We start from the raw sequence: 144,179 nt of genomic DNA, 5'->3' as shown, positions 1-144,179 counted from the left end.
AAAATGTTAATACTTATGAATTGCAAAAACATTCTCCATTGTTTTGTTGGTTGTTTTTTTTATTTACTTCTTGTGTTTTGTTATAATGTATTCTTTCTTGTTTGGTGTTCATTTTCTACGCTGTTTTGTAAAAAGGGATTTCTTTTAGAAATCCTCTATGATATAGGACGTGAAATGCAGTCAATATTTGACGCATACTAAGATTTAAGTTGTTTCCACCCTAAGATATAAGTTAGCTCTGAAATCTAATGGTAGAAAAACAACTTGAAGAAATTTAAAAAATGAATCATACATTGCTAATGGTGAAGTTGAACAACTTTTTTGTAGATCTAATTTAGTTCCTAAAATTGTTTCAGCATTAAACATATTGTGAACCATATTTCTTTTTCCTAAGAACTTCCCTTTCAGTAAGATATCTTAACCATTTCTGTACTATAAAAAACATTTTGTTGACTTGAATTTGAAAGGACACCTTCATATGAACTGAAGATAAATGCTCCACTTTCAAATTCAAGTTAGCAAATTGGAATTTGAAGAACAAAAATACTTCGAAATCTAAGGAAAAGAAAATGCAAAGGAAATAAAAAAAAAATGAATGCTAATATGTTCAATAGTGAAAAAAGATGCAAGGGGTTACGTGAAATGTAAGTTACATTTATAGATGAATATGTGACGTTGTATTGGCTAAGACATCGACGTGTAATAACATTACATCATGAATGAGGAGTACATCGTGTAATTATGCTTAATAACTGCCACTTTCCAAAATCTAGTATAAACGTTGAAGCCCAGCCGCATTCGACGTTCAAACATCGTTCTGTCAAAAATTAATATATCTCTTAGGAATCTAATATGAACATGTTGACGTCAAAGCCTTATAGAGATTGACGTGAAAAACGTCGTTGGTAACAACACACAATTAATGCACCCAACCACTCCAATGCCCATCACGTCAAAGCCCCACAGAGTTTCGACGTTCTTTTGATGGTTTAAAAGAAAAAAGAAAAAATAATAAAAAAGTTAGCAACCTTTGGCTTTTGGATGAAGAAGAACACGTCGAAGCCCCAAGGAATCGATGTAAAAAACTTCGCTGGTAACAACACACAATTAATGCACCCAACAACTCAATGCCTTCCACATCGAAGCCCCATAGAGCTTCAACGTTCTATTGATGGTTTAAAAGAAAAAAAGAAAAAATAATAAAAAAGTGAGCAACCTTTGGTTTCTGGACGAAGAAGAAAACATCAAAGCCCCACGGAGTTTGACGTTTATTTTTTGATTAAAAGAAAAAAGAATTAAAAAGGGAGTAACTCTTTGGCTTCTGGCTGATGAATAATATGTCAAAGCCCCAGAGAGTTCGACGTTCTATTGATGGTTCAAAAGAAAAAAGAAAAAAGAATTAAAAAGGGAGTAACTCTTTGACTTCTGGCTAATGAATAATACGTCGAAGCCCCATAGAGTTTGATGTTCTGTTGATGGTTTAAAAGAAAAAAGACTAAAGAATTAAAAAAGGGAATAACTCTTTGGCTTTTGACTGATGAATAACACGTCGAATGCCCATGAAATTCGACGTATTATTGTTGGTTTAAAAGAAAAAAAGAATAAAAGAATGGCACGTATTAAGATATTGGCAAGTGTACCGAATCGTATCAATTAATAAACATGGTAGGACCAAATATCGTTTCCCTACAAACTCACGACCTAAACAATTATGTGATTTCTTGATTAAATAAGACTTGAAAACAAAATCTTTTGATTTAAAATGCAAATACAGAAAAGTAAATATGCATGCAACTTGATCAATTGGACAAAAGTGCAGAGATCAATGGATGAATTTGATATTATGACACGAATATGTTGTTGGAGGTTAGATTTCACCTAGTTTGCTCTCATGTATATACGAATTCTACTTCTTCATTAATGTCAATGTTACTATCTAAAGTACTTAAAACTCAATTCCTCGAAGAAGAAAGCCTATCCTTAATTATAGATCATAATGTTTTTCATCATCCCTAATAATTAATTCTTACGAACAGAAGCTTAAGACAACCAGAACTCATATCCCCATTCCTAAGCAATACTACTTTTGGGAATAATTCTCCAGAACCTGAGTTGTAAGATACCTTCCAGTACTCATGCAAATCATACATCATGCTAATGAATGAGTTAAACAAAGTAAGCATTGAGCGAAGAAGAATTACCCTAACAATTAATGAAAGAAGCATATATAATTAAGAATTAATTCAATACATGAGAGTTTACAAAGGTTTACGTCATTCCCAACAACAAATAGAATACAGTTCACCATTAGCATGGTGAAACTAGATGAATAATGGAAAAGAATGAAAGATAAAACCCTAGAAGTTGAATATAAGAGCTTCCGCATTCAAATCTGCCTCTGAGGGGTCAAAGGGTGTGTTTCTGTGCCTCTTTTGTCAAAAGATATATTCCCTCAAGCGTCGAAGTCCTTAAATAGAACAGAAAATAGGTCCAAGCCCACGAAACTCGTGCTCAGCGCCCCAATTGGGGCGCCCAGGTGGCGTGTCGAATCATATGATGCTCAAGGTCAGCTCAGAAGGCAAGCAAGCATGGAGCGACTCGAGGAAATGGCGCTCAACGCCCCAAAAAGGGCGCCCAAGCGTGAGCCAGGGACTTCCTGCACTGAGGGCTTTAGAAAAAGGGCAGCCAAGCATGAGACAGTGCACTCCAACACTGAGGGCCCCTAAAATGGCGCTCAGTATTGCTGCGATCCTCCTTGTTGATGCTTTTCCAGCTCTTCCTGAGTTCCAACTCCTTACTACTTCAACTCTTCTTCCAAATAATCTCAGTTCCTGTTGAAAACAAGGAAGTCTAGCATAAAATCAATAAATTCACCTTCAACTCTCTTATTCACACAAAACTATGATTTCAAGCTAGTTTCTAAGTCAAAAAGGGTGTTTTTAGTATCAAAATTAAGTATCAAATAACGGTAAATTCAATCGTTATCAGCGTGCTGGTTTAAATATTTACCACCATAGAACGTTGAATTATATGGGGGCTTCGACGTGTTATTTAAATAGAACGTCGAGTATACCTTGGGTTCGACGTGGACTCTATTTTAAATGTAAAAAACATAACACAGTCTCACTGTTTCTTCGCGCTTTCATTTTTGCTTGAACTTTCTTCTTCGAGGACGAGTGCGAACAACAAAGAAGGTTATTTTTTAGTCGTTTATGTCTTGTAAATGTCATTTGATACTCATTTACTTTGTTTTTCACTTGGTATGACCGATTGATTTTCGTTTATCTTAGGCTTTTTGCGTACTTGGTCAGTGAACTTCATCTTCTTCTCAAGCGACACAGTTTCGAGGTTGGTGTTTTTCCTTCAATGTATTACGTATGATATATGCGTTTGTGGATTCTAGACCATTTCTATGTTAATTTTTTTCTTCTTCAATATATTACAATAGATATTTGTGTTCGTGTACGTATGACAGTTTTTCTTTCGTTCAACATATAATATGTATTGTTTGTTGGTTCTAGACGTAAGTTAACGTTATTTTTTGACGTGGATTATTTGCTTTTGTTGTTTTAAAATTACTTAGAGTAGTATGGATCGAACTTGGATTCATCAGCGTCGTATTAGTGAAGAGTATGAGCAAGTTTTTGAGTTCATAGAATATGTTAAAGAACACGCAAAACCAGTGAATGGGGCATACTTTTTCCCTTGTGTTCGTTGTCTCAATCAAGCATTTAAAGACTTGGACAACATCTGTGATCATTTGTTCATCTCTGGAATAATGAGAAGTTATACATTATGAACTTGGCATGGGGAAGTATTATATAAGCCAACAACGTTAAGAGGTTCGGATTATGTCGACGAATGGATGAGTGATCATTTAGACGAAATGGTACATGACTTTGGCGAAGAAAATTTTGGAAGAGCTCATTTATACAAAAGTCTTAAGAACAATTCAGAGCAAGAGTTGTATCCAAGATGCATCAATTTTACACGGTTGTCGGCAAATTTGAAATTGTTTTGTTTGAAAGCAAGAAACATATGGATTGATAAAAGTTTCACGGAATTGTTGGAGTTGCTTAAGGAGATGCTTCTAGAAAATAACACTTTATCTATCCGTAATTACGACGCAAAGAAAATTCTATGTCCAATGGGTTTGGAATACCAAAAGATACATGCATGTCCCAATGATTGTGTATTGTATAGAGATCAATATGCTTCAATGAAGGTGTGTCCGACGTGTGGTTCGTCATGATTTAAGAAGAAACTTGATGGAAATAATGATGAAGACAATGATGGTCCACCGGCTAAGATCATGTGGTAGTTACCTATAGTACCTAAATTGAAACGATTGTTTTCTGTTAAAGAAGATGGGAAGAATCTTATGTGGCACGTTGATGGAAGAAAATGTGATAATGTTTTTCGACACCCAGCTGATTCCCCACAATGGAAGAAGATTGATGAAACATTTTCCGAATTTAGTGTAGAGTCAAGAAACTTCAGACTTGCACTTGCTATCGATGGTATGAATCGTTATGGCAACTTAAGTAGCAAACATAGTTCATGTCCAGTTCTGTTGATGATTTACAACTTAAGTAGCAAACATAGTGCAGAGCTAAGAAGCTTAAGACTTACACTTGTCAGTATGAGTTTTTGGTTGATGAGGATTCTCCGCACGTAGTGACTGTGGGATGACAAATTGCAGACCCTTCGTGGTGCTCCTTTATTGCCCACTTACGCGCGGGTCACGATTGATGAAGTTAGAGACCCCCAGGCTCGAGTGCCAGTGCCTACAACTGAAATCCAATTTGTGGGGGAGGCCTTCAGCACATTTATAGCTTAGCCTAAGGCTATGATCATGCCATATTTTGGCCCACCAGTGGTATTATATTCTTATTTTTATTATTTAAATCTTCAAGTTATAATTAAATGATTCATAACTTTTGTAAATGTGACTTGCAGTTCTACCGTCCTGAGAACCAACCAATGGCTCAACCTATGAATGAGGCTCATGAGGAAGTAGAAGATGATGATCATCCCCTATCCATATTCATGAAGAGATTATATGAGTTGAATAAAGGACCGGTAGAGCTGGAGTGGGAGTTAAGAACATTTGGCGTCTAGTGCCATATTCCATGGTGTATTGCTTTAAATGATGCACTAGAGATCATTGCTGGAGAAAAAATGTTGAACATTTCATGCATACATTTAAATTTTTAACAATTTGTATATTAGTATTATTACTTTTTAATAAATATATTTAACTTTATTGTTATAGGTACATGGATACCATCGTAGTGGATCAAGGTCGGGCAACAATGTATGACTTTCTTGAACCTCAGACCTTTCAACCATCTGGAAACACAATAGATTCGAGACAATCATATATGCAAACATGGATGACTAAGTCTAAAAGAGAGTTGTATATCGCGCCATACTGATGAGTGCATATTTATGCCCACATTTATGTTTGAAAATTCAAATTTTTGATGAGATTTTTGTGCTTAAATGATTGATTTAAAATAAGATTTGTGATGCTTGACTTTATCGGGTTTGGGAAATTAAGCCTTAAAATTTGATTTTAGTTGCATAAATTATTTTGGATAGTCTAAAGTTTGTTGATGCAGCTGGAATTAAAGTTTGAATTACAATTCTCAAAAGAAATAAAAGGCTAAAGTGCAATTACAAGAAATTTCTGGACTTCTGTGCAATTTTGAATAAAATAAAAAAGGGTTGAAATGTAATTTTGGGCAAGTTTATTTTAAAAGATAATTTGGAGAAAATATATCTTAAGATATTTTATTTGATATTGTTAAATAATTACCTTATTTAACTATATCAATAAAAATCAAAAGATAATATTTGCCAAATCTTTTTGTATCTAGAAAAGATATTATCAACTATTATTCTCAAAACCCGATTAAATCTATTGAATATTTGGAAGATATTAGATATGAGATAAAAGATCTCATCAACAGAAGATTCAGAGTCCAAGCCCAATCAAGCCTATATAAAGAGACCTAGGGGAGGCAGAAATCATAACTCATTCATTCTCAAACTCCTCCACTTGAAAGCATTCATCCACCACTCCTCTCACTTTTATTTTTCCATGTATTCTACTCCATACATGGAGGGCTAAGCTTCTAGGGCTATTCTACTGTAATTTCATTGTGGATTCTGAGGTTAAGTTGAATTAATGCAAAAGTCTCTCTTATCTCTTATTTGAAATCTTTCTCTAAAGCAAGAACAAAAAGAAAAAGAGAAATCAAGAACAGAGAAACAACTTCAAGAAGACTGCATAGTGCATGTCTAGACCTAATCCGGAGTAAAAAGGAATTTGCGTTAGTTGCGGAGAAGTTTGAAATTTTGGTGTTCTAATGAGGGAACACTTCCTACATTTGAATTCATACCACCTTCATTTTCTCCAATCACAAATATACCATTTAATCCTTTACCTGATCCTAACCCAAACAAAATGGCATAAAGAACTATCAGACAGCTAGCCACCTCCCACAATACAGTTATCCGAAGTAACATTGAATACCCTAATGAGGAGTGGGAGTTGAGACCTGACCTGTTAAATGCCTTACCAAAGTTCAATGGGTTATCAAGGGAGAATCCACACAAGCACTTGAGACAATTCCACATGTTGTGTTAAAACTTTAGATCTCCCAGGATCACAATAGAGAGCCTTAAAATGATAGCTTTTCCTCTTACCCTTCAAGGAGCAGCTCAAGATTGATGGTATTATCTCTCTGCAAGGCTTAAGTTCAATTGATAGGTCATGGGTAGATTCTGCAAGCGGAGGATCTTTCTTAGACAGGTCACTAGAAGATGGTATAAATCTAATAGAACGGAAGGCAGTAGACAGTCAATAGTATGGAACAAGAGAAAATTCAGTGACTTTGCTGAAAGGAGTACATAAAAAGGAAAATGGTGCAGTTGAAGGAAAGAGGATAGATGAAAGATTAAATAAGCTGGAGAGAAAACTCGATGAGATTGCAAGCTTTTTTAAAACTTCAACTCAACAAATTTCCAAGAAATGTGGAATTTGCATTTCAACTGATCACTACACTGATGAATGTCCTAGCTTGGTGGAAACTATTGTGGAAAACTCATCTCAAGCTTTTGCTGCAAACATGTTTGGAGGAAATGCATCATACCATAATTATCATAATTCATCCTCCAAGAAGTATCAATAGAACATGCAACCTTATGATCCACCTCAACAAAGGCAGCAACTTCAACCTGAAATGTCACTGCAAGATTTCATTAAGACAATACTTGAGCAAAATTCAGAAATCAAGAAATCAATTGTAGAGTTGATCAAATAAATTGCCTGCACAAACAGTGATGAACCCACGAAATGTAAGTGCTATTACTTTAAGAACGGGTAAGCAAGTACAAGGCTCTAAGGAAGCCTAAGAAGATAAAGATAAGGAGAAAGAAGACACACATATTGATGACAATGGTGGACCAAGTGAACCATCACATGAGACTACCACTAATGAATCTAGGTTAGTATCCTCTAACTTTTCTTCTAAAAATTCCTCTTCATCTTATTCTCCACCTCCTCCATATCCAAATCGGTTGAAGCCGAGAAACAAAAAAATGGAGGAATTAGACTAAGAGATCTTAAATACTTTCAAAAAAGTGGAGATCAACATTCCCTTGCTAGATGCTATTAAGAAAATCTCTAAATACGCCAAGTTTTTGAAAGAAATTTGCACAAAAAGAAGGCATTTTAGGGATAATGAGGTTGTGAATTTAGGAAGAAATGTGTGAAGCTTGATTAAAAAGCATATTGAAATACTACGAAAATGCAAGGATCCAGGTATGTTTTATGTTCCTTGTGTTATTGGAAATTCAAAGTTTGACAATGCCATGCTAGATTTAGGGGCTTTCATAAATGTAATGCCTTTATCAGTGTTTACTTCTCTATCTTTGGGACCTCTTAAGACTACTGGTATGGTCATTCAACTAGTCAACCGTAGCACAATTAACCTAGTAGGTTTGCTTGAGGACGTGCGTGTCCGAATAGACAAGTTAATTTTTCCTGCAGATATCTATATTTTGGATATGAATGATGATGAAGGAATCAGTCCAAAAACTATTATCTTGGGAAAACCTTTCATGATGACAGCACGAACCAAGATAGATGTGCATGTAGGGACACTGACCATGGAGATAGGAGACGAGAAGGTGCATTTTAACGTATTGGAAGCCATGAAGCACCCAATTGAAGAACATTCTCTATTTTGTATTGATTTATTAAGTGATGTTGTAAACAATTTTTCTTTTAGTTTCTTAGACGTTCTTTCAACTTTTTCTCCATCTTTGGACTTTTCTTTTTCAAATATGTCGTGCCTAACTTTGGACGACAAAGAAATATGTAAAGCATGTGATATTGAGGACGTGATGTCAATATATGATACCTCTGAGGTATCCAAGTGTGATGTTGAGGTGGCAGAGATTACCATAGGCAGTAAAATGTTGTCATCTATGGTACAACCACCCATTTTGGAGTTGAAACCCTTACCATCTCATTTGAAATATGCTTATCTTGAGAAGGATGGGAAAGTCCCTGTTATTATATCTGCATTGCTTACTGATGAGCAGGGAAAACAACTATTACAGGTTATCAGAGATCACAAGAAAGCAATATGCTGGACTTTAGGACATATTCCTGGTATTAGCCCTTCTTTTTGCATGCATAGAATACTTTTGGAGGAGGATGCTAAACTAGTGAGACAACTTCAAAGAAGACTGAGTGCTCAACTGATGGAGGTTGTAATGAAAGAGGACACCAAGTTGCTACAAACAGGTATTATATACCACAATTCTGACAGCAATTAGGTGAGCCTTATACATGTGGTTGCCAAGAAATATGGAATCACAATGGTCAAGAACGAGAAGGACAAGTTGACTCCTATTCAGAACGAAAGTGGGACACATAATTTAGTAGTTGACCATCTTAGTAGGATTGAAAAGGGAAAAGATAACATTCCAATGCAGGATGACTTTTCCGATGAAGTCCTACTAGCATTTCTTCCACCATGAAGGAGGTAAGTACCCTCATACTTTTTCTTTGCATTCTATATATAAGGCATACATTGAGGACAATGCATAGTTTAATTGTGGGGGTGTGGGGAAACAATTAACTTTGTTCCCTATTTTGTTTGTTTTTTTTAAATATTTGCAATGGATTTGAGAGTTTGAATCAGTAACTGGGATGATCATGAATTCAAGAGAAAAACATGAGTCATGTTGATAAGAGTGGATTGCTTTTATGATTTGTTGATTGAGTTGACTTGAGAATTTCCTGATTAAATCTTTTGTTTGAACCATATGAGTTTTGGGCCTAATGATAATGATGGACCATCATGTTCCATACCTATTTTTCTTGAGTGATTTGTCCATGTTTTGTTGGTACTCTAATATTTAACTTGATTTACCCATGTGATTGAGGAAATTCTTGTTTTAGCTACTTGGCCAAAATAAACTTGCCTAACATTAATCCATTGGAAAACCCTTTGAGCCTTAAGATTATTTTCCTTGTTTTCAGTCATTATCAAATGAGAAAAGAAAATCATATGTTCCTTACCTTGGGAAAGAAGAAAGAGTAATGGATTGTGTTAGAAGTAAAGGGGGAATAACTGTGTGGGTGAGTACCTCACCCACAAAATAAAATGATTGGCAAAAAGAAAGATGAAAAGTCATATTTTTGAAAAAAAAGGAAAAAAAAAAGAAAAATCCTCCTTAAAAGAGCAACAAATAATAAAGTTGTTTTTGAAATCAAGTGTCATTACTCTTTCTATATCAATTTCAAAAACTCAGAAATTCTAAAAAAATCCCTACCTTTATATAACCTTTAAAAAGCCCTAAGGATCAATAATTGCATGTTTTCTGAAGTATGTGAATGTTAGAGTCTTGCTAAATATCAAGGGTGTCTACTTACACGGATATTTTGAGCGTAAACACAAGCCAAAGACACTTGAGAGTGTTGGAGAGAAATAGATACATTTTGACTTGAGTGTTATCTTTCATATTTGATTTTCTTGGGAACTCAAAAAGGTCAACTCATGTGTGAAGAATAGAGTGATTTCATTTGCATGTCCATGACAAAGTGATCTCTAGATGATTGATCTATGTACGGTGTTGTTCATTCTTTTGATCCAAATGCAAATATGGAATAAAAAGACCCAGAATAAAATCTTGAAATTAGTCTATTTTGCCCAAGAGTGCAAAATGATAAGTGTGAGGGTGTGATGAGTGCTATTTATGCCCACGTTTATGTTTTAAAATTCAATTTTTTGATGAGATTCTTGTGCTTAAATGATTGATTTAAAATAAGATTTCTGATGATTGGCTTTATCAGGTTTGGGAAATTAAAGAGGCTTAAAATGTTATTTTAGTTGCATAAATTATTTTGGATAGTCTAATGTTTGTTGATGCATCTGGAATTAAGGTTTGAATTGCAAATCTGAAAAGAAAGAAAAGGCTAAAGTGCAATTAGAGGAAATTTTTGGACTTTTGTGCAATTTTGAATAAAATAAAAATGGTTGAAATGTAATTTTGGGTAACTTTATTTTAAAAGATAATTTGGAGAAAATATATCTTAAGATATTTTATTTGATATTGTTAAATAATTACCTTATATAACTATATCAATAAAAATCAAAACATATTATTTGCCAAATCTTTTTGTATCTACAAAAGATATTATCAACTATTATTCTCAAAAACCGATTAAATTTGTTGAATATTTGGAAGATATTTGATGAGTGCATATTTATGCCCACATTTATGCTTTAAAATTAAATTTTTGATGAAATTCATGTGCTTGAATGATTGATTTAAAGAGGATTTGTGATGATTTGATATATTGTGTTTGGAATTAAAAGGGACTTAAAAAGTGATTTTAATTGCATAAATTATTCTTGGAAATTCTTACGTTTATTTATGCAACTGAAATTATAAGTTCTATTGGTCCAAATGGCAATTCAAGGCCCAAAATCAGGTTTTATTTGGAAAATAATGTATAGATGGGCCAAACAGGCACACTTTACCCTTGCACCTCCTAAAATCCCTACATACACTCCTATTTCTGAAACAGGCCAACAACCAAGCCCAAACACTAAGCTTTTCTACTACACCTCCCTAAGTTTCCTATTCCTACCCCTCTTAAATCATATTTCACCAGATTTTGCCACGTGTCCAAATCCTCCACACACAGATCTGACCAACCAAAACATGCCACCTCATGCTTCTTGCCACGTCAGCCTTGTCTTCTCTAACAGAGAAACCCTTATTCAGCCTAACCCTAGCCACCATTGTCGTGCCGCCGCCGCAAGCCCCAACGCCACTGCCGTGCCGCCGTCACCACCGCCGCACATCCATAACTGTCGTCGGTCACCATGTGTCGCCGCGCTGCAATCGCGCCATCGTCTCCCCCATCGCGCAACCTTTCTTCTCCGCATGTTCTTCACGCCGTCGCCATCCTTTCCTTCAACGCACACCGCCGCCGTCGCGCACCACGCTCATCACCATCCTTGCACGAGTTTCTCGCCGGAAAGCCACCATCAACCATGGCAGCCCGTTAAACCAACCTGCAACCACACAGTAAAACCCAATTTTCTCACGTTCTCGTCGTTGCCCAACCTCCATCAAAGCTCTCCTTCACACCTACAGTAACCCAAATCCCAGAACCACAATCAACCTTCACGCCGGCGCAACGCTTCTCGCTCACCATCTTCATCTTCGAACCTCTAGCCACCATCGTCGGAACATCACGAGCCTTCTCCTGCGTGGAATCATCGCCGCCTTCGTGCTACCGTTTCGGAATGCAATCGCGATTTCCCCAATCGCGCCACTGTTCCTCTCCTCCATCTCCATTATCGCACGACAATCTCCTACATCAGAAACCAGAAACATAACTCGCAGAAATTACCAAATCTCCAAGTCATCGCGAGTCCAGAGTACGAGCTTCTTCTCCACAGCGGCGGAAGCAGGAGCAAGATTTTCTCCACTCCCCAGCAACGACGCCAAATTTGATAGGATGTCGTTGAAGCTATTAAATTAATACTACTTTTCATCGTAACTGTTTTTAAGTTTCTTATTTATTCTTTAAACGCTCTTCAACCATTACTTTTATTCATAAGCATTGCATAACATTCATAAGAGTCAGATATTCAAAAGCAATTCCGTGTTCGTAGGGAGACGACTCAGGGTTACTTTAGCCCTATCTACTTTCTTGGATACTACTTGGCAATACTGAAGTTGTCTTGAAAAGTAGTATTAATTTGATAACTTCAACGACAGCCTATCAATATTAGATATGAGATAAAAGATCTCATCAACAGAAGATTCAGAGTCCAAGCCCAATCAAGCCTATATAAAGAGACCCAAGGGAGGCAGAAATCATAACTCATTCATTCTCAAACTCCTCCACTTGGAAGCCTTCATCCACCACCCCGCTCACTTTTATTTTTCCATGTATTCTACTTCATCCATGGAGGGTTAAGCTTCTAGGGCTAGTCCACTGTAATTTCATTATGGATTCTGAGGTTAAGTTGAATTAATGCAATTGTTTCTTTTGATTATTGATTTGAGTTACTCTCTTTCTATGTCTTTCATCTCTCAATCATATTAAAAACAATGATTTTTACATCATAACGTGTTTGAATCTACATGCATATTAATTATATGAGTTCAAGGGTTTCTAGGTTTGGTTAAAAATCTACTTTGATTATATTTAGGAACGTTCATATGATTAAACAAATTTTTACTATCAATTGAGAATGTACTTTGGTTGGTAATAATTTCAACTATAATTAATTGAGAATTTACTTTGATTAATTAGCTTTTAATTTGGTTAGGAGATTTAAGAATAGACATGATTAAACACAATCGAATTTGATTGAGAATGTACTTTGGTTGAATTCATTGTGAATAATCTAGAAAGGTCTTGCATTTGATCGAGAATCTACTTTGGTTAACTGCATGATCACCCTCAAATTAATTAAGAATGTAATTTAATTAATTTGAAAGTTGAACAATAATCAATTGAACAATGACCTGTGGATAACCGATGATGAATCTATCTTGGAAAAGCAATGGAATTAGCCTATTTCATCACAATTGTTTCTAAGTTTCCTTTTTGTTGTTCAAACTACTTGACACCAAAGTCCTACTTGACAACTGTCACAGAAACAAAGTGGCTAAGGATGAAATAGACAGTTGTTTATTCTTATGTTTATGTCCATGCTTTATTTTAAACCTCAGATAGCAGCAGACAACACATGTTAACTTGGCATAAATAAAGTTGGAATTAGAGAAATTAAAAGTAATTGAAGTGGTCCCATACTATTAAATAAGATAAGTAATTTAAGTAGTCCTTTACCACTAACAAAAAATATTGTGCAAGCACTACTATTGTTATATTGTTGGAGATCCTCCTGATTGAGAAGTCCCCTTCTTGATGTTGACCCAAATTAGATCCTAATATCAGCCCAGATTGTGTACAACAGAAAATAAAAAAACAAAAAAATTATTAGCGAAAAAACATTCACTTTTTATCAGAGCCAGGTTTCGATCCTGGGACCTGTGGGTTATGGGCCCACCACGCTTCCGCTGCGCCACTCTGATTTATTGATATTACTAAGCAAATTAAGTTCTACTATATACTTTACTTATTTAATTTTTTGCATGCCCATTAGTTCAGTTATTAGAATAAAATAAAAAAAATAATGTATCACTTCTTTTAATATTTTTAGCTTTATATGTAGAACTTAAACTTAAACTTATATCCCTTCAAATTAAAATACTAGTCATCCTTTAATATTTTAATGTTATATCTATTATAAACATCAATATTTTTAATTAAAACAATACTTTTTCTATTGCTACAAATCTTATATATCCAAATAATATTATTATCCATCTATATAAAAGTTAAATATGTAAATAAGTTTTTGAAAGCATTCATTTTTATTTATTTTTATTATCGAGATTAGTCACTATTTTCCTCTTTTCCAACCATGAAATTTTGAATTTGTACTTTAGCTATAATAGGAAATGAGTTTTACTTTTGAAGGTGTCTTATATAGGGATGGCAACGGGTCGGGTCAGGCACGGGTAGTGCCTACCCGTAACCCGATCCGCCGGATAAAATTGTACCCGTTACCCGACCCGCTACTCGTCGGGTATCCGTTTAAAAAATACCTGCGGGTATTTTAAAACCCGCGGATACCCGCAAAAAATAAAAAAAAATTTAATATATATTTAAAATAAAATTTAAATAAAATTACAAAAAAAAAAAATATATATATATATAATATAATATAAATTAAATTAAATATAAATTAAAATTTAATTTTAATTAAATTTAACCTAATAAAATATAATTTTATTTTATTTTTAATTAATTTAATTAAAAAATATATAAATTTTTTTTTCGCGGGTAGCGGTACCTGCGGGGTGGGTAGTATACTACCCGTACCCGACCCGTTTAGAAGCGGGTATTAAAATACCCGCTACCCGTTACCCGCGGGTAGTAAATATCCGCGAATAGTTACTACCCGCCGTGGATTTTACCCGCAGATACCCGTGCCCGCGGGTAAAATTGTCATCCCTAGTCTTATCTTAACGTATAAAGTGTCTTCTAAAATGGGAATTTTTTTAATAGAATTATAAAATGATAAAAGTATAAAATAACATGTGACATAACTAAGGTGATAGATAGATAAGTTAAGCATATACATTTAGAATTATTTTTAAACTGAATTTTCAAATAATAATAACAATAAATAAATTTTTTTAAATAAGATATAAATTGAATTTTAAAATATGAATAACAACGAATAAAATATTATTAACAGTTCGAAAAATCGTAAAAATTATAAAATTAAAGATTTAAATGCACAACAACAATTCAAAAAATGCATAATAACTTAAAAATCAACACTCCAACATATAATTTCAAAATAAACGATAATTTTAAACTAAAAATATATAATTTTTTAGTTTTGAATGTATATTTGCTTGTTTTATTTAGGTTAAGAGAATATAATATTTAATTTGGATAATGTTTATTAATAGTTTTCAATTGTAGTTGTCAACACCTAATTTTGTTCAGGTAAGTAAATAAATAAAAATAAAGAATAAGAGAATAATAATTAATAGTGGGTAAAGAAGAAAAAAAGGAAGAAGAAAATAATAAAATAAATTTCCTTAAAAAAAGTATACGTAATACATGACACATCACTAGAAAATATTTTTGAAATATTAGTTTCAAGATAAAGGAATGTTTAATACGATAATAATTTGAATTAATGTTATGCCAATAATTATAAGCAATAATTAAAAATAATATATTGATATAATTTGCTTCCTCAGTCTCTTTTTAAAGAGAAAAATATGATTTTTTTGACAATAATTAGAATCAATGTTTTGAATATTATTTGATTTGTTTTTCTTGCAACCAAGACCATTTCTTTTCCTATTTTGTTCATTGTCAATTAATTCACAATTAAGGTCATATTACCATAATATTACAATGTGTGTATATAAATACGCATCCTTGTGGATGTTCGTTGAGGTTGTGATGTACTGTCAGATTCTCCTGCACTTGAAGTGCCCCTCCTGTTCTTGAAGTGCCCCTCGTGTTCTGTCAATGGAGTAAGCCACATTGCAATCATGATAGTGTAAATAATTATGTTGCCTAAAATTATTCATTCATCATTATCTAAGTCTAATTAAAAAAAGGCAATGTGCTCAATAAACCCTTCATAGTTCCAGTCAACAATACATCACAAAATAAATAAACAATATAATTCAATAACAAACCAATAATAAGTCATTTATTAACCTAATTAATAATATAACCTCACTATTTTCCACTTAATATCTAATTAATTTTATTTCCAATTAAGTTTATTTCCAATTTCATTTTCATTATTAATTCAATAAATAATAATAATTTTATTCTCTTTATTATAATTATCATTATTATAATTTAATGTCTTGGTCTTTTTCCTTCTACAATTTTATTTTTTATTAATTAATGTTAATAATTATAAATCCTACATACCCTAACTAGGTCCAAACATGCACCATGCAAACCCAATTAATCCAATTAAATTCTTATTATTATTTTTTTATTTTTTTTAATGTTTTCGTTCTTGATCAACTCTGGGGTTGTGGTCCAATTATGTTCGAACTGAACCAACCATAGTCCAAAGGAGCCATGGCAGTGTCCACTGACCGCACCCTACAGTCCAATGTTGTCGAAGCCATGGCGACATCCACTGGTCGTACCCATCAGCTCCTCCATTGTCCCAAACTTGTGCCACCACCATCAACTTGAACCCAAAAACGCGAGAATCAGGAAATCTAACTCCAAATTCCAAAAAATGAGAACACAAGGACAGGAAACCCCCAAAATCCAATTTAAAAACAATAATTCCAATTCCTTCAATTGCAATATCAGAAAACCAAGAAGAGAAACCTGAAAGAAAAATTCCCAAATTCAGAAACCCTAAAATCAAACGCCCAAATTACAAGATCAAAACCCTCAACTTTAGAAGAGGTCGTCTGCACAAAATGGCAGCATAACATTACTATATTTTCCAAGGTGATTACATAATGGAGAGCACGTATATTTATAGGCTAAGGTGTCTCAAAAATGGCCTGAAACTTTAACCTAAAAGAGCCACCTTGTTTGGCTTGGAGAGCAAGGAGAAATCCTCTCCAATAAGAGAGAGTCAAGTGGAAAAAAATCTTCTCAAATGAGAGAGTGATATGTGGCCACTACCTATGGAAAAACTCTCCATTCCTAGAGTGACACATGGCCACTAACTAGAAGGAAAACTCTCCAATGGGAAGCCTCCACATCTCTAGGACGAAATATTGATCCCTTGTCCTCCAAGCTTAGCCAAAATTTTGACCCCTTGGTCAACACACCCATTTTGGACATCCAAGCATAGTCAACTTTGGGCCTTGGCCCTTTGTTGACTTGTTTGGTCAAAATCCTATTCTACTTGGCCTAAAATACAAGGCCCAATTGAAATCTTACACTACTAGGCCCATAATACAAAGCCCAAATAAAATCTAGACTACTTGGCCGAAAATACAAAGCCCAAATAAAATCTAGACTACTTGGTCCAAAATACAAGGCCCAAAATTATTCTTACTCTTATAAATCTTCATGATGACTTAAGATGACCCAAGAGAAAGAGTCTAGGCCCATCTTCCATAGATGCCTCCAACACTTCATGAATGTGCTAGGTCATGGCAAGGGGTATGTCATCATCCCCTCCCTCTTGAAAAGGATTTGCCCTCAAATCTTCTTGTTCTTTTATGACAAAAACCTTTTTCTTATTATTTGGTTAATTTTTGTATCTTTCCACCAGGATCAAAGATCCATATGCAAGTTTCATCAAACTTAAAACCAATAATCTTGGGAGCCACAAACAACATATATCTAGATGAAAGATTTAAATAAAACCTTATGCTAATTTTAAAAGAATTTAATTTTAAACTTGGAAGGTCTACTCCACAAAATTGTTTGTGTTTACTTTGAGTTAATTGTATCCTAAAAGGTAACATCAGCTCATAGTTTGATTAGGAAAAATTTGAGGAGTTAAAAATAGTGGAAGATGAAAAAGAAGTTGAAATTTCAAAAGTAAAAAATGGAGTTATGAAAGATGGTTGGATGTATTGAGAAAAGTTCAAGGATTGTAAAACTCCCTTCATCATCTTAGTCTCAACCTTAATTGTGGGAGTGGTAGGGGGCTTTAGTAACTCTTCCTCTTCTTCTTTTATCTCAATATCTTCTTTTTCTCTCTTTTCTTTCTCATTCCTTTCTTTTATCTTTTTCTCTTCATACTCTCTTCTTCTTTCCTCCTCATTTTTCTCTCTTCTTACTTGCTCCTCTCTCTCTCTTTGTTCTTTCTCTCTTTTCTCATGCTCCTCTTTCTTCCTTTGTTCTTTGCCAAATTTTAAGTGACTTTAGCTCTTTTGCTAAATTTTTCAAAGTGGGTTTTACATCCTCACTAGAGTCACTTCCAATTTCATAGGAATTAGTCTTAGACATCCTTAAAGATTTTCAAAAAGATGCAATGCACCAAACAAATACCTAAATTTCAAAGAAAGTTCCATAAGAGATTTAAGGAAGCAAAAGACACCCAAGTTTACTTCTAGGAAAGAGAGGTGAATCACAATGGATTTCTTAAATACCAAACCTTTCCTAGCCAAAATTTACCTTAGGCACTCTTGAACCAAATTTCTCAAAGGGAACTAAAGTTGAAATTAAAGTTGACACGCACTAAGTTATCACAATTAAAGAAAGCAAATAAACTAGTTATGCGGCCTAATGATTAAGTTAGAAGAACTTTGGTTCCTCCAACCAACCAACTAAAAAAAATGAAAATTACTAAGAAATAAAGGTTCTTGTTAGGAGATGTGATTGAGCACCAAAGACTCGCCCAAGACACCTAACAAGGCCATGAGTTACAAGAGGAAAAAAGAAGAAGAAAGATTACAAAGCCAAATATTACAACCAAATCAAACCTACCTCCCAAGGTGTTTCTCTCCTTTCTTTTTATTTATTGTTTTGCTACCACTCTAGACTTCAAGCTCCCTTTGGGTCTCCACCATCTAGAAGGCTACCTCTAAGATATTAGATCACCTCATAAAGAGAACGTACACCACACAAAGTAACCAAAGCCAAAATTGTGCAACAAGAAACAAGGGATAAAAGCAATAAAAAGGTCCAAAAACAAGAAAGGTTTTGCAAAAGGAATTTAATTATGATAAAACTAAGAAATCCAAGAAGACAAGCAAGAAATTAAAGATTAAGAAACAAAGGTTAGCACTCAAAAGAAATCCTAATGAAAGGTGCTAGAATAGATTCACAAAACAAAAACTACTAGAAGAAATGTGGGTGGTTCTTGTCTTTTGGCAACTTTGAGCAAATGGGGCACTAAGGCCACTCTTTTAACATCATAGCCAAGACTTTTAGCCACTGCAAAGTGAAGATAAAAACCCAAAACAGTGAGCAAAACACGTTCCAAAACAGATTGCACAAAAATAGTGGTATTGGTCTAAGCACACAATATTTTTCAGCACCTTTCTAGGCTCTCTTTAGTACTCTTTTAAGGCCTTTTGCTTAAAAGCATTTAGCACTTCTTTTTCCACTCTTTTAAGGTGAAAATTAAGACTACCACACACTTGGAACAGAGGTGATTTATGGGTTTTAAAAGTCACAAAGACAAGAAACACAAAATAGAAGAGAATCCTACTAGAATCAAAAATGGAGTTGAAAACTAGAAATGTCAATAGAGAATTTTTTTTAAGAGCTTGCCAATGATCTAATGGCAAGTATGAACCCAAAAAATCAAAGATAAGACCCTCAAAATGGTTGTATATGGTGCAGTTTTGCAAACTAAGTTATATATTTGTTTTGATGATTTTTCAAAGTTACTAGAGAAAATTGACAAGAAAAGATCTACAATGACTCTAGACAAACATGGATGGATTAAAAACTTAAAATGACTCAATCAATGAAATGTACCAAATATAAAATCAATAAAAGACCCAACAAAACAGTAAGGAATGACTCAAAAAGGAAAAGGCACAAAACAGTAGCCAAAACTAACAAAACATAACTTGAAAAACGCTAATGACAACATTCTGACAGCTTTGACCTTTTCTGAGTGTTTTACTTATAACTTTTTGCACAAAACTCCAAATGAAGTGATTCCTTTTTTGTTGGAAACTAGACTCAAAGGGCTTTCATTTAAATATTTTTACGTATTTTTTGAACAACTGGGATAGATGCAGTTTAAGTTTCAAAATCGTCCCAGTTTACTGCCAAAAACAAAATGATAGATGGAAAAAAAACACAAGACAAGTAAGGAAAGCATTAAACAACAAGGAAATAACAAAGGATCAAAACCAAGAAACATAGCTCTTTGAAGAACTAAGGCTCTTGATACCAAATGATGGCAATGCTCTAGCTAGGACAAGCCAAATCTAGAAGCAACCAAGCCATGTACTCAAGATGCTCACGGTTTTGACGATAATTTGCAGAATAGTGGTGGATGAAGATAGAAGGCTCACGGTTTTGATGTGTTGAATGGTGAAGGATGAAGTGTTTAGGGTTCTCTAAGAGAGGTTGGGCCAACTCTTGGAGGAAGGTGGCTAGAGGAGGCCACTTGGGTTGCTCTAGCCTAGGGTGACCTTAAAAGAGGTTGTCTGCACAAAATGGCAGCATAATATTACTATATTTTCCAAGGTGATTACATAATGGAGAGCACCTATATTTATAGGCTAAGGTGTCTCAAAAATGGGCTGAAACTTTAACCTAAAAGAGCCACCTTGGTTGGCTTGGAGAGCAAGGAGAAATCCTCTCCAATAAGAGAGAGACAAGTGGAAAAAAATCTTCTCAAATGAGAGAGTGACATGTGGCCACTACCCATGGAAAAACTCTCAATTCCTAGAGTGACACATGGCCACTAACTAGGAGGAAAAATCTCCAATGGGAAGCCTCCACATCTCTAGGACGAAATATTGATCCCTTGTCCTCCAAGCTTAGCCAAAATGTTGACCCCTTGGTCAACACACCCATTTTGGACATCCAAGCATAGTCAACTTTGGGCCTTGGCCCTTTGTTGACTTGTTTGGTCAAAATCCTATTCTACTTAGCCTAAAATACAAGGCCCAAATGAAATCCTACACTACTAAGCCCATAATACAAAGCCCAAATAAAATATAGACTACTTGGCCGAAAATACAAAGCCCAAATAAAATCTAGACTACTTGGCCCAAAATACAAGGCCCAAAATTATTCTTACTCTTATAAATCTTCATGATGACTTAAGATGGCCCAAGAGAAAGAGTCTAGGCCCATCTTCCATAGATGCCTCCAACACTTCATGAATGTGCTAGGTCATGGCAAGGGGTATGCCATCAGGTTAAAATGTTTATATTGTGAAAATCATTTTCATTAAAAGCCATAACTGTCTATAACGATCATATTTGTTTGTTATTGGCTTGTGTGATTTCTTTAATCGATTGCATGCGTTGTTTAATCTGTTAAATTTGAAACAGATGTAAAACTGTTAAAGAAGAAAGAAAAGTTTAACAAATTATATTGAAAGCGTAATCAATTAAACTGCAACTAGGTTGAAAAAATCTATAAATAGACGCGTTGTGCGCTGCTTCAATACGAATTCATGTACTTACACTTTCATAACTAACTTGTTTGTTAAGTATTGATTACAGGAGCGTCCTAAACTTCTTGGAGAATTAAGATCATTCATTTGGAAGAAAATTCATCAAGATTCTTGCAAGATAATTGTTCTTACACATTCCTGATCATATTCTGCACTTGAGGTGTATACTTTGAAGATCAGTGTCTACACTACAATCAAGAGGATTGTGTTCCCTATTGCTGTGAGCCGGGAAGAGAACTTGTGTGTTCTGCATTTAGAGTTGGGATTGCTCTAAAGGTTACAGAAAGTTGGGATTAGATTGTGAGGTGATTCACATCTTGTACTATAGGTGATATTGAGTTGGGGAAGGAGAGTGCATTGAGAGGGGAGTTCTCGTATTCTTGCTTGTAAACTCTATCAATATAGTGGTTCCCTTCAACTAAGGTTGTTGACGGAAGACTGGATGTAGGCTTGACTAAACCAGTATAAATCTTTGTGTTGATCTTTCTCTTCCTTCTCTTTTATTGTTGTTCATATACTTGTCAAGTTGATTTCAAGAAAACCTCAGATTTTGAAAAGCTTTTGAAAAGAACTATTTTTTAAAGGACTAACCAATTCACCTCCCATCCTCTTGGTTGAGATATAAGGCATCACTTTTTCTACAAAACAACTGATGGTAACCCAACCTTTGTGATTGGAGATCCCATGAATAAGGTTTATATGGGTGAAAACAAGTCAGTCATCAATTTTGATAGCATTAAATTGATATCAATTCTTTTCATTCCTATGATGTGTGTGAAAGTGTTAGAGATTGCATTATGAGAGGTTAAACTTTGTCATTAAAATTCTATATGGTGAAAGAATTTTAGCTTAAACAAAGTTTTTAATGATTTTCATATCCCTTATGGGTGGTGTATGATTTGCAACATACACTTGATGAAATCACCTATATGAGTGTCAAGTGCGGCTACTTGCATGATCTCTAGAGCACTCATGAATACCGAACTTGTGCATGGTCTAGTAAGCGCAATACAACGATAACAACGAGGATTGTGGGGGTGTATTTTGATCGATAAACCTCTAACACACGTTAAATGTCTTTTGGTTCATATAACTTGCTATACCAACTACATTGTGTGTTAAGTTTTTTGATCTAAAACTGGTTCATATACCTTTTTATACCAGCTTTGATGCACTACAACCTATGAAACCTAGGATAAAAGTTTCTTATCTTTCTTTTAATTTTTGTTTAACCATCGAAACAAAGATTTGCACTATTGCTTTATATACAATCATTTTCCAAAAGAAACGTTGGATTTGAACATGGGCAACGTTCAAAAGTGAAAACGATAAGTTTTTATTATTCATTATTATTGGCAAAACGTTCTTTGGTGCAATGTTCATTATTTATTTATTTATTTATTTATTTATTATTCATTATTATGGAAACAGTTTTTGACCAAGTTTCTCACCTAGGGGGCTGTCTCACGCTCTATAAATAGAGCATTTCCCGCATTCCTAAACACATAACATTTTCTCTCATTCTCCTTCCTCTTAGTTTCATCCTTTCTCCTTTTCTTTTCTAAAAATGTCGTGGATTTGTTTTATACTCTTTTTAGGGTTTCTCGCTAGTTCTGAGATCGTTAGAAATTTCTAGGAAGTTCTTGTTGTATCTTGGAGGACTTGCGCAACACACTGTAGATAAGTCCTTAAGGATAGTGAAGCTACATGCCTTAGGAAATATTGTTCGTGATTTTGTCAACAATATTTACAACAAAAAGTCAATGCTCTGAGTAAGAGATCTTTTTCATAGAAGCCTATATATAAAGAGGATTGCATGAATAGAAAAAAAACAAGAATCAAGATTTTTTATTTCTTACGCTTACGCTGGCTTTTCTCTTTCTCAAGCTTACGTCATCTAAACTTTCTATTTGAAAAAAAAAGTTTTTTACAAGTTTTTAGATATTCTTTATATTGAATTTATATAATCATGAAAAGACTAAACATCTTTACTTGTATTTGAAAAACGCTTTGTTGTTTTGTAGATTCAGAAGTGAATCAAAACACTTGCTAGTTTAACTTAATGAAATTAAATGATCTATTCAGTTGGACTAGTGTTATAGGAGTGGTGAAACTCATCTAACTAGTTGGGATAGTTTGTAAAACCAAGAGTAATCAAACTCGTATGTAATCTTTTGTAAATTGGTAAATCCCTTTAAAAGTGTTTATGGAAGAACTCATTCTAGCTCAAATTGGAGTGAACCAGTATAAAAATTTGTCTTCTCCTTCCTTTTGGCTTAAAAGGTTTTTTAAAAACTTATAAAAATCTTTAAGTGTTCAACACTACTTGTAGACGGTCTAATGCCTACAATAACATGTCTAATACTTATTTGTGAAAAATTTTTATACCCTATTAATGAAAATATTGAAAATCATTATTGTTATTATAAAATCGAAAAAATAAAATGATTATTTTAAAATAAACATGGATGAAAAAACAAATCGGCAGAAAATAAAAGTCGAATTTAATAAAATAAAAATCATAAACGAATATGTTTATAAAAGTTAAATTTCATTTTCTCTTTTCTCACTTGAATTTTCGTCTTACTTTTTATTTTTTATCAAATAATTTAGAAGATTAAGAATTCAAATACTAATTTTCAAAAGCTTAATTCCGCAAATTTTAATTAAAAAAGTAACCGAAGTTATCTTAAATAAGACTGCTTCCTTTAAAAGAAAGTCTGATGATAATTATTTACTGGTACGATTCAAATTGTTGGAAAATTTTAGAATCGTATATATTACTCCTTTTACATTTAAATTTATTTATCTATTCTGAATTACGACTTACTTTAATATTTAATTCCCGTATAAGAAATTTTCCTTTTTCTCGTCAATCCATAACTTTTAAACAAATAAAATAAAAGTGAACCAAACAAACATCCAAATTTAAAGTTATCCCAATTTGGTTAATTTGATAATATAGAAAATAGTGCCTAAAAATAAAGATAGTATGAAAAATTGCACCACCGTAGAGAGAGAGCCAGAAGGTTCTAGTTTCATAATCGACGTGTCCTTCTCTTAGTGTTGCGTCTATACTATATAAATTGGCCCCTTTATTACAAAGTTTCATGTCATAGGATTTCCCGTTCTTCGTTATTCTTCTCACCCTCAATTCAATTCAAATTCTATTCCTCAGGTAACAACATCTCAACATTTTTTTTTGTGCATTCAAAGATTTTCACTGCAACAACTTGAAGTTTTGATATCCCTTTTGTTTATTCTTTATAAGCCACATTTCTCATTCTCTATAGGTGACAACGATTTCATCAAGAAATATTACGAGACATGCAAAATTGTTGTTTGTGATTGCTTTTTATAATTCATGTTTCTTCAGTATTGTTTCGGAGTTACGAGCATTGTATGCTACTGTTGGTATAAGGTTATTGTTCGAGTTTTTGGATGACCTTTTTGATTGCTCATTTGATGTGTTTTTGTTTTGTGAAGATTAGATTAGATACAGAAGATGCAGAAGGGTAGAGAAGTTCGGGATGGTATTTTTGAACCAAGAGGGTTTGGAGATTTTGGTGGGTTTGGATTTCACGAAAGAATGATGCCGAGTCTTTTTGGAGGCAGGGACCCATTTGACGATCCCTTCTTCAGAGACCCTTTTGATAGCTTGTTTGGTTCAAATTCTGCATCGAGAGCAATGCAAAATCCAAACAGAGAAAAAGGAGTAGTTATAGAAGAGTTAGACTCTGATGATTGCCCTCAAGATGGAGACAATGATTTTGATCAGAAAAAATCTAGATCAACCGTGGAACCATCGGTTGAGCATCCAGATGATGATGATGTTAGTGGTACGTTCTCTTTTTTGTTTTTATTGTATTTTCTATTTTATGATTGTTAGGTGTTTTAAGGTTTAGTTGCAGTCACCTTCTCGATTGTCACATTGCATGATATTATGAAAATTTGTCCACGTTTTGATCAATGTGACCACAATTGTGATTGTGTTGTTGTTACAAAACCTTTATTTTGAACTGAAATCGTGGTTGTACACAGCTTTTTAAAGCTTTGGATATTTCGATTCCCTGAGCTTGTTGTTTAATACCTGGTCCTAGGAGGAGGGTTATGTTTGGACAAACATTTCTTTTATTTGCTTTACTCATATGTAATTGTTTTGTTTGATTCGTTGCAGAAAGGAAGAACAGTGATGTAACATACAAGAATGACCATTACAAGACCAAACCCTCAAAGGCTAACAAATTTTCTTTTCAGAGTAGCAGAGTAACTTATGGTGGAATAGATGGTGCATATTATACTTCTACTAGAACCAGAAAGATGGGGGCTAATGGGGTATGGGATTTTGTGTTAGTGTCACTTGTTAGGATTATTATTGCCATTTGTAGTATTGTTTGCTTTAACTTTATCTTTGTGAATCAGGTGGTAATGGAGGAGAACAAAGAAGCTGACTCAACAACAGGCCAAGCAACACATCGGATTAGCAGAGGAATCCATGACAAGGTGTGTATATTTGATTGATCTAAGAATGCACCTTTAGTGTATGTTGCAACAAATGTCAATGTTAAAGGTACACAAAAAAAGTAGTAAAACATTATGTGTGAAGTGAACTTGAAGGAGGCTCATAATTGTTATGATTGTTTTTTCTTCAATCAAGAAAAACAAAATCTCCTTTTAGAAAAGATAATGAAATTATAGTTTGGTCTTTGTTCTCTTCTTTAACTTCCCTTTTAGTATCAACGAAAATGTAGAATTTATTTTAACGTAAATGTTAAGCTCGCTTATGCTATATGTACATGTAGGGTCATTCGGTTTTTAGGAAGCTTGACTCAGATGGTAAAGTTGATACAACCCAGACATTGCACAATCTTAATGAAGGTTTGTTCATTGTTTCTATGTGATTATTAGTTTACAATATAAAAAGTTATAGATTTTTTTTTTCCTTTTTTTCAATGCTGATGTGTCTTTTTCGATTCTTCAGATGAACTTGTAGGATTTGAAGAAGCATGGAAAGGAAATAATATGGCACGATTGCCTGGATTTGATGTACATATGAGCGGGGGTAGGATATGATTTATTTCCTAAATATTCTGCTTGATGTATGCTCTATCTAGTTTATTTTTATCATGATCACTTTTGTTTTTAAAAGTAATATTCAATTTCAAAAATATCCTGACATGTATTTGTATTTTGTTGTTCTATGCTTTATATGTGGTTATTTTGGCATGATAATCTGTGGAAGAAAAAATATGTGGACCTAATTTACACTGCAATTTGTCATTCAAAACAGAGAGTGTAGGATTTGATGAGCTTATACAATTATATAGATGTTAACCACTAAAACGACATCTTAAATGAATTCTTTTAGTGAAATTTATTGCCAGATTCGTATCCACAGATGATGTTTAATTTAAATTTTCAAAATTCATATAACTGCATTTATGTAAGGTTCCATCCATGAGAAAATAATTAAAGCCTGCATGCACAGATATGGTTTGATAAACTGATTTGTATCTTCTCAAGTTAATTGCCTGAAATATTTTGATAGGTATTACAGACCTATACTAATGCACTGGTTAAACTGTAAAATATAATATAACATTAACTGAGTTTCCTCTTAAGAAAGGACTCACACAGCATACAACTTTCTGGTTATTAGAGAGAACCACACTCTCCCTTCCTAACCTTCACAAGTTACAAAAATAAAAAATAGAAACTGCTAAACTTTCCATTCTGACTTTATATAGAAGTCAGATGCAACCAATAAAGACAAGTAACTACTTTAGAGACAGTTAAAACTGTCTGTCATACAATAAACTAAATCATACAGTTTTACTGTTAACCTTCCCTTTGAACCTATCATATTTCACATCTTACATCCTCTGTATGGACAGAGAAGTCTTCTTAAGCTTCTTTTAAGCAGTTACCTTACTGCAACATAATAATGCTTAGGTATGTTTTTGGTGAAGTAAAATTTTCCATTTTGTTGAGTTGTTTTGGTACAGTTTTATGTTATCTCTCCCACAACTATGAACATATTGGTCTCCTACTTTGTGGGACTTCTAAGGTAACAACAAACTAACAACCTTACTATTGCATTGCGACAAACCAACAACCTTACTATTTTCATAGTTTGCAGACGTATTTGCCACATAAATATTCTAATATGTTCAACTCTACAATGTCAAGTACAGTAAGGTGATAGTGATATAGCAAGCATGTTTAATAACCAGGCTACACATTTGATCGAAGAAATTCATGTTGGTGCATGCTAATCTGAACATACTGTCTATAAATGGGGTGTGCTATTGTGACTCATACTTGATTACAGATAATATTAACCTTTTTACAACATATCTACAATCATTGTTTCATCACTACCGATTTTCAACATGACTTGTTTAATTACTAAGTGTCTGAATTTTAGAGCATCACAATGTTGTAGATTCCAGCAATGTGAGGCAGAACAGTAACCAGTCTTGGCCACTGGCATATTTGGAGCCATCTAAAGGAGAGAGGAAATTTCCATCAAACCATGAGGCAGGAAACAGTTCAGCGGGAAGAAGAACAAAAAAAGTTATTAGAATCAATATTGATTGAATATTGGGATTTGGTAGTGGATTTTGCTTCCCTTTCTGTCTGTAAACACAGAATTGAGGTGTGCTTTAGTATCTTCACTAAGAGCATTGTAACTTTGTCTGGTGTTAAACTTCTCTTGTATAATATTAAATTTTAACCATTATTAAATCTCGAAGTTACATGGTAAAATATTATATTAAGCATGCTTTTTTTTTGTGTAATATATATATAAATATAGGTTGAATTAGATTCATATTTAAAGATTCATAAACTAAAGGCATTTGAGTGGTATGAGACTTATTCCACTCGAGGTATATATAGTTCCATCTCATTCCTCATATTATTTCATCTCCTACAAATTATTCAAACTTCTTAACTGATGCAAGTTTTTTTCTAATGGTAAGTTTCTCTTAACATTTGTGAAATCACCACCAATACACAACATAAAGTGAATTTTGAAATATTAAAGATATTATTAAAGAAATACATCCTAAAAGTTACTGTGAGTGAATGTGTAAAAAATATTTAAAGTCACTTTTCATGAGCATATTTAAAGTTGATTTATTTAAATAACTCTTCAAAGTCTCGTGATTTCACTAAATTTTTAACTACGTATTTTCAATTTAACTTTTTAATGGAATCTTATTGTCTTAAAAAGTAAATAAGTATTTACTCTTTAATTTCCATTTCTGTTATATCAACTTGATTTTTTTGGTAAACTATGAAATTTTGCTTGAAAATTATATGAATTTAAGAATTTACTTCACAAATATCGCAATTAAACATATTCCTTTATTTCATTTGAGCTTCCAAATCTTTACGCGCAGTCTACTCAAAGTTAATATTGGTTAATAAACTATTACTTATAGAAAAGTTTTAAAAGTAGTTCAATAATTTAATCCAACAAAAATAGACGCTCTTTAAAATAATTCAATCAATAAGTTATACAAATACATACAGACACACACAAAACACGAACATATTTTTTTTCAAAACTCAGAAAAATCATATCTCTTATATTTGAAATGAAAATTTTCTGGTGAAAGTATGTTTCGAAATTTTGAAGTTTGTGATGAGACACGACTTCGTTCTTAAGAAGTATTGTAACTGTTACTGCCTTTTTGACTAAACGTAGCGTTATATTCTTTTATGTCTTTCCAACGGGAAAGAGTTTTGTCCAATGGTTTCTGTTCATATAAGCTTTTTTATAACTTCATTTTCACAATCTTCCAAACTCCAAACGCACCGTTTTCACGCTTCAGGTTTGTCCCTTCTGTTCGAGAATAACATAATATTATTAATTTACTTGTTAAATAGCCATCAAAATTCAGATTTTAACATCACTTTAGTCGTAGCATAAAAGTATACCACAGATTTTTCTTTAACACTTTCTTGCTTTGCTTTACCAATATGTTTAGAAAATTGTTGATGTTGTTTTACGCAATTCATTAGTAGTTATTTTATTTTAATTGAAGACAATTATGTTAAGTGTTTGATGGTGGATGTTTTCACTTTTTTTTCCTCAGGTATATTTTCGTAGAGAATGATAAGTGTTTGCTTGATACAAACGGTTCCTTTCGTGATGTTAAGTTTTTTTAGAATAATGAATTATCTGAAATTCAAAATGATGACATGTTCTTTGTTTCTTGTGATTTTTTGTTTGAATAAAAGGAAAGTTTCCTGCTTCACTTTGCTTTGTGCCTGCCGACTTTATATTTCTTGGATCCCAAGTTTCTCTTTCCTTATATATCCCTTCATTCATATCCCAAATTAACCTTAAATTATTGCTACACTCAACAAGTTGAAAATAGAGGATATGCAAATCTAGACTTTCCATATAAATTTTTACTCTCTCGTTGTCTCTCCATTTAGTTGTGAAGTGCATATACTGCAATTGAATATAATTAGGAGTAGATAATTTTAGAACCAACCGTCTTAATTCATAGTGTACTGTTACAGCCTTTGTTTCCTTGTCACAGAAAATGTTGTAGTTTTCTGAGCAGAAAACAGCCCTCTGCTTTGTTGGTGAAATTTTATCTTAATTTTGGCATATAAGGAGTGTCTTAGTCTATCAATTTATTTCAATATTCTGAATTTCGCTTCTTATTTTTCTAATGCAACATGGGGTAATTGTTTATGTTGTTTGATGCAGGGTTGTGAAACTTGGACGTAAATTGTATGATTAAATTCTCCTATGGGTGGTGGTGAGAGTCCTCTTCTAGCTGTTATTATTTTGTTGTCATTCTTGCTAAGAAGTGAGTCATGGGGATGGTTTTCATCTTCAAAGGAGACTCCTTCCAGTGGCAGGACCTATTCTGGAGGCAATTTTAGAGGTTCCAGTGCAGAGTTCTCCATTGAGGTCTTCAACGACCAAAAGGGAGTGAAATTAATAGATAATGCTCAGAAGAAAATGATTACCTCAAACTCTTGTTGGCAAAATGCATATCAACATCTTTTTGCTGGGTGTTCTGAGATCTTGGCTGTTGATGAGAAGAGGTCAAGATTAGCTTGGCACCTAAGTGATTGCTTTCAGAGGGATTCTGGAAGATCTCCTTTTCCCCACTGTGACCCCAAAGCTTCTATGGCTTCATGCTTGAGAACTTTAGACGACCTTGCCCATAAGGTTTACCTTGAATTCTACCTTGAAACCAACATCATTTGTTATCAGTTGCAGTTAAGTGAAGTTCCTTTAACCAATCTATATTTTGTTATTTATTTTCTGTGTTTGTCTTGTCTGAACTTGACTAATGTTCTGTACACTTTATAGGGCGTATGCATTCAAACATGAAACTGAGAGACTTGTGACTGAATTAAAAAGTTCAGCCCAGTATGTTGAGGACAAGTTAGATAACATTGAAGAGAAATCAGAACATCTATTACAAGGCTCTCAGAGAATTCATGATTCTCTTGATTTAATTGGCAGCCACACCCAACAAGTAGCTCAAACTGCTAGACATCTGGAAGGCCACATAGATTCTGTGTTGATTCATTCAGAGAATATTTATGAGCAAACTACAAAAATTTCACTATCACAATCACAATTACAAGAAGGTCAAGAGGATATGAAGAGAAGTTTGGAGGATGGGGTAACAATGCTCAAAGAATCTTATAATTATTTGGGAAAAGAAATCGGAAAGTTAAGGGATGAAGCCATTGAGATAGAGAATGAGGTAATTAAAGTTGGAGATGCCATGTCATCAAGGATGAACACTCTGCAAAGCAAAGCTGAAGATATTGGGAATATGGCTGGGCTTTCCTTAGATAAGCAACACCAACTTTTAGATGGACAATCCACAGCACTTGAGTCCCTAAACTCATTGATTCAGTTTCAATCCAAAGCACTAGAAGAGAGCAGGTACACAAGTTAACTCATAAATTTGTATACATTACATGGATTATTTAAGGAAAAAGTTGAGCTTCATCGTGTGTTGCAGGAAAACTCTACAGTATTTTGCTGAATATGGGCATAGACAGCATGAAGAGCTTGTTCAACGTCAGGAACAGATTCAAGGATTTCATGATCGTTTGATGGAAAATTCGAAGTCAATATTGTCATCTCAGGTTTGCAATTTCTTGTAGACTACAGGTTTTTGTGCTTCATGAAGTTTTAACCAAAACTCTCTTTTTCTAATTTACAGGAATCTTTTGAATCAAAGCAGGCTTCCATGTTTGTTGTTTTAGACAGAATTTTTGCTCTGCAAAATGCCTTGTTACTTGAATCAAGAATGATCAAAGCTTTCGTTGTTTATTCCATATCAATCTTTGTCATCTTCATGTTGACTAGTACGAAGCAAACATACAATATGAGACCGTTCCTATATATTGGTATGTACTGACTAGTGCTATTAGTTTATATAAACCTCAAACTATATAATTTTGACTAAATACTATTGGTTCTTTACAGAGCTTTTTGCAACTTTCTTTGTGGAAGTACTCGTTATTCGTTTAACAAGTGACAACATTGAGCACCAAACATGGATAATAAATGTGGCAAGATTATTATTCATGGTAGCCGCTGCGGTTCAACTGCTACATGCCATTTGCACATACAAGTAAATTGATAAACAGTAATAATAAAAATGCTATTTTGAATATAAATTTTGTATCTCAGAATTGTTTGTTAATCATGCAGGGACTATGAAACTCTGAACCATCAAATGCTGTTAACACTGATGAATAAAGTTAACACCATGCAAAACCAAAAAGAATTGTTATGTGACATGGATACTGATTACGAGGATTGGTCTGAATGGATAGATGCTGATTTACCCGATGATGTTAATAGCCTTCATGATCCTGATTACATACCTCCAGAAGATGTTACAGACAATTCAATTACAGCTATGAAAAATTATAACCTTCGCTCTCGCAATCTTTTTCATTGATTGTTACCACTCCATACTAAATTTATTAATCAGTACTTTGAAATGTACTAGTGAACATTACTTTATTCCATTGATTTGTTTCATGATTCTGGATTATGTGTATACTAGTGTTTGTAAAGGTTTTTGTTGTATTTAATATCTTTTGCAAAGATTCTTGTAACTTCGATTTTATGGCTTGAACAGTTTCAAGAAGTTTGTTGGGTGGTACTAAAATCTGGTACCACTACTTTTGTCTTTAAATTTGTGATTTCATATTCCAAATTCATATGCACATCTGAATTCAATTTTAGTATTTAATATTCTAATTACAAAATTTCAAAAATTCATTCAAGTAGAAATTACTATATGAACTAGTTAATGTATAAGGATGTGTGTTTTATCTCTTCCACCACTAATTTTATAGAAATTAGATTTCCTTTTTGTTTTAATAGAGTTAAATATTTTCACAAACCTGCCAACATCATAAGGGCTTCATTGGATGTATCATGACTAAGGTAAGAAGAAAACTTGATATTTCTTCACGAGAAAAATTGCAGGTGAAGTTTTTGTGCACTTACAAACATTATGACAAAAAGAGAAAGCAAACTCACAAATTGAGATTGAAAGAGAGAACAAGGAACGTGCCTTGAGAAGATAAACGAAAAATATTTCCAATCAATGTAAAAAATTGTTACAAAGGGATATAAGCTAATGTCTATATATACAAAGGAAAGGAGAATAACAGAAAATAATAAGTAGTTGAACAGTGAAGCGATGGTAGTTAGGATATGGAGATCAGATAGCCAAGCGATGGAAGGCGGAACAGAGCGATGGAAGGCATAACTGAGTGGTGGAAGATGGAACCGAGTAATGGAAGGCGGAACCGAGCGGTAGAAGGCACAACCGAGTGATGGAAGATGGAACCGAGCGGTGGAAGGCGGAACAGAGTAGAGAACAATGGAACCGAGCGAGGCATGACCATGACCATGACCGAGCGGTAGTGGTTAGGATTTTGAATTCTGACAGCCTCCCCTCAAGCTTGGCATAAATGTCTATGGTGCCAAGCTTGGAATTAATGTGGTGGAACGAAGAAGGAGGAAGCAACTTTGTGAGAATATCAATAAGTTGAAGAGTGGAATGAACACGAAGTAGTTTAACGATTCCTTGTTGGATTTTCTCGTGGATAAGGTGGCAGTCTATCTCAATATGTTTTGTACATTCGTGAAAAACTTGATTAATAGCAATCTTGATGGCAGATTGGTTATCACAGAAGATGGTGGCAGGTTGGGAGAAAGGGAGGTGAAGGTCGCTCATGAGGTGGGTAAGTCATTGAATTTCGCAAACGGTTTGTGCAAGGGCACGATATTCAGCTTCAGAGGAATTACGTGAAACAATGGATTGCTTCTTAGATTTCCATGAAATTGGTGAGTCTCCGAGGTAAACAATATAGCCGGTGGTGGATTTTCGTGAGTCAGGACATCCAGCCCAATCAGAATCGTTGTAAGCCTTTAAGGTAACGTTGCTGGTAGCTTTGAGAATATGCCTTGACCATATGTACTTTTGATGTATCAAAGAATGCGGAAGGCAGCTTGGTGGTGAGCTTGAGTTGGTGAGGCAACATACTGGCTAAGACGGTGAACAACATAGGTGATGTTCGGACGTGTGTTAGTGAGGTAAATGAGGCGCCCAATCACGTGGCGGAAGACAGTAGGGTCGTTAAGTGGCTGTCCTTTGGAAGAAATTTTTGTGGAGAAATTCATGGGCGTGCTAACGGGGGCAGCAACGAGCATCCCAGTTTCGCTGAGAAGATCGAGTGCATACTTGCGCTTTGATAGATGAATTCCTGCAGAGTTACAAGCAACCTCGAAAACCCAAGAAGTAAGACAAGTTACCCATATTTTTTATTTTGAAATTTTCATTTATCAGAGTAGTAATATTATCAATTGCATGCATATTATTGCCAGTAAGGATAATATCATCAACATAGATTAATAAGATGGTGATTGTGTCACCATTGTGATGAGTAAATAAAGAGTGGTCACCAGATGTTTGAGTAAATTTATGAGAGAGAAGGAAAGAGGACAACTTATCATACCATTATCTGTTTGCTTGTTTCAAGCCATAGAGAGATTTGTGTAGGAGACACACTTGATTTGGAGCGGAAAGAGTGATACCTGGTGGGGGTTGCATGTAGACTTCTTCGTTTAAATCACCGTGCAAAATTGTTGACATCTAGTTGTCTTAGATGTCAATTCTTTGCAGCCGGTAGGGATAGGATTAACCGAACGGTAGTAAGTTTAACAATTGGTGAGAAAGTGTCAAAGTAATCAATACCTTCTAATTGTGTATACCCTTTGGCGACGAGACGAGCCTTGAATCTTTCAATTGTGCCATCGGGTTTCTGCTTGGTTTTATAGACCCACTTACAGTCGATGGCTTTCTTGTGAGGAGGGAGAGTAGTGAGAGTCCAAGTCTTGTTCTGAGCGAGGGTAGTGAGTTCTTCCTTCATTGCTTCTCGCCAATTTGCATGTTGCATGGCCTCCTTGTAATCCTGGGGATCAACAAGACTATCTAGAGAAAAAATGAAGGATTTATAGGCAGGAGATAATCTGTCAAAAGTCAAAACACTATCAATAGGGTATTTAGTGTTTGTGGTGCTGTAGGAAGATATTTGGAAATCTTTTAGGTATGCAGGGGGTTTTCTAACTCTAGTGGTCTGTCTAGGGGTGTGAGGTTCATTTTTTGCATTATCCTAGGCATGGTTATCAATTTTGGGCAGATTATGAGTGTGAACAATAGGGTGAATGTTATCATTGATGAGTCAATGTTTTCTTGACTTCACTTAGTTTATTGTACCAGATTTAATTATGGAATTGTGCTTTATTTCCCCATTTTTGCTAATTGTGCTTGATTTGACCAAAAATTCTTATTTTAATTAATTTGAATTATCTGAGGCTAATTATTTGCATTATTAATTGTAGGGAAATTGTTGGATAATATTTTCGGACTTAAAGCGAAATGCCACATCAATTATATTTTAAGCTAAAATGAAAGAGGAGGTGTGGATTTCAATTATGGGAGTGCACACGGAGAGGCAGCAGCAACACGACCCACACTTGGAAGCACGTCCATGAGATGTCACGCTTTAGAGAAGGCCCAAGGTAATTAGCACTGCAGCTCGCGCATCCAGAGGCCTTCACATTGAAGAAATTGTTGAATTAGCAATTGGCTTGGTGCACACAGCAGCTGCCACGACCCGGAGAGGAAACACGACCCAACAATAGCACTCAGCTATCTTCACGCGGACTCACATGGAAGTGGTGTGTGCATGGAGAGAAAGGGTGTGACGGGCAGCAACAACGTGATGCAACGTCCAAGAGCACGCTGGCAGTAGGCTGGAGCAAGCACGTCACGGGCTTGGATTCACGCGTCCAGCAAGAGAGAAAGGGTGTGACAAGCAGCAGCGTCTGGGAGGTGTGCTTGGGAATAAAAAAAAAGAGAAGAAGGCAGCAGGGAGCTCAAGTCTCCACGGGTCATTCAACCACTTATTAGGATCAGCCGCCACCTAAAAGGGGGATCACAATATATTATCGTGGGAAGGGCAGTGGATATTCATGGAGGGTTATGGTTGATTTCTTTTCTTCGTTTGAAATAGGAGCAGGAGAGGGACGTTACGGAAATGAGAGTCGAATTGGGAGGAAAGATAGGCGGTGATGTCCAGTAGGATTTAATCTTCTTTCATTTTAAAGGAAGACATTTTATATTTGCTTGAGAGGAGCAGTCGCTGATAACAGTTGAAAAACTGTTATCTTCATGCTTAAAATTGATACTAAAAGCAACCTTTAACACTAAGAAACTAGCTTGAAATCATGCTTTTGGTCATATTTTTAGAAATAAGAGAGTTGGACAGGTTTATGCTTGATTTCAGTGTTTTTATGCAGGTTTTAAGGTGAATTTGGTGAAAGAAGTGAAGAAGGATAGAGATGGAATCAGAAAAGACATCAAAAAGTGCAAAAGGAGAAGCCGCAACTGCCGCTCAGCGGCAGTTTACCGCTGAGCGACACTCAGGCAGTCACGTTGGCTCCGCTGAGGGGTGCAAAAGGCCGTTGAGGGGAGAAAAACAACTCACGCACTTACCGCTGAGCGGCACTATTTTGGGCTTGGGCCTAATTTTCTGTATTTTTAGAATAGTATATAAGCTTTAGGACGTCTTAGGGTTTGTATCTTTGGCTGAGACGAAGCAAACACTCTCTTTCCACCCCTTGAAGGAAGATCTTGGATGCTCAGGCTACCTCCTCCTCTTTCTAGGGTTCTATCTTTCTTTCATTCATTATTGTTCATCTAGTTTCACCATGAATATGGTGAACTTAACCTTGTATTGTTGTTGGGGAATCAATGTAGTTTTGTGAAACTCTCATATATGGAATTTATTTTAAACGTCTTAAGATATATGCTTTCTTTCATCTTTAGCTAGGGTTTTTCCTCTTTGCTTATTGCTTGCTTTGTTTAACTCATTCATTGCCATGATTATTGATTTTGTCGATACGGGAACGTACGGGAAAGTCTAGATCCGGGGAATTTCTCCCAATAGCATATTGGTTGCCTTTAAGCTCCTGCACTTTAAGAACTAATTACTAGGAATGCTAGGAATTGTATGAACTCGTAATTAAGGATAGGCCTTCTTGCAAGGTAATTTAGAGAGTGGCATTAGCATTGATGATAAGAATGATGAATTCCTAAAAGTATATGAGAGTGGATAAGATGAAATTGATAACCCCAACAACATACTCATCCATCTAATTCATTAAAGTGTTTGTATTCCTCTTTTCCATTGATCAACTTCATGCATACATGTTTAATTACTGTCTTTTGCATTTAAACCCTACAATCAATTGTTAACAAGTCTTAAATAATCAACAAATCATATAGCTAACTAGGCCGTGAGTCCTTTGGGAAAACGATACTTGGTCTTACCTAGTTTTATTACTTGATACGATTCGGTCACACTTGCCGATTGTTAAACAAGTTTGTGGCGCCGTTTTTCGGTGTTCATAAATTTGTCATCAGCCGCCAGCCTGGGAGGACCTAGCGGAGGACGTGTCGTGTGAGAAGGGGTCTCGGTCACAACTATTGTTGTCACGTCCATAAGGGAGAGCTTCTAAGATTTTATTTTCTAGTAGCTTCAAACCTGCATCGAAAATCAATGGGATGTTAATTATATTGGAATACATTTCTATTTTAGCCTAAAGCATATTTTCTTATTCATTTATTGCATTTAAGTTCATCACGGAAGTTGCTTCTCGCTGCTTCCAATTACTCCAGCACCTTTGCTTTGCTTCTTTAATTCCAGCCACATAGTGATTATGCTGACACATTGTTTTAAATTAATGGAAGATGCGTGTGATGATTTTTCTGCTGCAATCCAATTTATTCACGCTTCTTTGGCATTTCATTTTACTTCCAAGTTACATTTCATTTGATTCATTAGCCTAAGCGATGCATTTAATAGAATTGGATGCATTGTGCCTCAAACTAGTGACGCGTTGCATTTTAAAAGAATTATATGTGTTTTTCCTTGAATGCGTTTTCACATTTATCTTGCATCTCATTGCATTTAAATTAATTCCAGCAATTGAAATTCAATTCCAGCTATACGGTGTTTCTAAGCTACAATGCACTTAGTTTAAGCGAAGAAATTTTCTTTTTCTAAGTGGTTCAAGCAATGTGCATTTCATGTTTAGCCATTTTTTTTATTTTATTATTTGTTGCATTTTCTGGTTTTGTTGCGTTTAGACGGTTCAGTCTCTGATTGTGCCGTTTGGCTTGTCTTCGTTTCCTGTCCGTTTAGTTTATGGTTTTCGTTTACTATGATGTTTATTTTGTTCGACTTCTTTATCTTCTTGCATTTCCAATTTCCTCATTTGCTTTAGAGACCGTTTAGTCTCAATGTAGAACCGTTCGGTCATCTGTTGGACCGTTCATTCTTCATGCTTTGTTCGTTTATTTCAATGCTTTCAATTATGTTCGATCGTGTTTAATTCCCAGTTTTAATTTAGTTCGTTTCTAATCACAAAAACACTTTCAAAACCCCTCACTTCGTGTTGACCTGATTCTCGAACCACAGTTTGGTCCTTGAGAGACGACCTAGGAGTCACTTCCTAGCACTATACTGCATTTTAATGCACATCAAATTTGATGGGCCGCGACAGCCGCATCAATCATCATCATAAACAAGTTTGGTATTGTGTAAAGGCAGAGAAAAAGGAATGTCAGTAGCATAATCATGAGTAATATCAGGAAATTCAGATTCAACAAAAATAACATTTCGAGAAATTTTAATATCATGGGTGGTGAGATCATATGTACTGTAACCTTTTGTAGTGGGGTGCAGACCAAGAAAGAGACTAGGTTTGGAATGGGGATCAAGTTTCTTCCTATTGGCTTGAAGGGTGCTAACATAACAAAGGCAACCAAAGATGGATTTGCTCCAAGCGTGATAGTTGGTAGATTCAAGGAGAGGGGAAACGAGAGAGAGAGCAGGGCTTTCACTAGGATGTAGGTAGAGGAAACTAGAGTATTGGTCATGGACATCCGTCATTGTGCAGGAAGCCTGTGAAAAAAAAATGAACAAAGAAGGCAGAAAGAAGACCAAGAAAAAGAAAGAAAGAAAAAAAAATAGAAGGGGTGAGAGTGGCGCAACAGAGCTCTTCAATCGAAGAGCTCTGATACCATCACGAGAAAAGCTGCAGGCGAAGCTGCTGTGCACTTACAAACATTATGACAAAAAGAGAAAGCAAACTCACAAATTGAGATAGAGAGAGAGAGAACAGGGAACGCGCCTTGAGAAGATAAACGAAAAATATTTCTAATCAATGTAAAAAAGTGTTACAAAGAGATATGAGTTAATGCTTATATATACAGAGGAAAGGAGAATAACAGAAAACAATAAGCAATTGAACAGTGAAGCGATGGTAGTTAGGATGGAGATCAGATAACCGAACGATGGAAGGCGGAACCGACCGGTGGAAGGCAAAACTATTAGTTAAGATGAGATGTTATTGGATTATTATAGTAAAACTCATTTATCTTACATAACCAATACAAAATTAATTCAAATATTTATAAAATATTATATAATGGAGTTGGATTATAAAATGTTATATATAATATGTTTTAATGTTAATAACTTATTTTCTCATGTGTTTGGTGTGAATTATGTACACATTAGTAAAAAAATAAGGATTTTAACTCACCAATTTGACATCGGTTTCGTCGCAATCGAAGCATAAAATGATGCGGTGTCATTTTTGTAATTATCGCAAACATATATATTTCGGTTCAAAACGAATCGAGGTCAAAAGGGGTTTACGACCTCGGTTGTTTAGAGAACTGAGGTATAAAATAACTGAAATTTTTTTATAGACTTTATGCATCGACCGAGGCGATAGAGAGTCATTGCCTCGTTAAAAAAATAACTGAGGTAATAACATAACTAATTTTTTTTATAGACTTTAGGCAGCGGTTCTTTATAGAACTGAGACGGTAGAGGCTTATTGCTTTGGTTAAAAAAATAACCAAGGTAATAACATGTGTTTAGAGGCATTTTTAGACATAAGCAATCTTCTATGCCACTGCTCTCTCTCGCCTTCGATTTTGCGACCACCATCTTCAACATTTCTACCAATTTTTCTTTCATTTTTCGTTGATTAAGTGCTTAGGAATGATTTTATTTCATTTTAATCGATTGATTTTGCGCACAAGTGCTTTTCGAATAGACGCTTTGGGATGTTCATTTCGTTTCGTTTCAACCCCAAACTCACCTTCAAGGTTAGTTTCGTTTTAGGGTTTTCATGTTTCGTTTGGTTGTTTGTTGGACAACGTTTTGTGTGCAGTGTTTTCTGGACAACGTTTCATGTTTTCTATTTTCCCGACAAATAGAAAACAACATTTTTTGGACAGTGTTTTTGTGTGCAGGTTTGTTTATGTGTTTTTTTTATGTGTTTCTAGTATAATGTAATATAGTTTATGTGATCTGAAATAGTTACAAAAACAATCAAATTTTTTTAAGAAATAACATACTTTAGACAACACTTCTAGTAAAAATCGAGGCAAAAAAGGGTCTATTGATTTGGTTTTGGATCCAACCGAGGTAATAGACCCAATTTTTTTTTACTTTACAGCTTCGGGTTTTTTTGAACTGAGGCAAAATTCTAAGCTTTTTGTCTCAGTTTTTGAACCGAGGCCAAAAGTATCAACTTTTTACCTCATTTGAATATATCATAGTTCTGCAACCGTTGTCGTAAAGCCAAAACAACCGAGACAATATCCTTTCGTTGCACTAGTGACACTACAAGGAGAATATCTGGAAGAGGAGAAAATTTTTATTTTGATTTATCTTTTGTAAATATTGGCATTTATATATTTGAGTAACTTTATATTTACATTTTGTATGAACATAAGCTTTGTAAAAACTTTCTCGTGAATTATAATATATATTATTGATAGTTTAAATTTTAGAGGGTTATAAATTTTGATTGAGTTAATGTATATTATGTTGGATATTGGATGCCTTGTGATTACATATATGGGATGGTATGTTGAATAAGTCTATTATTTAAGATATTAAGAACAAAACCTATTATTGAAAGAAGATATATTTGTTTCCCTCATAATCTAAATCATGTAAAGTAAAACACTAAATGATAAGAAATATTAAGAGTTTGACACTGTTGGACCACAACTTTAGTTGACAGTTATGTGTGCAATGAACTCACCTTGGCCTATTAAGTTAAGCTTTGTAGACCAAATATGTTTGAAACAGATCAAATATTAGTCTTTCAGAAGTCATGCTTAATACAAGTCTTAAAAAAAATTATATTTCTGATGTTTGACATATTATATTTATTTTAAGTTTAGATGTATTTATATATCTAAAATATTTTAGAATGCATTAAATATAATTTGTTGGACTTACACTAATATTTAAATATGTTATTGTTGCTGGTAGAGATAAGGGTTTGAAAGATCTAAAATAAACTTAAGCATGTAGTCATTTTATTTACTAATAAAATAATAATTTGTTAAAATGTATCATAATTTTAATTAAATTTTATTTTTTATTTTTTTTATGTAAAATTATTTATTAATTTGTCGTAATTAATTTCATTTAACTTTTTTTTAATAGATAATAAGATCAGTATGCTTAATTTTTGTTTAGACTTTATTGATCTTAAATAAGTTTTTATTATTTTTAGTTCTGAAAAACTCATTTCAACTAAAGTAATTAGTATTGTTAACATTCACTACATCTGCAATTTTAGTAGGGTTTTTTTTCAAAGTTATTGGGGAAAAGCTGTGTCACAAAGGTTCCGGCGGTTTTCTGTGAATTTCCAAGGGTTTTGGGAACCGTCGAAACTAACTGGGGTTCCTTAAAACCGCCCCTATTACCCGGGATTGTTGGGAAACTGCCAACATTTACTGGGTTTTGCAAACTGTCCCTTTTCCAGGGTTTTCTACAGAACCGCCGGAACTAACCGGGGTTCTACAAACCGCCGGAAATGCATACAGATCTTTTTATTTTGGGTTGAAATTGAGAATTTCTTAATTCTGATGCATCAGAGACCTATCTAGCAGTGTAGTGGTTTATGCCAATAAAATCAAATTAATTAATAAACAATCTGGAATGCTTCTTTGTAAATTTTGGATAATCTCCTTTTGTTAATGGATCCATAAACCTTCAATGGAACAAGTTTGTTTTCAGAGAATGGCACACTCCAAACAAAATTCAATGTTATGCCATTTTGAATTCTCTACACAGTTTTGCTATAAAAAAATTAAAGACAAAGATGTTCAATACTAAAAATTAAATAAAAAGATGTCTAAGGTTCTTCTTCTTCATTACATTTATCGTTTGGCACACTTCCTTGATCAGATACCCACAATATAACATAATAGTTAGTCGGTTATATATTTAAAAAAAGATCATACAAATAAATTTAGCAATTATTACCGATGATGGTTGAAATGTAGCAAGCTGTGAAGGCAATTGACTCGGATAATTTTGCAACAATAATGATATCACTGCCTTCATTTCATTGACTTGTGTTGTCAATGAAGATACCTTTAAAAGAAGAAATTATTTAAAAAGTAAGAAAAATGATATCTAAGAAGTTGATCATAAAAAGAAGAAACCAAGTCATCGATAAAATATTCATTAACCTGAGTTTGTAATTCAACATTAGAAGTAGAAGTTGAAGATGATCCACCATGAGAAGGATCATGGACTCCAAAGACTTTAGATGGGCAAGGACCCAAACCTAAACCGCGAACGCGTCCACAATGCTCTTTGATTCCTAAAGTATGAGTCAATGAATCTGAACTGGATATTTCTTTTGATTGAGTCGATGATATTGTAGATTCATATCCTTCAATTTTTTCCTACATACAACATTTAATAAAATAGTGAAATCATCTAAATCAGATAAAACAATTCACCCAATTTCATTATTAGTAGATATACAATTATCAATACACAAACAATTTGATTCTAAGTCCAAACAGAAACAACACCAGATTCAAGAGTTGGGATTCTAATTTCCAGAACCAGATTTCAATGGGCTATTTTTACTACACTATCAGAAGACTTTTACTTCAATTTTCTTTGGTTCAAACAGAAACAACGTGAAAGGTTTAGTCTTTGAACCCCATAGAAGAGAACATAACAGAGGTTGATTCGATTTGCAAAGGAGAAAAAAAAAACAGGGAGTGGGGGGCCTGATTTGTATGCTGGCACAGAAAGAGAAAAAAAAATTCTTAAAAGTTGATGGAAGTGAAGTGAGGTGAAATGACATGGGAATCAGTGTATTTTTCTTTTTCTTTTGTTTTCACTGCAGCTTTTGAACTAAATTTCAGTGGGTCTGAATCCATCTACTAAAATATTTTGGGAACATTTGAATGAAATTAATGACAAGTGTAAGAAATGAATATGATATGAAGTAATGAAATGAGAAATGAATGTTGGGAAAGTGGGGGTTGAAGTTGGACCGAATACAAGAAAGCCACATATTCTCTCAGGCTTGGAGACGCACGCCTTCAGCTTTTCAGAAACAGTAAACGCTAACCACCACTAACTCTTTTCCTCTGCCTCCCCATTTTTTTCCATACTCTCCCCACTCATTATTAACTTCACTACCCTAAGATAACTTCTCTGTACTCCTTTTTCCACCAATCATCATAAATTCCAATCCTTCAACTTTTTCTATCTCTCTTCTTTCCTTCTAACCAAAATTATTCATCTTTCTTTTATTTATCTGCTATGCTAACTTCAACTACCCTATTTTTTTAACGATAACAAACATTTCCTTTTATATATTAACATTTGATTATAAAGTTCATTTTCATATTACATCTATAAATTTCATATTTGTTGCACTAAACTGTTGTTATACATACGTAACAGGAATAAAACTTATTCCAATTTCTCTTGCCTCATCACTAACAAAAGTTTCATTGGTCTTCTTATGGGTAGTTATCCAGACTTTTCCTCTACTAACTTTGTGCCCACGCTCTCTTTCCTATGAAAATGGACGAATGCACAATAAGTAAGTATGTCATAAATATAATGAGAAATAGAAAGCTCAAGAACAATAACATTTAACCATTTGTCCATTAAAACAACCTATGTTCATGCCAAGAGGATTGAAAGGTTAGAATAAGTGACGGTATTCAACGAAACACTACATAAGATGAATTTACTAAACTGGTTATAAAACTAAATAGTACTAAATTTATGGAATTGAAGAATTCAAAACTAAGTAGTCCCTGCTTAGTTATGAAATTTGTCTATGTCACTCTAAACAGTCCCATATGTTAGTTTCGGTTATTATTGCAGAAATGGATATATTAATAAAAAAAGTTGTATTCATTTCTCATCTCTGTATGTAAGGGGAGTTTGACATTTTAGTAATACTAACACATAAGAATGAGTCCAATATCAAACAACTATCCTGAAAAATTTTCATTAACAATTAAGATCAAATACAAAATTTATCGTGTCATTTTTATTCGCACAAAATAGTAACATGGTATATATACTCGTGTTTCTTGACAATTTAGGTAAGACGAAAAACACACAGTATGAAAAAAAAACACTAAGGAAATGACAAGATGTATAAAGACAAGACAATGGAAAGACCACCCCCATGTCAAATAACCACTAAGGACAGAACATATGGGGGCATATTGGGAGTGTTGATTTGATAGTTAAACATGCATGCTGTTTCCTCTCTCGTCATATGGTCTACTTATGAATTTAACACAGCTGAACCACCAAACTCTAAAACAACAAAAGATGTTAGTCAGTCGCCATTGCCAATAGATATGTCATAAAAGTGATGGCTTGGTTGATTAATTTCTAGATGCAATAGAGATGTCTACATAATGCATTTTTTGTGGTAAATTCTTCATATTTAAATCACTTATTTGTAATATTTCTATGTATACATTAATAGAAGACCAATGTTCTATTACATGTAAAGTCATTTAACTTTACGCTCTTATTCGATATAGCTGAGAGCAGAATATCTAAGAAACTTCTGTAACCGTGTTGTGCATGTCTTTTGATATTTAATTTATGTAAGGGCCTTGTAGGAATATTTTACTATGTCATTGCCAACATTTATGAATTACATATTTATATATATATATTTAAAGTTCTGAAAAATGATTGTATAAGGATTACTTTCAGATATTTTGCAAAATTTATGAGTAAAAGTGAAGTTATTTTTAAAGCAAGGCAACTAATGCAGCAAAGTTTGTCTCATGGAGCATCTAGTCCAAAATTGTCCAAAATGCTAGAAGTATTGCTGGAGCATTTCAGTAAGTATTATTCTGTTTTTCAAAAGGTGTTGGTATTTGCTAGTACCTTCTTACGGTATTGTTATGTAAAGAAAGTTTTGAATTCTTGAGGCAAATGACATTGGTCTTAGTTCTCACAACATATTATACCCAATAAGACCAAGCTGTGACTGAATATTAACTGTGCAACCAGCTAACGGAAGTAGGGAATTTAATGTAAATTTACAGCGATTTTCCTTTTACTTTTGAATGCTTTAAATTCCAATGAAGAGACTAGTTATGAGTTTTAAAATGGTGTTCGGTATGCTTCTTTTAGATTGATCTAGGGGTGTTTAGAAGAGCTTCTATGAAGAAAATAGAGAGTATACACCCTTGGAATAATATTTACTTGTGTATGGTGTTGTATAATGATATGATAATGTTCTTATAAAATTTGAAGTATTCAAAGCTACATGCTATAATCCTAATGAAATAAAGAAACAAATCATCAAATATTATAAAACTAATTTTAAGAGAAAATTTTCAATATACTCTAAAATATTCAAAGTTAAAATATTGATATTATAAGATATCCCAACAGTGTGTTTAGGATGCTATTTATCCTTTATGATTTGGGCAGTTTTATTATGCCATGGCCTCAAGGCTGAGTATTTTTTGGAGGTTAGAAGATATGTTTCTTTGCCTTTTGGATTTCTTTTTTTCCTTTTCTAAAATAGCTATTTTGTTATAAAACTGAATTTGATTTTGAATTCTTTACTGTTTCAAGACAGTCTTAAATATTTTGGAATAAAATTTCAGTCATTTGCTTCTGGTTGAATCTTGATTTGATTTTTTTTTTCTAATAAATTTCCATCACACTCTTTAATGGATGCATTATGCATACAATGAATTCACTTGGATGTGGTTAATAAACTATCATTATACTGATAAGATGATGGATGACTTCTTTGGATGTGGTTGCAGAAACCCATGATCCACAAAGCTCCAGGGTAATTATCTTCTCCAATTACAGAGAAAGTGTCAAGTAAAGTTAATTTGAATTATTTAAAATCATATTCTACACAGCTATTGGAAACTTTTAGCCAAATTAAAAAATTTATTGTGTCAATTCAATTCCTTCAGGGATATAATGAATGCACTTGAAGATATTGGGGAATTAGTTAGAGATACTGAGTTTATTGGTCAAACATTCATTATCAATTACAAAATCTGTCATGCCATTTGATTCACACAAAATAGTGATAGTGTATGTAAATTGATTTTAAGCTAATTTCAGTACTAATTTCAAGCTTATATTATATAAACACAGCCAATTTATTTGCTTCCTTCCAGTAGCCAGTTACAAACAGGTTTCTATCATATTTATAGACACACACCAAGCATCATCAATCAAACACTAATCACAGCAAACAAGAATCCCAAGGACTATGCTTAGCTCATATATGCCACATAGTGAATATATGTGACATTCAGCCGCATAAATAAAGGGCACAAAAAAGTAAGCATACGAAATCTCAAACGCCCAATAGTGTGAATATATGTGACAAGACTAATCTTGCCAGGGTGATTGTACAAAGATGATAGAGAGAACAGAGAGGGAACGCCCTAGAAACAACACCAAAAGAAATCCCAATCAACTATTAGACAACTAAGCTAGACATAATACAATATAAAAAGGAATTTTGTAAACCTTTGTTAAGAGAGGCCTAATATAATTGTCTGCTGCTTCTGGAAATTTGTCACCTTGTAAAAAATCTAGTGGTATTCTCTGGCAAATAAAAAGATAAAAAGGAAATTTTTTCATTAAATAAACCACACTCCAATAATAACACTCATGTCACTAAGAAATATACAAGTGGAGCACCAAAGCAAGGATTCCTTGATCCGCGTATATCTTCCTAAATTGTTATACAAGAGAAAAAAAAAACAAACACTATGCTCACACACTTATTATACTAATAGATACTAAATCCAAGTTTTCTCAATATATGACATAAAGCAAGAAAAATTGAAAATTCCATCTCATAATAAATTAAATATCATTGAAGCAATATTTGAATGGCTAACCTATTTTCAGAGAAATATTTCATACTGATAACATGGCAGAAATAAGTATGTTATTTTTCTTTTGTTTCGTGTTTGGTACAGTTTAAAGATTGAGAGTGGTCCATCCATGGTCAATGATACTTATTGATTACTATCTGAAGCTATACTTCCCGTGTGAAGTAGAAAAGTGGGAAATGATCAGAAGTTGAAGCATCAAGTTCCTTAGGTATCATATATACATTCTCAATATATAATATGCATATCAGTACTACAATGTCTCCTGCCATGGTAAACCGTATACACGATTCTGAAGTTGAAGCAGGATGGGAACGATCAATTATGGAAATTTTGAGGAGGTGCTGTCCAATAACAGTTTCAAAAACATTTTAATTTCTATTAAAATTAGGATACGACATGCACTGCTTGTCATATAAAAAGAATACAGTGTACACACCGTATCAAACCGAATAGAACCAAGTTCAAAAGAAAAAACAAATTTAAAACTATTCTGCCACTGAATTAAAATCATTCCCCTTGGCCATTTATAATTTCTCTTAAAATTAGGACAAAGCAACCACTGCTTATCGTAATATAATTTCACACAAAACTCTCCTTAAGACATCAGGTAAACAACAGTTTCAGTATCAAACTGAGGCACACAAAAAAATGAGATAAAAAATGAAAAGAAAAAAGAAATATAACTATGAAAAATGAAGACATATATAGAAATTAGGGATGACAAAAAAATCTGCGTCCGTGGATATCCGCAGATAAAATCCACGACGGATAGTTAATACCCGCGGATATTTACTACCCGCAACCCGCGGGTAGCGGATATTTTAATATTCGCTTATAAACGGGTTGGGTGCGGGTATTATACTATCCGTACTCGCGGATACCCACTACCCGAAAAAAATAAAAATAAAAATAAAAATTTAATTTATATTTTATTAAGTTAAATTTAATTAAAATTAACATTAATTTATATTTTACAAGATTAAATTTAATTAAAATTGATTTTAAATTTATATTATATGTTATATATTTTTTGTAATTCTATTTAAATTTTATTTTAATAATTTATTAATTTTTTTTTTAATATTTGCGGGTATTCATGCATACTCACGGGTTTTAAAATACCCGCAAATATTTTTTAAGCGGGTATCCGTGCAGGTAGCGGATGGATTTTTTTTTGTCGGGTCGGGTTGCGGGTAGCACTATCCGTGCCCGACTCGACCTGTTGCCATCCCTAATAGAGATGAATACATACTAGGAAATATTAGGAATGGGAGGCTCAGGCAAGAGGAAAAGAACACAGAGAGAATAATGTGATTGAAGAGATTAGATGAATATTGAAGAGATAAGATGAACATACCAGAGAGGATTTGAGTTTGAGTGTTTGGAAATGGAAGTGATACAAGTCGCCGAAACAGAGTCCTCGCCGCCTCAACCTCGTCGTCTCCACCTCGCCGCCTCGACCTTGCCGCCTCGACCTCGACGCGACTTCGACGCTCAGCCCAAGCAGGAAAAGACAAAGAAAAACGAACACGAAGCAGGGGAAAGATTGTGATGCGAGGAAGGGATTTGGAAGAAAATTTGATGAAGTCAGTGGGGAGATCTCAAAATGGTTTTGATGAAGGCAGAGGGGAAGATTTTGATAAAGGCACGGGGTGAATTAGGTTTAGATATAGGGAATTAGAAATGAAGGTGGGTGAATAACAATATTAAGCACAGCGGAAAAAATTATTCTAAAAAAATATATTTTAGGGACGTTTTGTTAGTAACCGCCAAAAAGTTCTTTTCTAAAAAAAACACTACCTGCGATTTTAAGAATAAACCGCCGAAACTTATTCCGGGTTTCGAAACCGCCAGAAAAAAACCTCTCCTAAAATTAATTATTTTTATAATAATTATTCTATAAGTTATATATATATATATATATATATATATTTTTGTTGGAAAGTAATTTATTTTTTTCATATAATTAAGAATGTTAATTGGTTGATTATTTTTCAATCTTATAATTTCCTTTAAGATATTTAATTATGCAAATAAATTCAATCTATCAAGATTCAACAAATTATCATGTTACAAAGATTTTTCAAGGTTTAAGCATTTTTTAAGTGTCTAGAATATATATATATATATATATATATATATATATATATATATATATATATATATCATTAATTTTAATAGGACCCTTTTCTACTTTGATAAATATCTCAAATTTGTATCAATATTTTTTCATTGGCTTAAATAGTATATATTTTCATCAAGAATAGAATCATCATCTAGCCTTTCAATCTCCTCCTCGTTATCATGAGTTTGAGAATCAAAATTTCACTAATTACTCCACTTTCTCTATTTTTGTTCTCCCGCATATTTATATTGTTATTATCTTATTTTTCAAAGAACACTTATTTGTATTTTCTAATTCATTTTTCTTATCTATTTTTATAAATGTATCAACTCCTTTTTACGATGCAAGTAAAGTCTAAACTCTTCTATTTTTCTAAAGTTTTGTTAGTCTAATTCATATTTTCTAATTAACATATCTATATATTTTTTATATGAAATAAATATATAAAAGTATACAAAAAAGAATGAGTTAAATTAATAAAGTTTGGTTTTGGTTGTCAAGAAAATAAACTTGGTATAGACTTGTAGTATGTTGAAGTCTCAAGCATCTTTTCCTTCTTTCAAAAGTGCGTAAATTTAATTTCTAAATTTGAACTTTTTCACAAACCTGCATAGTTTATTTTGGGATTAATCATTAATGAAACAGTTAAAAAAATTATTTTGAAGATCAATTACATAGTTGATCAGAAATTTGGAGTAGAAGCTTATTATTATTAATATTATATATATACACTACAAAGAAGAAGGGCATTACCGAAGGCCACAATCCCTCGGAAACAGTCGTAAGCCGTTGGTGATGACCTTTTACAGACGGCTTATCGAAGGCCAAAACACCGTCGGTAAATCTCTTGTCGCTAACATTTACTGAGGGTTTTTGCCCCTCGGTAATTACCGAGGGGCATAAGCCTTCGGTAATTACCGAGGGACAAAGGCCTTCGGTAATTACCGAGGGGCAAAGGCCTTCGGTAATTACCGAGAGGCAAAGGCCTTCGGTAATTACCGAGGGGCAAAGGCCTTCGGTAACACCAACATATACTTTTCACGTATCCCACCTCAAGAAATTGCAGCAAATGGCCCCAGTGCATGTTTATCTTCATTATCCAATATAAGAATTTCATAAGAAATTTTGTCGTTTTCTACTTAATCTACCTAATGATTGTATACATTAAATGTCAATTAAAATTATAGATGTAATATATATATATATATATATATATATATATATCACAATTAATTAAAATAAATAAAATAAATATAAAAACTGAGATGATGAAACTTAGTAAAAAAAATAAAATATAAAACATTTATATATATAGTACTTCAGATCATTGCCAAACAATATAAAATAACAAAAAAGTTTACATGGTTTTGGGGCTCAGTAAAATTGCACCACAACACCTCTCCTGAATCACAAGCACTTAATTGTTGTAACCATCATTATTAAATTAAATAATCATGCATGTTTCACATATTGATCGAGTTTTTTTATTTACAAAACATTTTCATCGATTTCTTTAAAACAAAAATTATCATAATTCTCCACCGCATGTACAGAGCAAGCCCGCAATTCAACTTCCTCCTCAGTCCCTGGACATATTTCTCCTCAAACAAAAATTGCATTCCATGCATTGTACCTTCCTTTGTGGCCAGTAAGATATTCTTTCCCTGCGGCAAATTCCCTTTATCACAAATACTGATACGCCTATTTCTGCAGCAGCATCCTTAATCGTTAAATGGAACACACCTCTCAGATCATTCAATGTCATCTTTTTTATTCTCTTTATCTGTGCCCCAAACCTTCATTAGAGTCATGCAAGTGCAACACTTTTAGACAAATAAAAAAATATGTATAACCTGAAATTGGCGGTTGGGTTTAACAGCTGAAGAAGCCATTTTACTCTCGGCCTCCAACTCAGGCTCTGTACAAAAGTAACGACTCAATAATCATATTTGTGGAATGACATGATTCATGGAAGAGAAAAAGTGACAACCAAAAGGGATAATGACCAACGTGGGATTGTGTTTTCTTCTTCGCCAATGAAACCGCAACCGTTTCCAGACCAGTGCAGAGGGCTTCATAATAAGTAGACAACAGATCTTCTAGAGCAATGTATCCTAATTTATTCTTCTGTGTGCAGTATTCTACCATGTCGTACCTCAAATAACCATGGATTGGTTTAGATGCATGGACTATTTGAGCTCCCCTAATACCTATCAAATCATAGATTAACCAATTAAATAAGAATATAACATAAACAACAGTTGTGAAAGACAGAATTATGAAAAGTATTATGAATAAAAAGGATGAATTACAACACATTTAATGTCCTTGAAAATATTTAAAAAAACATTAGTTTTTGTGCCTCTCATCCCCCTCTCCCCTAGAAGCCAGGTGACCACCACACATAAAGCAAAAGCTTGTTTCATGTAACATAAATCTCACAGGCACAGAACCATTCAAAATCAAATCAGTCACAGTAGAAAAATTAAATAAACTTAATCAAGAGGACTTATAATTATTATTCCCAGCAACACCTGCATCATAAAACATAAGCAAGTTAGAATCATTAAGGTAAAGGAGAAGTTGTAAGAATTGAAGGCAATGTATCCAAACTTAACACCTTGACCTATGAAAAAGCTTTACTCCAATTTAATTTTAAAAGCATAAAAAGACCGTGTGACGTTGATATTAGTTGAAATGTATCATTCCATAACTAAGCCATATATCAGATGCTAACTAAATTTCATGTTAATTTTTAATAGCTCCATCAACATGAATTTGATAATTATGAAGCAAATAAACTAAGAGTATATGATATGGTTAAAGATAATGGAAGAGGGAAAATGAGTTGATACAAGAACCGCAGTTTGAGAAGCAGTCGCATAAACCAGGACCATGACCCATCACCAACCTTCTCAGACATTTATTAAGATAATCTGTAAGTATCAAATGAAGTAGTGAAGGAAAGATAACCAGTCCTTTGGAAAAGCCTTTTCCACCGAAATTCATATATATGAACATGATAATAAAATATTTAAATAGTGACAGTAGTTTAGACATTTCATCGAATAAGTTGTAGGCAAATAAGATAATAGGTTAAATTCAAAGAGTTACACTACCTGTCAATTTCCTCTACCAGGACAATGTCAATTGAACCTAAGATTAACAAAACAAGAAATCCCCAGTAGAAGCAGAAACTAACCTAAAAGATGCAAGAATAAAAAGTAAAATTGAAAACCCAAATTTACTTCAACGTGAGGGCCTTTGACATCCAGGGCAAGATAAAGAGATCTCCTCACATATAGGGAAGGCCTTCTATGATAGCAGAGCACCAATCTCCTCCATGAACGACTTCGAGAAGAAGAGTGATTACAAAGAGAACGGCAGAGCCACCACGAAAATAGCCGTAGCGCGTCTTGCTACCTCCATCACCATCGCAATGTTATTCGCTCCAGATCTACCAACCTTCACTAGAAGGTGAGACTCTCGTTGCCGCCGCGTTCCGGACATCTCCCACGAACCCCGAAACCTACGTCAACGAACCAGCCGCAAAACCCCCAAATCGGCGTCAACCAACCCAACCGCAGAACCATCAAACCGGCCTCAGCGAACCTAGGCGTAGAACCCCCAAACCGCCATCTTCAATCCCAGCCAAAGAATCCCCAAACCAGTGTCAACCAACCAACCCTCACTTGTCCCAAAATCGCTCAATATTGGAGGGCACATTGGAGGGCACCAGCAGGAAGGGAAGGGGGAAGCTTCAGAGAAGAGAACAAAGGAGAGGGAAATTGGAAAATTTGGGAAAAGCAACGAAGCGTGAAGAAAATGAGATTGGGGAACGAACGATTTGAGACTTAAATTAGCGAGAACGTTACCGACGGCTCAAAAGCCTTCGGTAATCATCTCAATACCGAGGGCTTCAAAGCCTTAGGTAATATGTCGTTTGTAAATCGCGCTTTTCCAGTAGTGATATATATATATATATATATATATTTATTGTGGATTTTGGTGTTTGTTGTGGAGTCTATGATGAATCTGTGGTTAAGCTTTTGGTGGAGTTTGTTGAGAGCCTATTATGAGAGACACTCTCTCGTGGTATCATATGTTGTTTAGTCATGGTTTTAGTCAAATCATGATAATGTTTGTGTTGTGCATGAATATTTTATTATTAGTTTAAATGTTTCTATTAATGGTGGTGCGTAAGTGGATTCCCATGTTTGCTTTATATGTCTTCTTTGGAAGATGTCATCCTATTATCAGTAGTTGGTGGGCTTTACAATATCTCTCAATTCACCTCAGTAATTTTGAGGCGGTTTCAATTTTTTTACTTCTACTGAAATTCGTTTTATGGGAGAATCAAAATTAGCTTTCAAATGAATTGATTGTTTGATGAGACGGATGATTATAATAGAAAAGATGATGATAAGTCCCTTCAAACTATGAGGAAACTTGGTAGGGGTTAGTAAAAAATATTTAATACTAAATTTACCAAAACAAGGACTTTCAAAAAGAAATAAAAAGTTTTAAAGATTTTTTGGAATATATTACAGAGTTAACTATTGATAAATCTCATTATATGTTCATGAATCTGATTAATGAGGTGTGAGGTGTTGCATTGGTTTATTATTTTTCATCAATGTAGTTACTTAATTTTTTTTATTAGGTATTTTTGCTTGCAATATAATTTTATCATGGATTAAGTGTGTTTTCTATATTTATCTGTTTTTTTTTTAATAAAATTTCTTGGTAACAGTAATGATGCCTAACATAAACCTATTTAGAAAAACACACCGTATTAGATTTAAGATCACTAAATTAAGACTTTTTAAATAGAAAATACAATTATACTTTGATAGAGAAACATGCAACAAGTGTCTAGAAAAGAATAATTAAATGAGTAACAAAAAATTAAATTATAAGTTTTTGCTTTTAGCCTTTCGCCAGGTATGATGCACTGCGCTGAAAAAGAGGAAATGTCACATAGCTTTTTCTACCCACTTGAAATATAGAGAGTGAGATATATGGGTGTACAGTATGATATCCAAACCGAGCGGTTAGTCACCTAGACCTCACTTTATCTATTAAAGAAACGTCCGTCAACTCTATAAAATGCTCAATCAACTCAACCAAAGTTAAAAGCGCTTGTCAAACCACGATAATCAGATTAGTGCACGTCAAAAGTCAAGTGACACTCAATCAATCCGACCAAACCCAGTTCAGCGGATGCTCAAATAGGTTAAACGATGTTGGGCCAATTAGCCCAACATTTAAGTAATTCGACCAATAGTCCAGCAGAAGAGGAAATAGTAAAAAATATCTGACTTTAATAACGCGGATTACAGGAACAACTAACTGGATTTTAAGAATAACGTAGATTACGGACAACTAACCAGATTTTAAGATAATCAGTTTGTTTTACATTTTGTTTAGGTTAAATACAACAGAGGCTAAGGAAAAAATGGTACGTTTTGCTCTAAGACTAAAAATACCTTCTTGTGAGAAAAAGATCACTTGCTTGAGAACTGAAGTTCCATAACATACATCTGACTTTAGCATCGGAGTATCTTCGCAGGTATCCCCCTTCCATTGAGGTGAACGCATTACATCAGTGAAAGGAGTATAAACAATTTCCACAAGGGTGAACAGGCGATATCATTGGAGGAATAACACGATTAGAAAGATACGGAAGCCATCATGCAAACTACTAAGCCGGAGCAACCTCCTCCAACATTAGAAAGATACGACGGCTCAGCGGACCCAGATAACCACCTCAGACACTTCATCGATGTGATGGCATTCTACACGGATAGCGACCCAGTCATTTGGCTGAGCTTTCTCCTTGTCTTTGAAAGATGAAGCATTGGAGTGGTACCATACCCTCCCTCCAAACACGGTAGATTGTTTTGCCACGATAGAAGCTCTCTTCAGAAGACAGTATGCCGCCAATAGAAGGCAGGAGATGACACCGGCAAAGCTGGTAAACACTAAACAGGAGAAGGATGAAACCCTGAGAGCGTTCATGCAAAGGTACAACAAGGCTGCAAGATGAGTGAAAGACGCGAATCACACCTTCATAATAAGCAATTTACCCTCATGTTTAAGACGGGGGTATTTTGCTGAACAACTGTACACTGAACCACCAAAATCTATGGAAGAGCTCCAAGAAACAATCGCTAAATTTATACGCATCGAGGACCTTAGAAACTCAAGGAGAAAGCAAAAAGAAGAAAATCCCAACAACGGGAACAAGAAGGAGGCAAAGCGATCATTTAATGACAACAAAGGTGACAGGCCTCCTCGAAAGGAGTTAGCCTAGACATCCAAATATGATCACTACACTGCTCTTAATGCACCCAGAGCCAAAGTACTTGAAAAGGCCCTACACACCGAACTCCTCACAGTTCGAAAGAAATCCTCACCAAAGAACGTTGATGGGAGTAAAGCCTGTTGTCTTCACCAAAATCATGGTCATGACACAAAGGACTGCAACATTGTAAAAGATGAGATAGAGAGACTTATCCGTGCGAGATACCTCTAAAAATATGTGAAAAAGGAAGTGACCAGGGCAATAAGCCCCCCAGAAGAGGAACTTCGCGTAGAAGTCCCGAGCCTTCATTTCGGCGAGACGATCGGCATAAACGACGCTCCCGAAGCCGCACTCGAGAACCTGAACAAGAAAGGTCGGTCCGAGGACGAATTGACACCATATCTGGAGGCTTCGCGGGAGGAGGGGCATCATCCTCTACTCACAAGAGACATTTGAGGAACTTAAAAACTGTGCACATGGTAGATCGGCAGCCTCGATCCATGCCAGACATTACTTTCACCAATGCAGATTTCCACGCTCCCGACCTGGATCAGGATGACCCCATGGTCATCACAGTCAAGATAACACGATATGATGTCAGTAAAGTATTGGTTGATCAGGGCAGCTCTGTCAATATCCTATACTGGGCCACATTCCTTAAAATGGATCTATCCGAAGATTTGATAGCCTCATTCAATGAGCAGATTGTAGGTTTCGTAGGAGACAAACACCTCATACAACGTACTACAGGATAAAGAGCTCAGGATAAGGTTCTTATTGGTAGAGGCAAACACCTCATACAACGCACTACAGGGATGACCTTGCTTGAATGCTTTCGGAGCAATCGTATCCACTCCTCACTTAGCAATGAAATTCCCCACAGAAAAAGGTATTGTTTATACAGTAAGAGCAGATCAACGAACGGCTTGGCAATGTTATGTTGCTGGCCTAAAAGTCACACCTTTCGTACCATCACGAAAACCGAGGAGGAGGAAACAACAATGATCGACCTTGACCCCAGAACAACCTCAAGGCGACATTAAGTCGTTCGTACTGGGACAGGACAAATCACAAGCCACGTCCATTGGGGGAAACCTAGAGTCGAGCGATGAGCGCAATTTGACAAAAATGTTGGAAACCAATGTCGATCTGTTCGCTTGGGTAGAAGCCGACATGCCCGGAATCCACCCCGGTGTCATGACGCACAAGTTGTCCATCTTCAAAGAAGCACGCCCTGTCGCTCAGAAAAAGCGGAGGTTCGGTGAAGAAAAGAGGGATGCCATACAAGCAGAGGTCACCAAGCAGAAAAGAGGGATGCCAACAAAGCTATACTCACAGAATGGAAAAAACGACTCGGTGAAGCTAAAAGCTTATGGTTTGAGGAGCTGCCGAAAGTACTATAGGCATACAGGTGCACCCCGCACGGATCCACTGGAGAAACTCCATTTAACCTCACATACTGCACGGACGCCATGCTTCTAGTAGAAGTTGGAGAGCCGTCTCTAAGACAAGGCATTCGAGATATGAACCTCGACACGCTACCCGAGCGGCAAGAGGTTGCCACAATTCGCCCGACAGCCCAAAAAAGATTGTTTTCTCGACGCTACAATACCAAGATAAGACCCAGAGCCTTCAAAGAAGGCGACCTCACGTGGCAGAAACGAGGGGAAGCAAGAAAGAATCGAGCCCACAGAAAGCTGGCAACCAATTAGGAAGGACCGTTCCGCATCATAGAAGATTTAATGAATGGAGCCTATCGCCTCGAACTCCTTAATGGACAAGCCATCCCAAACACTTGGAACGCATCTCATCTTAAATTTTACTTCAGTTGAAATTTTTTTTTCCATGTTTATGAAACATTATTCCTCCGTTTATAGTAATAAATTTTTATCCATTTTGACTTCTGTCGTATAAATCATCTTCAAGAAAAACACAAGCAAGTTGCTTTCAATCTACAAGTTTCACAAACTTGCTGAAACATGATATAATTACTCACAATGATCACACCTTGCATGCAAACAACGGGAGCGGACGCTAGAGAATCGTTCATGCTAAGGAACTCAATCAAGGAAACACTCACAAACCTAGTAGATGTTCGCCCTAGAACACCCAGGTGCATTGCATATAGGGATACACTCCTTCTGGTAGATGTTTGCCCTAGAACACCCAGGCACATTGCATATAGGGATACACTCCCTTTGGTAGATGTTTGCCCTAGAACACCCAGGCACATTGCATATAGGGATACACTCCCTCTGGTAGATATTTGCCCTAAAACACCCAGGCACATTGCATATAGGGATACACTTCCTCTGGTAGATGTTTGTCCTAGAACACCCATAACATCAAACCTAGGGAACCATCCCCTAATCTACGTTAGGTTCGCCCAAGAGCACCTAACCTATACCAACATAAAGGAAATCTATCGATTAAGAAACAATAATAGTATTCGACAGCAGGTAATTATCGCAACTATCTTCATTAATTGTCGCAGGTAATTATCACAAGTATATACGAAATAGACAAATGCAAAAGTCATGGAAGCAACAGGTACCAAGTACCTTAAGTACATACAAAAAGTACGCGGCGTAAACAAAATGGTTCCAAAACCTAATCTATTTAACATGTACAACATCAGCAAAATAAATAGAGGGGACTGTAGAAGCCTTTTCCCTGATCTCCTCAGCAACGATCGTTTCTGCGATGACCTCTTCCTCAGCTCCAGCAGGTTTAGATTCTAGAAAAGCGCCTTCAGGAATCTCACTTAAGGGTACCAGACGCCCCTCATAAACATCTTTTCTTGGGTCGAAATCAACCCCTTCAGTAGATATGTTGAGGAGATGCGATACTTGTCTCAAGGCCTTCTTGAAACCTTGGGTATGCTCTAACACAATTGCTTCACTCATCTCTCTTTTAACTCCTTTTCTTCAGCGGTAGTAAGGAGTAGGGCATCCCTTTTTGCCCTCAACGCCGTAATAGTACTTTTTGGGTCAAAGACATCCTTCCTCGCCAGCTCCAAATCACTCGCCAGTTGGTCACGCTCTTTCTTCAGTTCGAGGCCAGCCTTCTACAGGTTCCCCAACAGTACGCGAGCCTCATTCAGTAGTGGCTCAGATTGGTTTTGTCTCTGCTCATCCACCGCTTCCTTCAACTGCATCTGGACTTTTTACAGCTCAACCCTCAGGACGCCTCTCCTAATCACTAATTTACAATGTCTTGGTGAAGAAAGCCTAGTCCTAATCACTAGTTTACAATGTCTTGTCTCCCTAGCAATTATTCATGCATTACATTTACACAGATGCGTAAAGACAACCAACCATCATATTCCTATGTCTAGGTTTATACTACTATTGGGAGATTTTCTTCATTTCTAGATATATCTACATGCGTCCATACAAATAACATCAATGATCATGCAATTGGATGAGTTAAACAAAAGCATGCATAAAGTATAGAAGAAAAACCCTAACAATTAATGAAAGAAAGCATATATTATAAAGAATCAATTCAATACATGTCAACATGTTGTGATACCAATTGTTGAATTTAGGTTTAATCATTTCGGACATCCTTATTTCTACAGGATCGTCTCAAGTAGGTCCTCGTATTGTAGATGTTCTCGATTAGGTCCCTTATTGTGAAAACTTTCACTACGAAAATTCCTTATTTCTTCTTTCAAGATTTTCCATGGAAACTTTCACTACGAAAATTCACACCAGCATGTTATGTCACTCTTTTTTTTAAACCCCTATAGATATATTTAAATAACATAATTAACATTTATATGATTAAGTAAATATAAATATAATTAAATTTAATCTTGTTAAAAATATTTATTAAAAATATCAATTTTAATAAAAATATTTGTTAAGATTTATATACAATTTAAATTTTGTTTGAATTTGAGGAGGGAAAAAATTGTTTAATTTTTAAAATTAAGACTAAATTGAGACAAAATAAAAATATAGAGATGAAACTGAGACACAATAAAAATACAGGGACCAAATTGAGACTAATGCAAGACACGTGGCCTGACAATGACACGTGGCACTGTCATTGCCATGTCACACTACCATTGCCACGTGGCACATTATCAGTTTGACACGTGGCATTTTTAAATTTTACTTTTTAAAAAAATAAAAAATAAATAAAAATAATAAAAAATAATAATAAATATAATTAAAAAATTAAAAAAACCACGAACTAACACGTGTCTCCTCCTTTAACGATGTTAGTATGGAACTAACGGCGATGTCTAAATTGATTCAATTTTTCACAATAAGGGACCTAATCGAGAACATTTACAATACGAGGACCTACTTGAGACGATCCTGCAAAAATAGGGATATCCGAAATGATTAAACCTTGAATTTATGATTCACAAAGATTATATAATAATAAGCAATAAAGTCTTTCAAATAGAGCAATTTCCAAATGTTTTTTAGAATATAAAAGCGAAGCATATCTAAAAGATTAAACATTGGAAACTATTAATAATTGATCTTTGGTATATGACATTCCCTCCGTAGAGCACCTTTAGTTTTTTGTGAATTTTCTCTACTGATGGAGACAAAGAGAAAGAAACTAGAATGATACATGTTCTCATAGATGAGGACCATGAATCTTTATGTAACCTCTGACAGTTACTCTTATATAGTTTCAATAATTATAATTTGTACCCTTTAATAAATTAAAATCATTATTGGTCTCTACACAATAAATTTTCCATACATGCTCTTAGCTACATTTACTTGATTATATCACTTTATAATTGACTAATAAAATACAATAACAATCGTAACATATTTAATTGTGTATTATATATATATATATATATATATATATATATATATATATATTTATATTTATATTGAATAACCTAAAATTGTTAACATTATACATTAACATTCTTAATTATTTGAATTTATTAAAAAACTTAACGTCTTATAAATAATATTTAATGGTATTATTATTATTATTATTATACTGATAATAGTATTAATAAATTTATTATTACAGGAACCGACCAATTTATCATAAAAGCACTTAAATTAATTATTTATTGTAAAGTTAATAACATATTAACTAATTATTTTATGTATCAGAAACTTTTCACTAAACACTTGAATTGTTTTCCTTTAAGTAATAAATTTAAAATATGAATATCAACAAACATAACCATAAAAAGCTTTTAAGAATTGACTCTTTTATTTATTTTTCTTTTCACTGATAATTGCATATTTAAAATTTGTTGAATGTGAACTACAATTAATAAAAATAAGGAAAATATTTATTTATTTTAATATAATTTTAAATAAATCATCTATTACAATTTTCTTATTTCAAAGCATATTTATATATTGCACATTTTCTTTTTCTATTATCATAACTAATTTTTCTCTCTCGATATAGATGGGAAAAGAATAATATATTAATAGAAAAAAGTAAATAAAATTTATTAATAAATCCATAATTTATAAAGTAAGTTATAAATTAAATGTTATATAAGTTGCAATGGTAAGAATAGCTTATGCAAGCCAAGATGTTGAAGGTATTAGTGACAGTAATTGTAGGGTTGATGATTACGAAGATGGCGCAAAGTGAGAGAGAAGTTGATGGGATTTTGGGTTCAAAGAAAACAGTTCGTGTTGAAAATGATTTGACAAATGGAATTTCTGTGTTTCTTCATTGCAAATCGAGGGATGATGATCTTGGAGAACATGTTCTTGAGAATGGACAGTATCAAGAATGGCGTTTCAGAAATAACATTGTTCACAGCACTCTTTTCTGGTGTACCATGCGAGCATCCAATGTTCAAAGCAGTTTTGATGTTTATAGTTACAAAGCTGACAATGCTGTGTGTGACCAATGTAACAGAAGTTTGAGAAATGATGGATTGTATTTCTATAATCAGTTCGAAAACAAATGGGAGAAGAAACTCTCATGGAATATCCAAGCTTCCTGAATACTTTATGTCTATCAAATCAAATAAAATATTATTATTTTTTTTTATAATCACCATTTATCTTATATTTAATTCTTTTTATCAGTAAAGATTTGACTTGTTAGTATTTTATAACTCATCTAAACTATTAAGAAAATATTTGCGTTACAGTCATTTTTTTTATTTTTCGGATATGTTGGAACTCCCACGTTAATTAAACATAAATTAAAATATATAAGTGTATTATAAGTTAATTTTATGATAGTTGAGTTAAACTCTACTTCTTAATATCATATTAAAATTTAGAGTCAATCTTAACAAAAATTTCTTATATGTTTAGTCTATTATATTATTTTAGAAAATATCTCATAAGAATATTATTTGAATTACCACCTTCTTTTACTGCAATTTGTTATACGTCTAATTTTAAATCATGATAATTACAGCCTCAATATTTTTATCAGTTTTGAAATTGAAATCTTGTATAAATAAATTGCCAAACTAAGTAACTAATTATAACGAATTATATATCAAATTAAAGCTTAAAACCTATAGTTATTCCTGGGAATTGAAAATAGGATAAATAAGTTAAAATTAAAGGATTATTCATGACTATTGATGACTTAAAAATGCATTCTTTATATATAAAAATGATCTTTAATTGGTTCTAAGGTATGAATATCCTAAGAATATAGGAAATAGTTTTTGGTAAATGATAGCGTGTTTTAAATAATAAGATTCAATTTTTAATATTAAAAGTTTAATATGTAAATAAAATTTATATTAATGAGTTTATTATTTAAAAATATATGATCCTCTAAAACTCTTTCTTTTAGAGCTTTTTATCTTTTTTTTTAAGTTTTTTAGACTCTTTTTTATTTGTCTGAAGATCAGAGACCGCTTGAGTGATTATTGAGACAAAATCTTCTACTTCAACCAGTCCGTTTCTGTAAAAGAGTAAGTTGATTTATACTCTTTTCTTAATTTGTTGCTTTTCCATGTATATGAACTACCTTAGCTTGCATGTGATGTATGAGTTTTCTATAAAAAATTTTGCTGATTAATAATTTTAATGATGTGTCATGATCATGTTTTTGTTGTTCGTAGGAGCATATAGAGTTTTATGTGCTTATAGAGTTGTCTTATAACTCCTACAACTTTTTGGTTATCTGTTAGGTACGAGAAACTAGATTCTTTAGTTTACATGAGTTGGATACTATTGGTTGAATTTGGTATGTTGAACATGATTGTTGTTTTGTGTTGAATTGTATGGTGTGTTTAATTGCTTGAACCGAGTGTTGGTTTTGATTGGACTATGGTGATTGAAAAAGTTGATGATTTGACCATTTGAGCAAGCTGGTGTTCATTCTGACATTAAGAACTGTTTTTGAACCAAGCACTAAGTTAGAAATACCAATTTGATCATCTGAACAGGTCCATGATTCGCCAAATGACATATTTGAAATGGTTGTTTTCTTATATGGCACTGAATGGGACTAATGTAGTGTTGAGCACTAGCTTGGTACTATAAGTCCAGAAGCAATTTTACTCCAAACCGCTAAGCTCCCATTTTTCCTACTAAGTGACTATTTTTGTGAATGGTCTAGCGCTAAATGCTACTTTCCACTACAAGTCTATAACCATTTAAGCCTAGGTCGTTGAGCGATAGAATAATATGGTTGAGCAAGCCATTTTGCAAGAAGAATGAAACTAAGCATCATTCTTGTTGCTAAGCACCATTTTATATTCCATGCTTTTAGTTTAATTCTTTGGTTTTTTGGTATTGATCTGGATCATTCTTAATGGTGAGTATAATGACTATGTAAAGATATATATGACAACTTTTGATATGTTGATGTGTGATTTAGTTACTCAAAGAATTTCAAGGATAAATTTTATGTCTTGGTGATGTTTAATGTATGTTTGACATATCGGAGTTCAGAAAGGTATCCTGATATATTACTAGTCATTCAACTCATATAGAGATTAATAGGATGGGGTAGAGAATGACATGAGGTCTTTATCTTAGTCTTTTGGTCTTATGTGTGAAAGATTAACCTCGTGAGTAATATAACCCTTGTGTAAATGACTATGCAGAGTATAAATACTACTATGAGCGTACACCTATAGTCATACTCTATGTCAAAGCATGTATCTGGATAATTGAGTATAGAGTCATTTGTATGATTGTTCATATAAGTTATGGTATTTATATATGTTCCGCTAATATGTTATATATTTGCTTTAAATTGTTTTATGATGTTTCCTTTTGAACATTAGCTTACCCTTCCTTCTTTTCTTTTTGTGATGTTTATCTTTTGCAATGATTACCTATTGGTGTGAACAAAAGATGAGTTAGGTGCTCACACGCCTTTAATAGAGGTTGAAGATGTTGTTGAGTGACCATTTATGTTTTAAAGAGTTACTTGTATAGCTATTCTTATCTTTTGAAAAACTTGTTTAGTTTTTCTGTGAATCCTATACATATACTATATTAGTATAGTTATTACTTTGGATAACCATATTAATACTTTGTATACTTCTATCTGCATTTATAATGTTTCATTTAGTAGTTTATAATATTAAATGGATGTTATAAATATCATCGTATAAATATTAATATAATCAAGGTTTAAACCCTCAAATTGTCCTAGTATTTGTAAGTGGCTCCTATTGTTGAAAATGGTCTTAATTGTGTCCTAATTTTTGAAAAATTGAGCCAATTAAGCCCTCTCCATTAAGTCTTTACAAACGGCGTTAAGAGATGTTAATGTATTGCACTATTAATACGCTGATGTTAAAGTGTTTTATTATGTGGAACTTTTATTTAATTTAAGACATTATGACATGGCAAAGGGTTTTACTTATCTTCAAATTAGGGATTTACTTATCTTCAAATTAGGCCTAAAACCGAATCAGTCCAAAGGTCCACCGCCGACGGTCACCATTTTCACCATCACGGCTAGACCCTCTTCAACCACATTCTGCAATTAGTCCTTGCATCATCCCAACACAACAATGGACCACCCAAACCAGAACATAATATCTCAACTCCTTCCACCACCATCATATTCTCCCTCACGGCCCAACACGTAGAATCACCCACTTATAAAGCGAGCAACAAATACCCCCAAATTCACAAAAAAACCCAATATTAGATCCCTAACCTACAAAGAAGCTCAGATGAACAATCCCAAAAATCTCGAGTTGAAACAAAGAGCCTCGCGTCGTGATATGTCGGAGGAAGAAAACCCTCGTCGCCGTAGAGACATTGCCGCCGAGACACCCACTGGCCGCGAATGATGAACATTGCGTCTGAGTTGCCAGTTTTGCATCCTCCTCCGTAAAAGTAGAACAGAATTAGAAAGAGAAGAGGGAAGAAGCTCCACTCTTGCAACGCGAAACAATGCAAGAAGAGGGGAAAGAAGAAGAACGCTCAACACGCCGCCGCGAGCCACCTCGAACTCTTCTTGCTCGCGCTATCATGAAGCCATTGCGACCACTTTCCTTGCGCGAGATAGAAGATCAAAACAAAGGAGAAGAAGAGAACGCCCAAGGGCGAACCCGAATTAGAGATGGGGAAAAAGAAAGTTGCTTCCCTAGATTAGGGATTTACTACAACGAGTTTGTTGATGGAGTTATGATAGAGAGAGTCGGAGGGGGAAGAGATGCAGAATGGAGAGGTTCGTGGAGAGAGGGGCAACAGAGGAGTTAGTCTGTGTTTCGATGAAGATGTCGAGGGCGGTGTACGCGCAGTTGGTGTAGTAGCGGAGGAGAAGCAGGCGAACCCTTTGCCTAATCAGGAACCCTAATTTTGGGGGGAAAGGGGGCTGCAACGTGGCATGCGCTTATTGATTTCCACGTAATAAATTCATCCAGATCATCATCACCACATCAGTAGACTTTGACGTCGTCCATCAACACTTAACGGAAAGGGTTTAATTGACTCGATTTTTCAAAAATTAGGACCCAATTGAGACTGTTTTAAAAAATTAGAATCAAATTGAGACCGTTTTCAGCAAGAGGACCCACTTCACATTTTTCCTACAAATACGATAAACCATTGGTTTTAAACCTATAATAAAAAATTCATAAACTTTAATACAAATATTTTATTAAATCATATGGATATAAAATTAATTGACGAAAAAAAGAATATTACTAATCAGTTTTAAATGTTTTATTTTTAAATTAACCGATTACTAAATATATTGTTAGCATGTGAGTGGACTATGAACGTGGTAATAAAGACTAAAAGAATAATGTTATTAATATAGGCAAAACTCCACAACTAATGTTCAAATATTGATTCACTTGTGATTTATTAGTAAAACAATATTTTCTCTTATATTTTTAGTTCCTAAATTTATATGTAATTTTTTTTTAAATTTGACATTTTTTGGTTTTTAAATTAAATGTTAATATGAAAATCATGTAAAAAAATTCTATGTTATTAAATTAAAAAACTATATTTAGTTATTTTTAAATTTTAAGAAAAAGTATATTAAAAATGGGAAAAAAAATTAATTTTAAGTTCAAATTTATAACCTAAAAGCATATTTAATTTTTTTTCTTATATCCGTTATAATAGTAAGAGTCGATATATCGATATTATAACTGATGAGTTCAAAACACTATATCTATTTATGTATAATCATCTTAATTTTTAAATTTTTGGATTATTTAGATTTGTTCAAAATAGTTATCATCTTAATGAAATTCACTTATAAATACGTTAAATACTTTTAATAAAGTTTTTCATAGCTTTTCTATCCACATCTTTCAAAATCCAAAGTGTATCCTAATCAATTAAATCAATATGATATTTTATTATTAAATTTATACCATGTACATAATACTGTATATTAATTGCATAGAATCTTCTTACTTTAGTTATAAATAAAACTTTTGTAGATAAAAAAAAAATCTCGGGTGTAACGTCCATATCTTCACAAAATACTCATTCACACTTTTCTCCAAGTCAGTTTAGGTTTCTAAACACTTTTAATCGAAATCTTTTTCTATCCAAGCTCCAAACCATCTGGTCTACCTGTTAAAGGCACTCTAACACTCATTGCATTCACATGCACAAACAACCAAGTGTGAGCTAACGAAAACATGTTAAGACATACATCTTAATCATACAACATACACCTCATAATCATGCAACATACATCATAGTCATACTACACACATCCTAATCGTACTGCATACACCAACATGATATTCATACTAAACCATATTGTACACACCAATATGCATTTCATATCAAACCATATTGCATACACCATTATGCATCACATACCAAACCATACTGCATACACCACTATGCATCACATATCATTCTTAAGGCCAACGCTTAGCGTCACTCCCATCACTCTTAAACAAAAACTTATCAAGGTCGTTACACATTCTCCCCAATGTGTAGTGTTGCTTCCCACCACTACATGTCATATCAAAATCATGTCATATCAAACATCTAACCTCATTTCATATTTACTGTGCATTCACATAGCACAATTCGGTCATGCTCAACAAACATATAACATCATCAAATCACTAGAGCATACTTATCTCAGTTTCTCAAGCACAAGGAAACTTATAATTCCAATCATGACTTCCACACATATTCATACATGTCTCATTCTCATATCACTTAACAGTCTCACACAGACTATACAACAATCCCATGTTCATTCGATGCATTAAACAACATAATCATACACATATAATTCTCACAACATTTCATAGTCTCAAACTGACTATATAATGTTTCCACATAAATCAGATGGATCAAGAACATAAACCATCCCCTTAGAATATCCCAAAATCATCACAAAATAGCTTAAAAACATCTAAGACAGGCCTTCTCTCTCGCATTATTTGCCCAGCGAGTAGCTTCACTCGCCCAACAAGTGCGCGCTCAAGCGCTCAAGGAGTGGTGCTCAATGTTGGCCACTTTGGACATGGGCGTTCAACCCCGTGACAACCACCATTTACAATTCACACCGATCCAGATTGAAACAAATTCACTTTTCAATATACTCTACCAATTTCTCTAACATTCCAGACTTTTCAAACATCCAAATTCATCAACCATCATCCTAGATGCCAAAAATATTCACATACATCGCATACTCAACATATTTATGGTCTAAAATCACTTACAAATCCTACCTGAGCATGCAAACTACCCATGCTGAACCAGAATCACAAAACACTCGTAATTTCATCAGACATGAATTTGAACGGAAGCTACAACAGAATAAAATCAAAATCTCATCCTAAAACCATCAACAAATTCAGAATATATCACAAAAGCCTAATATCATCCCAAACCATAAACAAATCCGAAATCTAACCAAAATATAAACATAATCTCTGATTGAATGTGTTGCTCATGAGGATTTTGTTCTTAACTTGGTCAAGTTTTTGGTTTTATTGCAGGTATTATGTCCGCCCTTGTGTAGAAAAAGAAGAACTACTTCAAAGAGGTCGCCACTACGGTGAAGCTGAAGATGGACGTTGATGCCTCCAATGTTAGGATACGACAAGATCGTTACAAGACAAGTTTGTCAAATAGAAACATTGGTTTTGAAGTGTAACTAAATAACATGAATCGAAGAAGTCTCAAAGTATAGAGAACCAACTCCAAATTAGAAAAACACCAAGCATAACTGTTAAGTTAGAAAACCAAGTGATAGGTTACCAAACATTGTGTGCTTATGAATCTTTCTTAGCTTCTTTTAGTTTCTTAATTCTTAGAGTTAGGTTAGTTTTAGGCTTTTCTATTAATTCTTTAGTTTTATAGAATTTTAGTTAAAAAGAGGTTTTTAGGTGTAACTTTTACCTTTTGTTAATAGTTAGGGAATTAATATTTTTAGAAATTCTTTCAATAAAATTATTTGTTCTAATTAGATTTTACTTTAATCTTTTTTCTTCTTTTTCTTATTTTCATTTTATCTCTTTAATTTATTTTTTTTTAGATTTGGTGTTATTGAGTACAATTGGGCTAAAGGGCTAAATCAATTTAGAAGAGTTGGGCCGCTGCACTTGATTGATTTAGACTATTGGTTGCCACGTGCTGAAGGGTGTTGCTCCCTCCACCCCCACACATCTCTTCCTCCACCTCCCCTTTACTATTTTGCCCCTTCCTCCACCTTTCCTTTACTATTTTGCCCCTCAGTAAAATTTTATTTTTAAAATTGTTGTTTTTTAATTTTATTCATTTATAACATATTTCACTGATAACCTACGTAGTTTCTTGTATGAGTAAAATATTTTTCTACAAAGCTTGGTGATCGTGAAAAGAATTATCAAACAATCTTCTTCTTGTTCTCGGTGCAGTACGTGGTGCAGTGCGTTTATGGTGTAGTGTCCTTGTCGTGGTTCCTCTCCAGGTACGTAGTCATAATCCTTCCAATAATCCTAAACCCTAAATCCTTCCCATACTTCCAATAATCCTTTTAATATCCAAGCCTATAATCCTTGCATGAGCCGCAAAACGTAGTAAAATAAAAACGAAACGTAAAAGGAACACTGCCTATGGACGGATGACATCCTTCAACGGATGTCAACATCCGTTTAAGGCAAAACGGATGTCGACATCCGTTGAAGGATGTCATCCGTCCAGAGGCAGTGTTCCTTTTACGTTTCGTTTTTATTTTATTTGTTTATTTTATTTACAGTAATTTATATTTAAATTTATAATTTTAAATGTTATATATGGTTAGTTTTTAAACGTAATAATTTTGTTAAAATATGAATTTGTTAAAATATGAATTTGTTATAGGTGGAGAAGAAGCTTAACGGAAGAGAGAAAGGTAAACGAAAATGGAAGAGAGGAAGAGGTGCAGAGGGAAGTAAATCAGAAGTTTTAAATAAATTAAAATATTAAAATAATAAAAATAAAAAATTTTAACTTTTGAGGATATAATTGTCATTTTAGAAGGATATAATTGGCATTTTAGAAAATTGGGGGGTGGAGGAAGAGACGTGTGGGGGTGGAGGGAGTAACACCCCGTGCTGAAACACTATTGCTGTTAAGAATAGAATGGGCCACTGCCTATGGTTGGGCTGATTCTCCTTTAGTGGAACGACGTCGTTTCTAATGCGTTTGGTGATGTGTGACTGCTGTTTTGGGGTCCTTGCTCGAGCAACTCATTTGATACAAACACTCTTGCACGAACATTCATTTTGAAAGAGAGAAAAGCACCAAAAGCTAGGGCTTCGTGTGAGAGAGCTGAAGAGAAGATCTAACCGGTGAAGATGGTGCAGAATTAGAGGGCTGAAGTTAAAGAAGCAGGGAGAGTCGTCCGATTCGGAGGAAGCGTCGAAGAGAAGCTTGAAATGTCGAGAAGGTTCCCTTTTCCCCTTTTCCCACTTCCATTTTCTCTGACCCTATAAAAACGGGGTTTGTTTCTGCCATGTAAATACTTCTACACTTTACACACTTACAAATACACAATTTTACATTTTTTTAGCTTAGGGTTTACGTTTTCCATAGAGTAGGTTTTCGTTTCTCTAAGCTTTTGGACCGAACACTCACGGTGGTGACAGCCCGTAGGGGCTCCAATTGCGCGTTTTGATCGGTACATTCTTTTGTAATTTTTATTCTCCTTAATAAAGTTTCTTTTACATTGATGTGTTACTGTTCTGTGCTTTATGATTCTGAGTTCTATTTTCTTTGCAATGTTTCTGTGTTCTTGGTTGAAGATGTACATATATTTTGTGTTTTGATTTGAAAATGAGTTGAACTCGTAACTCTGAACATATATGATTCCTTTTTGGAATTAAACGACCCCGAGGTAGGCGTGCATTATTGAGATGTCTTCTCGAATTAGAGTTGAGTTGAACGAGGAAAAAATATTATTTTAGAATAGCTTTTGTCAGTTGTTTTACTTTGAAAATTTGATTTGGACTCTGTGGCTCTAGTTGAAATTTCTTAGGGAATTACATGACTCCATAGTGAGCATGACTTATCAAGATGTCTTCTCGAGTTGGAGATGAGTCCAATGAAATAAAAATATTGTAAATCATATTTTTGTTCTGTCAGTTCATTTTAATTAGAATTTTGTATGTTTTAGTGTAGATTGTAGGATTTATTTGCATTTAGAATAGATTCCATATCCGATATTGATTAGAAGCATGAATTGGGTTTAGATTCATTGTGTTATTGATGAACTGAAGTGATGATCATTGACTTTTGAGTTTTGGAAATGAACTTTAAGACCCTGTGATGGGCTTATATGAACTTTAGAGTAGTTACTCTTTTGACTTGTATGATTAGTTAGATTCAATCTTTTCATCACATTAGTTTTAGGTTTTAGTTCTTTACATTTTATTTCTTTTATTTTCAAACAGATTCCTTCCTTTATTCTTTTCTTTTTAATTTCTTTGTTTTCAATTCAATTTTTAATTTCCCCACCTTGCATTAGTAATTAGTTAGGTAGTAAATAAAATACAAGACCTTTACCATACACTTGAAACTTAATTCTGTTGAGTCTGTGGATTGATACCTAGGTTGTCCCTATACTTCATTAGTGGGAAACTTAGTTTGTTCTGATTTTGTGTTGCAGCTTGTAAATAAAATTTCGTTAGGATTTGTTGGTTTTAAGATTTCTTTTCATTTCTTAGGTTCTGTGTTTAGTCTTTAACTAGCGTCCTCTCTTAGGTTCTTTTCATCTTAGATATTGTTTTAAGTTTCTTCTTTCTTATACATTTCTATTTAGGATTGTTTTAGGCTTCCTTACTTGTTAATATGAGTTTGTTATGGTTTAACATAAGTTCTTTTAGTACATAGGATAGTTTTAGATTGTATAGGTTGTACATAGTTTAGGTCATACTGTTAGATATTCTTTTTAGTTCTTTTTAGGTTTTATCACATGATTTTTCTCATTTCTGGTGATTTACTTCATTTCTTGGTTTCATTTCTTTTAATTAGAATTGTTAATTGTGTTTCCTACTTTAGATTCAGATAGAAGTAGCCTTAGCATTATTTTTTCATCTAAGTTCAGTCCAATGAAGAAATTTTTGCATAAAAGAGGGTAGAAAGTCAGTTTTAGTAAATTCTTAACCTGGAGAGATTTTGGGCCAAATTTTTGTCTTTCTAGTGTGATTTCATGCATGTTTGACTTTTAATTCTGATTTTGCATTGATTCTTTGTGATAAGCTTGCTCTTGGAAGAATTTAGACATGATTTAGGCATTCTTTTTTTTAATTGATAGCCAAATTATCTTACTCATTTCAGTTTTATCCATTGTACCTTTCTTTTTGAGCCATAACCTATTCTTTGTTTCCATTCATTACAAACCATTTTCCCATCAATTACTTAACCTGTAGAAACCTATGAGAGGAAGGGATGATTTAGTAACTTGGTGAATGCAAAAGAGAAAAGAAAGGCCAATAGTGAAAAAGAAAAAAAGAAAAATGATTGAGCAATCCGGTTGTGTTGAAAAAGAAGAAAGAACAGGTTTGGAAAAGAAAAAAAATATCAAATGAATTAAAAAATTAGAGCTTAACAGTATGTAAAAACCAGAGAGAAAGAGAAAAGAAATTTGATTGGCCAAAGTTAGGTAAATAGTGCATTGAGTTATAGGTTCTTCCCTCTTCTTCCAGTTTCTAATTCCATTAGCCTTGTGTCTTCTAACCTTTCATACCATTTCATTAAAAGCCATTAAGACCTTTTGATCTAGATGAAACCAAGAGCTGGGCATTGTCACTTAGAATCTTTTCAAAATTAAGAGTTGAGGTTAGCATGCCATGCTTGAGTGAAACAGGACAACCCTAAACAATTGAGTGAATCTGAGTGTAAACACTTGTTCCTATGAGGTTGAAACTGACTTTTTCTTTCCTTAATGTGTTAATTGTTGAAATTGGTTGTTATTCAAATGATGGGATTGCTGAAACTGAGGTTTGAAGTTGAGAGTCATGATTGTGCAATTCTGTTTGATGAAATGGCTGTGAAATAATTGAATTGGCAGGATTGAATGAAGCTGTGAATTAGTTTAGTGTTTCTGAGTTTTTGTGTGGAGTCTTTTTCCTTTGTAGTTTGAGTCTTTTTGTTTTTCTTTTCTCTTTAGTTGTCCCTGCTCAGGAAGGCAGTTGTCTAAGTGTGGGGTGTGATAACTCCTCAAAATTGCAATATTTTATGTGCTTAGAAGTCCTTGTTAGTGTATTTTAGATTTTAATTGTTTAGAATTAGGTTAGTTTTAGGTTTTTCTTTTAATTATTTAGTTTTATAGAATTTTAGTTAAAAATAGGTTTTTAGATGTAATTTTTTTTGTTTATGTTAATAATTAGAAAATTAATATTTTTGTAGAAAATCTTTTAATTAAAAAATTCTTTCTTTGATTTTGATTGGGCCATTACTGCCACTTGGAATAGGCGTTGCTGCCTCTGTTGCTGATTTTGTAATTGGGTCGCTGATCTGTGGGCCTTTGATGCTGAAAAGAAGAAGGGTGTTGCTCCCTCCACCACCACACCTTTCTCCCTCCACCTCCCATTTACTATTTTGCCCTTAAATAAATTTCTTTTTAAGGGTTATTATTTTTTAATTTTACCCATTCACAACCTATTCCACTAATAACCTATTTTAGTCCCTCGTACATGAGTAAAATACTTTTCTTTCATTTTAACATTATATTTCTTCCTCGTCGCTGTGAAATACTACAAGTTGCAAAGGTTGGTGGTGGTAGAAAGAATTATCAAGCAGTCTCCCTCTCGTGGTGCAGTGTCGCTCTCATGGTGCAGTGCGTGTGTTGCTTCCTCCAGGTGCGTATTCCAATAAACTTTCAAATAAAACCCTAAAATAAAAAACGTAACCTTTAAACGGAGGCATCCTTCAACGGATGTCAACATCCTTCAACGGATGTCGACATCCGTTTTTCCTTCAACGGATGTCAACATCCTTCAACAGATGTCGACATCCGTTTTTCCTTAAACGGATGTTGACATCCGTTTTTCCTTAAACGGATGTTGACATCCGTTTTTCCTTAAACGGATGTTGACATCTGTTGAAGGATGTCTAAAGGTTACGTTTTTTATTTTAGGGTTTGTTTTATTAGTTTATTCTTTATTTTGGAAATATTTTAATAATTTAATTTAAATGTTTTGATTTATTATTTTTGAATATATTTTTAATGTATTTTAATAATGTAAGGAAAATGAAGAAGAAAGAAACGGACGAGGAGAAGTGAAACGGAGAAGACAAATGGGGTTGCAGAGTAAAACGGAAGACAAATTGTTAAACGGAAATGAGAGATGGAAAGATTGGATGCAGGGAGTAAAGTAGGATAACTAGGTTTGAAATAAATTAAAATAGTAAAAGTAAAAAATTTTAATCTGAGGATATAATTGGAATTAAAACAATTGGGGAGGTGGAGGAAGAAAGGTGTGGTGGTGGAGGGAGCAACACCCAAAGAAGAATTGAGCGTTGCTGGTCTGGTGAAAAAGAATGAAAATGGGCCGCTCTTTGTCTAATGAAAATGCAATGCGATTTGGCTATGATTTTAAGTGGAACAGTGCCGTTTTGCATCTTGGCAGCAACTGCCTTAGGGGTCTCCCACCCTATTCTCATTTGCAAAGCAGACTCCAACAAGTCATTTGGCAGAAAAGATATCCCTTGAGTTAGGGCTTGGAGAAAAGGGAGAAAGAAAGAAGAGAATGAGGGAGGAAGAAGCTTGGCTTGTGCTCGTGTGCCACTTATCCAAATAGAAGGAAGCCAACCCAGTGCATGTGCAAAGGAGATCGAATCGGCGAGAGAGGTTAAAGTTGATCGGAGGGCTTGGAAAGGAAGATGGAGGTTGGTCGTCCGATAAAGAAAGCATCGCAAGCAAGTCTCTTTTCCCTCTTTCTTTTTCTCTTTTTCTTTTCTTCTTTGACCCTATATAAAGGGGCTTCCACCATCTAAATAAACACACTTTTACACTTTGATGAGAGGGTCGCACCTCCCACAAAAGTTATGCATAAAAGAGTGCAGTATAGACTAGGAAGTGACTCCTAGGTCGTCTCTCAAGGACCAAATGTGGGTTCAGTCTCAGATCAAACACGAAGTGGGGGGGGGGGGTTTGAAATAGTTTTTGTGATTAGAAACGAACTAAATTAAAACTGGGACTCAAACACGACCGAACATAATTGAAAGCATTGAAAAAAACGAACAAAACATGAAGACCGAACGGTCCTATAGATGCCCGAACGGTTCTACATTTAGACCGAACGGTTTCTAAAACAGTTGAGGAAATTGGAAATGCAGGAAGATAAAAAAAAAACCGAAAATAATAGACAACATGAAAACATTAAATTGAATGGTCCTAAAGCAAGGTGTGTGAACTAATTAAAATGCAGCTAATAATAAAGGAACACGTGGTGTGATATTCAAATACAAAACTTAAGCTAACAAGAAAATGCTATTCATCACGGAATCAACACTAAAAGAAAAATAATAAAAGAAAAGCGTTCAACCAAAACGAAATTTTAATTCCACACAGGTGAAATGAAATTTCCCAAACTAGAATTTGCATCTTACGCTATTGAAATGCATCAGCTAATAAATGAGATAAACATTGCAGCGGGAATAAAATTTCTATGCTTAATTTAAGAAATGCAATGCATCTTAGAAGCACCGTGAAGCTGCTCCATGTGTCTCCCAATAATTGAAGCACCGTCCCCTAGCTCAAGCAAAGAAAACGAAAATAAATCCTCTCAAGGTGGCTGCTGCACCTCCAAGATTAATAACCGTGTGCTTCCAAAGATCCTCTCCACCGCTTCTCCCTCCTAATGAAACATGAATATATCCTCTTTTTCCTCCATCCAGGCCGTGACACCTTGTGCCTCTTTCCAGCCGTGACAAACACCTCACACACCTACGTGTTGCTGCTTCAAAAACGTAACACCACCGCCCTTCTTGAATCCCGTGCTTTATCTAAAATGCAAAGTGAATCAGCAACTCAATTTTGTTAAATTAGGGACTTAATTGATCACTTCTAAAATTGGAGGACCCAAGTGAAACAAACCCGCAAATATAGGGACTTCCAAACCTATTAAATCTTTTAAATAATTATTAAAATATCAGTTTTGATATTTCACATCCCCCTATTTTTCTTTTGGAACCCCTGCCTGCACCACCTAAAATCCCCTCAACTCAAAAAAGTGTCATGTGTCCTACCTTCTCTCTCTCCTAACCTACTCTCTCACACCACTCACCGCAAGCTCGCTGCCATTGGAGCTCTCATCTCCTCGCTGCCCTGCGACGTCGGAACCTTAGGCCGCCGCTGCCATTTCCGATGAGACGTAATCACATGATATCCGTCCTGTTCTCTCTCATGTTTTTCTGTGTGTGCGTATCATCCTCTCTCCCTCTTTCTCTGTATCGTTTCTTTCTCGATTTGGATTCGTTCTGAGGGTGATTGGTTGTCTTCTAATGGTTGTTGAAACCAAATGGAGATGGTGAAGCTGATAATTCCTCAGGACTATTCGCATCATTCCCGAACTTTGGAAATTTGTGTTTAATTGTTTGAGATGATTCTGTAATTTGTTAGATTTTTTGATGATTTATTCGATTGTGAAATTCGTTTGTTTTATTTGGTGATTTGAGTTGCTACCGAGTGATGTTGAAGAGGTTGAGTTGGGGTGGGGTTTATCTACACCGGTTATTTAAAATATGATTGTTATGTCCTGCAACCTAATTGGTGAGTTTATTCTGTGTTTGAGTGTTTAAAGATGCCTATTTTGTCTAATGTGGAAAAGGCAATTTGTCTAAGTTTACAGCTAAGTTTGATGCTTATGGTTTTTGGGTCATCATTAAGGAAATTATTTTATTTATTTTCATACATTGGTTTATACAATTTGTAAATATAGATTCATAAATATGATATAGTCTTATTACTAATTAGGATTTGGATGTTTATCTGTGTCAGGTGCATAAATCATTCTGATTATGGAAGATTCTGACCAACCTGCCAAGTCAACTGAAAACCAGCAAACTGAACAAGGTATGTCCGATTATTTTATCTATAATTTGTTAAAATCTGCCTCTGCATTGGACCCAAATGTCCAATCTTGTTTGCTTTTTGTTCTCTTGATCAGAGTTTGTTAGTTGTTACTAGTACTCTATCGTATTATTTGATGTTTTGTTTTCTTTCAGTTTGTAGTTTTTTCAGAAAACCGATAAATAAAAAGAATATAAGAAAGCGGACTATCGATGATGAAGACAATGAGGAGGACTCAAACAAAGAAACTTCTGTGTTGCATGTTCAAAAGAAAACCTTAAAGCCTGACAATAAGTTGTTCTTTTCCACTGGCTCGTCAAAAAGTTCTGTATCTGCTGAACCAAGTGAAGAGTCAGGAAAACCAGTCTTTCAATTTGAGTCTTCAAAAGAGATTCAAGTTCAACACGATAGCAAAGCAACAGCAACTCTAGAGACTGAGACTGAGTTTTCGAAAGATGCTCGTGCCATACGTGAAAGAGCTCTGAAGCAAGCATCAGAGAGTCTAAAAGGGAAAAGTGCAAGGCCCGAGGATGAAAAATTATATAAGGGGATGAACAGTTACAAGGACTACAAGGCTGGCTTTCGTAGAGAACAAACAATTGCTAGTGAAAAAGCTGGTGGAGCACATGGTCCTCTGAGGGCTTCAGCGCATATAAGAGTTTCAGCAAGGTTTGATTATCAGCCTGACATATGTAAGGACTATAAAGAAACTGGTTACTGTGGATATGGCGATTCATGTAAGTTTATGCATGATCGAGGGGATTACAAGTCTGGTTGGCAGTTGGAGAAGGAATGGGAAGAAGCTGAGAAAGCAAGGAAGATGAGATTGGCTGCAGGTGAAGACGCAGACGAGGAGGAGGGTGCTAACTTGAATGATGAAGATGACGAGGATTCGTTACCTTTTGCATGTTTCATCTGTAGAAACCCCTTTGCGGATCCTGTTGTAACCAAATGCAAGCACTACTTCTGCGAGCATTGTGCATTGAAGGTATAATATAATAGATTTATGCATGTGTATCTGATTAAATATTTATAATTAAGATTTTATGTTTCTCATTTTAGCGTGATACATAAAAACACACTAAATATCTTGCCATTTAGTTATGTCTAACTTTCTGTTTGTTTTTATTTACAGCACCATGCAAAGAATAAGAAGTGTTTTGTCTGCAACCAGCCAACACTTGGCATCTTTAATGTTGCTCACGAGATACGCAGGAAGATGGCCGAGGATAAATAAATATTAGTGATTAGCCTTAGATGAAATTTGTTTAAAGGGTACTCTTATTTCTTTAATTTTAAAGCCATTATTAGATTTAGAATCTGCTTTGAAATGGGACGACTTTGGAATTCTTTTTGCAGTCCCATAATTTTCATGTAAACTTTATGGAGTGGTTAAATGACACCAATACACTTAATATAATATATATTTAGCTTAATTAAGTTTAATAAATTTTTAAATTTTCAATTGAATTTTGATTATATTTTTATGATCTATCAAGTACTAAAAGAAATTTGGTAATGCCATTTGGTAGTCAATGAGAAAATTGGTTGCACCATTTAAATATTTTATTGCACCATATCGAAATATATTTTGACTGAGTCCAGAGTTCAATTTATCATACATTGTGCACATACATTTTGGATAAAGTAATAAAATGTTTACACCTTATCAACTGGGTTAAAAACCGGAAAGATTTTTTCATCTTGACCTAATTTCATCAAGGCCCACATTTGACCCAAATTAGATCCTAATATCAGCCCAGATTGTGTACAACGGAAAATAAGAAAACAAAAAATTATTAGCAGAAAACCTTTTTATCAGAGCCAGGTTTCGATCCTGGGACCTGTGGGTTATGGGCCCACCACGCTTCCGCTGCGCCACTCTGATTTGTTGATATCATCAACCAAATTAAGTTCTACTATATACTTTACTTATTTAATTCAGTTATTAGAATAAAATAAAAAAATAATTTATCACTTCTTTTAATATTTTTAGCTTTATACGTAGAACTTAAACTTAAACTTATATCCCTTCAAATTAAAATACTAGTCATCCTTTAATATTGTAATGTTATATATTATAGAGATCAATATTATTTATTAAAACAGTACTTTTTATATTGTTACAAATCTTATATATCCAAATAATATTATTATCCATCGATATAAAAGTTAAATATGTAAATAAGTTTTTGAAAGCCTTCATATTTTTTTATTACTGAGAGTAGTTACTATTTTCCTCTTTTCCAACCATGAAATTTTGAATTTGTACTTTAGCTATAACAGAAAATGAGCTTTACTTTGAAGGTGTCTTATGTTAACTATAAAGTGTCGTCTAAAATGGAAATTATTTATAGAATTATAAAATCATAAAGGTATAAAATAGCATATAACTAAGTAAGGTGATAGATAGATAAAATAAGAATATACATTTAGAATGATTTTTAAACTGAATTTTCAAATAATAATAACAATAAATAAAAAGAATTAAATAAGTTATAAATTAAATTTTAAAATATGAATAACAACGAATAAAATATTATTAACAGTTTGAAAAATCGTAAAAATTATAAAATTAAAGATTTAAATGCACAACAACAATTCAAAAAATGCATAATAACTTAAAAATCAACACTACCATGTATAATTTCAAAATAAACGATAATTTTAAAATAAAAATATATAATTTTTTAGTTTTGAATGTATATTTTATTGTTTTATTTAAGTTAATAGAATATAATATTTAATTTGGATAATGTTTATTAATAGTTTTCAATTGTAGTATAATTTAAAACAAATTATAATAACATCATATATTTTTTAATATAAAATGAGTGAATAATGATTTATGTAATATAAATAAATAACTACAAAGTGAATTAACATGTTGCGTATTTTGTTCCCTAAATGCCATCACCTTATCATTTCGTGTATTAAGAATTTTTTCTTAGTGTAAAATTATGCTTTCCTTCTTCATAAAAAAGATAGTCAATGGTGAACAAACCATTTCAAAATAGCGAGTTGATGTTAAAAAAATATTGACGATTGTATAACCCATAACACTTACCTAAAAATCCATTACTTGCTCTTTGGGTCTCTAAGATGCACAAACATTTTAAAATTTTCTTTAACATTTTTATGTGAAAGTGACATAGAAAACTACATGCATCAAAAAACACAATCCTACTTGCATTCATCAATGTTTATAGCTCTCTATGATCAAACCTATAAGAATGATAGTTCACTAAAATATCATAAATGCCACAAAGGGTGTTATAAATTAACTTGACAACCTATCCTCACCATTATTTAACAGATTTTACAACTTGTAAAAATTGACAATCAAGTTTCATCAACAAATCCTTTTAAATCTTTTTTGTATCACCTATATTTATTGTTTTTTTTTTAACATTTCGGTTATTGGGGCTAAGTCACCAAACTCCTTCACAATTCGTCTTTTTGTCGTCCGGTCGCGTTCTAAGCTCCGCTCTCTCGCTCCTTCGTCCGGGAGGAAACCTATCAAAGATCCTCCGATTCCAAAGTTAGTATTCAAACCGTTCAGCAATTCAACAAAGAGTAATAAATGTGCAATGAATGCAACCTATCTACCACTTACCTCTGACCTATATTTATAGTTTTCGTCATGGGCTTGAGATTAGTGAAAAGTTAATCACGGTCCAATTCTAGTCCAATGACTCTAATCACTATTTACCTTAATCTTAGTCTTAATGACCCAGTTCACCTATCGGTCGATCTTGTGCAACCGTCCAGTTAGGCGGTGTCGGCGCTACTCTTTGGACCGCCCGATTCGTACGGTACATAGTTGTTACTCACCCGAGTGAAAGGATGAATGGTCGAATAGAATAACGCGCAGTGAGTGTTTATGCAAGCTATCCAACAATGCTGTCAGAGGAGTAAAAAGATAGGAGAAACGTCAGCGGTTGGGTCGATATCGGCGCCACTATCTGGACCGTCCGACCCGTATGGTACAAAAACATATTTGTATTCATTTCTCAGTTTTTTTATTATGTACCTAATTTCAATATCACAATGACAATTTTAAACTTAAAGACAATCTTCATTATCTATTTTAATAAGTCATCGAACATAGTAAATACTTTAAAAATATTAATTACATAACTTCATTAATATATCAAGTTAGTTATTGAAAAATATACTTTGCCATATCTAATATGAATCACTATAACCTAATAATATTATTTTACTTTTATACTAATACAAAACAACCTTTTTAAACTAGTTAAAAAAGTCTTTTTAAATCGGTTTTGGAACCGGTATAAAAGTAGAAGATATAAAAATATTAAACTTTTTAAATAATTCTGAAATCGATTTAAAAAATCTATTTTCTATACCAGATCTCTGAAAGTAAATTTAAAAAATTCACTTGGGAAGTGTACCATAGGATACCTGAGTCCACTAAACGGTCGACAAATAACCCAACCGACCGTCCACTAGGCCTTCTTATGTTCGTATCACTTACAGTTTGATGTCGACTACTTGGTGATCGACAATTAGACAGTAATGTAGTCTGCTAAACGATCGACACATAACTCAACCGACCATTCACTGGGTTTTCTTACGTTCGTATCATTTAGAGTTAGATGTCGACCACTTGGTGATCGACAACTAAACAGTGATGTCGTGACAAAATGCTCGCACGACAGTTCGCATAGTTACATCAGTACATAAGACGCTCGACGTATAATGAGCGATATCTTAAACTTAAACGGTGTAGCGGTTAGAAGTCACCAATTACGAATATCGGTCAATGCCATAAATCATGGGAATAACTGACCCAGTATCAAACACGATCTAGCAGTTATAACTTCCAGATAATCAACTTCGGTAACCATCCGGACTTTCAGGTAAACGGTTTATTTTACTGTTTTAAATACACAAAGCACACCAGAAAAAAGGTACGTTTTTCCCTTAAGAGAAATTAGGAGAGAAATTATTCTTCTTCTTCTTCAATATCACTTTAAACTAAAAAAGATTGAGGACATCCCTTTCCTGACTTGAGCGTCAGAGTGCCTTTGCAAGTACCCAGCCCATTCTCCCCTCAGAGAGCATAGTACCGAAGAAGAGATAGCACAGTAGCAGCATCACCGGAAGAAGTAGTTCAGAGTTGTTAGGTTCGTATCTCGGTCTCCACATCCTTACTGAAACATTTTGGCGCCCACCGTGGGGCCGAGATTTGCTATCCCAACAACGACCATCGGAGCAATGGAAGATTTCAACACTCGTGATTTGATCAGGCAGTTGCAGGCACATATTGAAGCACAGGCACAAACCATAAAGGAGCAGGAAGAAGTCCAGCGCAGGCAGCAAGAAATCAGCGCAAACAGGCTGAGGAGCTGGCGGAACTGAGGGCGCAACGCCCACCGCCAGAATTGTCTGCCTCGAACAGACAAGAGGATAATGAAGAAAGCCATCGGGGAGGAGCATCTCACCCCTTTGGTGGGGCGAGGATGGGGCCTACTTCCATACGCCTCACCAATTTGCTCCCGTTCACGGAGGCCATCATGCAAGCGCATATGCCAGATAAACCTCCTCCTACATTAGAACGCTATAATGGTTTCGCCGATCCTGACAACCACCTGCGCAACTTTATAGATGCCATGGCATTCTACACCGACAACGACCCCGTCATCTGTAGGGCTTTTTCCTTATCCCTTAAGGATGAGGCCCTGGAATGGTTCCACACCCTTCCGCAGAATTCGATAGATTGTTTTGCAACAATCGAATCCCTATTCCGAAAGCAGTACGCGACCAACAGAAGACCGGAGATGACAGCTGCGGAGCTTGTAAATACCAAGCAGGAGAAAGATGAAACCCTTAAAGCCTTCATGCAACGGTACAACGAGACGGCTCGGCGCGTGAAAGATATTAGTCACACCTTCATCATCAGCAATCTATCGTCGTGCTTAAGGTCAGGATATTTTGCGGAACAATTATATGCTGGCCCTCTAGCATCTATGGAAGAACTGCAATCCACAATCGCAAAGTTCATCCGCATCGAGGACCTCCGAAATTCTAGGAAGAAGCAGCAGCAGGATACCTCCAACCATGATGCTAAGAAACCCGCCAAACGACCGACCAACGACAACAAGCCATACCGAACACCCCGAAAAGAGTCGGGTTGGACATCTAACTATGATCGTTACACGACCCTCAACGCACCGAGAGCAAAGGTGCTCGAAGAGGCTCTGCACGCCGAACTCTTAACCGTACGGCGAAAAGCTACCCCAAAGAACGCGGACAGTAGCAAAGCGTGCCGGTTCCACATGAACCATGGGCATGACACGGAGGAATGCAATATGGTGAAGGACGAACTGGAGCGACTTATCCGAGCAGGCTACCTCCAAAACTACATCAAGGATAGAGCCCCCAATAGAGCTGCAACTCCTCACCGAAAGGATTCCTCCAGACGAAGTCCCGAGCGATCGCCTCCTAGAGATGACCGACGCCGTAGGCGATCGTGCAGCCCACCCCGACGAACAAAGAGGGAACGTTCAGTCCGAGGCCGAATCGACACCATATCTGGTGGTTTCACCGGAGGGGGAGTGTCATCTTCCGCCAGGAAACGACATCTTAGACAGCTAAAGTCGGTGCATATGGTCGATCGACAGCCTTAGTCGATCCCTGATATCACGTTCACAAATGCAGATTTCCACGCACCCGACCCTGATCATGATGATCCTATGGTCATCACTGCCAATATAGCTCGGTACGATGTTAGTAAGGTTCTCGTCGATCAGGGGAGCTCGGTCAACATCATATATTGGTCCACCTTCAAAAAGATGGATCTATCGGAGGACCTCATCGCCCCTTTTAACGAACAAATCGTAGGTTTTTCAGGGGAAAGAGTCGACACCCGGGGGTACCTCGACCTGCGAACGCGGCTCGGAACAGGTTGGGAGACACCAGAGCTCAGAGTTCGATTCCTGTTGGTCGAGGCCAATACATCATACAACGCCTTGTTAGGACGACCTTGTCTGAATGCATTTGGAGCAATTGTGTCTACCCCCCACCTGGCCATGAAGTTTCCTACGGAGCGTGGCACTATTTGTACCGTGAGGGCGGATCAGCGAACGACTCGACAATGTTATGTTACCGGGCTTAAGGTCACCCCTTTCGTACCAGCTAGAAAGGCGAAAGGAGCTGAGACAGCGGCGGTCGACTTGGACCCCCGAACCAATGTAGACGAACGTCTTCATCCGCAAGGCGAAGTCAAACTTCTTTCATTGACAGTAGACGCGTCCAAAACCACCAGCATCGGCGGGAACCTCACTTTGGGTGAAGAACAGGATCTGGGACGTATGCTGCGAAACAACGTGGACTTGTTCGCGTGGACAGCCGCCGACATGCCAGGAATCCACCCCGGAGTCATGGCGCACAAATTGTCCATCTTCCGGGAGGCACGACCTGTCGCTCAAAAGAAGCGTCGGTTCGGAGAAGAGAAGCGCAAAGCCATTCAAGTCGAAGTCGAGAAGTTGATGAACGCCCAGTTCATCAGGGAGTTAACTTACACTACGTGGTTGTCGAACGTAGTCATGGTCAAGAAGTCGAACGGCCAGTGGAGAATGTGTGTCGACTTCACCGATCTCAACAAAGCGTGCCCCAAAGATGGAGCGTCCGGTCATGTTATACTCAGCTTCCTCGACGCATACTCGGGATACAACCAAATCCCCATGTACGCACCCGATCGGAACAAGACAGCCTTCATTACCGAACAAGCTAATTACTGTTACGAAGTAATGCCGTTCGGTTTGAAGAATGCCGGGGCTACTTATCAATGCCTCATGGATAAAGTTTTCCATCATCAGATAGGACGATGCATGGACGTCTATGTCGACGACATGGTTATTCGGAGCAATTCTATGGAACAACACCTGCAAGATTTAAAAGAAGTACTCGGCCAAAATCAGAAGGTACAACATGCGCCTTAACCCTTCCAAGTGTACTTTCGGCGTCCCGGCGGGTAAGTTCTTGGGTTTCATGCTTACACGTCGAGGCATCGAAGCTAATCCAGACAAGTGCAAAGCCGTACTCGACATGGCTGCTCCAAAAACTCTACGGGAGGTACAACGTCTAGTAGGTAGGCTCACATTGTCTCGATTCATTCCGAAGCTAGCTGAACACATCAAGCCCATCCTGAAAAACTTGAAGAAGGGCACCACACGACACTGGGACGATGATTGCGAAACAGCATTCAACACTGTCAAGCACATTCTCACCAGTCCCCCAATTGTGGCTCGACCGGACACTGGATCTGACTTGCAGCTATATATCGCAGCATCCCACCACGCTATCAGTGCTGCCTTGATACAGGAGACGCCCTCCCTTAAGCTAATATACTTCATCAGCCGTACATTGCAAGGGGCGGAAGAACAATATTCTCGAATTGAGAAAATCGCCCTGGCCCTTCTCATAGCTTCTCGTCGACTTCGACCGTATTTCCAGAGCCATCAAGTAGTAATCCGCACCGATCACCCAATCGCCAAGATCCTCCGCAAACCTGACTTAGCAGGACAGATGGTTTCCTGGTCAGTGGAACTTTCAGAGTTTGGACTCCGATACGAACCACGCGGGTCCATCAAGGGTCAACATTTGGCAGACTTTGCAGCTGAGTTAATACCTGCACCAGAGGACTCGACCCGAAAGTGGCTCCTTAGCGTGGATGGATCCTTAGACAGATGGGGGGAGGAGCCGGCGTTGTCTTAGAAGGACCAGATGGTTTAATCATAGAGCAAGCCATCACGTTCAAGTTCCCTACCAGCAATAACCAGGCCGAATACGAAGCCTTGATTGTTGGTCTATCCTTGGCCAGAGGGTTCACGGTCGCTCGTCTAGAGTGTCGGATGGATTCAAAGTTGGTGGTCGGCCACGTGAACGGCACTTATCAGGTTAAGGATAATCAGTTGCTGCGCTATTTCCACAAAGTTCAGACCCTACTTCAAAAATTCGTACAGGTTAGCATCGTCCATGTGCCCAGGGAGAAAAACGCAAGAGCGGATCTCTTATCTAAATTAACTCACTCTAAGGAGCGAGCACAACTGCCCTCAATCATTAAGATGACGCTCGACCGTCCAGTCGTGGAAGCTTTCGTCACCAACGTGTCGACACCTGTAACAGACTGGCGCCAGAAGATCAAGGATCTTATGGTGAAACAAGAACAAGGAGAGAGCATTACTGTGACCGATTCCAAACGCATTGCACGTTTTTTATGCATAGGCGACGACCTATACCGCCGCGGCCACAGCACTCCTCTATTGAAATGCATATCAGAGGAAGAAGCAGACTACGTCCTGCGCGAGTTGCACATCGGGATATGCGGATTTCATTCGGGTAAGCGGACACTCAGGGCGCGCATGCTTCGCGCAGGATATTACTGGCCCACACTCGACCACGATTGTGAGACATTCGTCAAGAAGTGTATATCTTGTCAGGCCCACGGTCACGACATCCATGCACCTCCCGAAGACTTGTATGGTATTGTTTCTCCCTGGCCGTTCGCTCAATGGGGCCTCGACATAGTTGGACCGTTACCGCTTGCCAAAGCACAAAACAAGTTCCTAATCGTGGCGGTCGACTACTTCACAAAATTGATAGAAGCCGAGCCGTTGTCCGTCATTAGTGCCCAACGAGTGCAGAAGTTCATCTGGTACCTCATCTGTCGATTCGGTCTACCACAGAAGATCATTACTGACAACGGTCGACAATTCATCGAGCGCAAACTGGAAGAATTCCTAAGCAATTTAGGCATCAAACATGTCACCTCGTCAGTCGAGCATCCTCAAACGAACGGCCAAGCCGAGGCCGCAAACAAAGCCATACTGACAGAGTTAAAGAAGCGACTCGGTGAAGCCAAAGGTTTATGGGTGGAAGAACTACCAGAGGTTTTGTGGGCGTACAGGTTCACTCCCCACGGATCCACAGGGGACACGCCATTCAACCTGACTTATGGCACTGATGCCATGCTCCCAGTCGAGGTTGGCGAACCCTCGTTAAGACGGAATATCACTGATATGTCACTTAATGAAGAACAATTGCGGATGAATCTCGACACCCTTCCTGAGCGTCAAGAGGTCGCGACCGTCCGTGCAGAGGCACAGAAGCGAATGCTATCTCGCCGTTACAACACCAAGGTCAAACCCAGAGCCTTCAAAAGCGGCGATCTGGTGTGGCAAAAACGGGGAGAGGCCAGGAAGAACCGAGCGCACGGCAAGCTCGCAGCCAACTGGGAGGGACCATTCCGCATTATGAAGGACATGGCGAACGGTGCATACCCCTCCAGCTCCTTGACGGGCAACCAGTTCCTAACACATGGAATGCCACTCATCTTAAATATTATTTCAGTTAGCATTCATTTTTGAGACGCTATTCAACTCAATTTCAAATAAAGAGTATATTTCCCTATTGTTATTACTTATTTCATCTATAATTTCTCGAATGTCGAGTTCCAGGGCCGTTGTCGATCGTCTTAGGCACGATTACATCTGAACGAATTCGAAACACTCCATCTGGTAGATGTTCACCCATGAACACCCAGTCCCCTTGGGATACACTCCCCCTGGTAGATGTTCACCCTTGAACACCCAGTCCCATTCGGATACACTCCCTCTGGTAGATGTTCTCCCTACAACACCCAGTATCTTCCTATTCGACCCTCACCCTCGACGGTCGCACACGACGTTATTAACACACTCGACATCGACACTTGAGATATCATCTTCTTAGTCGATCATCGTCTTCGACATTTGTTTATTCAACGCATAAGGCATTATAGAGAAAGTTTGTAACATCCACGAACACTTAAACAATTCTCAAAGATCAACGTTCAAAAGCACTACAGTTCAACATTCACAGTCATTAAAACTTCAACAAATCCAAATTCCACATTCAAACAAACATTGGTGTTTATATGTACATCCTCGTCTCAAATCCTAGTCTATCACAATATTAGGCGTACCACCAGCACCATCTCCGACCGTCTCCACGGCCAGTTCATCTACGGCGACCGCTTCATCCTGCTCATCGTTGGCGACCGCCTCTGCACCCTCTTCCGCTTCCAAGAAGGCATCTTCAGGGATTTCATTCAGAGGTTTCAATTGACCCTTATGCACATCCTTCTGAATGTCAAATTCCACTCCCTCAGTCGACACCTCGAGCAAGTGTCCGACCTGCCTCAGAGCCTTCCGGAAACCCCTGGTGATGGCAACCCCTTTAGGGACTTACCATCCAAAGAAGTATCAACTTCACTCTAAGACCAAGAAAGGGAAGTTGAATAAAGGACTTAATCTTTTCTTTCTAAAAATCTTAGAATGTTCTCTTTGCTAAATACTTTTACATTGCTTTTGTAGAATATTAATAAAAGGGAGGAACCATGTCTAAGCAACTCCAAAAGGCTGCCACGTAAGAAAACCAAAGAAGCACAAATGAATGGTTGGTGTCCACGGCCTTTGCACTACGTCAACGCCCAAAGACAGCAACTCCATCTTCTCCAAATGCTTTGCTGAGTTGGCAACTACAGCTTGCTCCCCAAGCTTCCTCCATCTGTTTTACAGCATGTGCACATTTAAAATAACTTGCACAATACGTTTTAGAAGCTCTCCTTCTTCTATAAATAAAGAGCTTCATCACTTGTAAATGTAACTTTGAATTGATAATGAAATGCTGTTGAGATTTCTCCAGACATTCTTTCAGAGTTCAAACACTTTGTGCCTATTCTGCACATCCTCCTCTAGCTTCCTTCCCTCTTGGAAGGCTTTCGGAGCTTGAGATTCCTTGATCCACTCATACACCTTCATTGAAACACTCATCAAACACTTACCGTGCCTCATCGTCATCCAACTAACCGCTGCCTTCTCTGGTTTTGGAAGTGCTCGTGATTGAATTGCAAGGATGCTTCCATCATTTGGCATCAAGAGCCAGTCGTTTCAGTCACGCTTCAAGAGCTAAGTGTCTCGTATCCATTCCTCTGTTTTTTTTTTCCGTCTTGTGCTGTTCATATATGTCACTGTTCCATTTTGTTTTTCTGGTTTGATTCTGTGTTTGAGTGAATGTTTGATTCTATTCACTGTTCGTTAGTGTTTGTTCTTCATTTTAATCGGTGCAATTCTTTTAATTGAATCCAATTCATCTAAATTCATCATTTCCGTTTTGTATCACGGTCATGTGCAGAAAATCACTGCAGTTTTAATTCCGTCAAGTAATTGCTACTGTTTTCAGCTTCGTTTTTTTTTCGTTTTCTTTGAGTCGTGTGCATCTACTAAGCTCTATGTTGATCCTATAAAGCAATGACATCAAATCAGCTTGATCATTTGAGTTAACAGCAGTGCACACTGTTTTTGGTTCCAAATTCTGCAGAAAAAAGTCAAGTTCTGGGTTTATATTTTGTAATCTGTTTTGATTCATATTTAGTGATTCTTAAGCTTTGTACGAGTTTTTGTGATGTTCTTAAGCATTGCTAGAAGTATAACAACTCACAATACTCACAGAATTGCAAAATGTGTGGTTGAGTTCCTCCAACTTTAATTTCAGATTTTGCAATACGAGGCATGTCTGATTTCATCATGTGCATCTCCTTTTTGTTCAGATTTATTGATTGTAAAACTTGAGACAAGTTTCTTTGATGCATTTATACATGTTTCAAGTGTTCACAGTTACAAATCAACAATGAATCACAAAAAGAGTAGTTGAGTTGTTTAAAACTCTGTTTCGGTAATGTCACAATACTTTCAAGTTTTGCACCGTACTTGATATCATTGCTTGTGTCTTAGGCCATTTTAATCTTCTAGCTCATCTTTTCTAAGCTAGATCTAGTGCATAGGACCATTCTTCTATCTTGTTTGATCCAGCCAGCCTTGATTCTATGCAATTTTTTCAATTCTAATGCAGATTTCTAGTTTTTTTTTGCTGCATAATTAGCAACTCTGACTATGATTTCGAGCATGTGTATGTTTCTGTGCATTGCAACTGTTTGAACACATTCATTTGATCATTTAAAACCTGTTTGCACTGTCCAATTGCTCTTTTCATAGCCAAGGTATCATTTCACATCTTGAACCATCATTTTACTTGAAATATGCAAGTGCACACCTCATATTGAGATCTTGTCTGTTTTAGATCAGTTTCATTGAGTTTGGAGTCATTTTTGGTGAATTGAAATTGGTTGGTTACTGTTCATATGGTAAATTTTGAGCCAAATTGGTATTGACTTGCTACATCACCAAATTTTCCTCATTTTTAAGTAGTGCACTTGTCATCTTTTACAGCAGTCAATTTCTTTGCTGATTGAGTGCTTGGACACACCTATTATGATGATATAAAGCTGCTTGAAGTGTCATTGAGCAGTTGACTTCACTGCCATTCAAATTCCATATTGTTGTTTCTTATTTTTCAGCCACTTTTACTGCTGTTGTCATATTTTTAGCCACCATCTTATATTCAAATTGTAAACTGGTTTGGCAAAAGCTAGGGATCTTGTCCCAAACACAATTAAATCCATACACAGGTGTAAACCAATCTGAAAAAGGCAATTAAATCCCTGCAATCCAGTTTACACATCAAAAACCAGAAAACACAAGTTCTACAGTTCTTTGTGGCATTTTGACAAACAGTTTGGAAATTACATCAAACAGTTTTACAGCACAGATTTTCCTCACTGTTTTGAGTCTTTTCTTGCTTTTATAATATGTTCTAGACCCTATCCTAGGTTCCTTTTGAGTGCTACCTTTTGTTATAGCCGTATATCACTTGCATTCATCATTTTTGGCTTCCAAACTATGTTTAAAAACTGGTTTTTGGTTAACTAATTTCTAGTGCAGCAGATTTTTCCATCACCTCACGGTTTCAGTGTTTGACAGTGGAGTGTGACTTCATTTTGAGGTGATCCAAGTTCCAACAAGCTTCCTCCAAGAGGGTAGCATACTAGGAAGTGGAGAGTTTGTAGAATTGGCTACAAAGGTTGTTCTCCAAGCTGCATTCTTGTGCAGTTTTCAGCAGCATTTCCCCACCCTTCACACCAAAAAATTCACATACTTTTGGAGCTAAACTACATTCAGATTTGGTAGCCTCCCTTGTATACATAGAATAACTCATTTTTCTCCATTTTTCAGCTTTGTATCACGGAACCTTTGAAGTTTAATTGCTTTACATTTCTCAAACTTAAAGTAACTTGGAAAAATGCTATCCAAGCAATTCCAAGTCTACTAAGCAACATTGTAATAGTTAGTTCCCACTTATTAGAGTGAAAGTGTGTCAAGGGGCTCCAAGTGTCACTTGCACTTTCACATAGGGCCGGTTATCATTGTCTTCCATTTCCATTCATTTATTTTCTTGCTTGATTGTCTTTTATGTTTTAAGTCTCCGTGATACTTAGGAGCGCGTTTCACATAGTTAAACCTTCGTTTGGTTTCTAGGAGCATAACATCTTTGCATTCCAAAAAGGTTTTGAAAGACTTCTATCTAGAAACTTGGGTGAGAAGCGTCAGGAGACACTCTGGCTAAGGAAGGACAAGGTTTCTAAGCTTGTCCATTGTGACTCACCTCTCCTTCCTGGGAGCTATTCGGTTTCATCACCTTTAGAATCTCTATAGAAGTCATTTACCAAAAACACCTCAAATTCTCTTTTCAAAAGTTTTGATTCATACTTGTGCAAGGTTTTCAAATCATTGTGAAAAAAATTTCTCTACTTCACAAGTATGAGTCACTCTAGTGTTCAAGGTAATGTCACTCAAGATCAAGAGAACATAGAGTTGCGAGAAGAGCTCAATAGAACCAAGACTGAGTTACATGAACTAAGGCAAATGGTCGCCAATCTTACTCTCATTCAAAGAGGGCATTCACAAGGGGATCACTCTCATAGGCAAAACCATGATCATGATGATCATTCCCAGCATAGTGGTCACCATAGTTATCACCCTTATGATCACTATCAACGCCCTCCTAGGCGTCATCATAACCATAGAGACCATCATGTGGAACCTAAACTTGACCTTCCACCCTTCTAAGGAAGAGATAATGTAGAAGAATACTTTGAGTGGGAGATGAAGGTCGAATAGATTTTTGAGTGCTACCACATAGATGATAGGAGGCGAGTGACCTTAGCTACTTTGACCTTTCAAGGAGCAGCCCTCTATTGGTGGACATCCATCATAAGAGATCAAAAGATGCATGGCGACTACACCATCCAATACTGGAATGAACTGAAAGCAGCCTTACACAGAAGGCATGTCCCAGCCTATTATGCTAGAGAAGTCATGGACAAGCTCCATCGACTTCAACAAAGAAACATGAGTGTTGAGGAATACCGACAAAATTTAGAATTACTCATGTTAAGAGCTGGGATAAAAGAGGAAGAGAGATTCACCATAGCTAGGTTCCAAAGCGGTCTTAACTATGAGATAAGAGATAAGGTAGAACTTTTACTTATTTAGATCTCAATGATTTTGTGCAGCTATGTGTGAGAGTGGAAGAACAAATTAGAAGAAAAGCTTCCACTAAAAGGAACTACCCTACCACCTCCGCCTATAGGACAGATCCTAAGAGGGAGGGTAGTCCAAAGAGGTATGAAAAGCCTCAAGAAAAAGAAAAAGAAAAAGAGAAAGTGAGAGGTAAAGAAAAAGAGAGAGCGAGAAAGAAATACCTTTCACAAAGAATCTTCAAAAGAAACAAGGGGTAGAGAGACCAAATGCTGTAAGTGTGGAGAGAGAGGACATTATTCTTCTGAGTGTCCTCACAAACGGTCTACTTATCTCTTAGACCATCAAAGTCAAAATGGAGATTCTTTTAGTGACTCAGATACTTCTATATCTGAGGAAGAAGCCTTACCTTGTGAAGGTGAGTTATTATTGGTAAGACGACTTCTTGGAAGTCAATCCCATGAACTAGAACACTCACAAAGGGAAAACCTATTCAGAACAAGATGCAAAATCTTTGAAAACACTTGTTCATTGATTGTGGATAGTGGTTCCTCTTGCAATTGTTGTAGTTCTCGAGTGGTACACAAATTGGCCTTACCTACTATTTCTCATCCCAAGCCTTATAAGCTTCAGTGGATAACAGAGGATGAAGAAATAGTAGTGAACACACAGGTAACCATACCAATATCCATTGGCAACTATGAAGAAAATGTTTTATGTGATGTTGTTCCAATGGATGCTGGGCATGTATTACTTGGTAGGCCATGGCAATTTGATCATAATTCCACTCATGATGGCTATACCAACAAAATAACTTTCTTCCATAAAGGTAATAAAATCACATTGATTCCTCTTACACCTGAACAAGTGAAAGAGGATGAGATAATAATCAAAGAAAAAATTGAAAAAGAAAGAAAACAAGAAAATAGGTTGGCCAAGCAACCTTCTCAAGAAAAGAAGAAGGAGACAAAGGTATGCATGTTGTTAACTTCTTCCTTAAAAGGTAAAAACCTTGAATCTTCTTCTCAAAAACATCACTTTGTTTCTTCATTTTATCATGGGGAATGTTCAAAACAAAGTGAATTCAAAAAAATATTAAAGGCCAATACTTCTTCTAAAACCATTTTTGTCAAAAGGCCTTCATTTTATCTTCTTATCTTTGCATATACTTCATTCATCATACTAATATTTGCTATTTTTTGTAGATATATCTTTTATCCCGGTGGCCAATAACACCCAAAGTTGTGCTTCTTTCTTTCTTCCCGATTTGAGGACAAATCGTTTTAAAGAGGGAGGGAATGATGGCAACCCCTTTAGGGACTTACCATCCAAAGAAGTATCAACTTCACTCTAAGACCAAGAAAGGGAAGTTGAATAAAGGACTTAATCTTTTCTTTCTAAAAATCTTAGAATGTTCTCTTTGCTAAATACTTTTACATTGCTTTTGTAGAATATTAATAAAAGGGAGGAACCATGTCTAAGCAACTCCAAAAGGCTGCCACGTAAGAAAACCAAAGAAGCACAAATGAATGGTTGGTGTCCACGGCCTTTGCACTACGTCAACGCCCAAAGACAGCAACTCCATCTTCTCCAAATGCTTTGCTGAGTTGGCAACTACAGCTTGCTCCCCAAGCTTCCTCCATCTGTTTTACAGCATGTGCACATTTAAAATAACTTGCACAATACGTTTTAGAAGCTCTCCTTCTTCTATAAATAGAGAGCTTCATCACTTGTAAATGTAACTTTGAATTGATAATGAAATGCTGTTGAGATTTCTCCAGACATTCTTTCAGAGTTCAAACACTTTGTGCCTATTCTGCACATCCTCCTCTAGCTTCCTTCCCTCTTGGAAGGCTTTCGGAGCTTGAGATTCCTTGATCCACTCATACACCTTCATTGAAACACTCATCAAACACTTACCGTGCCTCATCGTCATCCAACTAACCGCTGCCTTCTCTGGTTTTGGAAGTGCTCGTGATTGAATTGCAAGGATGCTTCCATCACCTGGTATGTTCAATCATTACCGCATCCTTTAGTTCTTCTATCAGCTCTTTGCTTTCCGCGATTTCCGCCCACAAGTCGTCCCTCTCCCTGGTCAGCGCCGCTACTGTCTTCTTGGCCTGTTCCAGTTCGCACGACATTTGATCGCGCTCCTTTTTAAAGGTCCGGCCGGCATCCCGAGCATCGTTCAGCAGCACTTCAGCCTCTCTCAGGAGTTGCTCTGACCGCTTTTGCTTTGACTCACATATGGCATGAGTCTCAGTAAGTTCTTTCAGCTGAGCTCGCGCCTTCTCCAGCGCAACCCGGACCATACCTCTATCAGAGGCATAGGCCATGTGCCACACTAACATTTGAGCCCGGGTCGTCATCTCCAGCATGGCATCCGCAATTTGTTGCTCGGTCATATTCTCTACCACCTTCTTCTCCGAGTTGTCCAGGTTGAGATCAACCTTATGGCCCAACGTAAAGGAAGTATCCCATACGCCGAGGGGGAGGGGACGCTCTGTCTCATATGTTGTCTCCTTCCTCTTCTTCGACACAGCGCCGCTAGTGTCGACCGCCTTCACTTTCCTTTTTCGCACCAATTGCTCTTCAACAGCCGTCGTTTCGTCAGTCGACACCGACAGCACAACTGGACTAGTTGGTTGCACTTGTGTACGTTGTTGACCAACTGCATGTCCGGAGGACGACCCTGGGCGGTCACCTTCAGCCCTCTCATTGCGGATGGACTGAAACCAATTTTTGCCACTTCCCTTTCTCCCCATTATCTCTGCAAAACAAGGGTCAACACAGAACAGTCAGCAACAACAAAGCAACATACAAAAATATCAAGCAAAGACACATACCAAACACCCTCACATCAGCGTCATCGAACTCAAGGCAGTTTATAAGCTGACGGGAAGAAAAGGGGCGTGGCAACGAGGTCAACACACTCAGAGCCTCTAACTCTTCAATCGTCATCTTATCTTCGGGCCAAGAGGTGAACCTCAGCGGATCCTGCGTCCAGTACAATGGGAATTTGGGGTTCCCTTCACCACCGAAAAAGTACCTCCGCCCAACATCGGGGATCGACACTTTAAAGAATTTTTCTTTAAAACCCCTATACGACTGTAGGTACAGCTCTAGTAGCGCATTACTCGGCTCAGAAATTAACGACACCCATCCCTTCTTTGCAACCGGTCGACATCTAAAAAAATACAGAAACAATCCTACAGTTGGCCTGATTCCTAATGCCCGACACAACACGGCGAACGCCTACATATACCCCCAACTGTTGGGATGCAGTTGACTAGGTGCGACATTCAGGGTCCGCAACACATCCATTTGGAAGGTTGTGAACGGCAATCTCAGATATAAATCATAAAACGGCGAAGCATAACAATAAAAAAACTCACTTGGAGCATTCTCCCTACCGTAACATACCCTCTCATCCTCCCGGCAAGCTACCAACCTCACACATGTTTGGTACCCTAGGGTTCTCAGAATGCAACTATTCTCGATCCAGTTTACTAAAACTGCCCTACTCCTGAACTGACTCCTAAGTTCCTTCACTTCACGCGCCGCCCAGGCATACTCATCCCCGCTAACCGGAGACATTACACGTCCCTCTGGACCCTCACCACACACGTTCCCATACACAAAGGCACCATCACCATAGGGTACAGTGGTGATTTCAGGGCATTCCGCCGTTGATGACGGCCCCGGCATATGGTCACCGGTGTTATGCCCCTTTTCTTCCATTATCAGCAGTAAATACGCTAAGACGAAGGAAAGGGTTACCTGGTAGATTCCTGATTCAGCGTAATCAGAGGTCTTGCAAAGAATTTTTCGCTCGCAGCACACAATACCAACTTCTGTTCTTCCGCAAAAGTGATTACTTCCTTTCTGAAGCGTGTTGAAGAAGGCAGGAAGGTTAAGCGTCAGCGCCGTAGGATCCCTCTTAATCCAACGGCTGCCTTTTCATGTCTCTTCGTTTCCCCAAAAAAGCGGGGAAACCCTAAAATTCTAACATCAAAACGGTGCGTATCGTTTCCCCAATAAGTTACCACTCAACGTCCTTTAGTAAACTCGCAAGCAACATTTACGCCCGTTTACTCGGACTCGGGGGGCATGTACCGTAGGATACCTGAGTCCACTAAACGGTCGACAAATAACCCAACCGACCGTCCACTAGGCCTTCTTATGTTCGTATCACTTACAGTTTGATGTCGACTACTTGGTGATCGACAATTAGACAGTAATGTAGTCTGCTAAACGATCGACACATAACTCAACCGACCATTCACTGGGTTTTCTTACGTTCGTATCATTTAGAGTTAGATGTCGACCACTTGGTGATCGACAACTAAACAGTGATGTCGTGACAAAATGCTCGCACGACAGTTCGCATAGTTACATCAGTACATAAGACGCTCGACGTATAATGAGCGATATCTTAAACTTAAACGGTGTAGCGGTTAGAAGTCACCAATTACGAATATCGGTCAATGCCATAAATCATGGGAATAACTGACCCAGTATCAAACACGATCTAGCAGTTATAACTTCCAGATAATCAACTTCGGTAACCATCCGGACTTTCAGGTAAACGGTTTATTTTACTGTTTTAAATACACAAAGCACACCAGAAAAAAGGTACGTTTTTCCCTTAAGAGAAATTAGGAGAGAAATTATTCTTCTTCTTCTTCAATATCACTTTAAACTAAAAAAGATTGAGGACATCCCTTTCCTGACTTGAGCGTCAGAGTGCCTTTGCAGGTACCCAGCCCATTCTCCCCTCAGAGAGCATAGTACCGAAGAAGAGATAGCACAGTAGCAGCATCACCGGAAGAAGTAGTTCAGAGTTGTTAGGTTCGTATCTCGGTCTCCACAAGCAAAATTTTATACATATGATTAGACTTTTTTAACTGGTTGAGACTTTAACCAGTTTAAAAAGTGCACTATTTATATATATGATCAGTACCTTTTAAAACCGGTTAAAACTTTAAAGAGTTTAAAAATGCGTTATATATATATATGATCCATAAAAAGTCCACTAGTTATATATATAACCCAAACTTTTTAAACTGCTTAGGACTTTATCTGGTATAAAAATGTCATGATTTTTTTTTCAAATGATAGGTTTGTATGTATTCCCTATCACATATAAACTTGCATACAATTAATACATTCCACAACAACCAGACAATATATATATATATATATATATATATATATATATATATATATATATATATATATATATATATATATATATATATATATATATATATTATATAAAAGCTGACATAATCACGAACAATATTTCCTGAGACGTGTATATTCACTATCTTTAAGAATTTATCCGTGTTGTATTGTGCAAGTTTCCCAAAATACAATAGGAACTTCCCATAATATCTCTGAGGATCTCAGAATTAGCAAGGATCTTTAAAAAGAATATAAAATAACCCAAAATAATTTTAGAAAAAGAAAAGAAAAAAAGAGAACGAGAAAAGACTGTTTTTGGTGTGTTTTGGAATGGAGAAAAACTCTTTATTTATAAAATTAATAAAAGACAATAAAAGTAATAAATAATTTGATCTTACAGCACTTATAAATTTGAGTGTTGCTAATAAAAAAATATTAACGTTGTGAATAATTTTGAGTATCATAAGATGTAATGCATCATATCCAAACATCAGCCCAGAATGTGTACAACAGAAAATAAGAAACAAAAAATAATTAGTGGAAAGCTTTCTCTTTTATCAGAGCCAGGTTTCAATCCTGGGTTTCAATCCTACAACCTGTGGGTTATGGCCCACCACGCTTCCCCTGCGTCACTCTGATTTGTTAATTTTGTCAAGCAAGTTAAGTTCTAGTACATACTTTACTTATTTAACTTTTTTGCATGACCATTAGTTCAGTTATTAGAATAAAATAAAAAAATAATTTATCACTTCCTTTAATATTTTTAGCTTTATACGTAGAACTTAAACTTAAACTTATATCCCTTCAAATTAAAATACTAGTCATCCTTTAATATTTTAATGTTATATCTATTATAAACATCAATATTTTTAATTAAAACAGTACTTTTTATATTGCTACAAATCTTATATATCCAAATAATATTATTATCCATCGATATAAAAGTTAAATATGTAAATAAGTTTTTAAAAGTATTCATTTTAATTTTAATTTATTTTTATTACCGAGATTAGTCATCACTATTTTCCTCTTTTCCAACCATGAAATTTTGAATTTGTACTTTAGCTATAACAGAAAATGAGTTTTACTTTTTTGAAGGTGATAGATAGGTGTCTTCTAAAATGGGAATTTTTTTATAGAATTATAAAATGATAAAAGTATAAAATAACATGTGACATAACTAACTAAGGTGATAGATAGATAAGTTAAGCATATACATTTAGAGTTATTTTTAAACTGAATTTTCAAATAATAATAATAACAATAAATAAAAAAATTTAAATAAGATATATATTGAATTTTAAAATATGAATAACAACGAATAAAATATTATTAACAGTTCGAAAAATCGTAAAAATTATAAAATTAAAGATTTAAATGCACAACAACAATTCAAAAAATGCATAATAACTTAAAAATCAACACTCCAACATATAATTTCAAAATAAACGATAATTTTAAAATAAAAATATATAATATTTTAGTTTTGAATGTATATTTTCTTGTTTTATTTAGGTTAAGAGAATATAATATTTATTTGGATAATGTTTATTAATAGTTTTCAGTAGTGGTTAACACCCAATTTTTTTCTAAGTAAATAAATAAAAATAAAGAATAAGAGAATAATAATTAATAGTAGGTAAAGAATAAAAGCAAGAAGAAAATAATAAAATAAATTTCCTTAAAAAACTATACGTAATACATGACACATCACTAGAAAATATTTTTGAAATATTAGTTTCAAGATAAAGGAATGTTTAATACGGTAATAATTTAAATCAGTATTATGCCAATAATTATAAGCAATAATTAAAAATAATATATTGATATAATTTGCTGCTTCAGTAACTTTTTAAAGAGAAAAATATGATTTTCTGACAATAATTAGAATCAATGTTTTGAATATTATTTGATTTGTTTTTCTTGCAACCAAGACCATTTCTTTTCCGTTCATTGTCAATTAATTCACAATTAAGGTCAGATTACCATAATATTACAATGTGTGTATATAAATACGCACTTTGTCATAGAAAACTCCGGAAGAAAAGAGAGATACTCAAAAATAATAGAGAAAGAAAGAGTGAGAGAGAGTATAGAAAAAAATAAGTTCTCACGCCATAGGGAATATGCTAACATAAACTATCAAGGAAGAACTAAGGGAGTACTAAAAGCTGATAACAAACGGATTTAAGAAAAGATTTTGGGAGTCACCACCATGAAGAAACCATAAAATACGACGGAAACTAGATTTTAGGTTCGGGAATCGGTTATGCTTAAGGAAGGTATTAGCATGTTATTTCACTTGCCCAAAAGCAGGACATTTAATTAAATGTATAAAACTGATGTGGTTTTTATTAAGAAGCAAAAATATTTTTTTGTTTTATGAGCCCGACAATGATTGATCTTATTCTTACGTATATCCATTTATAATGGAAAATCAGGGGGATCACGTAGTTCTTTATCTAGAAAAAGGTTTGTAAGTTTGTTTAAAAATTATTATGGATTATTTTAGATTTTGAAAAGTGAACTCGACAAAGATTGATCTTGCTCCTACGTATCTCTATTTATAATGGAAAATCAGGGATCACATAGTTCTGGTAAAAAAAGGTTTGGTTTAACAAAATTGACATTTTTTGGTTTTAAATATTTTGTATTTTTTTATTTTAAGAATGGTAGGAAAAAAGAAAGAAACTGACCATAAGCTGACACATACTATTCTTTATTTTATAATTTAAAAAAAAATATTATTTGTGTATAGTAAAAAATAATGCCTTTAGAAAAAAAAACTTCAAAGTACAATATACAAAAAAAAATAAGGGTGCAGAGGTGACATACTTTTTCAGCTTTTAGTAACTTTCTCTTCTTTTTTTCGTCCCATTTTTCTATGACAGGGTGCGTATTGTAATATTATGGTAACTTCACCTTAATTGTGACTTAATGAACAAAATAGGGAAATAAATGGTTTTGGTTGCAAGAAAAACAAATCAAATCATATTTTTCTCTTTAAAAAGGAACTAATGCAGCAAATTATATCAATATATTATTGCTTATAATTATTGGCATAATATTGATTCAAATTATTACTATATTAAACATTCTTTCTAGAAACTAATATTTCAAAAATATTTTCTAGTGATGTGTCATGTATTACATATACCTTTTTGAAGCAAATTTATTTTATTATTTTCTTCTTCCTTTTTTTTTCTTTACCCACTATTAATTATTATTCTCTTATTCTTTATTTTTATTTATTTACTTACCCGGACAAAATTGGGTGTTAACAGCTGCCCCTCTATTTAGATTTTGCTAGATAACATGAACCTTAGAGTTTTTGTGTTATCTTAGTAAAAGCCAAATAAATATAAAGACATTAATTTTGTTCGAGTCCAAAGAGAAGGAAAAAGATTACCTCCAAGAGTACCTGGTAGCGAGTGTAGCAACCTTGTCGATCTGACTGAAGAGGTGCGTGAAACTTGTGGAGGGTGTCTCACCTTTGCTTTCGTTTAAAGGTGAACATACCCTATTAATTTCGCTGGAGAGGTGTATGTACCTCGTGAATTTCGTCGAAGAGGTGTATGAACCTCGTGAATTTCGCCGAAGAGGTGTATGAACCTCGTGAATTTCGCTGGAGAGGTATATGAACCTTGTGAATTTCGCTAGAGAGGTGTATGAACACCGTGAATTTCGCTGAAGAGGTGTATGAACCTCGTGAATTTTGCTGGAGAGGTGTATGAACCTCATGAATTTCGCTGGAGAGGTTATGAACTTCGTGAATTTCACTAGAGAGGTGTATGAACCTCCTAAATTTCGCTAGAGAGGTGTATGAACCTCGTAAATTTTGTTGGAGATGTGTATGAACCTCGTGAATTGAACTTTATTTTTTTTAATTGATCTTCTCATAGCTCTGGACTTTCCTCCTTGAATTTTGTTGATGTAGTGATGTATGTGTGAGAATTCGTGTTAGACCCTTGTTCACCATTTTTTTGAAAATTCTCAATTTTCTCATTGATGGACTTTTTGAACTGATTTCCATCGAATTCATGAAATCCTGTTGGACTTTGGCAATGCATGGTGTGTTAAGGTTTTCTTCCCTTTTCTTTGAACCTCTATGATGATGCATGCATGATGTTGAATGCATGAATGTATGGACCTATAATTAAAACCTTGTTTCGACCATTGCCTAGTAGAAGACCGATATAGAAAGACCTGACTATTCGAAAAGAGACAAGTTGTCAAAACTTTGACAGTGACCAGGGTGTCAAAATCTCTATATGTGAGAAAACAAGGTGTCAGAACCTTTGGGCAAGGATCAGGGTGTCGAAGGCCAAGAATGAGAGAGAAACAAGATATTGAAAACTTGGTGTAGGGATCACAGAGACGAAACCCTAATATGTGAGAGAAAACCTGATTAACTTGAAATAAGAAACCTAGATGTATGTTGATCTTTTTGTATTTTTTAATCAAAGAGATTTGATTATCATTCATGAAAAAAAGTTCGAAATAAAACTTCTCATTGACGAAGATATATACGATAGCTATTTATGCAGATAATTTGTCCATGATGCAATACTATGCAACTAAGTGTTTTTATTTTTTTGAAACTTTATAACCTTTGATTGATTTTTTTTTGTCTTTTTTTTTGTTTTATTACTTTATTTTTGCGGAGTTAATTTTTTTTTCTTTGAGAAATATTTTTCCTTATATTTTCCTCTTATCGCATTCGTTTGTTTTTTTTCGAGGATGAAGAAATCCATGTATGATAACTGGGCCTAATGGACTTAAAAACTGTTTTTGTTACAATGAATGAAAATCTTCAAAAATTAAGTTTGTCATTTTCATTTTTCTTGTGTTTTGAAATTTTGATTCTTTTTTTTAAAAACATTTCTTTCTTTTTCATACCCCAAAAATAATGTTTTATTGATGAACTATAACATTATGTCAACCCGACTTGTTCAAGGGAAGTTGAAAGATTGTTTTTAAGACTCAAAATAGGTTATAAAGAATGGTAATTTTTTTGATGAAGAAACATGTCCAAATATTAAATCATGATCGTTTTATTTTTGAAACTCTTAACTTAGAAGAAAAACAAAGTTCAAATGCGATAAGTTGCCCCTGGTTTTGTTTTTTTTTTCTTTTTTTTTTGTGCTGAAAAGATTGCTTGCGATCACTTTAAGATAGTGCCCCTTGTAAATTGATTTTTAATGGATACAATGGATGATGAAAAATGATGAAGAAGGAAACTATTTTTGCGATTTCATATCATAAATGCTTCAAAATAATAATGAAGGTTTTATAAATTTATTCTATTAATTCATTAAACTAAATAATGTTTCTTTTGCCTTATTTATTTATTTTTCCTTTTATCATAAGAATAATTCCATAGACAAATATGAATTCATTAAAGCATGACATTTTTGTTTTTTGTTTTTTTTTAGAAAAAAAAAACCTGACACATTTATGGTTATGTATAAAGAAAATGAAGGGAAAATGATAAAATGTTGTTAATGCATATTATGCATGAAGATGCACGTGTCAAATAATGATTAAAAGAAAACATGCTTTTTTTTTATGCTTTTAAGGTAGGTCCAATGTTTTAAGGTCTAAACATTGTATATGCAATCTCATAGGGATGATTTCTTAAAGCTAAAATCAAGGCCACCAAAGTTATGGTCCTTTTTCACATCATTTTCCACAACAGTTGAGACGCAACTAAATGTGAAATTGCATGTGAAGAGAACAAATACTGGTCCGGGTTCTCATGATTGCCAAACTGAAAGTAGTCTAGACGTGACATCGCTACGCAACCCCTCTAATTATATGTTACGCTCAGACCCGGTTATAGGGTCTCACTCATGATATGCACAGTGATAATTAATCCAATAATAAAAAAAGAATACAAATTAATTACCAAAATGAATAAAGAGAAATCATATACATAAATAAAGGAAAAAAAAAATAGAAACCACATTAATTTGCACATTTAAACATTAAGGACTGATTCTCTAGAGTTCCTAGTGGAGTCGTCATCTGTCGCAACTAGGATCGCGTCGGGACGACGAACCGAAAACAAACGGGCTTAAGAAAAGACTTTGGGAGTCGCCACCATAATTTATTTTGGAAAAACTATGGAAAACCATAAAATAAAAGTGTGGTCTACGAAAACTAGATTTTAGGTTCGGGAATCGGTTACGCGTAAGGAATGTATTAGCACCCTACTACGTCTGTCCAAAAGTAGTACCTTTAATTAAATGCATAAAGTTGACGTGGTTTTTCAAAATATTTAATTTTCCCTACGAATAATAATATAAAGAAACTATTATGAAACAAAAAAATATTTTTTTTGTTTTATAAACCCGACAACGATTGACCTTGCTCCTACGTATATCCATCCATGATGGACAATCAGGGATCACATAGTTTTTTATCTAAAAAAAGGTTTGTAAATTTGTTTGAAAATTTTTATGGATTGTTTTAGATTTTTGAAAAGTGAACTAGATAATGATTGACTTTGCTCCTACTTATCTCCATTCATGATAGAAAATCAGGGGCCTTCTTTGCTAATCGGTTGAAAAACGACAATCCCAATCCAAACCTCTTTGATCAGCTTCATATCCACCCCTTTGACTGTGTTACAAAATGTTTCATCACTCATCTTTAAGTTGGAGTAGAACACGCTCACCAGTTTCAGATATCTGTGAGAAACCACGGTTTTAATCTTCCTTAGACTAAAAACCTTTTGTCCAATGTCTTCATCACTAATCCAACCTGTAGGATTAGCATTCCTTGCAATCCGAGCAACCTTCCATATTCTTCTTGATGATGATGAAGAAGCCATTTCTGATCAAATTCTGGAACGTCTTTCACATTTCTAGGGTTTGTGACTCTTCAATTTAGAAAACATTGAGTTCGTTTTCAAATCTAGTATTTATAAAGTTGTCCATCAAATCTTATCAGTTTCAGGCCCAATTAAAATTTTCAATCTTATATATCCCAATAAAATTATTTCAACAACGACGAATTTCTAAAGGGTTCCACGTTTTATTTTGCGGTTGAAGTTGAACTTTGACAATATAAGGATCAACTTGATGGGCGACGAATTTCTAAAGGGTTCAACTATTTATTATGCGATTGAAGTTGAACTCTGACAATATAAGGATTGACTTGATGGGCACTAGAGTAGTTGGGCGCATTAGTGGCTCCCAACATTTTCTTTAAATACAGTTTCGGATCCTTTGGAACTACCCTTTGAAAACCTACACTACAGAGCTTTCGTAACCAAATTCATGTTAACTTTAAGATAGCATTTATTGAAGTACATGAGCATCACACTAATTTTAATTGATTAAGGCATCTGTACATCTTAACTGACATCTGTATGCTGAGTTGATCAAAGTGATTTCTTGTCTGGAAGAAAAAGTTTTTAAAAAAGGTTGAGTCATTGTAGTGATTGTTCTGAAAAGCTAGTTACAATCTGTTTTGCTTGAGGACAAGCAAAGTTCTAAGTTTGGAGTTTTGTTAACGGTTGAAAATACCATTATTTGTGATGTAATTTTGGTACTAAATACACCCTTTTCTGCTTATAAACTTGCTTGGAATCATATTTTTCTGTTAAGTTGTGTGAATAAGTGAGTTGAGGTTGAATTTGATGATTTTATGACTAATTCCGTTTCTTTTGATAGAAAATGAGTTAATTTGGAAAGCAGGGATAAAGTGCTAAGGAGATAGAGCTCAAAAAGGTCTAGAAAAAGCACCAGAAGGAAGGAAGCTCGAGGCTTGGGTGCTCTTTTTAGAGGCTTGACCGCAGCAAACCACCGCTCACTACCCAGGCGCCCCTTTTTGGGCGCTAAAGCGCCAATAACACGAAGCTTGGGCGTCCTCTGGAAGGCTTAAGCGCAGAAAGAGCCGCTCATTGTCGGGGAACCCCTTTTTGGCGCTTGAGCGCCTACAGCACAAAGCTTGGGCGTCCTTTGGAAGGCTTAAGCATAGGAAGAGTCGCTCACCGCCCGGGCGCCCCTTTTGGGGCGCTTGAGCGCCGAACGTAGAAGGCTTGGGCGATCTTTGAGAGGCTTAAGCGTGGAAGACCACCGCTCGCCGCCCGGGCGCCCTAAGTGGGGCGCTTGAGCGCCATTCTCCCGGGCTTGGGCTTTATTTCTATTCTACTTTCGTTCTATTTAAAGAACCCAGGCGTCCTAGGTTTTGCATCTTTGGCAGAGGAGGCACAACAACACACTCTTCCACTCTCTGAAGGCGGATTTGGAGGCAGGAGCCTCCATCTTCCACTTTTAGGGTTATTCTATCTCATTCTTTTCCATTATTCATCTAGTTTCATCATGTCTATGGTGAACTAAACTCTTTTTGTTGTTGGGAGATGATGTAACCTTGCGAACTCTCATGTATTTGAATTGATTCTTAATAACATATGCTTTTTCATTAATTGTTAGAGTAATTCATCTGTGTTTATTACATGCTTTGTTTAACTCATTGATATCATTATGTATGAATTGCATGAGTGCCAAGAGGTTCCTTACAATTCAGGTTCTTGTTGAATTCTCCCAAGAGTACTATTTCTAAGGGATGAGAATGAGTCTTGGTCGTCTTAAAGCTCTTGATCTTCACATTTAATTGCTAGGAATGCTAGGAATTGCATGAACTCGTGATTCAAGACATGCCTATTTCACCGAGGGATCGAGTTCAGGTGATTTAGTGAGTGACGTTAACATTAATGCATAAAGAAGAATTCTTACATACATGCGAGGGAACTTGGTGAAATCTAACCCCAACAACATACTCGTCTCATATTCAACAACATTCGTTTATCACTGTGTTATTCTGCTATTGATCAAACTGCATTCATATTTAATTTTCTATCTTTGCATCTGAAACCAATGATCTCGTTTTCTTTAAGTCTTAATTAATCGAGTTATCACACAATTGTCTAGTGCCGAGAGTCCTCTGGGATACGATACTTGGTCTTACCATATTATATTACTTGTGTGATTTGGTACACTTGCCAATCCATTAACACTCAACGCCCCTACTTAGGGCGCCCAAGCGAGCTTGCGAGAGAAGTGGCGCTCAACGCCCCAGGTAGGACACCCAGGCGTGAAACGTTACAGGAAGATTGGCGCTTAGCGCCCTAAAAAGGGCGCCCAGGCGTGAGTACGAGGCTCCAGCGCTGAGGGTCCAAAAAAGGGCGCCCAAGCGTGATTGCGAGGTTCTGTAGCCTTCTCTTCTGGTGCTCTTTCTGTCCTTTCTGAGTTCCAACTTCTTGACAATTTACTCCTCTTCATATTCATCCCAATTTCCTACAAAACCAAGGGAATTTAATGATAAAATCTTGAAGTATAATCTCAACTTTCTTATTCACCAAAATAAACTAAAATCAAGAGAACAAGCAAGTTTCAAAGTCAAAAAGGGTTCATTTGTTATGAAAATTTAATCCTAAATAATGCTTGAAACAGTTTCTCACTTAAAAGAAGAAATATCTAGATGAAGAAACAATTGAAGTGCAAGGTAATTGTAGTGCCATTATGCAGAAGACTCTCCCTCCAAAATTCAAAGATCCGGGAAGTTTCAATATCCCTTGCACCATTGGGAATCATGATATAGGGAAGGCTGTAGGGGCTAGCATCAATCTGATGCCCCTATCCATACTCAAGAAGATTGGTGGTCTTGAGGTCAAACCTACAAGAATGATCTTGCAAATGGCAGACAGATCCATCAAGCATCCTTATGGTGCAGTGGAAGATGTTGTGGTCAGATTGATAAACTCCAATTCCAGTTGATTTTGTGGTGATGGAGATGGGGGAAGGTGTAGAGATCCCTCTCATTCTTGGAAGACCATTTATGAAGACAACCAAGGTTGTAATTCATGTAGATGATGGAGTGTTAACATTGAAAGATCAAGATGAAGAGGTAACTTTTAATGTCTTTGAAGATGTGCAACCAATTCAAGCAAAGCAGACTAGTCCTAAAATAACAGATGAAGTTCTATCAGTGACTAGTCTACCTGATCAACCTGCCAATATGGTCAAGAGGAACCATAATTGTTTTTCTCCAAAAATGAAGGAAGGGGATGGAGATAATGAAGAGAAATAAGTGCTTCAAGACTCGGTGCTGGACAATAATGAACCCAAACCTGGCAAACTAGTGAAATTCAAGAACAGGTTATGGGTTATCAAGATTATCAAAGCAAAGGGAGTTCTTGAGATTGAGGCTCCCTATTCTAGGATAGTACAGTTGGTGTCAAGCTAGTGACGTTAAAGAAGCGCTTACTGAGAGGCAACTCGGTTTTCTTAACCCTTTCTTGTTTGTGTTTTTAGGTTATATGCTGCTTCTCCCGGACTTCAGGGCATTTCACTTGATGAGCTCATCATTCACATGTCTTGGCCTGGGGACTGGGCCCAAGCTAGTGGAGGAGGTGGAAAGTTTGGAGCATTTAGATTTCTTTGAGGGGAGTAATGACATCATCTCTTGTTTGTTATTTTTATACTTTGTTTAATTTGTTTTTAATTCTAGTTTGAGCTATGTACATGGTTAAATGGATAGTTTGTTGCAATGATTTAGTGTGATGGTTGTGAGAAGTAAGATTATTTGTGTTTGCCCTATTGAATTGTGATTGATGTTGAGGAATGATTGGTTTAGCTTTTAAGCACATATGGTGGTTGCTCATATCATAGTTGGTTAAGAAAGATGCATGGTTTGAATTGTGATTAATGTGCTTGGCATGATGTTTATGAAATTTTGGAACCTTGAATTAACCTGTGGGAGTTTGGGCTCCAGAGTTTATTATTGTTGAATGTTATTGCTTTGGAATCACAATTAATTTTTCCTGAGTTTTTGCTGTTGAACTATTTTCTTACTTGTTACAATTGATAAGGGCCATCTGTTCTTATCCCTTGTAAGCCAATCCAATGCCAAAATTTTAACTCAAAATTTTTTAAAAAAAATTGTTTTATCCTTTTAACCTTGAGCCTAATGTGAAAAATACCCTTGAAATCCTTGCCTTGAGTTGAGTAGAGTATGCATGTGTGGTATATGAGAATGGTTCAAGTTTAGGGTTGTTAGGTTGTTAAAAGTAAAAAAGAGCATTGAGCAAAGTAAATAAAGCAAGAGAAAAGCAAAAGAAGAGAAGGCTAAGCTCAATGGATGAAAGTTGTGATTAAGTTGAGAAGTGGTTTCTCAAGTGAAAAGTAGAAAGAGAGATTAATGCTAAATTATGAAGTAATTGTTCACTCTCTAAACTCAAGGAACTTTGTTGTCCAGAAAAACCAATTTTCTTCTTAGCCCAGCCACAATGCAAGCCTTAAAAAGTCCTCGTGATGATAACTTGCTTGTGAATGTGTTTGATGTGTTTAAATGAAAGGCAAAGTTGAATTGTGTGACATTGTGATGGTAAAGGGAAAGAAACACCTCACTATACACCTTTGAGATTGAGTGAAACACTGTCTTTGGTGAGGAATGGTTCCATGCACTATAGGATAACATTTTTCTTTGGTTATTGGTAATTCATAAGGCTTTTGCATCTGTTGTGTATTCTGTGTTATGTGAGCACCATAGTTGCTTATTTTACTAAGACTTCATTCTCGACTGATATTTTTATGATGGGCAAACATGAGTGATTTACTTTTCTTAAAAGAGAATGTTTTTTTTTTGTGTGCTAGACCATTGTAGTAAGGCTATTTTGTTTAAGCCAAGTTATGCTTTGCTTGAGGACAAGCAAAGTTTCAAGTTTGGGGTTGTGATAACGGTTGAATTTACCGTTATATGTGATGCAATTTTGATACTAAATTAACCCTTTTTTACTTTGAAGCTTGCTCAAACCTTTGTTTTTAGTTGAATTTAGTGAATAAATGAATATAGGTTATATTTAATGATTTTTATTACCGATTCCCTCAATTTTGTAGGTTATTGGAATATTTTGGAAGAAGAGCAAAAGTACCAAGGAAGTCGAACTCAAGTAGGGACAATAAAGGCACCAGAGAAGAAAAGCCAGTTGCACCACAGGGCGCCTAGTTGCCCTTTTCTGGGGCCCTCAACGCTGGGACCTCACATGGACGCCTGGTTGCCCTCTTCAAGAGCGCTGAGGGCTAGAACCTCGCAGTCACGCCTGGGCGCCCTTCCAACGATGCTCAGCGCCAGCCAGCAGCACCGTAGGACGCCTGGTTGCCCTCAACCAGGTCCCTCAGCGCCATTAACATTTACAATAATTTCGTAAATGACATTAACATTCTAATGAAGAAGATGAATTCTAATATGCATGAAAGTGAAGTAGGTGAAATCTAACCCCAACAACATCATCATCTCATATCAATATCCTCCATTCATTCTTGCTTTTAGTTCCAATAGATCAAGAATTTACATTCAAGTTCATGTTTACTTTTATTGCATTTTAATTTTCACCACTGAAATTGATCTTTAGTCTTAATTAGTTAAGGTATTACACGATTGTTAAGTAACACGAGTCTCTTGGGAAACGATACTTGGTCTTACCATTTTATATTTACTTGATACGATTTGGTACACTTGCCAATGCGTTAACATTAATCTGGGATTGCAACAAATGAAATTTAACTAATGGCCAACCTGTCTTTAATTTGTGTTTTAATTCGTGTTTGAGTTAGTTAATATAGTTCGCATAAACTGTCCAAAAACCCCACCCACTACGTGTTTGATCTAATGACTGAACCAACAATTGGTCCTTGAGATACAACATAGTAGTCACTTCCTAGTATATCTGCACTTTAATTGCTTATCAATTTGATTCGGGTATAGCCTCGATCAACCGCCCAAGCAACACGTTATAGGATGTATTAGCTTCCACAAAAAAACATCTGACCCTTCTTTTAGTGTTGTCTCGCTCAGCCCCCAACTATTAGTCCGGAGTTCCACATAACCACGAGTGTCCACCCGCTTACCGGCAAAGCCAATGATCTGCTCATTGTAGGGAACAATGAGTTCTTCTAACAGGTTGATAACGGTTGATTTCACCGTTATTTGGGATTAAATTTTGATAATAAAAGAACCTTTTTTGACTTAGAAACTTGCTTGTTCTCTTATTTTTAGCTTAATGTGGTGAATAAGAGAGTTGAGGTTATACTTGAAGATTTTATCACTAAATTTCTTTGATTTTGTAGGAAAATGGGATAAGAAGAAGAGGAGTTAAAGTGTCAAGAAGTTGAAACTCAGAAAAGACAGAAATAGCACCAAAAGAGAAGGTTATAAAAGGACGCAAGACACTTAGGCGCCCTTTTCTGGGGCCTTGGGCGCTGGTGTCTCGTAACCACGCATGGGCGCCCTTTTCTAGACCCCCAGCGCTAGACTTCACTGTTTCACGCTTGGGCGGCTTTCCTGGGGCGCTAAGCGCTAATCTTCATGTAATGTTTCACGCTTGGGCGCCCTTCTTGGGGCGCTGAGCACCACTCCTCTCACAAGCTCGCTTGGGCGCCTCAAGTAGGGGCGCTGAGCGTTATCAACGTTGGACCATGTTCCAATTCAGCCCTATTTAAGGACTTACAATACCTAGAGGGAGTATCTTTTGACAAAATTGACACAAATTCAGACTTTTCCAACTCTCTGGAGCCAGAAGTGGATGCGGAAGCTCTCCTCTTCAGTTTTTAGGGTTTATATTTCATTCTCATTCCATTGTTCATCTAGTTTCTCCATGACAAGGGGGAACTAAATTCAATTTCTTGTTAGGGGATGATGTAACCTTGTGAACTCTCAAGTATTTGAATTGGTTTTATTAATTTATGCTTCTTTCATCAATTGTTAGGGATTTTCTCCTTTGCTCTATGCTTGTTATGTTTTGATCATTCATGGAATGATGTTATGGTCTTCTTTGTTATTGGGAAATACCTAGAAACCACAACCTAGAGAATTTCTCGCAAAAGCAGTATTGCTCAGGGATGGGGATAGGAGTTTTGGTCATCTTAAGCTTCTAATCGTAATGCAGAATTAATTGTTAGGGAAGAAAGGGATTGTGGTCTAATAATTAAGGATAGGCTTTCTTCGCCGAGGGATCGGGTTTTAAGTAATTTAGAAAGTGATATTAATAATTGAATGAAGAAGATGAATTCTTATATACATGAGAGTAAACTAGGCGAAATCTAAATCCCAAAAACATACCCATCTCATAATTTCAATATCATTCATTCACCTTTTTGTTTTTCTTCAATTGATCAAAAGTGCATTCATATTTACTTTCTTGTTCTTGCATTCAAAACCCTAAATTGTTCTTAAAAGTCTTAATTAGTTAAGTAATTACATGTCTGTTTAGTGTCGTGAGTCTCTTGGGAAACGATACTTGATCTTACCAATTATTATTACTTGATACGATTCGGTACACTTGTTGAGGTCTTAACACAGGTCCATCTGCTGGAAAGTCTTCCAGTAGAGGATGTTGATTGAACTCCCTTGGCCAATCAACACTTTTCTCACTCCATACCTAGTTATCTTCGTGGTGACTACCATGAGATCATCTTGGTCAGGGCCAAGTGCTTAGAAGTCTTTCGTTTTTAAAATTCTTATTGAGTTGTCCTACCCATATCAACTTCTCAATTTTATCTCTAAGGATCACACACTCCTCCGTCGTGTGGCTCATGTTCTTGTAATAAAGGCAATGCTTATTGTCTTCTGCACCCATAGCGGTTGGTCACTTCTTTGGTATCACCATTAGCTCGGCACTTAGGGCCTCTTGTAGTATCCTTGCACGGGGTGTACTGTTGGAAACGCGACCCCTAGGGAAATCCTTCGGCCGCAAACCTCTCGATTTTTCGTTTGGACCGATCGACTTCTTTCCTTCCTTCTTATCTCCCAACACTTCTTGGTTTTGCTTCCTCCTGAACTCCCTCATCTCCTCCACCCTTATATCTTCTATCGTTTGCTCCCTCAACTCTTCCATCCTCTTTGGTGACCTTCGACATAGATTGTCAGTGAAAGACCCTAGCTTAAGGGCGGTCACCACATGTTGGAGGGAAAACTCGGGGTTACGACCCTTAATCCGTCACATGGTTTTTGGGTAGAGGTCCATAAAAGCTTTTAGGGGTTCTTCCTTATCTTGCTTGAGGCTCATTAGCTCCAAGGTTTTTAGATCTGAATTTGTCTACTCGCAAACTCTTACCAATAATCTTGATTAGAAGGGATGTCAGAACTCTCATCTCCATGACTATGCAATCGGCTAATAGAAAATGTTTACTAATAATCTTGATTGAATGGTGCTTAACGATGTTGATCATAGCCTATTGAGACCGATTCGTCCCTCCTCACGGTCTTGTTTGATTAGTTCCTCTATATAGCCGTATAGTCATACAATATTAAGATTAAATAAATCTTTATACAAAGTAAAAGTAAAATTTTGAAAATTACATATTTTTTATTACTTTTTATATAAATAAATTTAGTTTATGGAAAAATTAATTTCAATTTTTTATTTTCTTTAATTGTTAATGTGTGGTTCTTTTTCTTTTACCGATACAATTACGTTGGTATATGTTCAAATGAAATAAATTAATATAATATTCTTAGATTTGGGACATAATTTAACTATATAATACTACATTATTTGTAGCCTGGAGCAGATTTTGGACGGTGATGAAACTATTATTTACTTTCTTAATTTTAATTGTTTTCTTAATGTTGATCTGAGTGCGTGACACAAATTCCCTGACATGGCACATTGCACCGCAGTTGCCTTTTGCACGCACAATTAAGATTTCGATGTGAGATTAATAGAAAATTATGAACTTTACAAAGAGATACAATGCTCTTACATTCTTTACTTTTGTGTATAGAAAAATATATTTATTATGAAAGTTATCAAAATCACTTAAATATATTTCAGTATTCGATAAATTATTCCTAACTTCTAGTAAACGAATATTTTCTAGTTGATAAAAAAAGTCCTTTTTATTCTAATAAAGTAGTTATACAACTTTTATTTTATACAATAAATATGTGTAAATTATTTAAATATTATAAAAGAATAAACATGTAATTGATAAAAAAAGGTAATTAATGTAAAAAAATGGAAAGTAAATTATAATAATTTAAAAAAAAATTAAAAGAAATAAAGGGAGTAAATTAAAAGTGATAGTCATCATTTTATATGTATTATATCATAATATTTCATGCTTTACTTATTTTTTTTCAATTACAAATGATTAATTATGAGATTTTTTTAGGTCAGAAAATCGCGACTGATATTATTGAGAATATTGAAGTCTAATTTCAATTTAATATTTTGAAAATTTTATTTTGATTATCCTCTAATAAATTATAAATAATAAATATGTTTTTTGATAGTAAGTTAGAATTTTACGTACTAATTTCAAAGTTTTGGAAAAAAATTAAATACAATATCTAAAAAGTTAAGGGAGGATATGAACTAAAAATCTACTATATATCTTATATTGATTTTGTGATCTTAAATGGTTAGTAACGTATATGTTTGATTGGATGTGAAGTTTGATTACGAATTATGAAAATGTATTATAACTCAATTAAACAAGTGATTTTGGATTTGATTTTAGGTGTATTTGAATTACTTGTAATTTTAGGTAACTAAGTATATAGTATATGTAAATTAATACTGTAAAGAAGTTAGAATTTCTAGAATTGGTAAAATTTGATTGCTTATTAATTTGTCCAATTTTTTTATTTTTTTACATACTCTTTAAGAATTGAGTTATTATTTGACCATAGTTTGAATAATGTCATTTATTACGTTCATAAAACAATATCAAACACTATCCAATTGGTCACTCAAGCAATAATACTCATCACTTAAGTTATAATTAAGAGTTTGAGAAAAAGAGAAACGCTAAAATTATTCTCTTGATTTTAGATATCTCATCACTCATATGAGAAATGATCACTTAAGTGATGAAATTTTGATATGTTACATGATTTTATAAGTAAGTGACTTGTCATGTTAGACTAAGAGACATAATATTTGGACAATGAGATACAATGTTGACTTCTTTCCATAGATAATTAGAGTTTAAATATTGTTTGACAAAGACAAGTTACACAAGAAAGGTTATCTCAAACAATGTGTGCACATGCATGCATGTAAGGATGGCACAAAAATCTGGGCCCACAGATATTCGCGGATAAAATCCGTGACGGATAGTTAGTATCTGCGGATATTTACTATCCGCGGGTAGCGGGTATTTTAATACCCGCTTATAAATAGGTCAGATGCGAGTATTATACTATCTGTATCTGCTGATATCTGTTATCCACAAAAAATAAATATAAAAATTAAATTTATATTTTATTAAGTTAAATTTAATCAAAATTAATATTAATTTATATTCTATAAGGTTAAATTTAATTAAAATTAATTTTTAATGTATATTTAATTTAATATTTATTATATTTTATACATTTTTGTAATTTTATTTTAAAAATTTATAAAAATATTTATTTTTAAATATTTGCGGGTATCCGCGGGTTTTAAAATATCAGCGGATAATTTTTAAGTGGGTATCCGTGCGTGTATAAGGTCTGGTAGCGGATGAATTTTTTTTTGTCGGGTTGGGTTACGGGTAGGCACTGTCCGTGTCCGACCCGACCCGTTGTCATACATGTGAGTATGTGTTTGATTATATATAAAAAATTATGTAGATGAATAGAATTAGCAATGAAATAATTTTTTATAACTTTCATTAGTCTAATGGATGAAATTTGAATCTCATTTTAATTTTATATATATATATATATATATATATATATATATATATATATATATATATATATATATATATATATATATATATATATGGATTTGATTGGTTTAAGTGATGTTTTGACTTGGATGAGATAAGTAAACATTCATAGTGTTACTTTGAACAAGTTTATCATTTGTAGTATTTAGTAGATGAACTCATTAGTAAAAAAAGATACACTTGTTTCTTTTATGATATAAATAATATAAATTACAATATGCTGATAAATTGAAATAGGCTAATGTATCACTTTTATAATTATTGTTGATAGGAGAGCCAAACCTATCATTTATATCAATGTTTTTTATGATGAACAAAAGAATAATTTTATAGTTTCTTGTACAACAAATGGTATAACACTTGCTTTATCATTATTATGTTTGTGCTTGATATATGGATTCATTGTTTGTAAATCAATCATGCATCAAACAAATTGAACACACAATTTCTGGTAGAAATAATCGATTTAACAATGTGTATAATCAGTTAGATTTCTCCAGATCACTTGTATATGCTTAACAGGACAGGGGCAAATAGTTGTGTAATAATCAATTACATAAGTTGTTATCATATACATTTGGTATAATGATGGAGACTAATCCCAGCTAGAAACATGCAGGCAAAGACTCCAGACCAGAAGAAACCAGCAGTGAATAATGAAGGTGCAGCGGATTGATGAAATAGTGTAGTATTTGAAGTGTTTTAGTGGATAAAAGGTGTATGGGTGAAGCCTCACAGCTCAGAGGGCCTTCCTAAAGAGGAATGAAGCTTGAGGAAAGGAAAAGAAGTAGTAAATCAAAAGTGACTTAAGAGTGCAAGAGCTGGAAAGCAAATTCTGCAGCATATCATTAAGCTCAAAAGTGAGGAAATACAAAGAGGAGGCCCTCTTATTTATAGGTGAAGAGGAGCCTAATTTCTGATTTAATTCCCTCCTAAATTCAAATAGGATGCACGTCCATTTTGATCCAGCAAGGTCCATGCCTCATTCCAACTCAGCCAGCAAGATTCATGCCTCATTCCAATTCAGCCAAGTCACGTGAGGTAGATGATCATTCCAACTTTTGGAAGAGGTAGTAAATCAAGAGGTGTAATAGGGTTAAAATCATAAACAACCTCAAAAGGAGAAAGATTAGTAGTCTTGTGAACTACTCTATTATAAGCAAATTCAATATGAGGTAGATGATCATCCCAACTTTTATTATTACCTCTTAATATTACCCTTATCAAAGTAGATAAAGATCTATTTACTACTTCAGTTTGCCCATCAGTTTGTGGGTGACATGTTGTAGAAAATAGAAGTTTAGTTCCTAGCTTTTCCCATAAAGTTTTCCAAAAATGGCTTAGGAACTTAACATCTCTATCAGGCACTATGGTTTTGGGTAAGTGATGGACAAATTTATGAACACCAAATTATGATGTCACAAACTTGTTTTTCAATCGGCAAGTATGACCGAATCGTTCAAATAATAAACTTGGTAAGACCAAGTATCGTTCTTTCCAAAGGACTCACGGCCTAGTTTAGTTGTGTGGGTTACTGATTAGTTAAGACTTAAAAGACGAAATATTTGGAGTTTAACATGCAAGACAGAAAATAAACATGTATGCATGAAGTTTTTGATCAATGGCAAAAAGCAAAAGATAAACACTTTCAATGAAATTTATGTATGAATATGTTGTTGGGGGTCAATTTCATCTTATCCACTCTCATATATTTTAGGAATTCAACATTCAAATCATCATTGTTAATGCCACTCTCTAAAGTACCTTTCTAGAAGGCTTCTCCCTAATCACGAGTTCATACAATTCCTAGCATTCCTAATGATCAATTCATAAGTGCAGGAGCTTAACGACAACCAATATCATATTGGGAGAAATTCCCCGGATCTAGACTTCCCCGTACGTGCCCGTATCGACAAAACCAATAATCATGCATCGAATGAGTTAAACAATGCAAGCATTAAGCAAAGAGGAAAAACCCTAACTAATGATGAAAGAAAGCACAAGTCTTAATTAAAAGATGTAAAAACAGATTCCATATATGAGAGTTTCACAAGATTACATTGATTCCCCAACAAACATACAGAGTTTAGTTCACCATATTCATGGTGAACCTAGATGAATTACAATGAAAGAATGAAAGAATAAACCCTAAAAAGGTGAAGAGGAAGCCTCAGCATCCAAGATCCTCCTTCAAAGGGGTGGAAGAGAGAGTGTTTGCTTCGTTCCAGCCAAAGATACCTAACCCTAGGAAACCCTAAAGCTTAAATACCATTCGTAAATTACAAAAACTTAGGTCCAAGCCCATTAAAGTGTCGCTCAGCGGTAAATTACCGCTCAGCGGTAAGTGCGTGTCTTGTTTTCTCCCCTCAGCGGCCATTTTGCCCCTCAGCGGATCTCCCGTGAGTGCCTGAGTGCCGCTCAGCGGTAAACTGCCGCTGAGCGGTGACTTCGGCTTCTCCTTTTGCACTTTTTGATGTCTTTTCTGATTTCATCTCTCTCCTTCTTCACTTCTTTCACCAAATTCACCTTAAAACCTGCACAAAAACACTGAAATCAAGCATAAACCTGTCCAGCACTCTTATTTCCAAAAATATAAAGAAAAGTATGATTTCAAGCTAGTTTCTAAGTGTAAAGGTTGCTTTTAGTGTCAATTTTAATCATAAAAATAACAGTTTTTCAACTGTTATCAGTAAGCCATGCAATCTCACTATTTCCTTGAAGAAGAGTCTAGAGATATAACTAGCATCATCTACTTTGTGGTAGGGTATAAAATGTACCATTTTACTAAAACGATCTACTACCACAAATATAGAATCATACCCCTTTTGATTTCTCGGAAATCCTAGAACAAAATCCATACTTATGTCCTCCCAAGGGGTATTTGCTATGGGAAGAGGTGTATAAAGTCCATGAGACATAATTTTTTACTTAGCTTGTAAACAAGCTATGCATTTATAACAATGCCTTTGAACATCTATTCTCATGTGTGGCCAATAGAATTTACTTTTCAAAATGTTTAGAGTTTTATCAACTCCACGATGGCCCATGAGTCCTCCTCCATGACTCTCTTTTATAAGAAGTTTTCTAAAGGATCATTGGGGTATACAAAGTTTTCCTTTATTAAAAATATACCCCTCAAAAAGATAGAATCCACCAAAAGGCTTCTTAAGACATGAAAAATAAGTGGATGCAAATGTTTCATCATTTTCATATAGTTCTCTTATATCATCAAATCCTAATATTTGTGAGCCTAGGGTTACTAATAATGCATGTCTTCTAGATAAAGCATCTACAACAACATTAATACTCCCCTTTTTGTGTTTGATGACATAAGGAAATTGCTCCAGGTATTCCACCCACTTAGCATGTCTCTTGTTTAGCTTTGCTTGCCCTTTAATATACTTGAGAGATTCATGGTCAGTATGTATGATGAATTCTCGAATTACTAAATAATGCTCCCAAGTTTTTAAAGCTCTAATGAGGGCATATAACTCTTTATCATAGGTAGGATAGTTTAAAGTAGGTCCCCTAAGTTTTTCACTAAAGTAGGCTACGGGATGACCTTCTTGAATTAAACAGCTCCTATCCCTACCCAGATGCATCACATTTTAGTTCAAAGGCTTTGGAAAAATTAGGCAAGGCTAGAATAGGGGCATGAGTTAACTTATGTTTCAAGGTCTCAAAAGACAAAGTTTGTTTATCACCCCAAAGAAAAGGAACATCTTTCTTGACTAGTTCATTCAAAGGAGCAGCTAGGGTGGAGAAGTCTTTTACAAATCTTCTATAAAAACTGACTAATCCATGGAAACTTCTCACCTCTCCTACTGTTTTAGGGGTTGGCCATTCTTAAATAGCCTTGATCTTCTCAGGGTCAACATGTACACCTTCTTTTCCAACTTTGAATAAGGAAAATTACACTTTCTTGACAAAAAGTACATTTATCAAAGTTGGCAAAGAGATGATGTTCTCTAAGAAGAAGCAAGACTTGTTTAACATGGCTAAGGTGCTCTTGAAGACCTTGACTGTAGATTACGATGTCATCAAAGTAGACCACAACAAAATTTCCTATGCATTCCCTAAGGACATGATTCATCAACCTCATGAATGTGCTTGGAGCATTGGTCAAGCTAGAGGGCATGACTAACCATTCATACAAACCAAACTTGGTCTTGAAAGCGATTTTCCATTCATCTCCCTCTTGAGTTCTTATTTGATGATATTCGCTTTTGAGATCAATTTTAGTGAAAATGTTTGCTCCATGTAATTCATCCAACATGTCATCTAACCTAGGAATGGGGTGCCTATATTTAACAGTTATATTGTTGATGGCCCTACAATCTGTACCCATTCTCCAAGATCCATCCTTCTTAGGAACCAACAACACAGGCACAACACAAGGACTTAAGCTCTTTTGGATCCACCCTTTGTTCAATAATTCATTAACTTGTTTCTCTAGCTCTTTTGTTTCCAGGGGTTGGTCCTATAGGCTGGCCTATTAGGAAGGCTTGCCCCAAGTACCAGATCTATTTGATGTTCTATTCCCCTCAAAGGTGGTAATCCACTTGGTACCTCTTTAGGAAATACATCATCAAATTCTTTTAAAAGGTTTTGCAACCCCTTTGGCAGAGAACCAAGTTCATAATTTACTGAAACAAGTGCCTCTTTGCAATAGAGAAGAAAATGAGGTTGTCCAAGCAAAAGATTTTTAGAAACTTTTAAGGTTTGAGGTTGGACAACTTCTTTGGTTGAGGCATTGTTTACCAAACTCATATTCTTCTCCTTTTTCTCTTTCCTATTTTCCTTTTTCTTTTCCCCATTCAACTTCTTCTTAAGAATTATTTGGTCCTCTCTTACTTGTGAAGGTGTAAGAGGACACAAAACAATTTTCTTGCCCTTGTGTTGAATGGTGATTTTGTTGGTGACTCCATCATGTAGAGCTTGCTTATCAAATTTCCAAGGCCTTCCAAGTAATATGTGCCCAGCTTCCATTGGTACTATATCACAAAAAATTTGGTCTTCAAATTTTCCAATGGAAATGGGTACACTCTCTTGTTCTTTAACTATTATTCCTTCATCCTCTTTGATCCATTGAAGTTTATAAGGTTTAGGATGAGGAGTAGTAGTTAAGCCTAGCTTCTCTACCATTCTTGAACTACAACAGTTGCAACAAGAGCCACTATCCACAATCATTGAACATGTCTTTTCAAAAACTTTACACCTTGTGTGGAATAGATTCTCTCTTTGTGACTGTTCTAGCTCAACATGTTTATTTTCAAGGAGTCTTCTTACCATGAGTAAGTCACCATCACAAGGTAAAGCTTCTTCTTCTTTAGAAGTGGATGTTTCAGACTTACTATATGAAGAACCCTCACTGTCACTCTCATGCTCAAGAATGTAAGTTGACCTTCTATTTCGACACTCAGATGCATAGTGCCCTTTTCCCCCACATCTAAAGCATTTAGTTTTCTTGCTTTTATGGTCTCTTGAAGGTTCTTTAACCTTTTCTTTTTTTCTCTCTCTCTTTCCCTAGACCCATCATACCTTGACTTAGATAGACTACCCTCCCTCTTGTATTCTTTCTTATGACTAGAACTAGTAGGGTAGTCCTTCTATTGGAGCTTTTTCTCTTGAGTTGTTGCTCCACCCTCACACAAAGTTGGACTAATTCATTGAGATCATTGTAAGGTAAGAGTTCTACCTTATCTCTTATGTCATAATTAAGTCCACTTTGGAACCTAGCAATTGTTATTCTTGGTTCCTCTCTTATCCCAGCTCTCAACATGAGTAACTCCATTTTTTGCCTATATTCTTCAACACTCATGTTTCTTTTTTGGAGTTTATGGAGCTTGTCCATTAACTCTCTATCATAGTAAGCCGACACATGCCTTCTTCTTAAGGCAGACCTTAACTCATTCCAATACCTAATGGAAGGTAGGTTTCTCAATCTCAGATCTTTGACCAAGGTTGTCCACCAATATAAGGCATAGCCTTGAAAGCTTAAAGAGGCCATAATTACTCTCCTCTCATCATCTATTTGGTGACACTCAAACAATTGCTCAACTTTCATCTCCCATTCCAGATATTCTTCCACATCATCTTTTCCATGGAAGGGAGGAAGATCAATCTTGGGTTCCCTTGGGTGATGCTCTCTCACTCTATGATTTCTTCTAGGAGGTATTTGATAGTGGTCATCATTGTGATGACTACTATAATGCTCAGGTTCACTAGGTGGAGAGGATGTATCTCCAAGGTATTCTCTTTTTTTATGTGTAGACCCTTTTTTCCTTTTACCCTTGTCTTAATTGATCAAAAGTTGACCAATCATATCCTTGAGCTCACTAATCTCTTTGTCCCTTTGTTGGAACTTTTGCTCAAATTCCTCTCTTAGTTGTAAGCTCTCACTTTTAGGTCTTACACTTCCTTGGACACTAGATTGACTCATTCTTGACAAGTAGGTAGAAATGATTTTCACAAGTTTTTCAAAAACACTTGACAAGTAATGAGTGAAAAGGTTTTCACAAACTTCCTTTGTTTTTGGTGAAAGATTTCTAAAGATATCCTAGAGGCAAAAATGTTTTTAAGTAGCTCCCAGGAAGAAGAGGTGAGTCACAATTGGACAAGCTCAGAAACCAAGTTCTTCCTAGCCAGAGTTTCCTTAGTGTCGCAACCGGAATCGCGACGGGACGACGATCCAAGAAAAAAAACGGGTTTTGAAAAGAGATTTGGAGTCGCCACCATAGTTTATTTTGGAAAACTACGGAAAAACCATAAAATGATAAGACACAGTCCGCGAAAACCAGATTCTGGGTTCGGGAGTCGGTTACGTGTAGGGAAGGTATTAGCACCCTACAACGCCTGCCCTAAGGTAGTACCTTTAACTAAATACGCGAATTTGATGTGGTTTTCAAAATGTTTAACTATTCCTAAAATAAAGTTCTAAATAAACAAAATATATTTTTTAGTTTTTTGAGCCCGACAAGGATTGACCTTGCTCCTACGTATTCTCATTCAAAATGAGAAATCAGGGTTACGTAGTTCTTTTGAATCTATTTGAGAAATTTGTTTGGAAATTGTTTGAAAATTTGTTTTGAAAATGATTTTGGATTTTTGGGAAGTGAAAGACAAGAGGTTTTTGGCACAAGGACGATGCGTGCGATCACACATGTGCCTAAACCTTTAAAACATTTTTGTTATCATTTTTTTAGAAGAGAAGAAGAAAAGATTTTAGCACAAGGACGATGCGTGCGATCACACATGTGTCTAATCCTTTAAAATATTTTATTATTAATTTTTTTAAGAGAAGAAGAAAAGGTTCTAACACAAGGACGATGTGTGCGATCACACATGTGTCTAAACCTTTAAAATATTTTATTATTAATTTTTTTTATAAGAGAAGAAGAAAAGGTTCTAACACAAGGACGATGCGTGCGATCACACATGTGTCTAAACCTTTAAAATATATTTTTACTATTTTTTTTATAAGGGAAGAAGAAAAGGTTCTAACACAAGGACGATGCGTGCGATCACACATGTGTCTAAACCTTTAAAATATATTTTTATCATTTTTTACAAAAATGCATTTAAAATGTAAGCAAAAGAGAAAGAAAATAAAATAAAAAAAAATAAAAATAAAAATAAAAATAAAAATAAAATAAAAATAAAAAACGAAAATAAAAAAAATAAAAAAAACAAAAAAAACAAAGTAAAGAAAATAAAATAAAAGGATGAATAAATAAATAATGGAAATAAAGTAGAAAGTAAAAGGATAAAATAAAATAAAATAAAAGTAAATAAAACAAAAAGAAAAGAGGTGTAGAGATGCTGAATAAGGAATAGGGGTGCTTTTTTTTTTAAAAAAATAGAACTGGGCCAAAGCCCAAGTGGAGAGGGGTGCAAAAATGAGAATAAGGAAGCGCAGGGGAGAAATTCATTTTTTTTATTTTTTAGGAACAGAATGGGCCTGAGCCCAGACCAATGGAATGGATAGGGGTGTGCGGGTGAGAAACGGGGGTGCGTGAAGGAAAGAAATGTTTTTTAATTATATACATGTGAATATTTTTAAACTGGAGCAGGCCTAGGGCCCATTTCACTTCTCAGGTTTGGAAAACCCTAGGGGTTCTTACGTCCCAACTCATTTCAGACATGCATCAGAGATTCAAGCTTCTCCCATGGACGAGAAATCCTAGAGGCACTCATCACGCACTCTGCTCAGCCTCCGTTCAAACGGCCGGCCACCGTGACGGATCCCCGCTCAGCCCAAGGCGTCACCGGCGACCAGGCGCCACCGGGGCCGCCGCCAACTCCTTCCTCCCTCTTCTTCGCGTGAGGGAAGTTCTCTCCCTTCCTCCGTCAGACATCGCCTGAGCGAGCCCAGACTTCTCGAACCAAGACACCACCGGCGTCGCACGTCACGGCCAAGGTTGCCGCCGAACCTCGCCCCCACTGAAACTGGCCGCCGAACCTCGCCCCCACTGAAACTGGCCGCCGCCGCCTCCAGATCAGGCTTCTCTCTTCCTCTTCTCCTCGCGCACAAGAGAGATGGTTCTTTCCTTCGTGGATCGCCCCTTAGGCGAGCTCGACCACCGCGCCGGCCAAGGCTCCGCTAGCGTCACCGGTCGTCTCCGGAGATGCCTCCGGTCACCACGTCAACATCCTCTCTCCTTCTTTGCAGGTGGCGACTGTTGTCAAAGAGGCTTGCCGAGACAACGTTTGGGGTGTGTTGTGTTCGAATGAGTATGAGGAGTGAATGATGAACCTGTTCCACTCTGTGTTGATTGGGTTATGAGAAAATGATGAAGTTGAGAAATGGATTTGCTGGGAAGGCGAAGTAAACCCTGGGATGTGAGAATTGGGAGTGGAAGGAACGGGTAGTTGGAAGGTGGTTGGAAGGGAGTTGGTAGTAGCCGTGAGTGTCAAGATGGCTATGGTGATGTGTGATGATGGTTGATGATTGGGTGAGGGGAGTTAGGCCGTGGTGTAGATGATGATGGGTGTTGGCCGTAGTACAAGGATGTAGATGATGGGTGTTCGAAGTGAGTGTTGGGGATGAAAAATGAAGAAGAAAGATGAAGATGATAGGTGCTGTTCCTGTTTTTTTTAGTGTTTTCTAGGTGCTGCTCCTATTTTTTAGTGTTTTCTATGTGCAAGTAGAGGAGATTAAAGTCTCGACGTTGGGGGAGTGTATACTCATTTTCTACTGTCATTTGTATTTGATGAATTTTGTTGAAACTACATATTGGGTGCAGTTTTGATTAACAGCAATGTTGATTAACAGAGGAAAGCAAACACAAATGTATACATTGATTGAACACAATTTCATTCATCTTTCAGCATGCATAAGGCAACATACATAGAGCATATGAACGAGCATGACCAAAGAGCTTGGATGTATGGAGACTTACCTTCGCAGCTTCAAGAGAAGATAAAACTTTCCTTTTTGTTCTAGTCTCCTTTTCTTTACAGGATTCAATTTCCCCTTCGCTCCCAACGTTATTGCAGGTGCCAGAAAAATATAGTGAACGTGAACAAGGGTTACCGGACGGCAACGAGGTTCCCTGGACGGAGTTGAAAGAAATGAAAGTTTTTTAGTTCCCCCACTAAGGCTCAGTGTTCTCTCTTCTGATGGTGATGAGTGATCCCCCTAGTGTGATTATCTCTCCCTTTTCAAAACCAAAACCCCTGCTTTCTGTTGTACCCTGAGATCTCCTCTGGCGCCAGATTTCCCTTCTCCCTTTTTCTTTTCATGTTTTCATGTTTCTATTTTGCAGGTGACCAAAGCTCGTTCAAAAATTTTTTCCTTTTCCATATGTCTACCGCTGTCGCTAGGAATTTTTAGCAAGAAAAACCAGTGACTTCATCACGCTGCCACCCTATAGTCACATTCTAAGCATTCACTGTGGCCTCAAGAGAGTAACAGAGTTGACCTGAAATTTACTTTTCCTTTTCTTTTCCTTTTCTTTCATTTCTCTTTTTTTTTTTTTATATAAAGAGTAATCTTTTCTTGAATTAAAAATAAAAATAAAACAAATAAAAGAAAGAACGAAATAAGAAAAAAAAAATAATAATAAATAAAATAAAATAAAAAAAATAAAAAATAAAAGTAAACTTAAAAGGAACAATAAATGAAATACAGCAAAAATAGAATAAAATAAAATAAAAGTAAATCCAAGAAATAAAATAAAATAAACAAAATAAAAAATAAAACCAATAAAAATGAAATAAAAATAAAAACAAAATAAAATATAAACAGGAGAGGAAATAAATAAAAACGAAACAAAGTAGAAATAAAAGAACAAAAATAAAAAAAGGAAAACGGAACACAAATCATTTTTTTTTTTGAGACTTCGTATTAAATTTATCTTTACCCGTTTATTTTATTTTATTACCCCTTTTTAACTCTATATATATTTTTTAACTACCCGGACGAAATTGGGTATTAACAGCTGCCCCTCTTTACTTAGATTTTACTGGATAATATGACAAAAAAAGTTTTTATATTATTAGAGTAAAAGATAAGTAAAGATAGAAATACTAATTTCGTCTGGGTTTCAAAGAGAAAAAAGGGGGAATAACAACCAAATCAAGCATATAATGACCGAATTCAGGAAGGAGATTACAACGCGGCAAAAAAAACTTGGCCAATGCCCAAAGAGAGGCGATTCACCAAACAAAACTTGGATTCGACCATTGCCAAGCAGAGGGCCATTAGAAAAACTAAAGCCTGGACTTGACCATTGCCTTGCAGAGGGCCAATATCGCAGAAGAAAACTTAAATTCGACCATTGCCAAGCAGAGGGCCGTTTGGAAAACTAAAATCTGGACTTGACCATTGCCTTGCAGAGGGCCAATATCGCAGAACAACAACCTGGATTTGACCATTGCCTTGCAGAGGGCCAATATCACAGAAGAAAACTTAAATTCGACCATTGCCAAGCAGAGGGCCGTTTGGAAAACTAAAATCTGGACTTGACCATTGCCTTGCAGAGGGCCAATATCGCAGAACAACAACCTGGATTTGACCATTGCCTTGCAGAGGGCCAATATCACAGAAGAAAACTTAAATTCGACCAGTGCCAAGCAGAGGGCCGTTAGAAAAACTAAAATCTGGACTTGACCGTTGCTTTGCAGAGGGCCAATATCGCAGAACAACAACCTGGATTCAGCACCTTTGAAGAGTTAGTAGAAACCGAGCAAAACATAAGGGTTTTCGAACAAATCCCTGCTTCCTTTGAGATGCATGATGTAATGTCATGAGGATGCATGAATGCACAAACACAGAGACATTTGTTCCGTTCTTTTCATTTGTTCTCACTTTTTCTTTTCTTTCCCTCTTTCCCTCTTTCCATTTTTTTTTTAGAAATTCCATGTTTGGAATCTGTTATCAACATCGTCGCCGAGCTTGATGTACATTCAAAACGCATTCTTTGAAAATAAGGTCCAGAGGCAATGAGTCTTTTAATGAAGAGGAAAATAGTGTAACCATGAGCTCAAATTCTCTTTAATGCTTTTTGGAACCCCAAACTAGCTTGAACCCGAGACAGTGTGGGACATGGATATGACAAATAGATGGCTGAATGATTATCTGTGAGCAACATTAACATCTGAGTTCACCTTATTTAGGGAGGTGTTGTTAATATTTAAGCGTGCGAGGCTCACAAGATTGCCCCAACTTTTGTTGCACATAGTAGGTATGATTTGGAAAAGTGGAAAGGTTTGGGTAGGGAGGATTGCCCCAATCCGACGATACCTTTCTTGACGAAATGGTTGATGAGGAGGCTTCACAGCATGTTTTTTCATTCTTCATCTTTGATTTTTTCTTCTTTTTTTTTTTTTTTTATAGCGATTGCGTCACTCACCACATCATTTCCTTCCAGAGTTAAGTTCACGAGAAAGATCCGGACAAATATTCTCCAGTCAGTGTGGACTTTTATTGGCTTGTACCGTGGCTAAAAGGCAAAGGGTTATGAAAGAAATGGATAGTGAGGGCCCAAATAAACGCTTAAAGGTTCAATTATTTTAACAAGAATCATCCACAAGGTGTCAAGTCGACGAGCCTCCGGGAGTTTGAAACTCCGGGCATTCTTTTATCATTATTTTTGCTTTTTTTTTTTTATCCTTACTTTCTTTTCCATTTGGTAATTCGTGTCGTTGCCCCCTATTGTGGTCTTTTCCTTTTTCTCTTTTTTTCTCTTCTTTTTTAGGCTTTTTTTTTTGTTTCAGAAAATTTTCTAATTGACTTTGGATACTCTTGATGTACCTTTCGGACTGACATCGATATGCCAATGATTCTTGTATAGGGTGACGAAGAAAAACAGTTATAACTTACGGCTCAAAGGAGGTGCAACTGGATAAATTTCTTTTATCATTTGGGTGAAGAAAAAATGGCCACACGTCATTCTGAAGCTTACTCGCCTTATTTCCCACGACTTTAACGCTGGAACAAAACTCCGTAGCGGTTGACACACCGACTTCATTTCCTTCCGTTTTTTCGTTTGTCTTGTTTTGCTTAGACTGCCCTTTCAGGTTTTCAATCTAACATACATTCTCTTTGCTTCTTTTTTTTTTTTTTTTTTTTTAACGTTCCCCGATCAATGTATCATCAGACAGAGGCACCATGATGAAAACTGCCCCGACATGACAATCCTTTTTCTTTGGGAGAAATGAAAGGGTTAGGGGTTCAAGCAATATGAATGCAGATGCTTTCGTAGAAAAAGAACACAAGTTAACCAATCAAGAAAAGACTCTGCACAAGTATTTTTCAAAACTTTGTTTGTTTTTGGCTTTTGAAAGTACTATGCCCTTGACGACTTTATTGACAACGAATTCGACATGTGTCTTTCCTTTTCGCCTTTTTCTTCTTTTTTATTATTTATTTTTTTTTTCACGACATCCTTCAGGAACGAGTTTGTGCTCGATGGATATACCCGTGATGCTTTAATTATTATCAACTTTCCTTTTCCTTACTTTACTTTAAAACCCAGTGTGACATGAATCGTGTCGAAAGAAAAAGCGTAAAAGTTGAATAATGGATAAAACTGTATGGTATTTATTGAATGAAGTAACACAGTATACAACATAATTCAAAAACAGTGCTAATATCCCTTAGTGGCATCCCCTATCACGGAATCATCATGCGTAAAACTTTTTTACCGCATCGGAATTAACTGGTAAAGGTAACTCCTCTCCATCCATCCTTGTGAGAATTAGTGCCCCTCCGGAGAATGCCTTTTTTACTACAAATGGCCCTTCATAATTTGGGGTCCACTTGCCTCTGTGATCCTTTTGTATAGGCAAAATCTTCTTTAACACCAGTTCGCCTTCATGGAACTCCCTTGGGCGCACCTTTTTGTCGAAAGCCTTCTTCATTCTTCTTTGGTACAATTGTCCGTGGCACGCCGCTGTCAGTCTCTTTTCTTCGATGAGATTGAGCTGGTCAAACCGAGTTCGAACCCACTCAGCTTCCTCCAATTAGGTTTCCATTAAAACTCGTAGAGATGGGATTTCCACCTCAAAAGGAAGTACCGCTTCCATCCCATACACAAGCGAGAAAGGTGTTGCCCCAGTTGACGTTCGTACTGATGTACGATATCCATGTAAAGCAAAAGGAAGCATTTCGTGCCAATCTTTATAGGTGACCACCATCTTTTGTACGATCTTCTTGATATTCTTATTAGCAGCCTCTACTGCCCCATTCATCTTTGGACGGTAAGGAGAAGAATTAAGATGATGAATTTTGAACTCCTCACATAACTCCGCCATCATCTGGTTGTTCAGGTTGGTGGCATTATCAGTGATAATCTTGTTAGGTAACCCGTATCTGCAGATCAACTCCTTTTTTATGAATTTGGTCACCACTTTTCTAGTCACGTTGGCATAAGAGGCAGCCTCAACCCACTTGGTGAAGTAATCGATCGCGACTAGTATGAAACGGTGTCCATTTGACGCTTTTGGCTCTATAGCTCCAATAACATCTATCCCCCACATCGAAAATGGCCACGGTGCAGACAACACGTTCAAGGTCGTGGGCGGCACATTGATATTGTCTGCATACATTTGACATTTCTCGCACTTCCTCACGTGTGTACAACAATCATTTTCCATGGTCAACCAGAAGTAACCAGCTCTCAAGATCTTCCTGGCCATTGAGTGCCCATTCAGGTGTGTGCCAAATGTACCTTCGTGCACTTCTTTCAATATCAATTCGGCTTCCTTTGCATCCACACATCTGAGGAGAACCATGTCATGATTTCTCTTGTATAAGATATCCCCATTTAAAATAAAGCTGCCAGCCAACCTCCTTAACGATCTTTTATCGTTTTCAGATGCCTTCTCAGGATATTCTCGGGTCTTAAGATAGTGCTTGATATCAAAATACCAAGGTTTACCATCCACCTCCTCCTCGATGAAGTGACAATATGCTGGCTCTGCATGGCTCTTCATTTCAATCATTGGTAATTCTGCATCTTGGTCAACTTCAAACATTGATGACAAAGTAGCCAATGCGTCTGCTAATTGATTATCTTCTCGCGGTATGTGGTTAAATGTGATGGCATCGAAATAATCCATTAATCCTCTGATGTAAGCTTGGTAAGGAATTAATTTCGCATCTCTAGTTTCCCACTCTCCCTTCAACTGGTGGATGACTAAAGCTGAATCCCCTTACACATCCAGAATTTTTACTTTGGACTCTATTGCCGCCCGAATACCCATAGCGCAGGCCTCGTATTCTGCAATGTTATTTGTGCAATTAAAACATAACCTTGCTGTCATAGGTATGTACTGATGCTCTGGAGAGATGAGAACTGCCCCTATGCCATGCCCCATCACGTTCGAGGCTCCATCGAATAATAATGTCCACGTTTCTTCGTCTCGGTTTTTTCTGCCTTCTTCGAATAGAGCCATGATATCTTCATCGGGAAATTCGGGCTGCATGGGCTGATAATCGCTGATGGGTTGATGAGCCAGGTATTCTGCTAACGCACTCCCCTTGACGGATTTCTGAGTAACATACACGATGTCATATTCTGACAATAGCATTTGCCACCGAGCTATCCTTCCAGTAAGAGCAGGCTTTTCAAAAATGAACTTGATAGGGTCCACCTTGGATATCAACCAGGTTGAGTGACTCAGCATGTATTGCCTTAAGCGATGAGCAGCCCACGCCAATGCACAACAAGTTCGTTCTAACGACGAATATCTTTGTTCGCAGTCTGTGAATTTCTTGCTCAAGTAGTATATAGCGTGTTCTCTCTTCCCAGCTTCATCGTGCTGACCCAACACACAACCCATTGACTTATCCAACACAGTTAAATACAAAATGAGCGGTCTTCCTGGTTCAGGTGGACGTAATACGGGAGGGTCTTGCAGGTATCGTTTGACTTTTTCAAAAGCGGCTTGACAATCCTCATTCCAAACTACAGCCTGATTCTTTCGTAACAACTTGAACATTGGTTCGCACGTAGCGGTTAATTGGGCGATGAATCTAGCAATGTAGTTCAGTCTACCCAAAAAACCTCGAACCTCCTTTTCTGTTCTAGGCGCAGGCATTTCTATTATCGCCCGTGCCTTGTCAGGATCCACTGCTATCCCTTTTTGGCTAACCACAAAACCCAACAATTTCCCAGATTTCACTCCAAACGTGCATTTGGCTGGGTTTAACCTGAGTTTATACTTTCTCAATCTCTCAAATAATTTCTTCAAGTTGAGAATGTGTTCTTCTTCCGATTCGGACTTTGCAATCATGTCATCCACATAAACTTCGATTTCCTTGTGCATCATGTCATGAAAAAGTGCAACCATCGCCCTCTGATATGTTGCCCCGGCATTCTTGAGCCCAAAGGACATCACCTTATAGCAAAAGGTTCCCCACAACGTGATAAAAGTTGTCTTTTCCATATCTTCTGGCGCCATCTTGATCTGATTATATCCTGAGAAACCATCCATGAATGAAAATAGCGAAAACTTGGCTGTATTATCGACTAGAGTATCGATGTGCGGTAGTGGGAAATTGTCTTTTGGACTTGCACGATTCAAATCACGGTAGTCAACACACATCCGAACTTTACCATCTTTCTTGGGTACTGGTACGACATTCGCCACCCATTGCGGGTATTTCGCCACAGCCAAGAAACCTGCGTCAAATTGTTTCTGCACCTCTTCCTTGATTTTCAAAGACATCTCCGGCTTCATTCTTCTTAGTTTCTGTTTGATCGGGAGGCATTCCGGCTTAAGAGGGAGTTTATGCTGCACGATATCGGTATCCAAACCGGGCATATCATTGTACGACCAAGCAAACACGTCCTTAAATTCCTTCAATAGGACTCGCAACCTTTCTCTCACTTCCTCTTTCATGGTGGTGCCGATCTTTACTTCTTTTATCTCGTCCTCCTCACCCAAGTTGAGTATTTCGACATCTTTCTGATAGGGTTTTATTTCCTTAGACTCTTGCTCCACTAATCTCATTAGTTCCGGAGAGGGTTCCGAACCATCTTCATAATCATCTTCCGTATCATCGACAGGGTGCTCCAGATTAGGGATATCGACATTGTTATTTTCAAAACATTCATTGTCATATATTTCATTCGAATTAAACATCACGGGTAAGTCCATAATCTTCCAATTACTGAGCCGCGCATCCGGGGAGCAAGCCCACACGAAGTTTGAGCTTTCAGATCCAGCTTCCTCTTCCACGACCGCTATATGGCTAGTGTTCACCCATCCAGCACTGCGAAAACTCTCCTTGATATCACAAATGTGAATCTTCCTCGTCCTTGGTTCTCGTCTCTCCATCCGAGCCAGGCTGCGCTCCCTCTTTTCCTCAATCAGCCTCTTCTTATCCTCCTTGCTGGGCTTGTATCCCAGGCCGTACCTGTTTTTGTTCTCGACCACCTCCAATGGGAATGTCCGCCCCTGCCCGTACTTGCCTAAACCGTTCCCGTACTTATAGCCTTCTTTCAGCATAACCTTGGCCGCCATGATAGAGGCGCATGACAGATATGGGTTTACTGGAAATGGTTCCACATAGGTGTTTCCCACGATCTCCAATGATTGAAAAGCTATCTCGAGAGCTTCTTCGGCTGCTTCTATATAGCGGGCGGAGGATGGCCCACTCACCAGGAGATCCTCCTCTCCAGAAACTATCACCAGCTTATCTCCCATGACATATTTCAGTTTCTGGTGCAGTGTGGAAGGTACAACTCCCGCAGAATGGATCCATGGGCGACCCAATAGACAACTATAGGCTGGGAGGATATCCATGACCTGGAAGGTTATTTGAAAGACACATGGGCCAACCTGGACCGACAACTCTATTTCGCCCATGACTTCCCTCTTGCTACCGTCAAACGCTCTCACAATCATAGAACTTGGCTTCATATGCATTCCGACACAAGGTAGCCTCTCTAATGTCGTTTTGGGCATGACATTCAGGGAGGATCCGTTGTCCACCAACACGCGTGCTACGACGTGGTCCAAGCATTTCACGGAGACATGGAGAGCCTTGTTATGCCCTCTCCCCTCAGCAGGCATTTCCTCATCGGTGAAGGTGAGGTAATTATTAGCAGTGATGTTGCTAACAATGCCCTCGAATTTGTTCAGGGAAATACCTTGTTCTACATGGGCCTCGCTCAGTATCTTCATCAGCAGTTTTCTATGGGAGGTTGAGTGCATGAGCAATTCTAACAGAGAGATCCGGGCTGGCATACGATTCAATTGTTCCACCACTTTATATTCACTTTGTTGTATGAATTTCAAAAACTCACAAGCCTCTTCGTCGGATATTTCTTTCTCGTCCTCCTTGTCGGGGGTCTCTTCTGCCTGCACCCGTTTCCCCTTTAAGAGCTCCTTAGCTTTCGCGGCCACCGGTGCTTCATTATTGCTAGTTCCTTCTCTCATCAGGTTTGGTGGCGTGAAGATTCGACCACTCCTTGTCATTCCGCCGATGCCTGATATATTTTCAATAACTGGATCCTGGCCGAGGAATTGACTTTCAACACATTGTCCTTCATCGACCGCGTGTGTTCCATACCTCCAAGGAACAGCTTTCTCGCTCTTGTAAGGAAAAGGAACTGGTGTATGGATGACGACGGACGATCTTCCTTGAATAACTGGTGCAGGGGTGGTCCGAGTGAAACGAATTACCAACGGCTCTGGCAGGGTTACATCAGACTCCACACCGGTTTGTGCAAACACCTCTTCATCCTTATCCTCGTAGCACACTTGCATCAAATTCCTATCAAGCAGATCTTGCAGAAACTCTTCGAATTCAACACATTCATCGATAGAGTGTTCAGCGCATGGATGGAATCCACATGCTCTTCCCAAATCATAATCACCGTTTAAAAATCCCAACTTCAATAATTCCTTGAAAATAAACCTTCTGGAACTTCGGATTTTACTTGCATCCCTCATCAGTTCATGCCTCTTAACCTCAATGGCATTTGTCGAGGCACTCCCATGTCCGGATAACGGATTATCATCAATGCTAGGTTTATCTTCTTGAAATTTCAGCCACCCAGCATCGATTAGGGCCTGTACTTTATGTTTGAAGGCCATACATCTCTCAGTTGAGTGACCCACTCCTCCCCCATGATAACTACACTTGGCATCGGCATCATAACCCCTAGGGTACGGAGGTTGCATAGGCATCATCGGACATATAGCAACCAGACCCCTTTTGACGAGGTGGGGTAATAATTCAGTGTAAGTCGTAGGGATGGGGGTGAAGTGAACAAAGTTTCTTTCTTGGGTTTTTCTCGAGTAAGTGCCTTGACCCGCATTTGGATTTGGATTCGCGCCTGTCCCAGTCCTCCAGGCGTTGTTTGTGATTGGTTGCGCTTGATAAAATCCTTGTTGTTGTTGAGGTCTAATTGGATGAGCAAAAGCTGCATTGGCTGCATATGGAGGTTGGCCCAGGTGTGGTCTATAATTGTGAATAGGAGCTTGACCTCTCCATGCAGGCATTACCGATGTCGCATGCACATCTCCCTCTTTCTTCTTTCCTGGATTGAAGCTGGGCTTTTTAGAGTTTGCTACCGCAGACGGGCCACCGGCAATCTTCCCATTCTTCAACCCAATCTCTATTCTTTCGCCTATTATGACGATATCGGCGAAATTGGAGGACACGTTCCCGACCATGTGTTCATAAAACGGTGGTTGGAGCGTGTTCACGAACATTGCCACCATTTCTTTGTCGTACAGAGGCGGCTCAACCTGCGCCGCTAGCTCTCTCCATCGTTGAGCATACTCCTTGAAAGTTTCATTATCTTTCTTTGCCATGTTTTGCAGTTGCAACCTGTCGGGTGCGACATGCATATTGTACTTATACTGTTTCACGAAGGCGTCAGCTAGGTCCACCCAACAACGTATGCGAGACGGCTCTAAGTGGGTATACCAGTTCAATGCTACCCCAGCCAAACTATCTTGGAAGAAATGGATAAGCAATTTGTCATCATAGGCATACGCGGCCATCTTTCTACAGTACATCGTTAAATGGCTTTTAGGGCATGTATTACCCTTGTACTTCTCAAACTCCGGCGCCTTAAACTTGTGTGGTATTTTTATCTCGGGGACCAAGCTTAATCTCGCGACGTCACCGAATCCATAGCTTTCGACTCCTTCTATGGCTCTCAGCCTTTCTTCCAGAATTTCCAGCTTATTCTTAGCTCCGATGAAACTACCGATCCCCCCAATCACCGTGGTGTGTGGCGCAGCCTCGGCTGAAGAGTCCTCCTTAGCGACTACGGTCACCCGCGTTCCTTCAACTGCGGTCGTCTCATTCATAGCTACACCTGTCATGGGTGCCGAAACTGAGACAGAACCCTGAGTACCGATGGGCGGCACATTGATGGTTGTGGGAAAAGAGAAAGACGTATGTTCCGCTTCCGAGTAATCTCCCATGGGGGGCGTATACCCCGGGGGCAAGCCATACATCGGGAACGGAATCGATGGGCTCAAGGCATTAAACATTGGGGGATAAGGGGGGGCGTTCCCCTCGATCCGCGCTGACGATGACTCTCCCGCAATCTTCAGCGATTCTAGAGCAGCAAGGATTTGGCCGATCTGGTCTTTCAGCTGACCGATATTAGCCTTGATGGATTCTTGAGACTCCTCCCAGCTTTCCATGATTCTTGAATTGGCTCGAGTCCTGTAGGGATGTCGTGGAAAATTGGCCGTTGTTTTCCTCACTTGTACTGTTTTATTATTTTGATTAATTTTAAATTAGATGAGAACGAAATAAAGAAAACATGATGCATGTTGGTAATAGGTGGAAATCACTGGGTCGCGACAACATTACCGATGGAAATCAACACAAGTTGGTACCAAACAAACATTCCATATCTTTCATTAAAAGTACTCAGTTCAATACATCGCCTACAGAAACAAAATACAAGGATTTCAAAATACATCATTCTCGAGATCGAGCGATAAAGGATTTCATCTCGCCCACCAACCATTTACAATGATTAATAAAATGTTTTATCTCTTCCGGCGGGCTATAAAAGTGAGTACTTGCTTCGGCGTCCAACACCATCTTGGGGATGTTTTCAATTGCTTCATTTGCCAAAGCTGCCAATTGGGAGAAACTTTCCTTCCAATGTCTCACAGCCACTTCTTGCTCTGCGATGTGATCTTCCATTCGCTTCATCAAGGCCTGATGTCTCTCTTCAAACTCCATCGACCTCCATCGCTCCTCTTGCGCCTCGATATAATCCTCCATTTGTTTTATCATGGCTCGATGCCCTTTTTTTGCTTCTGCTAGCTTCCAACGCTCTTGGTTCATATCCGCCTCAAACGACGTGGCCATTTCTTTCATCTGATGCCCCGTTTTTTCCACCTGAATCTGCGCTTCCCTCAGTCTTTTCAAGGCTTCCCGCTTATCTCTTTTGGCCTCTTCGTAGAGGTGTTTCCATTGTTTTCCCTCTTCCAACGCCACGTTCTTCTCCTTCACTCTCATAGCTAGCTCTTTGTTTGCGGCCGCAAGGTCTTGCTTCACTCGGAATGTATAATCTCTTTCGGCCTTCTGGCTTCTAACAATTTCTTCATAGGCCTGTGATCCTTCCTCTTTAGCATTCCTCATATCAACAAAATCATTGCGCGCGATTTGTAATTCTTTTTCCAACCTAGCATTCCTCTCTCTCAGTTTTTTCATCTCCACCTTCAACTGCTTCACCTCTTCGCTCTCTAGGTCTTGGGATCGCCCTTCATTAGCTGGCTTATCACTGATTGGCTTGAAAGGCAGTTTGATTTCCTTTACCCTTTTTAGGATCCATGATTGATAATTAACCTTGTCGTCTGCCACCCCTACCCTTAGATCCTTTTCAGCTCGCACAATACTTTCCCAAGCGCTTCTAACTTTCCTCAACATTTCAGTGCAATGTCCATCCTCGTAGTAGATGAAAAATGCCGTGAGATAGTCCGGCGAAGGTCCCCCTTTCATGGGATGCCCGAATTGTCTTTGAACCAAAAGAGGGTTGTAATTGATGCAATATCGGGCCCCTATGAGAGGTACATTGGGAAAGCGGCCACAATGTTGGATAGGCTGTTTAATCCCAAGCCAAGGAAGACGCCAATTTATTTTTCCTCCATTCAAGCTAGCAAAGAAATGGGCCCACTCATTTCCTCCTTTGTCCGTAAGCCCCTGACGTGACAGATCTTCCGAAGGGCACTTGACATTGACTACGCCTTTAAACACGCGTGCAGTCATCCAAGCATACAGTGCCGGCACACAACAAAGGATTTTCTTCCCCTTCCTTTCGTGACAGAAACTCATGGTGCCATAAACATCAGCAAGGACTGCCGTCACAGGATTCTCCGATCTCGTCTTTCTCGCCACGAAGACATCTATTGCGGTATAATCCACAAAGTCTTCTATTTTGGGGAATAAAACAATGCCATACACGGTGAGAGCTAGCACATCCATAAAAGTCTCCCACTCTTCCTTATCAGCCAGATGCTGCAGGTACTGTTCCAGATACCCCTGTGTCAGCCCACGCACTTGATGTCTCATTACCAACCTATCTTCGAGCTCCTTGGGCTGTAATTTCATTATGGCAGCAATAGTGGAGATAGAGGTATGATGCTCCAAATGCTGATACGGCATGGTACCCTCCAGCGGTAAACCAAGGATATGCTCAAACTCTTCTATAGTCGGTGCTAGTTGGAAGTCTTGAAAGGTGAAGCATCTTAGCGGGGAGTCATAATACTGTGCTAGGGCTGTGATAGCAGGCAACTGTACCTCCACTTCCATTAGGCCCAACAGGTTTCCATACTTATTCTTGAAAGTTTCTCTTTTTATAGTCTTTAGTCGTTTGCCTAAGCTTATCAGCCCTGTCAAATTCCCCCCATGAATCCTCAGGCGAGGTTTCTTACTTAAAATGATAGAATCGGTCTGTTGGGTAGCACCAGATCTTGTATCGACTTCCATCTTGTAGGAGGTCAAGTGAACACCTGTGATTTCCCCTAAAACCAACATGTCACCAAATGATGTATGAACATGATGCATGATAACATAATGAAGCAAAACATGACCAACAACACAAATGCATGCGTAGCATGAAAATGCAATGTCATTATTTTCAAAAAAGAACAAACAGGGTGAGGGTTAGAGGAATACACATTTTTCCCTTTGTGCCCTAATAAAGGTTCAGCGCTTCAGATTGAAGGTCAAGTATATGCAACCTCACAAGGATGGCTCCTTGAACCTAAAGGTCGATGGTCACTAGAGCTATGGCCCCCTTCAGAGTATCTCCACAACAGTCGAGTAATCAACTAGATGCGGAGACACAAGTGAAGAGAACAAACTCTAGCTGGGGTTCTCACGATAGCCAAACAGGAAGTATGTCCCAAATGGCACCGCTACACAACCCCTCTATTTCTAAGTTACACTCAGACCCGGGTATAGGGCCCCACTCATGATATGCATAAAGTGTGTGTGTGTGTGAAGGGAGAGCGTAATGCATACCCAAACCCTCACCTGCAAAACAACCAGAAAAAATCCCAGGCAGATATAGACATGTTCTCTACCTAGGGTTCAATATAGAAAAATCAGAACAAATCATATGCAATTACTTCAAATATCAAACATAGATAAAGAAAATGGGAAGGAAAACATAAAGCAAAACCACATCAGAATCATGCATCTAATTAAATGGCTAGACTCTCTTCATTTGTCCCCAGTGGAGTCGCCATCTGTCGCAACCGGAATCGCGACGGGACGACGATCCAAGAAAAAAAACGGGTTTTGAAAAGAGATTTGGAGTCGCCACCATAGTTTATTTTGGAAAACTACGGAAAAACCATAAAATGATAAGACACAGTCCGCGAAAACCAGATTCTGGGTTCGGGAGTCGGTTACGTGTAGGGAAGGTATTAGCACCCTACAACGCCTGCCCTAAGGTAGTACCTTTAACTAAATACGCGAATTTGATGTGGTTTTCAAAATGTTTAACTATTCCTAAAATAAAGTTCTAAATAAACAAAATATATTTTTTAGTTTTTTGAGCCCGACAAGGATTGACCTTGCTCCTACGTATTCTCATTCAAAATGAGAAATCAGGGTTACGTAGTTCTTTTGAATCTATTTGAGAAATTTGTTTGGAAATTGTTTGAAAATTTGTTTTGAAAATGATTTTGGATTTTTGGGAAGTGAAAGACAAGAGGTTTTTGGCACAAGGACGATGCGTGCGATCACACATGTGCCTAAACCTTTAAAACATTTTTGTTATCATTTTTTTAGAAGAGAAGAAGAAAAGATTTTAACACAAGGACGATGCGTGCGATCACACATGTGTCTAATCCTTTAAAATATTTTATTATTAATTTTTTTAAGAGAAGAAGAAAAGGTTCTAACACAAGGACGATGCGTGCGATCACACATGTGTCTAAACCTTTAAAATATTTTATTATTAATTTTTTTTATAAGAGAAGAAGAAAAGGTTCTAACACAAGGACGATGCGTGCGATCACACATGTGTCTAAACCTTTAAAATATATTTTTACTATTTTTTTTTATAAGGGAAGAAGAAAAGGTTCTAACACAAGGACGATGCGTGCGATCACACATGTGTCTAAACCTTTAAAATATATTTTTATCATTTTTTACAAAAATGCATTTAAAATGTAAGCAAAAGAGAAAGAAAATAAAATAAAAAAAAATAAAAATAAAAATAAAAATAAAATAAAAATAAAAAACGAAAATAAAAAAAATAAAAAAAACAAAAAAAACAAAGTAAAGAAAATAAAATAAAAGGATGAATAAATAAATAATGGAAATAAAGTAGAAAGTAAAAGGATAAAATAAAATAAAATAAAAGTAAATAAAACAAAAAGAAAAGAGGTGTAGAGATGCTGAATAAGGAATAGGGGTGCTTTTTTTTTAAAAAAAAATAGAACTGGGCCAAAGCCCAAGCGGAGAGGGGTGCAAAAATGAGAATAAGGAAGCGCAGGGGAGAAATTCATTTTTTTTATTTTTTAGGAACAGAATGGGCCTGAGCCCAGACCAATGGAATGGATAGGGGTGTGCGGGTGAGAAACGGGGGTGCGTGAAGGAAAGAAATGTTTTTTAATTATATACATGTGAATATTTTTAAACTGGAGCAGGCCTAGGGCCCATTTCACTTCTCAGGTTTGGAAAACCCTAGGGGTTCTTACGTCCCAACTCATTTCAGACATGCATCAGAGATTCAAGCTTCTCCCATGGACGAGAAATCCTAGAGGCACTCATCACGCACTCTGCTCAGCCTCCGTTCAAACGGCCGGCCACCGTGACGGATCCCCGCTCAGCCCAAGGCGTCACCGGCGACCAGGCGCCACCGGGGCCGCCGCCAACTCCTTCCTCCCTCTTCTTCGCGTGAGGGAAGTTCTCTCCCTTCCTCCGTCAGACATCACCTGAGCGAGCCCAGACTTCTCGAACCAAGACACCACCGGCGTCGCACGTCACGGCCAAGGTTGCCGCCGAACCTCGCCCCCACTGAAACTGGCCGCCGAACCTCGCCCCCACTGAAACTGGCCGCCGCCGCCTCCAGATCAGGCTTCTCTCTTCCTCTTCTCCTCGCGCACAAGAGAGATGGTTCTCTCCTTCGTGGATCGCCCCTTAGGCGAGCTCGACCACCGCGCCGGCCAAGGCTCCGCTAGCGTCACCGGTCGTCTCCGGAGATGCCTCCGGTCACCACGTCAACATCCTCTCTCCTTCTTTGCAGGTGGCGACTGTTGTCAAAGAGGCTTGCCGAGACAACGTTTGGGGTGTGTTGTGTTCGAATGAGTATGAGGAGTGAATGATGAACCTGTTCCACTCTGTGTTGATTGGGTTATGAGAAAATGATGAAGTTGAGAAATGGATTTGCTGGGAAGGCGAAGTAAACCCTGGGATGTGAGAATTGGGAGTGGAAGGAACGGGTAGTTGGAAGGTGGTTGGAAGGGAGTTGGTAGTAGCCGTGAGTGTCAAGATGGCTATGGTGATGTGTGATGATGGTTGATGATTGGGTGAGGGGAGTTAGGCCGTGGTGTAGATGATGATGGGTGTTGGCCGTAGTACAAGGATGTAGATGATGGGTGTTCGAAGTGAGTGTTGGGGATGAAAAATGAAGAAGAAAGATGAAGATGATAGGTGCTGTTCCTGTTTTTTTTAGTGCTTTCTAGGTGCTGCTCCTATTTTTTAGTGTTTTCTATGTGCAAGTAGAGGAGATTAAAGTCTCGACGTTGGGGGAGTGTATACTCATTTTCTACTGTCATTTGTATTTGATGAATTTTGTTGAAACTACATATTGGGTGCAGTTTTGATTAACAGCAATGTTGATTAACAGAGGAAAGCAAACACAAATGTATACATTGATTGAACACAATTTCATTCATCTTTCAGCATGCATAAGGCAACATACATAGAGCATATGAACGAGCATGACCAAAGAGCTTGGATGTATGGAGACTTACCTTCGCAGCTTCAAGAGAAGATAAAACTTTCCTTTTTGTTCTAGTCTCCTTTTCTTTATAGGATTCAATTTCCCCTTCGCTCCCAACGTTATTGCAGGTGCCAGAAAAATATAGTGAACGTGAACAAGGGTTACCGGACGGCAACGAGGTTCCCTGGACGGAGTTGAAAGAAATGAAAGTTTTTTAGTTCCCCCACTAAGGCTCAGTGTTCTCTCTTCTGATGGTGATGAGTGATCCCCCTAGTGTGATTATCTCTCCCTTTTCAAAACCAAAACCCCTGCTTTCTGTTGTACCCTGAGATCTCCTCTGGCGCCAGATTTCCCTTCTCCCTTTTTCTTTTCATGTTTTCATGTTTCTATTTTGCAGGTGACCAAAGCTCGTTCAAAAATTTTTTCCTTTTCCATATGTCTACCGCTGTCGCTAGGAATTTTTAGCAAGAAAAACCAGTGACTTCATCACGCTGCCACCCTATAGTCACATTCTAAGCATTCACTGTGGCCTCAAGAGAGTAACAGAGTTGACCTGAAATTTACTTTTCCTTTTCTTTTCCTTTTCTTTCATTTCTCTTTTTTTTTTTTATATAAAGAGTAATCTTTTCTTGAATTAAAAATAAAAATAAAACAAATAAAAGAAAGAACGAAATAAGAAAAAAAAATAATAATAATAAATAAAATAAAATAAAAAAAATAAAAAATAAAAGTAAACTTAAAAGGAACAATAAATGAAATACAGCAAAAATAGAATAAAATAAAATAAAAGTAAATCCAAGAAATAAAATAAAATAAACAAAATAAAAAATAAAACCAATAAAAATGAAATAAAAATAAAAACAAAATAAAATATAAACAGGAGAGGAAATAAATAAAAACGAAACAAAGTAGAAATAAAAGAACAAAAATAAAAAAAGGAAAACGGAACACAAATCATTTTTTTTTTTTTGAGACTTCGTATTAAATTTATCTTTACCCGTTTATTTTATTTTATTACCCCTTCTTAACTCTATATATATTTTTTAACTACCCGGACGAAATTGGGTATTAACACTTAGAATTATCTTTTACCTTAGTTTCTAGGTAGAAATCTTTCAAAATATTTTCAATGTTAATGAAATGCTCCTAAAAATCAAAAGAAGGTTTATCTAGATGTTATGCAATCCTATATACCATAGAGACTTAAAACAAAAAGGATCAAACAAGCACTTTAAAGAAAGCAATAAAGATGCAAAATGTAAATGCTAGACGACCCTAAGTGAAAGTGCAAGTGACACTTGGAGCCCCTTGACACACTTCCACACTAAAGAAACAAAATTACACTATTACAATGTTCAAATGTGAACTTGGAATTGCTTCAAGAGCATTTTCCCAAGTCACTTAGCCAAAAACCAAAAATCAACTTGAAACAGCAAAGGTTCCCTGATATAATGACTTAAACAAGCCTAAAATAATGCCTAAAACTAGTGTAGGCTTCAAACTTTGGCTGTTGTTGTTTGCCACTCCAAAATAGGTTGCAAATCAAGCTTTTCTGGTGTATTTTAGTTGCTGGAACAGCAGGTTTGCAGCTGCTCAAAAGCCCCCCTTTCTGTTTCCACTTCAGCCTCCTTTCCACTTCCTAAGATGCTACCTCAGTAGGTGAAGCTTTCTGCTTCTGGATGCCTCACAATAGGTAACACAGCACCTCAAGATTCCACTTAAAACACACCAAACAGAATTAGCAAACTACACCAGAATTTCAAACCAGATTTCTAAACTTTTGACAATTTGGAAGCCAAGAATGAGGAAATCAAATGGAAACAGGGATGGAATAACAGCAAGCACTCAAAAGGAACCTAATAATGGCACTAGAACAGATGAAGAAAGCAAGAAAAATTGAAATCATAATACAATGTGACAGACAAATGAAGTTGAAAATGGAAACAATAACTTAGCTATGGGTGCGTGGATGACCACAACTTTGATACCACTTGATGAAGACTAATCCCAGCTGGAAACATGCAGGCAAAGACTCTAGACCAGAAGAAACCAACAGTGAATGAAGGTGCAGCGGATTGATGAAACAATGTAGTGTTTGAAGTGTTTTAATGGAGAAAAGGTGTATAGGTGAAGCCTCACAACTTAGAGGGCCTTCCTAAAGAGGAAGGAAGCTTGAGGAAAGGAGAAGAAGTAGTAAATCAAAGGTGACTTAAGAGCACAAGAGTTGAAAAGCAAATTCTACAGCATATCATTAAGCTCAAAAGTGAGGAAATACAAAAAGGATGCCCTCTTATTTATAGGTGAAGAGGAGCCTAATTTCTGATTTAATTCCCTCCTAAATTCAAATAGAATGCACGTCCATTTTGATCCAGCAAGGTCCATGCCTCATTCCAGCTCAGCCAGCAAGATTCATGCCTCATTCCAAGTCAGCCAAGTCACGTGAAAAATTTTGGTGCCTTTCCCATTCCGCAAGCACCTCCCTTTTTGTCTCCTTTGCTTTCCTTTATTGATTTAACTTCTTGGATGACTGAATCATGGTCTCCAAGCTTTATTAGTCCCTACAAAACAAAGTATAAGTGCTTTAGTTAAGAGAAGAAGGATTTTTATAAGTAACCTTACATAGAAGTAAAATGTTACGTGATCCTTCTTCTTCTTGAATCTTCCTTGCCATGACTCTAGTAAGAGGTCCAATGTGATTTCTTGATGGTCTTCCATCATATACTATTTCATATAGATACATTGAGCTCTAATACACATTGTACCATTAATCATATACTACTCAAATATTGTTATTGTGCTATATCTCTTTATGATAGGGGGCACCTTATTATTAATGGTCTGTAAGTATTTTTGATGTTCTTTAGCACATGCTTATTCCATGTTACTTCTTCTACCATTTTTTGCTAATGCTCAAAGAGGCAAAGTAACTAGAAAATATGTTTATTGTTGGTCATCATCAAAAAAGGAAAAGATTGTGGATAGGTGGAGCTAAACCTACCCTTTATATCCATGTTTTTATAATGAACAAAAGAATAGTTTTATAGTTTCTTGCACAACAAATGACATAACAATTGCTTTATCATTATTATGTTTGTGCTTGATATATATGGATTCATTGTTTGTAAATGAATCATGCATCAAACAGATTGAACATACCATTTCTGGTACAAATAATCGATTTAACAATGTGTATAATTTGTTAGATTACTCCATATCACTTGTATGCTTAATAGGGGAAAATAGTTGTGTAATAACCGATTACATAAGTTGTATAATTGATTAAAACACGAAGTTATGCCAATAAATGTTTCATTAGTGTATTGATTTGTTTAGAATGAAAATTGATTTGAAAATTTGCGTAAGTGTTGACATAATCAATTACTTAAGTTTCATAATTGGTTAAGTTCGTTTCATATGTCAAAATCAATTTCATTTAAAGCCTGAACTGTTTTTAACGGTCAAAT

The 144,179-nt window shown here is 36.2% G+C and overlaps 8 protein-coding genes, 1 long non-coding RNA gene, 2 other non-coding genes and 1 pseudogene across 21 annotated transcripts; 6 read left to right on the top strand and 6 right to left on the bottom strand.

Annotated features, from left to right (window-relative positions):
- Positions 1–13,572: 13,572 nt before the first annotated feature.
- TRNAM-CAU (transfer RNA methionine (anticodon CAU)) lies at positions 13,573–13,644 on the bottom strand. Its single transcript has one exon. It is a non-coding gene; the product is annotated as a tRNA-Met (tRNA).
- A 10,626-nt stretch (positions 13,645–24,270) lies between these two features.
- On the top strand, positions 24,271–28,001 carry LOC124837456 (uncharacterized). 3 transcript variants are annotated; one of them, XM_047312819.2, is made up of 7 exons: positions 24,271–24,411; positions 24,720–25,072; positions 25,411–25,568; positions 25,656–25,736; positions 26,036–26,111; positions 26,215–26,295; positions 27,679–28,001. In XM_047312819.2, the coding sequence occupies exons 2-7, from the start codon at positions 24,739–24,741 to the stop codon at positions 27,831–27,833; spliced, it is 885 nt and encodes a 294-aa protein (XP_047168775.1). In that variant the 5' UTR covers positions 24,271–24,411; positions 24,720–24,738; the 3' UTR covers positions 27,834–28,001. The 3 variants fall into 3 exon arrangements, with proteins under 3 accessions (XP_047168775.1, XP_047168773.1, XP_047168774.1); XM_047312817.2 differs by having other exon boundaries at positions 27,661–28,001; XM_047312818.2 differs by having other exon boundaries at positions 24,287–24,411; positions 24,725–25,072; positions 27,661–28,001.
- Positions 28,002–29,612: 1,611 nt separating this feature from the next.
- On the top strand, positions 29,613–32,390 carry LOC124837451 (protein GAMETE EXPRESSED 1-like). Its single transcript, XM_047312813.2, has 6 exons — positions 29,613–30,485; positions 30,580–31,167; positions 31,247–31,373; positions 31,451–31,637; positions 31,717–31,864; positions 31,945–32,390. The coding sequence occupies exons 1-6, from the start codon at positions 30,007–30,009 to the stop codon at positions 32,195–32,197; spliced, it is 1,782 nt and encodes a 593-aa protein (XP_047168769.1). The 5' UTR covers positions 29,613–30,006; the 3' UTR covers positions 32,198–32,390.
- Positions 32,391–41,883: 9,493 nt separating this feature from the next.
- Positions 41,884–48,752, bottom strand: LOC148191106 (uncharacterized). The gene is made up of 3 exons (XR_015783123.1): positions 48,453–48,752; positions 42,395–42,613; positions 41,884–42,296 (listed from the first exon to the last, which is right to left on the bottom strand). It is a non-coding gene; the product is annotated as an uncharacterized LOC148191106 (long non-coding RNA).
- Positions 48,753–61,117: 12,365 nt separating this feature from the next.
- LOC124837454 (S-protein homolog 29-like) lies at positions 61,118–61,492 on the top strand. Its single transcript, XM_047312815.1, has one exon. The coding sequence runs from the start codon at positions 61,118–61,120 to the stop codon at positions 61,490–61,492; it is 375 nt and encodes a 124-aa protein (XP_047168771.1).
- Positions 61,493–69,637: 8,145 nt separating this feature from the next.
- On the top strand, positions 69,638–77,928 carry LOC124837458 (zinc finger CCCH domain-containing protein 1-like). Of its 9 annotated transcripts, none has more exons than XM_088101871.1 (6): positions 69,638–69,831; positions 69,983–70,062; positions 72,857–73,243; positions 76,387–76,461; positions 76,614–77,446; positions 77,594–77,928. In XM_088101871.1, exons 4-6 carry the CDS (start codon positions 76,407–76,409, stop codon positions 77,693–77,695), a joined length of 990 nt encoding a protein of 329 aa, XP_087957997.1. In that variant the 5' UTR covers positions 69,638–69,831; positions 69,983–70,062; positions 72,857–73,243; positions 76,387–76,406; the 3' UTR covers positions 77,696–77,928. The 9 variants fall into 9 exon arrangements, with proteins under 9 accessions (XP_087957997.1, XP_087957996.1, XP_087957999.1 ...); XM_088101870.1 differs by having other exon boundaries at positions 69,955–70,062; XM_088101873.1 differs by lacking the exon at positions 69,983–70,062.
- Positions 77,929–78,274: 346 nt separating this feature from the next.
- Positions 78,275–78,346, bottom strand: TRNAM-CAU (transfer RNA methionine (anticodon CAU)). The gene has a single exon. It is a non-coding gene; the product is annotated as a tRNA-Met (tRNA).
- Positions 78,347–81,947: 3,601 nt separating this feature from the next.
- LOC124837455 (uncharacterized) lies at positions 81,948–83,114 on the top strand. The gene has a single exon (XM_047312816.1). It carries the CDS (start codon positions 81,948–81,950, stop codon positions 83,112–83,114), a length of 1,167 nt encoding a protein of 388 aa, XP_047168772.1.
- Positions 83,115–83,180: 66 nt separating this feature from the next.
- On the top strand, positions 83,181–84,428 carry LOC148191105 (uncharacterized). Its single transcript, XM_088101295.1, has one exon. The coding sequence runs from the start codon at positions 83,181–83,183 to the stop codon at positions 84,426–84,428; it is 1,248 nt and encodes a 415-aa protein (XP_087957421.1).
- A 2,997-nt stretch (positions 84,429–87,425) lies between these two features.
- Positions 87,426–95,645, bottom strand: LOC148191104 (uncharacterized). The gene is made up of 4 exons (XM_088101293.1): positions 95,356–95,645; positions 94,751–95,091; positions 93,909–94,674; positions 87,426–87,687 (listed from the first exon to the last, which is right to left on the bottom strand). Exons 1-4 carry the CDS (start codon positions 95,643–95,645, stop codon positions 87,426–87,428), a joined length of 1,659 nt encoding a protein of 552 aa, XP_087957419.1.
- A 16,099-nt stretch (positions 95,646–111,744) lies between these two features.
- LOC148191103 (uncharacterized) lies at positions 111,745–128,185 on the bottom strand (annotated as a pseudogene).
- A 1,293-nt stretch (positions 128,186–129,478) lies between these two features.
- On the bottom strand, positions 129,479–134,941 carry LOC148191102 (uncharacterized). The gene is made up of 3 exons (XM_088101292.1): positions 130,333–134,941; positions 129,920–130,233; positions 129,479–129,817 (listed from the first exon to the last, which is right to left on the bottom strand). Exons 1-3 carry the CDS (start codon positions 134,939–134,941, stop codon positions 129,479–129,481), a joined length of 5,262 nt encoding a protein of 1,753 aa, XP_087957418.1.
- Between the last annotated feature and the right edge of the window lie 9,238 nt (positions 134,942–144,179).

The sequence above is a fragment of the Vigna umbellata genome, chromosome 11 (assembly GCF_029865625.1).
Source record: "Vigna umbellata cultivar VRB3 chromosome 11, Vumbellata_1.0, whole genome shotgun sequence".
In the NCBI taxonomy this organism is placed as follows: Eukaryota; Viridiplantae; Streptophyta; class Magnoliopsida; order Fabales; family Fabaceae; genus Vigna; species Vigna umbellata.
Note: the sequence above shows the minus strand (reverse complement) of the source record. Positions and strands in the feature narration are given on the sequence as shown.

Excerpts from the sequence above, each read along its gene's own strand:
- LOC124837456 (XM_047312817.2), top strand. The coding sequence starts at position 24,739 with ATGCAGAAGGGTAGAGAAGTTCGGGATGGTATTTTTGAACCAAGAGGG. Across the intron at positions 26,112-26,214 it reads ATTGCACAATCTTAATGAAG|ATGAACTTGTAGGATTTGAA; the intron begins GTTTGTTCATTG and ends TCGATTCTTCAG. Across the intron at positions 26,296-27,660 it reads TGATGTACATATGAGCGGGG|AGCATCACAATGTTGTAGAT; the intron begins GTAGGATATGAT and ends TCTGAATTTTAG.
- LOC124837451 (XM_047312813.2), top strand. The coding sequence starts at position 30,007 with ATGGGTGGTGGTGAGAGTCCTCTTCTAGCTGTTATTATTTTGTTGTCA. Across the intron at positions 31,374-31,450 it reads AGTCAATATTGTCATCTCAG|GAATCTTTTGAATCAAAGCA; the intron begins GTTTGCAATTTC and ends TCTAATTTACAG. Across the intron at positions 31,865-31,944 it reads CATGCCATTTGCACATACAA|GGACTATGAAACTCTGAACC; the intron begins GTAAATTGATAA and ends TTAATCATGCAG.
- LOC124837454 (XM_047312815.1), top strand. The coding sequence starts at position 61,118 with ATGGCGCAAAGTGAGAGAGAAGTTGATGGGATTTTGGGTTCAAAGAAA.
- LOC124837458 (XM_088101874.1), top strand. The coding sequence starts at position 76,407 with ATGGAAGATTCTGACCAACCTGCCAAGTCAACTGAAAACCAGCAAACT. Across the intron at positions 76,462-76,613 it reads AAACCAGCAAACTGAACAAG|TTTGTAGTTTTTTCAGAAAA; the intron begins GTATGTCCGATT and ends GTTTTCTTTCAG. Across the intron at positions 77,447-77,593 it reads GCGAGCATTGTGCATTGAAG|CACCATGCAAAGAATAAGAA; the intron begins GTATAATATAAT and ends TTTTATTTACAG.
- LOC124837455 (XM_047312816.1), top strand. The coding sequence starts at position 81,948 with ATGGGGCCTACTTCCATACGCCTCACCAATTTGCTCCCGTTCACGGAG.
- LOC148191105 (XM_088101295.1), top strand. The coding sequence starts at position 83,181 with ATGGTCATCACTGCCAATATAGCTCGGTACGATGTTAGTAAGGTTCTC.
- LOC148191104 (XM_088101293.1), bottom strand. The coding sequence starts at position 95,645 with ATGGAAGAAAAGGGGCATAACACCGGTGACCATATGCCGGGGCCGTCA. Across the intron at positions 94,675-94,750 it reads CGCTGATGTGAGGGTGTTTG|AGATAATGGGGAGAAAGGGA; the intron begins GTATGTGTCTTT and ends CTTGTTTTGCAG. Across the intron at positions 87,688-93,908 it reads GTAATGATTGAACATACCAG|GGGTTTCCGGAAGGCTCTGA; the intron begins GTGATGGAAGCA and ends TGCCATCACCAG.
- LOC148191102 (XM_088101292.1), bottom strand. The coding sequence starts at position 134,941 with ATGGAAAGCTGGGAGGAGTCTCAAGAATCCATCAAGGCTAATATCGGT. Across the intron at positions 130,234-130,332 it reads AACAGAAAAGGAGGTTCGAG|TTTGGAATGAGGATTGTCAA; the intron begins GTTTTTTGGGTA and ends ATCAGGCTGTAG. Across the intron at positions 129,818-129,919 it reads CAACCTGGTTGATATCCAAG|AAATCCGTCAAGGGGAGTGC; the intron begins GTGGACCCTATC and ends TATGTTACTCAG.